This window comes from Mus musculus, chromosome 3, assembly GCF_000001635.26.
Source record: "Mus musculus strain C57BL/6J chromosome 3, GRCm38.p6 C57BL/6J".
NCBI classification, from domain to species: domain Eukaryota; kingdom Metazoa; phylum Chordata; class Mammalia; order Rodentia; family Muridae; genus Mus; species Mus musculus.
In genome coordinates, this window is record NC_000069.6 from 64,373,868 (window position 1) to 64,518,046 (window position 144,179).

The following is a 144,179-nucleotide window of genomic DNA, read 5'->3' on the forward strand; positions in this document are numbered from 1 at the left end:
AGACATATAAAGTTTGCAAGACCAGTGGGCGTCTTTTCCAATGATGGCCAACTAGGCCATCTTCTGCTACATATGCAGCTAGAGGCACGAGCTCTGGGGAGTACTGGTTAGTTCATGTTATTGTTCCACCTATACGGTTGCAGACCCCTTTAAGTCCTAAGCTGGAAAGAACCCAGATGTCCCTCAACAGAGGAATGGATACAGAAAATGTGGTACATTTACATAATGGAATACTACTCAGCTATTAAAAAGAATGAATTTATGAAATTCCTAGGCAAGTGGATGGACCTGGAGGGCATCATCCTGAGTGAGGTAACCCAATCACAAAAGAATTCAGATGATATGTACTCACTATATATTAGCCCAGAAACTTAGAATACCAAAGATACAAAATATAATTTGCAAAACACATGAAACTCAAGAAGAACAAAGAACAAAGGGTGGACACTTTGCCCCTTCTTAGAATTGGGAGCAAAACACCCATGGAAGGAGTTACAGAGACAAAGTTTGGAGCTGAGAGGAAAGGATGGACCATCTAGAGACTGCCATACCTGGGGATCCATCTCATAATCAGCTCCCAAATGCTGACACCATTGCATACACTAGCAAGATTTTGCTGAAAGGACCCAGATATAGCTGTCTCTTGTGAGGCTATATCGGGGCCTACTAAACACAGAAGTGGATGCTCACAGTCAGCTATTGGATGGATCCCAGGGCCCCCAATGGAGGAGCTATTGAAAGTGCCCAAGGAGTAATCCTTTCTTATGAACATAGCAATGGATTGGTGTTTCTGAGTATTTTGACATCCGGTCAAATACATTCAGAATGCCTATCAGAAATGTTAATAGTCAAAATGTGGCAAATATCAGAATCACCAGGCAATTCCCTTAAACAGAATACTGGACTCCATCTCTAGTATTTCAGAATCAGTAGCTCTAAGTAGAGGCCTGTTACTTTGCCATTCTCACAGATTCTAGAATGATAGAAAGTTACAGCCTCAGGGTCATGTTTTTAGGACCATTAATGAACAACTTTCATTACTTTGGCTCTGAGGTGAGGTCTTGTGGTCCTAAGAACACAAAACAGAGTTTGGGGAGGAAGTCCTGCATGTTTCTGCATTTGAATAATTTCTGTGATCATGGCAGCACATTGAGAAATGAAAACTGGGTTATAATCTGACTTTAGACATAGCAGTTCAAAATGAAGGACAATGTATTCTCTAAGGACTATTCAAGAGTTTTGATTTTTAAAAGAACTAAATGCATTGGATTCACTTGCATAGTGGTATGTGAATGAACTGTATTGTATGATCTTCTTAGGCTATACTCTACTGTGTTGGACTGGCTATAAAAAGAAAGTGGTTTGAAGGGTCCTTTAGGATTGCTCTGACAACAGGTTGGAAGAGCTTTACAAATAGAGCATAAGAACCTTTTTTGCCAGGATAAAAAATCTCAACTAATATTTGAATGTCCTTGGACTTTTAAGTATGGCAAACTCTTCCATTGGGAGGATTCTGGGAGTAACAGGCCACTTGGTGAGCTGTGTAACCATCCCTCTGTTGTGCTGTGAATTCCTGGATTAAAGTCTATTAAGTCCACTGAGGGATGGTAGTGACAATTTTGTAGGGTTGGAATTTGAAGTAAGGCAGACTGAAGTAGAAGCTAAGCATATTGTTTTACCTGTTAATTAGTTTTGTTTTTACTCAGAGAAATTCTCCAGTGGTCTTTTTGGTGGTTCTTGAAGTGTGTACTGGCTACTGAGCCTGACAAAACCAATTCCAGATACATGGGGTCAAAACAAGTTCTACAAGCTGGAACTTTGAGTTGAGAAATTTGGGCACTTGAAGGAGAAATTTTATATCCATGTGCCACTAACTTTGAAGAATTAGAATAGTATTCTGATATGGAGTACATTTGTCTGGGCCACAGAAAGATTAATAAATCATCTACACTCAAGTGGCCTACTCCTTTTGGGGAGTTTAAGAGAGGGTAGGTTTTTGGGTAGGACTTGGCCAAAGAGGTATTGTATCTCAAGTTCCTTAAAGTAACTTAGTAAGCTGTTGAATAACTGTTGTGTAGAGATCTATGATTGGTGATAACCATTCTGACTGCAGTGAAATAGACTCTCATTTCTTGTAACTCCTGTATTTGCCTTATGACTAAGGATTTTGTTTTGTTGTTGTTGTTGTTTTGTTTTGTTTTTTAATGTTATTTTTTAATTAGGTATTTTCTTCATTTACATATCAAATGCTATCCCCTTTCTTAGTTTCCTCTCCCACAGTCCCTTATACCCTCTCCCTGCCCTGTTCTCCAACCAACCCACTCCTGCTTCCTGGGCCTGGCATTCCCCTGTACTGGAGCATATAGTCTTCAGAAGACCAAAGGCCTCTCTTCCCATTGATGGCTGACTAGGCCATCCCCTGATATATATGTAATTAGAGACACAAGCTCTGAGGGATACTGGTTAGTTCCTATTGCTGTTCCTCCTATAGGGTTGCAGACCCCTTTAGGTCCTTGGGTATTCTCTCTAGCTCCTTCATTGGAGGTCCTGTGTTCCATCCAATAGATGACTCTGAGCATCCACTTCTGTATTTGCCAGGCACTGAAATAGCATCACAAGAGATAGCTAAAATGCTGTATGTTCTGGACATTAACTTTTCTTCTTTTAAATGAATTTAAAATTATTCTTTTATTACTTTTTGTGCGTGAGTGTATGCATCCTCTTGTGTGTAAGTGCCCACATTAGCATGCATGCTATGGTGTACATGTGAAGATAGGAGGGCACTCTGTGGAATCAGTTCTCTTCTCCTTGAGTGGGTTCTGAGGGTTGAACTCAGGTTGCAAGGTTTGAGTGATTATTACCTTTGTCACCAAGCTGTCTTTCTGCACTACTGTGGTTTCCATTATTCATATTCAGTTCATTGTCCTCTTTAAGGATAGATGCTTTCATGATGGACAATTTTCTATACAGATACCAGGTATCAAAGATAAGTCAGGATCAGACTAACCCTCTAAATAATCCCATATCTCCTAAAGAAATAGAAAGAGTCATTAGTAGTCTCCCAATCAAAAAAAAAAAATCCTAGAACCAGATGGGTTTAGTGCAGAGCTCTATCAGACCTTCAAAGAAGACCTATCAGCAATACTCCTCAAATTATTCCACAAAATAAAAACAGAAGGTACTCTAACCAGTTCATTCAATGAAGCCACAATTACTCTCATACCTAATCCACACAAAGACCCAACAAAGGAAGAGAACTTCAGACCAAATTCCCTTATGAATATCGATGCAAAAATACTCAATAAAATTCTTGCTAACTGAATTCAAGAACACATCAAAATAATCATCCATCCTAACCAAGTAGGTTTCATTCCAGGGATGCAGAGTTGGTTTAATATATGGAAATCCATCAATGTAATCCACTATATAAACAAACTCAAAGACAAAAACCACATGATCATCTCATTAGATGCTGAGAAAGCATTTGACAAAATCCAACACCCAGTCATGATAAAAGACTTGGAAAGATCAGGAATTCAAGGCCCATACCTAAACATGATAAAAGCAATCTACAGCAAACCAGTAGCCAACATCAAAGTAAATGCTGAGAAGCTGGAAGCAATACCACTAAAATTAGGACTAGACAAGGCTGCCTACTCTCTCCCTATCTATTCAATATAGTACTTGAAATCATACCCAGAGCAATTAGAAAACAAAAGGAGATAAAAGGGGATACAAATTGGAAAGGAAGAAGTCAAAATATCACTGTTTGCAGATGATATGATAGTATACATGAATTACCCCAAAAATTCCACCAGAGACCTTCTAAACTTGATAAACAACTTCAGTGAAGTAGCTAGATATAAAATTACCTCAAACAAATCATTGGTCTTTGTCTACACAAAGGATAAACAGGATGAGAAAGAAATTACGAAAGCAACACCCATTACAATAGACACAAATAATATAAAATACCTTGGTATGACTATATCCAAGCACATGAAAGATCTGTATGACAAGAACTTCAAGTCTCTGAAGAAAAAAAATTGAAGAAACTCTCATAAAATGGAAAGATTTCCTATGTGCATAGGTTGGCAGGACTAATATAGTAAAAATGGCTAACTTGCCAAAAGCAATCTCCAGATTCAATGCAATCCCCACAAAATTCCAACTCGATTCTTCACAGAGTTAGAAAGGAAAATTTACAAATTCATCTGGAAAAAAAAAACTAGGATAGCAAAAACTGTTCTCAACAATAAAAGAATCTCTGGTGGGATCACCATCTCTGACCTCAAGTTGTACTTCAGAGCAATTGTGAAAAAAAAACTAAAACAAAAAAACAAAAAACAAAAACTGCATGGTACTGTTACAGCAACATACAGGTAGATCAACGGAATAGAATTGAAGACCCAGAAATGAACCCATACACCTATGGTCACTTGATCTTTGACAAAGGAGCTAACACCATCCAGTGGGAAAAAAGTCAGCATTTTCAACAAATGGTTTTGGATCAACTGGCTGTTAATATGTGGAAAAATTAGAATTGATCCCTTCTTACCTCCTATGCAAAGCTCAAGTCTAAGTGGATCTAGGAACTCCACATAAAACCAGGGACACTGAAACTTATATAGGAGAAAGTGGGGAAGAGTCTCGAATATATGGGCACAGGGGAAGAATTCCTGAACAGAACATCAATGGCTTGTACTCTAAGATCAAGAATTAACAAATGGGAGGTAATAAAATTACAAAGCTTCTGTAAGGCAAAGGACACTGTCAATAAGACAAAAAGTCAAACAACAGAAGCAAAAGTTCTTTATCAATCCTAAATCCCATAAAGGACTTATACCCAATATATAAAAAAACTCAAGTAGTTAGACTCCAGAAAGCCAAATAACCCTATTAAAAATGGGATACAGAGCTAAACAGAGAATTCTCAACTTAGGAATACCAAATGGCTGAGAAGCACCTAAAGACATATTCAACTTCCTTAGTCATCAGGGAAGGCAATTCAAAACAACGTTGATATTCCACCTTACACCAGTCAGAATGGCTAAGATAAGTTATCAACAGATGCTGGCTAGGATGTGTAGAAAGGGAAACACTCCATTGCTGGTGGGATTGTAAGGTGTTAAAGCCAATCTGGAAATCAGTTCCTCAGAAAATTGGACATGGTACTACAGGAGGTCCCAACAATACCACTCCTGGTCATATACCCAGAAAATGCTCCAACATGTAATAAGAACACATGCTCTACTATGTTCATAGCAGCCTTATTTATAATACCCAGAAGCTGGAAAGAACCCAGATGTCCCTCAACAGAGAGGTGGATACAGAAAAGGTGGTACATTTACACAATGGAGTACTATGCAGCTATTAAAATCAATGAATTTATGAAATTCTTAGACAATAGTTGGATCTGGGGGATATCATCCTGATTGAAATACCCTAATCATGAAAAGAACACAGACAGGATATGTACTCATTAATAAGTGGATATTAGTCCAGAAGCTCAGAATACCCAATATACAATTCACAAAATATATGAAACTCAAGAAGAAGGAAGATCCAAGTGTGGATCCTTTTTCCTTCTTCAAATGAGCAACAAAATACACTTGGAAGGAGTTACAGAGACAAATTGTGAAGCAGACACTGAACGAATGACCATCCAGAGACTGCCCTACCTGGAGATCCATCCCATAATCAACCACCAAAACTAGACACTATTGTGGATGCCAATATGAGCTTGTTGACAGGAGCCCTATATAGCTGTCCTGAGGGGCTCTGCCATTGCCTGACAAATACAGAAGTGGATGCTTACAGCCATCCATTGGACATAGCAGAGAGTCCCCAATAAATGAGCTAATGAAAGTTCCCAAGGAGCTGAAGGGGTCTGCAGCCCCATAGGAAGAACACCAATATGATCTAACCAGTACCCCCAGAGCTCCCTGGGACTAAACCACCAACCAAAGCAAACACATTGTGGGACTCATGGCTCTAGCTGCATATGTAGTAGAGGATGGCCTAGTCTGTCATCAATGGAAAGAGATGCCCTTTTTCCTGTGGTGAGCTAATACCTAGTTATTGTCATATATGTTTAATAATAATAGGAAATATATATTAATAGCAAGAATCTTTTTCTAAAATGATTTATTCCTAGGCCTTGCCTGTTGGAGCTTTGTTGGAGATATTACCTAAAGTGATGTTATTTCAGGAAGATCACCTGCTAGTTATTAGCTTGTAGTATGATGGCTCCTAACACATTAAATTGTGTAAGTACACAAACAATTGTGTCCAATTTTTGTATTTTTGCAATGCTCTCCATTTGTTGAGGGTAACACTTACCTGTGAGCATAAAGATAGGATCAAGGATTTGGAAAGGTTTTATGCAGGTCTAGCAAAGAGGCAATAGTATATTATTTCCTAGGTCCATGATCTCACTACCCCTGAAAAGTTGGCTAGATTTCTAGTGCCAGCTATCCCTTCATCCCATTTAGTGAGACTTAAGTCCAAATAGATAGCTCTTAATTACCACCAACATGTGACTGACACTATTGTACCATTAGGTATATATGGATGCGTAGTTTCTAAGTCTTTTTGTTTTGTTTTATTTGTTTGTTTGTTTGTTGTTTTGATTTGTATAGAAGGCTTCTGACAGCATATATACAATGCTATATTTTTTTCATGGTATTTCTTTAATGTGAAGATGAAGGGGAGGGTGTAGGCTTGTACATGAGTATTCCTGATGGCTTGATGTGGTTTTTTTTTCTGCTAGACACTTAAATGTTTTTATAGATATTTTTCTCCCTCCTTCATAAACAGAAATAATTTAAAATCTGCTGGAGTTGTACTTCATCTTCTTTTTTATATTTTTATTAGAAAAGTGTCTAGTGTATTAATCTGCAGAAATCAAATAGAAACACTGATTCCCCAGAGTTACATATTTAAAATATGATACAGATGATCTACAGTATTTCACAGCAAGAAAATTAACTGGAAATAACAAATCACCCTAGTGCTGGGCAGCTATGTCTAAACCCAAGATATTAGTGAAGCTCAAAATCGTGTGCAGCCTTATTTTTATTATTATTTTATTATTAGTTACTTTATATATTTATGTTTCCAATGTTATCCCCCTTCCTAGTTTCCCCCTCTTCAACTCCTCTATCCCATCTCCTCTCGCCCAGCTTCTTTAAGGTTGTACCCCAATCACACAACCACTCCTGGTTCACTGCCCTAGCATTCCCCTACACTGGTGCAATGAGTCTCCACATACCAAGGGCCTCCCCTCCCATTGATGCCAGATAAGGCAATGCTCTGCTATATATGCAGTTGGAGCCATGTGTCCCTCCATGTGTACTATTTGAACCTGGGAGGGATAGCAGAGGGGGAAGAAAAAGGGGGCAGAATCAAGTGTGGGAGGAGACAGGGGAGAAGTATAGAGAGTTAGGAAAAAGAACAGAGGTGTGTAGCAGTGAGAGATGGGAAACTGGGGTAACTAGCAGAAAGTCCCAGATCCCAGGAAAGCAAGAGAATACCAGGATTTAACAGGGATGAGTTTAGCTGAAATTCACAACAAAGTGGAGAGAGAGCCTGTAGAGACCATATCTGGAGCTTTGGCACAGCCCCTTGATGAGGGATGGGGCCACCTGCCCATCTCAAAAATATTAATCCAGAATTGCTCCTGACTAAAGAAAATGCATATATATATATATATATATAAATAAAGAAATAGGGCATGAATTTGAAACAAGGACACAGTGCAGCGGTATATGAGATATTTTTGATTGATAAAAGTGAATGTTAGAATATATTATATTCTCAACAAGTATTAAAACACTATCTTCAGGATTCTGGCACTGAGTGGTATTTTTGGGGTATTTGCTTGGTAGTTACATAAAAACAGGGTCCAATGCATTAGCATTGAGGAACCAGCAATGTATGTGGAAGGCAGACAGTAAAATCAGAATCTATAAGGTGATGTTTTGTGTTTTTTTTTCCCATAAATGTACTTACTCTTCCCATTACATACAGCTGAGATCCCCAGCAGGGAATTCTACCTTCCATGGTGGACAGAACTTCCTATCTCAGTTAATGCAGAGAGAACAATCTCTCTCTCTTTTTAAAAGTTTATTTATTTATTTATTTATTTATTTATTTATTTATTTATTTTAAACTCCAGATTTTCTTCCCCTCTTGATCCACCCTCTGAGTGTTCCATATCCCATACCTCCTTCCTAGCCTTCTATCTCCATGTTGATGTCCCCACGAACATACCCCCCCCCCACCTCCTACTCCAACAGACCTCTAAACTCCCTAAGGCTTTAGGGTTAGGTGCATCTTTTCTGATGACACCCAGATCTGGCATTCGTTTGCTTAAGCTGAGGGCCTCATATCAGCTTGTGTATGCCACCTGGTTGGTATTCCAGTATCTGATTTATTTTTTCTTTTCTTTTATTGGATATATATATAAAAGATTGATAAATTTTCAATGTTAATTACAAAGCTTTGGTTCACAAATTAACAAATAATATGTAAATAAACATTGTGTAGTCATCTCTTAAAGGTATGCTCAGAGTTTGTTCCAGATTCTGTCAAGTTGAGAACATAAACCATCATTGTGGGGGGCCAGCCCCCAGCATGGGTTTCTTTTTTCTTTTTGGTTCTTCTTATTGAGGCAACGGAGGGGAAAGAGTGTCAGCAGAGGGTAAGACTTTGTCTTATGAAATATTTATGGTTGCTGTATAATAAAAAGTTTACTTATCTAAGTCTAAGTTACTATGCTTATGTAGGTGACCTGCCTTCTCTGTTCTTCTGAGTCCAGAGACTGCAGTCTCAGGCACTTAGCACCTCATCCTAAAAGAGCAGCAGATTAAGTAAAGGATTAATTCTTAGAGCTTTTCCCTTTTGTTCAGATGTCTCTTGCTTGTTGGGCTAGGGGAGAGTTTGGAGCAGTAAACGTTTATTGAACCAGGAGAAGAGAATAACATTGACGGACAAAACACTTTTACATAAGCAAACATGCATGATCTCACATAAAATCATATAACGACTCATGCATGCTCATTTCCATTTAAACCAGTTAGACCCAGATTGCCTGCATTCTCACAATTACATACTTACACATACATGTGCATGCATGCTCACAAATACATACTTACACACACATTCATACTTACATATGCACCTGAAGCAAAAGACCAAGCACTGGTGCAGAAAGAATTCACTCATTCTAGATGAAAAATGAGTTCCAATCTTTATTGCATAGAGAAATAAAAAAGCTTCTACCCTTTTAATACTAAATGAATTAAACCCATGTTTGTAAGAAAAACATAGTTTTGTTCCATTTAATAAGACTAAGCCTACTGTGTTATTTAAAAAGGACCTGTTCTGTCCCATGGTCAGAAGTCTGCCTGCTCCTTCTGCTCTCTGTAGCTGCTTCTTTTTTCCACTCTTCTTCTATATTCTCCACATTTTTCTGTTAGCTTTTTATGTTAACTATAGTTTTTAAGTTATTCCATTCTACATTTCCCTTCTAATCTTTTTCTCTCCCCCTGCTCTGAAGTCATGACAATGTTCTTACTCTCAATGCCTTTTCTCCGAAAGCTAAACTTATACTTCTAAGTTCCTGAGTTCAGTTCTGTCTAAAAAGTGTTCTGTCTAAAAATTTATCCTCATCTCAGTTCCCTTCCACAGCTCAGTCCTTTTCACCTTAGTCCCTCTCTCTTCTCTTTGTCCTCAGTACTTAAACATCTTTCAGAATATGTGATCAATGTTACAAAGCTCATCACAAGTTTACAAAAAAGTCAAGTCATAAATTAAAACAGAAATTTACAACAGAGAATGTTTACATGCATAACCATTAGGAGTTAACATCCATTACCTGTCTCCACTCCACAGGTTCACTGATTATTTAAAACCATAACTAAGTTATTAGTGAAATTTTGTATAGATAAATCCGGACAATATATATATATATATATATATATATATATATGGTTTTTTGTTGTTGTTTTTTTTTTGTTGTTTTTTTTGTTGTTGTTTTCTTTTTTTTTTTTTTTTTTTTTTTTGATTTTTCGAGACAGGGTTTCTCTGTATAGTCCTGGCTGTCCTGGAACTCACTCTGTAGACTAGGCTGGCCTCAGACTCAGAAATCTGCCGGCCTCTACCTCCCAAGTGCTGGGATTTAAGGTGTGTGCCACCACCATCCAGCTGTAATAAGCCTGCATATGTGTTTAATCAACAAAGATTAGATTGACTGTTTTAGATAAAAATTTTACTCTAAGACTCTAAAGTTACACATGAAAACAGTACTATTACTTATGCGATATAATAGACAAACAGATTATCAAACACATTATCAATGTTTGTCAGTATTTACAGAAATTGTATTTTAACCACTTCTTTCTATCATCTATTAGTCCATCTACCTATCTACCTATCTATCTATCATTTATAAAGTATCTATATCTATATGCCATTTATCTAGAAGAATAGGACACTGAATACATTTTATAACATTGCACAGTGCAATTAAATTCTACTTTACTCTACAAAATTTCATGTCAAATATTCCTGATTTTTTTCCTCCAAACTAGCATCTTTTTTTTTTTTTTTTTGGAAGAGACTAGATTTATTTGTCATTTTCAAAGTTTAGGAATATCCAATAACAAAGATTGAAATTAATTTCCTGTCATAATTTATATGAGAATTGAGCAAATGTGACCAATTAAATACTTCTAGAGATTTACAATTAATCATACAGCCTTCTCAGATGATTTGGCAAGCTCCTAATGACATGTGGCTCTCAGAGTCAATAGTCTTTCGAACATTCTAGGAGGTAAGCATCTCACATCCCTCCTCTATATCCTTCTCCTACCTGTCTTCCTGTCCCTGTACCCCTAAATTATCTATTCTTCCATTCTGTTTGTGCAAAGTCTACAAATAGTAGGTTTAATTATGACATTTCCATGTATACAAATAACGAATTTATTTACCGTTTCTTTTTACATTTTTTAAATTAATTAATTAATTAATTAATTTATTATTTTTTATTAGGTATTTTCTTCGTTTACATTTCCCATGCTATCCCAAAAGTTCCTCATACCCTCCCCCCCACTCCCCTTCCCACCAACTCCCACTTCTTGGCCCTGGTGTTCCCCTGTACTGAGGCATATAAAGTTTGCAAGACCAATGGTCCTGTCTTTCCACTGATGGCTGACTAGGCCATCTTCTGCTACATATGCAGCTAGAGACACGAGCTCCGGAAGGTACTGGTTAGTTCATATATTTGTTCCACCTATAGGGTTGAAGATCCCTTTAGCTCCTTGGGTACTTTCTCTAGCTCCTCCATTGGGGGCCCTGTGATCCATCCAATAGGTGACTGTGAGCATCCACTTATGTTTGCTAGGCCCCGGCATAGCCTCACAAGAGACAGTTTAAACAGTGTCCTTTCAGCAAAATCTTGGTAGTGTATGCAATGGTGTCAGCATTTGGAGGCTGGTTATGGGATGGATCCCTGGGTATGGCAGTCTCTAGATAGTTCATCCTTTTGTTTCAGCTCCAAACTTTGTCTCTGTAACTCCTTCTATGGGTGTTTTGTTCCCAATTCTAAGAAGGGGCAAAGTGTCCACACGTTGGTCTTTGTTCTTCTCGAGTTTCATGTGTTTTGCAAATTTTATCTTATATCTTGTGTATTCTAAGTTTCTGGGCCTAATATCCACTTATCAGTGAGTACATATCATGTGAGGTCTTTTGTGATTGAATTACCTCACTCAGGATGATGCCCTCCAGGTCCAAATCCATCCTTTTGTCTCTTGTAGTTCTCCTTTCCTGACATTAACCCTGGCCAAATATCACACTCATTAAACTAACATCTCCTTACTTGTTCTGGGAAAATAACTGTAAGCTTTCTTTGAAATAAAGACCTTTTCTATAAAAGAAACTACTGCTTTGTTGTAATCTTATTTCCCATCCTTTTTCTTTCTTACAAGAATGTTTTCAAACTGACACTTTCTAACATGGAAAAAATGGAAAACACAGGATTCCCGATAAAATTCCAGATCAGGGAGCATCCCTTTGAGAAATTTTCTATCCAGTTACATGTTAAAAAAGGAAATATGTGTGTAAAATATCTTCCCGGGGTCCCATTTATCAATTCTTGATCTTAGAGTATGCACCATTGGCTTCTTTAAGGAAAAAGACATAGTAAATAAGACAGATCAGCAAACTATAGGTGGGAAATAAACTTCACTGACCCCACATTTAATAGAGAACTAATATCCAAAATATATAAAGAACTAACCACCAAAAAACCCAAACAACCCAATCAAAGAATGAGGTATAGAAATAAACTGAGAAGTCACAACAGAGGAATCTTGAATGGCTGAGAAACACCTAAAGAAATGTTCAAAGTCCTTTGTAATCAGAGAAATGCAAATCAAAACAATCTTGAGACTCCCCCTTACACCAATCTGAACAACAAAGAAGCAAGGATGTGTGGAAAGAGAAACTCTAAGCAGTTGCTGGTGGGATGGTAAACTGGTACAATTACTCTGGAAATCAATCTGGAGTTTGTTCAGAAAATTGGAAATAGAACTACCTGAAGACCAGGTGTTGCAGTAAATCTCTTGATCCCAAGTTTGCCCCAGCAATGAAAACAGGACTCAGTTAATATGATTACATGCTGGGCACCTAGATTGAGCAAATCTACTTCTAAACTAGTATCTTCCACATCTATGAGACCCCTTAGAACTGCAGTTTCTCTAGGCCATGTGCTTCTGCTCTGCTTTTCTTCTTCTTCCTCCTCTTCCTCTGTGTCTCCTCCCTCGTCCATTTTCTCCTTCTTCCCTCTCCACACTTTCTACTTCACCTTCCTTTTTATCTGCCCAATCATCAGCTTTCCTTTATTTTAGAAATTAAGGTAGGAAGCAGGTTTACAGGAAGTCACCTGAGTGATGACTCATTCCTTGTTCAAAGCCTCTCACAGGAGAACAGAATTAACATCAAATATAATTAGCCCCAGGGCTATCCCAACACCCGCAATACCACTCTTGGGAATATACCCCCCCCCCCAAAAAATGCCTCACCATGCCACAGGGGCACATGTTCCACTATGTTCATAGCAGTCTTGTTTGAGATAGCCAGGAACTGGAAATAGCCCAGATGCCCCACTACAGAAAAATGGATACAGAAAATCTGGTTCATTTACACACTGGAATACTACTCAGCTATTAAGAATGATGGCATCCTGAGTTTTGAAGGCAAATGGATGGAACTAGAAAATATCATCCTGAGTGAGGGTAACTCAGACCCAAAAGGAAAGTCATGGAATGTACTCACTAGTAAGTCAATATACCCCCCCCAAAAGTACAAAATAACCAAGATACAGTCCACAGAATTCTATAAGTTCAACGACCTGAAATGTCCAAGTGAGAACACCTCAGTTCCACTTGGGAGGGAGAAGAAATCAACCAAGAGGGAGAGTGAGAAGGAGGGAGGGACCTCAGAGACAAAGGGGATAGAGGGGAGAGGGAAGCATGATCTGGTATTTGTTGGGGAAAAAGGACTGAAACCCTGAGGGCCAGCAGAAAGAATGGAAACAGGCAATCTTAGCAGGTGGGAGGTTGGGGGACTCTCTATAATGTACCAGAGACCTGGGAGGTGAGAGACTCTCAGGACCCAAAGGGAGGGAGCTAGATAAAATGCCTAACAGTAGGCAGAGGGAACTTATAGATGCCCACCTCCAACAGGAAGACAGGGCATCAAAAGAGGGAGGGGGTTACCATCCCTGAGTCACAAATGACTCATAATTGTTCCTGTCTTAAAGAACTTCAGGGATGGAAATAGAGAGGAGACTGAGGAAAAGAAGGTTCAGCAACATGCCCAAAGTGGGATCCAGCTCAAGGGGAGGCCCCAAGACCTGACACTATTACTGAGGCTATGGAGCACTCACAAAAAGAGACTTAGCATGGCTGCACTCTGAAAGACCCAACATGCAGCTGAAAAGTCTGATGCAGATATTTGCACCCAACCAATGGACAAAGGTTGCTGACCCCGTGTTTGAATTAGGGGAAAGTTGGAAGGAGCTGAGGAGGAGAGAAACCCTGTAGGAAGATCAGCAGTCTCAATTAACCTGGACCCCAGGCCTATAAGACCACCAACAGGGCAGCATATATCAACTGATATGAAGTTCCCAACACATATACAGTAGGATTTCCAGGTCTGGATTTAGTCAGAGAAAATGTACCTAACCCTCAAGAGACAGAAAGCCCTAGGTAGTTTAGAGGTCTGGTGGGGTAGGGGATGGAAGGCCGTGACACCCTCGTGGAGATAGTGGTACAGGGAGGAGGTATGGGATATGAAGTAGGAGGAACATGGACAGGGAAGGGAATAAAATCAGGAGTTTAAAACAAACACACAAACAAACCAAGTTGTTTTTTTTTTAAACTAAAATAAATATCTTCCTGAATTTTATTTCTCATTTCAAGTAAGTAATATCTGTCATGTACTCTACAATAAACTCATCATAAAATATTCTAACGAAATGGTTTCCAATTTCATTGATGTTAAATTATAATCCATGTCAAATGGAATTTAACAGAATAAGATTTTATTTACTATGCTAAGATTATATTATAAAAGTCCAAAACCCCAATATTACCCATGAGCATCAGCAGCTGCTTGAAAAACAATGTTCAGAGGAAGATTGAGCTATGCCATTATCCAGCTTTGCATGTCACATGGATCTCACTGCTCTACTCATCCAGGACAGTGGACACCGTGGTGCTGTTAAGCTCACTGCTCACAGAAGCTGAGGTCAGCTGGATGCTCCTGTCAACAGTGGGGACTCTTCCACCAACAGTTTCATCAGTGTTCCTCTTTGGCCTCAGCAAGATAATGAAGCACTTGGGAAGAAATAGACAGCCTAACAAGCCATAGCTAGATGCCAAAATGGCAAATATTTCCACAGCCACATTGAATTTGCCTTTGGTGCTCAAGTAAGCAGGGACAAAAGAGATCCAGACAATGAAAAAGACCAGCATCCCAAAAGTGATACATTTCCCTTCATAATAGTTATCTGGCAGCTGGCGAGCCACAAAGGTGGTAGCAAAACACAGCAGAGCCAGAAGAACATCAAACCCAAAAATGGAGCACAGAAACTCTATAGAACCTTCATTGCATTCAAAGATGATCTTTACATTTTGAGGTTCAATGTTCTTGAACAGGCTTGGAGGCTCCAAAACTAAGTAAGCTGTGCATACACCAATCTCCCCTACAACACAGATCAACACAATGAGTTTACGAAAAATGGGGTGCATGGATATTAGCCGGGTTTTAGATATGGAAATCCTGTAGGCAAAAAAGAGTGAAACAGTCTTTCCAAGAATGGAAGACAAACAAAGGCAAAAGCCCAGTGCCAGAGTGACCTGACGGGTCTTGCAGGACCAGTTGCATGGCTTGCCTATGAACAACATGGATGATAGCACTGTGATTCCCAGAGACATCTGAATGAGGAAGCTCAGCTCCCGGTCATTGGCTTTCACCAATGGAGTGTGCCTGTGGATCACATACACAACAGTAACTGCCAAGACCACAAGAGCTCCAAAGATGGAAATGATGACAAGGGTGAACCCCAGGGCCTCCTCATAAGCAAGGAATTCTACATGCTTTGGCACACACTTGTTCTTCTCTGCATTGGACCAGTCATTTTCACCACATGGATCACATAGCCTTTGACCTATTGTGAAAAAATAAAACCGGTATAATTGACTATTAACTTCAAAAAATTTGTCACATTTAACTATGAACAGTCTGGTTCAGTTAAAGATCTCAACAGGATTTACTGGAAATCTATTATAACATCTATATAATATCTTAAAATTACAATTATAAAAGGGGCCTTGGTGCAGATGATGTGACAGATTCAGTTGTTTTAAATATCAGAAAATGATCATATCTCAACTTGAGCTGTTCTTGAATATTTTTTTTTCTATTGATGATGTCCTTTCTTTCTCCTCTATATGTGGAATAGTGGACTGTGTCTTTATCAAATCGAAATCAGCCCAGGAATGAGAAAATCATAGCTTTTGATATGAAGCAATCAAAAGGACTGGCACACATCAGGTTAATACCCTAGCATTTTCATTCTCTCAGGTAATATCCCCTCATAGAGGAGACTCATGAATTTGCCTACTCAAATGGGCCCAACTCTAGATGTTCATTCATTGAGATGAGGATGATGATAGGAAGGAAAACAACATCAATTCTGGTCCCTGAGTGAAGAAAGCTACATCTGGAGGGAGGCTCTAAAAGTAAGCATTGGTGAAGAAGGAAAAGCTAGTTGAGGTGAGGTTATGGCAGATGATGGAATAGTTTGACTCAGTGTTAATTAAAGATTCAGATCAAACCACATTTACTTTCAACTCCTCTGTCTCCTGGTCTGGACTGTTCTGGATGGAATTCTTTGTAGAGACTGTGGGACCTTTAGCAAGGGAGTTGTGTAGCTTACAGTGTGCTTCTTTCCATCCCAGACCATCTTATCATTTTACATGATTACTCTTGTGGGTTATGTGAAAAAGACAAGTGATTTATTAGTTTCTTCAACAAAACTGAATAGAAATGTAAATAAACCTACACTAACATATTTCTAGAAACCAAACCTGTCTATGTCACCTCTACTGAGCAAGCTGTCACAGCAGTCCAAGTCTCAGTCACTGTGCAATGCATGTGCCTTCAATTCTTGGAACCTTAAGACAATTTTAGGACTGTCTCCTAGTTAGTTTTCAGTAAAGTTCAAAAACATGTACTTAGAAGATTTTATGATTTTATTCATATTTCCCATTTCATGTGTTTTCATTGGTATTTCCTTATGCGCATTGTTGTAAGTCTTTTCCAACTGCAGTAGGAAAAACAGTATTATTCTTCATTCACACTGCAAAAAAACATTTAATAACTTGATAGATGTTAATTACTTTGCCATGCATTGCTTGTATCATTAATAACAAAGGATTCCAAGGTTGTCTTTGTCAGAAAATAAATAATCTAACTGAATGACTATTTATAGAAATTGACTGTCTCTACCTGGTTTCTCTGACACATATCCATCAGTACATGGGATGCAATCAAAGCAGCATATGGGCTGTCCCTGGAGAATTCCCTTCCGAGTCCCTGGAGGACACACTTTTGTGCAAACTGAATCTGGAAGCTAGAGAGGAAACAGAAGGTAGACATAACAAGGCCTTGAAACATTCCAGTTTTGAAATGGAGAAAGTTTTGATTTGTATATCCATGGAGACATATTTCCCATTACAAAGGATACTAAGTGCAGGATATAAGCAAAGATAGCAGACAAATCATGATAATATGGAGATCCTGGAAAGAACTTCATCTAAAGACAGTCTTGTGATTGACTCTGGAAATGCCAAACTATCTCTAATGAGAGTTGTTCATCACCTTGGTGATCAAGACCAAACTACTATCACATGAGATGCTTTAGATAGGACACTTTCATAAGACTGTTCCTGATTTGATGAGACCTATGACACTAATAAATGTCTTCAGTTCCTGAAGGATATTTTCTTCAGCAATTGCATCCCAAACTATTTTTCTTTGTAGTTAGACATCTATCCTCAGTAGCTGGCAAAAAAATGAAAAACATGATATACCTTTTCCGTATGAACTATTAATGAAGACAGAAAAGGTAAGGAAAGTTTAGCTTGGCATGTTTTGTTGCTCACTACATTTAGAAATTTCAGTAGCAAGTATAGGCATCTTTGTATTTTTATATTCTACATGGATGTGCACGTGAAATTCAGAATAAACCAGGAATTTACTTATCAATCTGGGGTGATAAATATTTACAAACATATAAAATATGTTTTGTGATACATGCTTAGTGACAGCTTGAACAACCTAGCAAGACCTCAGCTCAGAAAACAAAAGCAAAACCAAAGAAACAGGAACCAAAATCAAAATCAAAACCTAGAACAGTGAAGCCTACATCACTGTAAACCATTTAAGATATAACACACATTTTTGTGCTTTTTATGAATTTTAAACTTGTTTGAATTACATATAAATCAGCTTCATTATATGAATATAGTCTCAACTGAGTCCTCTCCTGAGCTCTATAGCCTGAAGACAATGGTAGAAAAAGACTCCTCCTCTAGAGAGGAAAGCTCATAGCACAAAATGCCTTGATGAAAGTAGAAAGATGCCATGCTAGTAAATTAACAGCATACATAAAAAATTCTAGCACAAAAAGAAGTAAATGCACCCAAGAGGATTAGAAGCCAGAAATAATCAATCTGAGGGCTAAAATTAATAAAACAGAAACAAAGAGATGAATACAATGAATCAACAAAATAAAGAGTTAGCTCTTTGAGAAAATACACAAGACAGACAAACCTTTATTCAAACTACCAGGCAGAGAGAAAAAAAATCTAAATAAACAAAATCAGAAATGAAAAGGGGAATATTATAACAGACACTGAGAAAATTCACTGATCCTTATATCATACTTTGAAAATCTGTATTCCATAGAATTGTAATATGCAAAAGAAATGCACAAATTTCTTGATAGATACCACTTATCAAAGTTAAATCAAGACCAGATAAACAATTCATATAGACCCATAGACCCTAAGGAAATAAACACACTCATTAATGTTTTCCATCTGGAGAAAAAAAGAAAGGAAAGAAGGAAGGAAGGAAGGAAGGAAGGAAGGAAGGAAGGAAGGAAGGGAGGGAGGGAGGGAGAGTGAGAGATAGAACGTGAGAGATAGAGAAGGAAAGAAAGAAAGAAAGAAAGAAAGAAAGAAAGAAAGAAAAAAGAAAGAAAGAAAGAGAGAGGGGGAGGGAGGGAGGAAGGGAGAGAGGGAGGGAGGAAGGAAGGAAGGAAGGAAGGAAGGAAGGAAGGAGGAAAATAAATAAATAAATAAATAAAGAAAGAAAGAAAGAAAGAGAGAGAGAGGGGGGAGGGAGGGAGGAAGGGAGAGAGGGAGGGAGGAAGGAAGGAAGGAAGGAAGGAAGGAAGGAAGGAAGGAAGGAAGAAAAAAAATAAAGAAAGATAGAAAGAAAGAAAGAAAGAACGAAAGAAAGAAAGAAAGAAAGAAAGGTTAGGTCCAAAAGAATTCAGCACAGAATCCTACAAAAGTTTCAAGGAAGAGCTAATGTTTACTCCTGAAATTATTCCACAAAATAGAAAATGGAAACCTTGATACCAAAAACAAAGAAAGACTCAACAAAGAAAGAAATACACACAAATATTCTTCATAAGCATATGCAAAAGTACATGTTAGATTATTTGAAAACCAAATTATTTGCAAGTCAAATACATCATTCACCATGAACAAGTAGACTTCATCCCAGGGATGAAGGAAGGTATGTTTTAACATGTGAAAATCTGTCAATATAATCTACCATGTAAATAAAGTGAAAGAAAAAAAAAACCAACATGTTCATCTAATTAGATGCTGAAATGGCCTTTGAAAGAGTCCAACACACCTTCATGATAAAAGTGTTGGAGATATTTGGGATACAGGGACATACCTAAACTACAAAAGTCAATATAGAGCCAACTAACACCTTGCATCAAATTAAATGGAGAGAAACTCAAAGCAATTCTTCTAAAATGAGAAGCAAGACAATGCTCTCTACTCTCCCCATATGTATTTAATATAGAACTTGAAGTTCTAACCAGAGCAATAATACAACTAAAAAAGATCAAGAGAATAAAAATTAGAAAGAAAAAAGTCAAAGTCTTGTTATTTGGAGATAATATGACAGTATATATAAGTGACCCCAAAAATTCTACCAGACAACTCCTACATCTGATAAACACCTTATGCAAAATGTCTGAATAGAAGGCACCTTAAAAATAAAATCAGGAGCTTTCCTATATAAAAAAGACAAATGGCTGAGGAAGAAATCAGGAAATAATACACCTTATAATAGCCACAAATAATATAAAATATTTTCAGGGAACTCTAACTTGCTTTCTCTCTCTCCCTCTGTCCATCCTTCCCTCCCTTTCTTCCTTTCTTTCTTTTTTCTACAGATTGAAAACATTAATGACTGTGTTTATTTCCTTACAGTTTATGGGTCTATTTAAATTGTTTATCTGGTCATGTTTTAACTTTGATAAGTGGTTTATATCAAGAAATTTATGCACTTCATATATATATATATATATATATATATATATATCAAGAATTTGTGCACTTTCCACCATAAAGCTATTGTCATTTTAAAAATATTGAAGTCTGTGTAAAAAGAAATACAAGAAGATATCGTAAGATGGAAATTACTGCAATGTTCATCAATCAGTAGGATCAATACAGGAAAAATGGCCTTTCAAAAGGCATTCTCCATAATACTAGTACATTGCTCATTTTTGTTCATAGTACCTTTATTTGAAACAGCCAGAAACTGAAAACAGCATAGATGTTCCTAAACCAAAAAAATGGATTACGAAAATGTATAAGTCTACACAATGTGATTATTGATGAACTATGGCACATTTGTAGAAGAGGACTGCCTTGTCTGGCTTGAATGAGAGAGGATACACTTAATCCTGTAGAAACTTTATGCCCCAGTAAAGAAGGATACTGGCATGTGTGGGGTGGGGGTGTCTGGTTGGATGGGGAGCTCTCTTTCAGAAGCAAAAGTTATGGGAGATTTGGTGAAGAACTCGGGGAGAAGAACCATGGAAAGGAGCAACATTTAGAATGTAAATATATAAAATAATTTAATAAAAAATACTATGACTATAAAATTTGCAAATTGATTGAACTTGAAAAATATCATCCTGAGTGTGGTAAATCTAGACAAAAAGGCCCTCATGATATATATTCCCTTATTAGTGAATACTAGCTGTAAAGTAAATGATGACCATGCTACGGTCCAAAGACACAGAGAGGCTACAGAAAAAGGAGAGCTCAAAGGAGTTCCTATGAATGTCCTTGGGAAGGAGAAATAGAGAAGATCCCTGATGTGTGGAGGAAGGTGGGGAATGGGAACAGGAGAGTTTATGTTCAGTGAGGATGGAAGGAGAAAATACAGGGACAGAAAAATGGAAATGTGGACCATTTGGGGAACAAGCTAGAAACCCAGTGCAATAGAAATTCCTAATAATCTAAGATAGTGATCCTAGCAGTTGGGATTATGAAGCCTTAACTGACAATATCCTTTAACCAGGAGAGACTTGTAGCGGAGGAATTAGGACACCTAACTAGATACATAAGCTTCAACCTACAATTTGGCCTACCTATAAGATGGTCTGGGTTAAAGGCTGCACAGTAATTTGTGGGAGTGACCAAACAATTCCTAGTCCTGATTGAAGCCCATGCCACAAGAGAAATCCCACACCTGATACTGCCTGAAATGCCAGGATCCAGAGGGTGGTGAGCTCAGAGACCTGGGATAAAACCAAACAAGATTGGCACCACTCCCCCTCTGAAAAAAAGTCTTCACATTTTCCTTTCCAAATTGTATCTCTTCGACTTCCGTTTGTTGTCTAATTATTCTGGCTAGAACTTCAAGTACTATATTGAATAGATAGGGAGACAGTAGGCAGCCTGGTGTGGTCATTGACTTTACTGAGATTGCTTCAATTTTCTCCGATTTAGTTAGATGTTGGCTTTTGGTTTGCTGTATATTGCTTTTATTAATTTTAGGTATGGGCCTTGTATTTCTGATCTTTCCAAGACTTTTAACATGAAAGGTTATTGTATTTTTTCAAATGCTTATACTACTTGAAGTTCTAGCCAGAGCAGTTAGACAACAAAGTGAGGTCAAAAGGATACAAATTGCAAAGGAAGAAGTCAAAATATCACTATTTGCAGATGAAATGATAGTATACTTACGTGAACCCAAAAATTCCACTGGAGAACTCATACATATGACAAACAACTTCAGCAAAGTGGCTGCATATAAAATTAACACAAAGAAATCAGTAGTCTTCCTCTATTCAAAGGATAAATACGCTGAGGAAAAAATTAAGGAAGTGATATGCTCCACACTAGTAACAAATAACATAAAATATCTTGGTGTTACTCTAACCAAGGAAGTGAAAGGTCTGTATGACAAGAACTTCAAGTTTCTGAAGAAGGGAATAGAAGACCTCAGAAGATGGAAAGAACTCCCATGCTCATGGACAGGCAGGATTAACATAATAAAAATGGCCATTTTACCAAAAACAATCTACAGGTTCAATGTAATCCCTATCAAAATTCCAAATCAATTCTTCACAGAGACTAAAAGAGCAATTCTCAAATTTATCTGAAATAAAAACAACAAAAACAACAACAACAACAAAAACCAACACCACTAGGGTAGCAAAAAATATCCTCAACAATAAGAGAACTAGGGGGAAATCACTGTCCCTGACCTCAAGCTATACTACAGAGCAATAGTGGTAAAAACTGCATGATATTGGTACAGAGACAGGCAGGTAGATCAAGGGAATAGATCTGAAGATCCAGAATTAAGCACACACACTTATGGTCACCAGATCTTTAACAAAGAAGCCAAAAGCATCTAGTGAAAAAAGACAACATATTGAACAAATAGTGCTGACTGAAGTGGAGGTTGGCATGTAGAAGAATGCAACTTGATCTATTCTTAATTCCTTGTACAAAGCTCAAGGCCAAGTGTATCAAGGACCTCCAGATAAAACCAGATACTCTTAATCTAATATGAGAGTGTGGGGAAGTACTTTCAGTATATAGGCACAGGGAAATTTTTCCTGAACAGAAGACCAATGTCTCAGGCTCTAGTATAGACAAATGGGATTTAATAAAATTGCAAAGCTTCAGTAAAGCAAAGGACACTGTGAATAGGAGAAAACATGAACCTACAGAGTAGGAAAGATCTTTACCAACCACACATCTGAGAGAGGGATAAATATCCAATATATACAAAGAACTCATTCCAGGGAACCAAACAACCCTGTTAAAATGTGGAGTATAGAGTTTAAAAGGGAATTCTCAACTGAGGAGATTGGAATGGCCGAGAATCACGTAAAGAAATGTTCAACATTATTAGTTATCAGGGAAAGGCAATTCAAAACAACTATGACAGTCCACCTCACACCAATCAGAATGGCTTAGATCAAAAACTCGGGTGACAGTAGATACTGGTGATGATGTAAAAAAAGAGGAACACTCTTCGGTTGCTTATGGTATTGAAAACTGGATTAACCATTCTGGAAATCAGTTTGGTGGTTTCTTAGAAAATTGGACATATAACTACCTGAGGTCCCAACTATACAACTCCTGGACATATACCCAAAGATGCTTCAAAATATAACAAGGACACATGCTCCAGTACGTTCATAGCAGTCTTATTTATAATAGCCAGAATCTGGAAACAACCCAGATGTCCCTCAACAGAGGAATAGATACAGAAAATGTGGTACATTTACACAATGGAGTACTACTCAGCTATTAAACAAAATGATTTCATGAAATTTGCAGGCAAATGGATTGAACTAGAAAATACCATAAATGAGGTAACAGTCACAAAAAGTACACACATAGTATGTACTCAGTTATAGTTGGATATTAGACAAAAAGCTTGGAATACCCATGATACAACTCACAGACCATATGAAGCTCAAGAAGAAGGCAAAAGTGTGGATGCTTCAGTCCTTCTTAGAAGGAGAAACAAAATAATCATGAGAGGTAGAATGAGGGATGGATCTGGGACAGAGAGAGGAGGAGGGAAGAGTGGTACATGATCAAGTGTGGGAGGAGACAGGGGAGAGAAGTACAGAGGGTTAGGAAATTGAAAGGTGTGTAGCAGTGAGAATGATGAACTGAGGTTATTCACTAGAAAGTCCCAGATGCCAGAAAAGCAAGAGGCTACAGGATGCAACAGGGATGACATTAGGTGAAATACCCACCAAAGAGGAGATAGAATCTGTGGAGACCTTATTCAGATGTAAGGCACAGCCCCTGATTACAGGATGTGGCCACCCACCCATCTCAAAAATATTAACCCAGAATTGCTCCTGTCTAGAGGAAATGCAGGGACAATTAGTGAAGTAGAGACTGAAGGAAAGGCCATCCAGATACTTCCTCTCCTAGGGATCCATCTCATCTGTGGACACCAAACCCAGACACTATTGCTGATGCCAAGAAGGACTTGCTTCTTCTTATTGATATATCATTAATCAATTGAAATATGAAAAGTAAAAATTAGGAAACACTATAACCATTTTTCATTTCAAAAGATAATAAAATTACTGTGTTCCAATAAAACCTTCTTAATATATCAAAATAGTTCTAAATTATATTAACATTTTCATGTATTTTAATAAAACATGGACTCTTTACATTCTAAATAAACAAAAAACAATACAAAAGACCATATGCTACATTAAGTAACGTGATTTGGAATATGATGAAAGCTTTATGTGTTTTGCATTTATTTAGTGCCTAAAAAAAATATTCTTTTCTCTCTGTATGTGTAAACAAAAGTATGTCAGGTCAACCAACCCTTGAAGATTCAGTGTTCCAAAATAATGTTGAGTTCTTTGGAAGAACAAATTCATATTTTGAACGTGTGAATTTGTATTCTCCAACTTTGACAAAGGTTATTTCTCCAGTATTATCCATGTGCCAATTGATGATATCATAAGATCCATTTAATACATCTCCATTACTACCAAGTTCTATTTTCCTTCCATCATGGGTAACGAATTTTATTTCTTTCATGTACGGCCATACCTAATAATGAGTAGTAAGAAAATAGTTAAAAAAGGGAAAAAAGTATTTGGTAAACATTTAAATACTTAGAAAATAAATATTTGTAAAGAAAGTAGATTTCATATGTAATTTATAGTATTCACTTTTTTTCTAATACCATTTTTGTTGCCAACTCTGATATCCTCTAGCCACAGGTGGTAGTTAAAACAGAAAGAATGTTTTGGTAAATTGAGATATGCTGTGCATGTAATATGCATACTGGGTTACAAAGTTTTAAAAAGAATGAAACCTATCTCATAAACAATTTAACATTATTATTTTATTACCATGACAGTATGTTAAATTGTTACAATATTATAAATAGTATTTTAGACATAATGGATTAAATAATTTGTGAAATTTAACTTTATCTTTTTCCCTTACTTTTAACCTTTGGACAATTTTAATATAACACTGACGTATACTACAGTTGTATGTATTTGCTAGTGTTAAATAAGCTTATACTATGGTTTAGCAGTATAATATCTCTGTATCAAGAGCCTGGAGAATGTTTAGAATAATTCCATTCCCCTTACTCCACATTCCCTATGTAAAGATACAAAAGTTCACAAGTCTTTCTTTCTTTTGAAAATCTCAGCCTAGTAGAGAGACTGGATGGTCAGGCTCTAAAAGTTAAAAGTTAAAAGTTTATGTTACGACCTTGGGCGCGGAGTAGGCAGACACCCCCAACCCCAGGTCCTTAGAGGACTCTCCACGCCGTCTTAAGACCACCTGTGAGTAGAACACAACTTCTGTTCCATTCCAATCGTGCGGGACCAGCATTAGGAAAGCAGAAAACCTGGCCTGACCAGGGTCACAAGTCCCTTCCTGTCTGCGCCAGCTCCAGGTCACCTGGGTGGGAGTCCCAAAGGTGTCTAGAGGACAGCTTCTGAGACAGACCCCATTTCGGGCTCTAGACATCTGGGCACCTTCCCTGACAAAGGACAGGTGTCCTCCCCACCCAGGAGGGCTTTGCTGGAGCAACTGGGGAAGCCATCTTGGTTCCTGGATAACTCTGAGACTAGTCTGGGTAGGTGAGAGTGTGGACTACAGAAGGTAACAGCTTCTGGGACAGTCCCTGTTTCAGTCCTTCATCTTCTGCCAGGAGGCAGGTCCGAATGGAAGATATCTGTGCACCTTCCCTGGAAGAGGAGAGCTTGCCTGCAGAGAGTACTCAGACCACTGGAACTCAGGATAGATATAGTCTCCAAGGTCTGCTGATAGAGGTTAACATAATCAAGAGAGGAACAAGCTCTAACCACAGACAACTATAACAACTTACTCCAGAGATTACCAGATGGTGAAAGGCAAACATAAGAATCTTACTAACAGAAACCAAGACCACTCACCATCATCAGAACGCAGCACTCCCACCTCAACCAGTCCGGGGCACACCAACACACCCAAAAACCTAGACCTGAATTTAAAAGCATATCTCATGACATCAAGAGGACATCAAGAAGGACTTTAATAACTTACTTAAAAAAATACAGGAGAACACTGCTAAAGAGTTACAAGTCCTTAAAGAAAAACAGGAAAACAACACCAAACAGGTAGAAGTCCTTAAAGAAAAACAGGAAAGCACATCCAAACAGGTGATGGAAATGAACAAAACCATACTGGACCTAAAAAGGGAAATAGACACAATAAAGAAAACACAAAGTGAGGCAATCCTGGAGATGGAAACCCTAGCAAAGAAATCTGAAACCACAGATGACAGCATTAGCAACAGAATACAAGAGAGAGAAGAGAGAATCTTAGGTGCAGAAGATTCCATAGAGAACATCTGTACAACAATCAAAGAAAATGCAAAATGCAAGAAGATTCTAACTCAAAACATCCAGGAAATCCAGGACACAATGAGAAGACCAAACACACTATAGGAGTAGATGAGAATGAAGATTTTCAACATAAAGGGCCAGCAAATATCTTCAACAAAATTATAGAAGAAAACTTCCCAAGCCTAAAGAAAGAGATGCCCATGAACATACAAGAAGCCCACGGAACTCCAAATATACTGGACCAGAAAAAAAATTCCTCCTGACACATAATAATCAGAACAACAAATGCACTAAATAAAGATAGAATATTAAAAGCAGTAAGGGAAAAAGATCAAGTAAAATATAAAGGCAAGCCTATTAGAATTACACCAGATTTTTCACCAGAGACTATGAAAAAGCCAGAAGAGCCTGGACAGATGTTATACAGACACTAAGAGAACACAAATTCCAGCCCAGGATACTATACCCATCCAAACTCTCAATTACCATAGATGGAGAAACCAAAGTATTCCATGACAAAACTAATTTCACACATTATCTTCCCAGAAATCTAGCCCTTCAAAGGATAATAAAAGAAAAAAAAATACAAGGATGGAATCCGCACCCTAGAAAAAACAAGAAAGTAATCCCTCAACAAACCTAAAAGAAGACAGCCACAAGAACAGAATGCCAACTCTAACAACAAAAATAATAAGAAGCAACAATTACTTTTTCTTAATTTCTCTTAATATCAATGGACTCAATTACCCAATATAAAGACATAGACTAACAGACTGGCTACACAAACGGGACCCAACATTTTGCTGCTTACAGGAAACCCATCTCAGAGAAAAAGACAGACACTACCTCACAATGAAGGGCTGGAAAACAATTTTACAAGCAAATAGTCTGAAAAAACAAGCTGGAGAAGCCATTGTCATATCTAATAAAATAAACTTCAAACACAAAGTTATCAAAAAAAGACAAGGAGGGACACTTCATACTCATCAAAGGTAAAATCCTCCAAGAGGAACTATCAATTCTGAATATCTATTCTCCAAATACAAGGGCAGCCACATTCATTAAAGAAACATTAGTAAAGCTCAAAGTACACATTGCACCTCAAACAATAATAGTGGGAGGCTACAACACACTACTTTTATCAATGGACAGATCATGGAAACAGAAAATAAACAGGGACACAGTGAAACTAACAGAAGTTATGAAACGAATGTATTTAACAGATATCTACAGAGCATTTTATCCTAAAGCAAAAGGATCTACCTTCTTCTCAGCACCTCATGGTACCTTCTCCAAAACTGACCATATAGTTGGTCACAAAACAGGCCTCAACAGATACAAAAATATTGAAATTGTCCCATGCATCCTATCAGATCCCCATGGACTAAGGCTGATCTTCAATAACAAAATAAATAATGGAAAGCCAACATTCACGTGGAAACTGAAGAACACTCTTCTCAATGATACCTTGGTCAAAAAAGGAATAAAGAAAGAAATTAAAGAATTTTTAAAGTTTAATGAAAATGAAGCCACAACATACCCAAACTTATGGGACACAATGAAAGCATTTCAAGGGGGAAAACTCATAGCTCTGAGTGCCTCCAAAAAGAAACTAGAGAGAGCACACACTAGCAGCTTGACAACACACCTAAAAGCTCTAGAACAAAAGGAAGCAAATTCACTCAAGAGATGTAGAAGGGAGGAAATAATCAAACTCAGGGGCGAAATCAACCAAGTGGAAACAAGAAGAACTATTCAAAGAATCAAACTAAGGTTGCTGGTTCTTTGAGAAAATCAACAAGATAGATAAACCCTAAGCCAGACTCACTATGGGGAACAGGGACAGCAACCTAATTAACAAAATCAGAAATGAAAAGGGAGACATAAGAACAGATCCTGAAGAAATCCAAAACACCATCAGATCCTTCTACAAAAGGCTATACTCAACAAAACTAGAAAACCTGGATGAAATGAACAAATTTCTAGACAGATACAAGGTAACAAAGTTAATCAGGATTAGGTTAATGATCTAAACAGTCCTACATCCCCTAAAGAAATAGAAGCAGTCATTAATAGTCTCCCAACCAAAAAAAGTCCAGGACCAGATGGGTGTAGTGCAGAGTTCTATCAGACCTTCAAAGATGATCTAATTCCAATTCTACACAATCTATTTCACAAAATAGAAGCAGAAGGTACTCTACCCAACGCATTCTATGAAGGCACAATTACTCTATTACCTCAACCACGGAAAGACCCAATAAAGATAGAGAACTTCAGACCAATTTCCCTTATGAATATTGATACAAAAATACTCAATAAAATTCTCGCTAACTGAATCCAAGAACACATCAAAACAATCATCTGTCCTGACCAAGTAAGTTTCATCCCAGGGATGCAGGGATGATTTAATATACAGAAATCCATCACTGTAATACACTATATAAATAAACTCAAAGACAAAATCCACATAAAGAATGAAGACCAGAGTGTGGACATTTTGCCCCTTCTTAGAATCGGAAACAAAGCACCCATGGAAGGCGTTACAGAGACAAAGTTTTGAGACAAAAGGGTGGACCATCTAGAGACTGCCATATCCAGGGATCCATCCCATAATCAGCCTCCAAATGCTGACAGCATTGCATACACTAGCAAGATTTTGCTGAAAGGACCCAGATATAGCTGTTTCTTGTTAGACTATGCTGGGGCCTAGCAAACATGGAAGTGGATGCTCACAGTCAGCTATTGGATGGATCACAGAGCCCCCAGTGGAGGATCTAGAGAAAGGAACTAAAGGGATCTGCCACCCTATAGATGGAACATCATTATGAACTAACCAGTGCCCCTGAACTCTTGACTCTAGCTGCATATGTATCAAAAGATGGCCTAGTCGGCCATCACTGAAAAGAGAGGCCCATTGGTCCTGCAAACTTTATATGCCTCAGTACATGTGAAAGCCAGGGCCAAGAAGTGTGAGTGGGAGGGTAGGAGAGTTGGGTGGGAGGGTATGGGGGACTTTTGGGACAGCGCTGGAGATGTAAATGAAGAAAATACCTAATTAAAAAAAATGGTTATGTTGCTATTGTGTCATGGTTTCTCTCCAAATTTAAAAAGTTCATCATTTCAGGAAAGCTCTTCAGGTAGTAAGGCAAATATCTCAAAACAGCTCTAGAAAGTCCATGAAACAGAGCAGATTCACTAGATAGCACCTTGACAGAGTAATCAAGGAAAGCTGAGAGTCCTTCATGGAGTGTGTTAAAATGCAAAGAAGAATCCAACAAGACAAGGTACAAAGAAGACTCTTGAGACAAGTTTATCTGCTGGAAAGAAACAAACCAGCTGACCTGCTTGGAAGTTATTTAGACCAACTACGGAAGGACACAACTTTGAGGTGCCTGAAAGCTCTTCTCAAGTTTCAAAGCTCTCACACATTTTGGGGTAAACATGAGTATTGCATTTGTCTTAGAGTCATTTCTGCTCCTCTACCTAACTCCTCACCCATATTCCTTTAAGTTACCACAATAAAATTCATTGATTCACTGAGTTGGTCTTTGGTGGTGTCTGAATGTGGTCTATTTAGGGCTCCCTATGTGGGAGAGTAGATGTGTGTGCTGCATATCCACAGAAAATAATTTTGTAGAATCACAGTTGCTATTGTAGAAATAATGTTGAAAGGGGCATGGAGAAGGTAATGGCTGACTGACTTAGGAAACTGGAAATTCTTCATTTCTCAGATAAAGTCCACTTTAGCTGGGATATAAAAGATTAGCAGGAAATCGTCTCGAGAGTATACTTCTGAATTATAAGCCATCTTTATGCAGAAATGGCCATGGCCTGTGGTACGATAGTTTATGTGACTCTATGTTAAATCTCTAGGATCAAAGAGACACTGACAATAATCCTTTCTTTTCAATGAGAAAACTACCTTTGTCTAACTCACACTTAACCCCACTAACATTAGGTAGGTAAGGAAATGCTTTCTTTAGCATAAAGGAAATCCATCACACAGGACATATCCTTGATCTTCATTTGCCCTACCTGCTGAAGTTGGATTTCTCAACCAAGCTCTCCACAGACCAGCAAGACTTGGATCTGGAGCCTTTTGGTTCTGTTAAATATTGTGACCACAAGCAAGTCATACATTTAACAAACATTATTTCATAGTCTTTATAATAGTGATTGAGGCTCTATACCTAAAAGAATTTACTGACTGGATATATTAAGAAAGTGTTTTAGTTACTATTTAATACTTTATGTTACCTGGTCTCTTGTTTTCTTCTGACTCTTTTCCAGTCTATTCTCAATTCCCATGAAATATTTGTCAAAAAATCATGAAAATTTAACACTTATGCTAAGTCCATTGAATGTTCTCCCTACTCCTTATCAACAGTCAAGCAAATAAATGGTCAAAGACTTCTACAGTTTGACCCTTCACTTGATCAGCCTTCCTACCGTTTGATTGAAAGTATTGGATGGTACTACACATTTTTCCAACATCATATAATTCTCAAGAATTTTTAAATGCCATGTGGGTATTGGGCATGTCCCTAATCTCATAGACTGATGTATGGTTTACAGTGTAGACTTGTCTCAGGAGGAGTATGATGACAAGAAGGAACAGGAAAAGTAAAATAAGGAGAAAAAAAAAGCAGTGTAATTTAGAAATGAGCAAGTAAATAACAGAATTTCAAAGCTTTTCTAGTCTTGTCTATTGGTATGATAATCTTGAAACATAAGTAAATATGGGGTATTGCTTTGGTTTCTTTAAAAAAATAATACTCTATATTGATACATTCAGTAGCTATTTAGAATCACAGAATGAAGAGTGTTACGTGGGGGACGAAGAACAGCCAAAGCTGAGTGCAATGTGGGCCTACCTGAAAATGAAAGTTAAATGGAAATGCAAGGTTCCCACCCAATGTGGTCTCTGGTAAATTGACAGGTTATATAAAAATAAAGAGATATTGATAAGGCAATGAAGAAGTAACAAATTAGTGATGTTATGTGGATCTCCTGTGGGTCTGACAAGACCAAGTATTGATGATCAAATTCCTTATCTTTTGTAAATTGGAAGGATGGACAAAAACAAGCAGAAATTGAACGGATGAGCATATATTTCAAGACTTCTCACCTTTTACCAACTTGAATCATTTGAAAGATGATGAAGGACAGACACAGTAGACATGACTGTCCTAGATACCAGCTATAATCTTTATTCCCTGACATCCATCCTTTTGTGTGGCTCTTGCTATATTATATGAAGACCTCATTTTCTATTCTTTCATTTAAATAGATAAGACAAAAGACATGGAGTGTAAGGAAAACTGTATATAATATTCAGGAATCATCATTACCTGAAGAGCCATAAATATCCTAGCCTAACATGAACCTGGTGTTTTGGAATCCAAGTAGTGATCTTAGATTTGGAGTTGTATATTGTATATGGGGAATAGACCAAAGAAGGAAACCAGAGGCAATACCTCATGTTTTACTCCTAGACACATTATATTTCACTGCTGTGAAGAATAACAGTATATTTTCTAAAGTGCATTAATAATTTTTATGGGAGACAGGTTTGTTATCACTGACAACAAACCTAGCAAGTTTTTAAGAAATGACGATTGAAAATGAACAATCAAGTCACCCAGACATGTTTTGATGACATACAATCACATGGAAGCAAATTAGCAGTTTCAGAGGTATGAACATGGGTGTAAACACTTGATTTTATATTACACTACATAATATGGTCAAATAACATACCTTTATATAATCAAGGATAGATTTACTTTCAAGTACTGACTTTTCCCTATATTCTTCTCTTATGTCATCTTGTCTCAAAATATCCATCGCATGAGCAAAAAGATACACAGCTTGTCTGACATTGTTTGTGATTCTTAGCTGAGATGTATCCAGATAGGTATTTTTCAGATCTTCCAGCTTCTCCTCTCCAGTGCAGAGCTGATCAGACATGTCATACAGTCTGTCTTCTTTACCAGTCATATTCACTCTGTGGTCCACATTGTAAGCCACACTGCTGTTGGGCCAGGTACAGTTAAAAGCAGTTTGCCAGAATTCAATGGTCAAGACATCATTTGGATCCTTGCTAGGGTGTACATCATAAAGGAATTCTTTTAGTCCTGGTATAACACTTCTCGGTATTGCAAATCCAATAGTTCCACCAAAATAGGGAAAGTACTCAGGCTTTGCAATGAGAGCTGAGGTAATCCAGGCTTCGGTGGCTATCCATGTCCTGTCAGTTATGTTATGATGAATCACTTCCAGCACAAAGGGGCTGAGGTCAATGTCAGTTGCATAAAGCACAATGACTTTGGCAGTGGAACTCTTTACTGCATCAACAGCTATTTTCATTTTCTCATTGGAGTAGACTTTTGGAATGGTTTCAGAGAAAGCCACACAAAGGTTGGCCCTCTCCATTTCTTCCCTAAAGAATTTTACTCCATATTTTCCATAATCATCATCAGATGCAATAGCACCTACCCAGACCCAACCAAAGTGTCTAATTAGATTTACGATGGCCTCAGACTGGAACTTGTCACTGGGTATTGTGCGAAGAATGTATGGAAATTGATAATCATTACTAAAAATTGAGGAGGAAGAAGCATATCCTACCTGGAATTGAAAATATTTATAGTTACTAGAAAGCAGTAGCCAAAATTTAAAATGAAAATGATGGCTTGTGAATATTTGAGAAGGAGGTGAACAGGGATCCCTTTGCCCTCACATCCTACTGTAGACAGTGACTTCCTGTTTAATCTTCTACTTACTGGGTGTATATGGGGACAATTTTGACAACTCTTTGGTTGCTCTATCACTAGTTTTATGGTTGGAACCACAGCAGTCTCAGGAATGTCCCTTGCACTTTCCTCCTACATCCTTGACATTTTTTGCTCCCCTGTGTCAGAATATCCAGTCTCTTCCTCAGGTGTAGCATCTGCTGTACGATCTGCAGATGTAGAAATTATTGCAAATATCTATGAGGTCCAGAGATGCTAAGCTACAGAGAAACAATAGAATGTGTTCCAGTTCTTAAAGTTACTCAGTTCAACCCAGCCCTGGCAATATGAATCGCTGCTTATTAAGAAGGCAATTGATATTGCTTAAACTGCTGGAGCATCATCTTTGCATTGACTAACATGGTCAATGGGCCCTGAGCATGAATTTATCTCCTGTGTGTTCTCTCTGTCTAACCTCTGATACCTTAATGGTGTTATGTTCTTGGTTCTCTCTTATCATTTCCGGCTGTCAGGAGTCCTGAGTATGTAGGTCCCAAATCTTTTCTTGAGCGACATGAAAGAATGGAGTCCTCTAATCAGAAGAGTAAACTCTCTTGTCCTACAAAGTTACCAGAAACTCTCTCTTTTTAAGGTACATGGTTATATAAATGAAAAGGATGCCTTCCTTACTTCATCAGTAGACCTAATTGCTCTTAGCATTTAGGGAGACCTAAGCATGAAGAGCAGGTGAGCACATATTCCTGACACCCCTTCATGTATCTTTGATGTAACATACCCTGTAAGTGCTAACATATACCCTAAATATTTTACCTTCTCTTCAATTCAGTCTCATGCCCTTAAGATATCACTTCCAGTATGATGTTCTATAACTCCCAAGATCCAATTGATTCCTTCATTTATTATTCCTGTCTTCTGTTTTTCCATGTCATTTTTATTCTCTTATTGCACCTTCTAATATTTATTTTCCTTTCTAAACAGCAGATTCACTGAAGCTATTTTGTTGGAATGAACCTCTTCAAGAAGGAGTGATATCAGATTTCTGAGGTCTAGTGATTTATTTATCATATAAAAATTTTGTTACTTGGACCTCCTCCATCTTTGATTCTTCCACAAGAAAATTAATATCATGATACATATACTTTTTAATTTCTAAATATCAATATGTTAAACTGAAATTTTAGTTTATTCTTTTTTCTAGAGTGACTAGAAGGCTTATGAAGAAGTATATCTGAAGGTTTCTAGTCTATTTTTGAGTTCATTAGAGTTTAGGAAAGACAGAGCTCATAGCATCTGCAATTTGGATAAGCCACATGAAGCCCACACCTAAGATATATGCCAAGTCACTCACCTTTCCTTTCATTCTTTTCCACATTACTTCCCTATTCCTCCAACTCACATTTTGAGCTCTCTAAATTAAATACTGTATTTGATTGGCATTGTGGGTAATTAATGCAGAATTTGTCTACCAAAAACCAGTACCTGGATTTTATCTGGAGTAGCAAAAAAGAAAAGGAAAGAAAGGAATGAAGGATGATAGGGAGGAAGGACTGGAAGGATGAGGAAACAAAGATAAAGAAGGGAAGAAAGAAAGAGAGAAAGAGAGAAAGAGAGAAAGAGAAAGAGAGAAAGAGAGAAAGAAAGAGAGAAAGAGAGAAAGAAAGAGAGAAAGAAAGAAAGAAAGAGAGAAAGAAAGAAAGAGAGAGGGAGGGAGGGAGGGAGGGAGGGAGGGAGGGAAGGAGGGAAAGAAAGAGAGAGAGAGAGAGAAAAAGAAAGACAAAAGAGGAAAAAAAGACAAGAGGAGGGAATATAGGATATAGGATGGACAGAGGAAAGGTGAATGAAAAACTGCCATTATTTCAGGATCACCAATAATCTTGCTCTCATTCACATCAATACATCATGACACTTTACTGACACAGGCTTTGAAATAATTCTAGAACTTTTTATTTTCCTAATAATTAATGATTTGCAATTACATATTCTTATATTTATATATGTCGATCTATCTGGCTTTAAAATAACTTATTAAGTTGGCTAATGGGAAGTCTCAATCTCATTTTAGCATGTCAGTATAATGATTTTGCTTGTGATTCTCAAGGATCAACAAGACTCAAAGGAAAACCTGTCCCTTATACCAGCCACAAATCAACTACCAAGTATTTATAGATAAACTCCATCCTGCCCCACACAGTGCTCGGGGCCCATTGACCATGTTAGTCAATGCAAAGATGATGCTCCAGCAGTTTGAGCAATATCAAGTGCCTTCTTAATAAGCAGTGATTCACTTTTCCAGGGCTGGGTTGAACTGAGTAACTTTAAGAACTGGAACCCATTCTATCGTCACTCTGTAGCTTAGTGCAGCATCTCTGGACCTCATAGATATTTGCAATAATTTTTACATGTTCCTCATATTTCTCTCTCTTTCATTTCTTTCTGGTCTTTTTGAGACAGAATTTTCTTTTGCAACAGCCCTGACTGTCTTGGCACTCACTTTGTTGAATAGGCTGTCTTTGAGTGCATAGAGATTCACCTGCCTATGCCTCCCAAGTTCTGGAATTAAAGGTGTGTGCTACCCATCCTGGCACAGTGTTTTTATTTCTTTCTTAGCACATAGTACACTTTTCCAAGATACCTGAGGTACACGATGAATCCCTACAATTCTTGAAACAGCAACTGACATAGTTGATCCTCCTGCTCCAATAATTCCAACTAGAAATTTTCCAGTGCTGTTTCTCCAGTTAGGTTTGTATTCCTCCTGCCCTGTTAGAAACACTGAAGATGACTCCATTGCTTTGGTGATGGAGAAACAGTTGTCAAAGATCTGGTAGCCCAGAGTGTGGTTGGGCAAAATATCCTTCCTCTCATTAATCTCCTTGATGGTGTGGATCATGGTTTTCATCCAGCGGAAACCCCGGAAATTAAACCTTGGTGGTTGAGAATAGAGGTATGAGCAAAGAAATTCCAAGACCATGTATCCTAGACTATAACAGCTACACAAATGCTTGAAGAATGATAGAGACCTGGGGAGAACACTGCAGACAGACAGGTAGTGTGGGAAGTTACTACAACTAGAGAAAGACACTAGAAGTAGAAAATCATTCAAGTATAGAAAAGATCGGTAATTTAAAGGAAGAGCCAGTGAGGAAACACAATTAAGGAAAAGCAGAAAACAGAAGAAATTACACCTGCACATTGCTTATCATCTTGTTAGTTAATTTCCAAGTTCATACTGATGACAATATACATCTTCTAAATAAATACTGCAGTATTTTTTAAAAGTAAGATAGGATGGCTTACTCCAGCTTGTTTCTTGTTCCTGATTACCTGTGAGACCTTTTTCAGCCCTTTATTCTGAGGTAATATCTATCTTTGTTGTTGAGGTGTGTAGAGATACTAATGACCAATGATGGGAAATTCCTGCTATTTTGATGTTGGTGTTGACATAGTCTCTCTCTCTCTCTCTCTCTCTCTCTCTCTCTCTCTCTCTCTCTCTCTCTCTCTCTCTCTCTGTGTGTGTGTGTGTGTGTTTCTTCTTTTGGTTTTACTGGTATGAAATTACTTCTTGGATGTACTTAGCCTCATTGGAGTGTGGTTTTATTTCTTGTGCTTATTAAGGGGTGAATTTGGGGGTAGATATTGTTTAAATTTGATTTTGTTATGGAATATATTGTTTTCTCCATCTCAGGTGATGTAAATATCTGCTGGGTATAGTAGTCTGTGCTGGCACCTGTGGTCTCTTACAGTGTAAAACATGTGATCAGACCCTTCTTCCTACTGGTCTCAGTGTGAGAGGATGTACATAGTCCTGCAATGAATTGAGGTTCCTGGTTTCATTTGGAAATTAAAACAATACCAGATGTTCCCTAAAGCTTTGCCTAATCAAAACAGATGTAGAATCCCACTGTCAACTTTAGTCTGAATACTTGAAAAAGAGTGCTGGGGGAATGATTGATGAACCTGGAAGGAAGTTTTGACTTCATGATCGTCCCCCAAGACCTGGACCAGGGGCTGACCCTGACTCTGTTGCCTGCCTGTGCCTCCAGTTTCCTTAACTGGGCTGCCTTGTTTGACCTCAAGGCAAGAGAATGTTTCTAGGTATGCAGTGACTTAATGTTCCAGGGAGGGTTATTATCTGGGATTGGGGAGCTCTACATTATCAGAGGTGAGAAGATAAGTGGTGGGGGAGAAGCCTTATGAGGGGAATTCTGGGAGAAGAGGATGCATAGTGATCAGCACGTAAAGTCCATAGACAGATAGATAGATAGATAGATTAGATAGATAGATAGATAGATAGATAGATAGATAGATAGATAGATAGGTAGGTAGGTAGGTAGGTAGATAGATAGATAGATAGATAGATAGACAGACAGATAGATAGATAGATAATGCACATAAAATATTAAGATAGATTTCTTTTCAAGATCTATAAAATATCCACATGCTTTGAGTCTATAGCTAATTTTTTAAATTAGTATTTAGAATACTTAAAAAGCTGGAATAATCTTCAATAGCCAGTGGTAGCTTCTAAGCTGTGTGGGAACATTTTCTATTTTCAAAAATCATTGAATAGAAAGGTCATATACTAGTGTGAATAGAACTGGCCTTAAAATGAACAGTGGGCCTCTTACAATGATTAAAACTGCATACAATGGATGGACCCCCCTCTAAAGACTAACAAAGAAAATATCTCAATGTAATTAGGTGAGGTTTGGGTAGAGTTTCCTTCATTCATTACTTTCTATTATGATCCCCACAGTACTATTACACACTGTATATCCTTTTTCCATTTAAAAAAATGTTATAAATTTAACTTGTGTGTGCCTTAAACAAAGCAAGATATAAAACACTCTCTTCTTTGTATTATTTCATTGTAATATTTTCAAAATAATCTAAATCTTCCTCGTTTATTTAGTTTAATCCATGGCCACCTGAAACTAGTTGCAAAAGTTGTTGATTTCCAAATGAAATTTCTCCAAACCCCATCTTGAATTCATGAAGCAGTTACTGTTTTAGTAAATGGTGACACAATGAAAGTAACATTAGATTAGATCCACTCTAGCTTCTGAATTCTATATAAAGTAGTCTTGTAAGGGGTTCTCAAACGAGGAGAATTTGCATTTCGTGAAGAAAATGTAAACTGCTTGGAGAACATTAGAACTGCGTGTGACTAAGGGGACTGTGGAATGTTAATGGTGAAAAGGAATTATATAGAACTAATTTTAAAGAAATATGTTAAAATATAAAACTAATATATATATTACTCACTTCTTATACCCTTCACTGTGAAAATGGAAACAATTTAGAGAAATGAGGAAAGTGTTAATTAGGGACTCATCATAAATCTCATTGGTCAGCAACCATACTGAAGGTTGCTCCTTCCAGTAATAACTTGGAGCATGTATAAAAAGAAAGGATTCGTGATTGATGTTGATATCATGTAAGAAACAACCAAATAGCTATAAAGACCAAACAGCATAATGGAAAAGTCTGATGTATTAGTTACTATGTCTAATACAATTAATACCTGTCCTACCCTCATATTATAACAATCTTAAGTTTATTTTCAAAACACTCAAAAATTGATATAAAAAAATAAAAATGCAGTTTTTATGGCTATGGAATTGGAGACTAATGTTTTGTTTTCTTTTCATTTCTGGCATTATTTTTTATGTCTAATCTCTGTGTGTTTGTACTTGTATAAGACACATATATTAAGAGACATTAGTCCTGTCCCAACTTTCATTTTCTGACAATAATTGTTATATTTGAGAATTGAGAATTCCGTTTTTGATACGATAACTTTCAGGAGTCAGCAGTAGCAATAGAAGTTTTCCTGAAAGTCAGAATCCTATCATGAACATTTCCTCAGACATAAGGCAGAGTTCCCAGAATGCACTTAATGAGCTTGTATCAGTTAACAGTGAAGCTGCAGCACATTGTGCAGCATTTGAGCTTCTCAAACCTCAGTGTTCACACACACCAACAGATGTCTTTTGAACATGTAGATTCTCTTCTGCAGGTGTGGTATGCAACCCCTGATTCTATATCCTTAACTAGCTTTTAGATACTGCTGCTTCTGTTCCAAGAGAATTGTCTGAGGAGTGCCTTTCTGAGAACCTTCTATAGAAAACTACTCCCGCTGTAAACAGAGATTGTCAGGGCCCAGCCTTGACACAGAATAGGAGTTCTCAACTGGAAGCAGGTATATATGGAAGGCACATAATAAATATATACAAACTACCTTTTGGGTACAAACTGATAGGGAATTTTTCAATCTCACTCTGCTCTCTTTCTCTTTCTTGTTCACTCACAGATTCAGGCTACACACTCTGCATTCTCCTGTGCTCTCTGCTTTTATCCTGTGTGAATTTCTTTTCTCAAACTCCCACACTCACACACACCTCTGTGCATTCTTCATTTGCTCTCACACACACATCTCATACACACACACACACACACACACACACACACACACACACACACACACACTTACACACACACACACACACACACACACCACATGCACTCTCCTTTCACTCACACACACATACTCCATACACACCTCACATTCTCTCCTGACTCACACTTCACATTCTTTCTTTACTCACTTTTCTCATGCTCTTCTCATGCTCTCTTGGTCTTTTTTTTTTTTTTTTTTTGCCCCAGTCTTTCATTGATACTCCAAAAGGGGGTAGAAAAAATATATTGTATAATCACTGCCAAATCAAATTCAAACCCCAAAGTTTTAAGCTTCCCTATTCTCAAGCCTTTAGCCAAAATAATAATTATGAACTTATCATTATTTAAACTTTAATTTTTAACTTGTTATACTTAGCTCAGAGCTCTGAGGCCAGCGACTTGAATTTTCTAATGCTACCTGAATCTCTAATGATAAGTGACATGGGCAAAGCTGCCAAGCAGTGGCCAGAAAGAATCAACTTAGCCATTAAGTCAGTAGTTCTGCTAGCTTTCTGCTTCTGCACATTGCACACACTGACTCTCCTTAGAGTCCCAGTGTTTTGACTTTGTTTTACTAATATATAATTTTATGTGTTCTATTCTTTATTACCCAAAAACCACTCTCAAATGTTGTACAAACTTCTCATAACTTCATTTCTTTTCCTTTCTTGGGATCCCTGTGTTCATTTTCTAATAATTTCTTCACACTTTCTTTGCAAGTCAAACATTAATCTGGAACTACCATTGTGCAGTTCCTACATTGTTTCCAAGATGAGAACACACAGCATGCACCTGGGCCATTAGGATTGTGCTGTGCTGTGCTGTGCTGTGCTGTGCTGTTCTGTGCTGTGCTGTGCTGTGCTGTGCTGTGCTGTGCTGTGCTGTGCCCCTATGCCTCAATTTTTAATTGTTGAAGAATCACTACATCAAGAAAAATCTAGTTTCACAGAATTCACCAGAGCAGATGGAGAAAGAACTAAGAAAGTCAGATAAAATAGAATAATTATGCACACCAAGGCCAACTGAAAAGCAGTCATGCACAAATGAATCTATATAGCCATTGTCCAGGCTAAGTTTAGGAGAAATTGAAACAACTGTTTTTTATAAAGATCTGCTGCAGGCTACTGAGATGTCTCCATCCTGGCTTACTGAGGGCAGTCCCTTATTTCAGATGGCAGACACACCCCTGGAGGGATGTGTCTCCTGCTTTTCAGGCTCCCAGATACCCCCATTCTTTTTCACAAGGAGCTGCGACAGGCTTCTGAGATGTCTCCATCCAGCATACTGCAGGCCGTCCCTGTCCTTGTATGCTGTCCCCATCATGAGATAAAGGCAGATAGTGCAAGAGTGAGAACTTCAATGGAAATCCAGTCTGCAAGCTACCCATTCTTTTCTAGCCACCCAAATTAATGTGAAAAAAAAGAACAAGATTTAACAATAACTTACCCCTCACACATGGGTGATTCTATTTCCTCATCAGAGTCACTTGTTGGCATGGTCCTATAATGAACAGGAAATAGTCCTCCAATAACAACAGAATGGTTTTCAGCTTCTACATATCCAGTCAAATTAAATTTGCGCAACAACCTGCATGTAACATTCTGATCAATATGAGGATATTGAGCGTATAATTCAACCCACAAAAACACAGTAAATCCCAGAATCAAGCACTTATTTCTGCTAGCCATTTTCATGTGGTGAGCTTGAGGGTGATGGAAGAATTGAAGTGACACAGCTTTTAAGCAAACACCTTGAAGGAATGTTGGAGTGTGTATATGCTTAACCGGCTTGCTGCTCTTGACTAAATAATTTCATGTTGTAGACACAGATGTCACAGTCACATGCAATTTATGGATATGGAATAGGAGCTGAGCAACACTTTTAGAGGAGGAACGTGGTTATCCTGTATACTTTGCAATGATAAATAATGACAGAATCATGGGATTAAGTTTGAAAGTTATTTTAGGTTGTAGAAACTCTTCCCTCTCGTTTGGCACTGGCAGCTTCATCAAACCACATGGCATCCAACTCCTTGGATTTTGTGCAAGTCAAGAAGGCACTCCACTGTGGAGCCACATCTGTAGCAATTTCTGCTCCCATGCTTGCTAGGCCTCACTCAGAGACAAATTTCTTGTTTCCAGGTGAACATATCATGATTCCAAGTCTCCGAGTCTTCCTGTCTACTCGTTTCCAAACATTCCTCTTAACACCCTTAGAATAAAGTTCAGAGAATATTGTCAGAATAAAATTCAGTACACATTTTGGATCATGGAAAACATGTGGACCATTTGATCACATGGTTTTTCTCCAAACAACATTTTAAGGAACCAGGAGAAACCAATAAATAAATAAATAAATAAATAAATAAATAAATAAATAAATAGACCTTGATCGATAAGTTTTACTTGTAGTGCTGAAATTTATAACAAACTAAAATCACTGTATCAGATGTAGCTCAGGGTGTCTTGTGGAATATTTGTGGGCAGTAGTGTGAGCTCCCAGAGACTAAATCACCAACCAAAGAGAGAGCATGGCCTGGACCTAGGTTGCCTCCTTAGCAGCAGTGCAGCTTGGTTTTCAAGTGGGTCTGCCAACATCTGAAGTGGGGGCTGACCCTGAATCTGTCACCAGCCTCTTCACCCTGTTTCCCTAACTGAGCAACCTTGTGTGGATTCAGTGGGAAAGGATATGCCTAATCCTGCTATGACTTGATGTGCAGTTGTGGAAATGGGGTAGGGCAAAGGGACTGGGAGGGACCTGATAAAAAGATGACTGCTGGCATTCTTCCCCTTCTCTAAGAAGGGAGCAGGGAATGGGGAGAAGATCAGTGTGAGAGGCACTGGGAGGAGAAGCTGAGCATGATGTTGGGATGTAAAGTGAAGGAATAAATGCATTTTAAAAATCCTTGCTATACAAGTTTTATTTATAATATTAAGATTAATAATAAACTAAACGTGCTACATAGTAAACTTAGAACCAGCTATAATATAGACACATGCTGGGCTACAAGGGTCTTGTAGATCATATTCCTGAATGCATTCAATGATCCTGGCAAAATCCAAAACATTGCAAGCAAAAAAAAAAAAGAAAGAAAGAAAAAGAAAGAAAACAGACATCAAAGCAACACTTAAAATTACATTCCCAATTTCTATAATTAACCTGTATTTTCTACTTCTTCACCTCTCTAGTATCTGTAATGGGCAAAAAAAAAAAAGTAGTTACTGGGAGAAAGAAGTCAAATGAGGTGAGCTGTCCTCTTTCTCATGGTTTTACAGCCAGCCAGCTTTGTGTTTCCATATTCATGTCCAATTAAAATCAATGCTTACATAAAACACTAAAGGGCTATATTTTGGGCAAGTTTTTAATTTTCATATTTGTCTACATTATCTCATTGAATATGAGAACATGGCTTCTATTTCTACAATGTATAAAAATATTGTCATTAAAGAAAGTCCTTCCCATTTTAAAAACAGTTCTTTCACAAGTACTCTTCTTACTATAACACTAACATGTGTTTGTTTTTCACATGACATTGTTAGAATCATAAGTCACTTTGGCTACACTGCACTATGAAGTACATTAACTATCTCCACCAGATCCTCATTGAAAGATGTCTTAGCTGTTGGTAAGCATAGTCTTTCTCCCATTGACTCCAGAGTTTCCCAAAGAAACTCTGTTTATTTCTAACTTACTGGAGAACTAGGAGTCTGCCCTCATTTCCCCATCACTGGCTCAACCTTCATAAGTCACCCTGCAGTGACACTCTTGCCTTGACCAAGTGCTATCAGTGTGCCATTTGTCTCCAGAGTCTTCAACTTCCAATGCTCTGGGTCTTTTATAATCTTCCTTATATTTTCAAGGTATTGCTGACCAGTCTTAGTGAATAGCCTGATTCTTGGGGGCTTTCTCCCAACATGCTTTTCAGAGTTTGGATTCATCTAATAAAATGTCTCATTGGTTAGGGACCACTTCTCAGTGCTAATAACATGAGAATCTCTACTGAGCTTCTGGGCTCAGTCCAGAAACTTTCCAGAATGCCTCAGAATGATGCCTGGCCTCCCTTTCTTCCCAGAGGGCAGCTGTTTTGAGATAATTACTATTTCGTTGCCAAGGTTACCTCTTGGCAAATTATATTTACCACCCACAGTGACTTGTCCTAATTCTCAAAGGACATTGTATTCTAGAGACAATACAATTACTAAGACATAATATTCTAAGTTATATTGTTATTTTAAAATGGGTACTTTATACTTTAAAATGGTATCCTCATGACTTAATCTTTCTTGCATCATGAATTAGATTCAGATTGAGAAGGCTTCTGATTTCTGTAGTAGCATTTGGTATCCAGTTTGGGACCCTTCATAAAAATGGTCTATTTCTATCAGCAGAACAGGGATTTCATTCTTTAAATGCCATAGAAGTCAACAAAGGTCAAGAAAAGGTGACAAAGGGCCTCCTCTATACTCTCACTGGGAGGGGGTCTTGTGAAATGCACAACTGTGGAAGCTCAATGCATCATTTGCAAGCACACCACCTCAGGTGACTGTTTTGTTTTACCTTTTATAAATTATCAGACATACACTCCCATGGCAAATGCAAGCTAAGATAGGGACACAAAAGCCCATATACTCCTTTAGTCCCATAAAAAGAAAGGACATGGGTGAAATCTGTGAGGTCAGAATCTAGGTCTAGTCACTTCACTAGTTGAATCTTTCTTCCTCTCTTATGATCCTGACACTCCTCCATTTTTTACTATGAGTGCTATAAATTCTCTGGCTGAGGTGTACATCTTCCAGAGTCAAACTAAATGCCATACTACCAAGAATGCTGCCAAGTTAGCAGTGAGAAACTTGTGTTGTGTTTTGTTTTGCCTACCAAGGTGAGATTGTTTCTTTCAAAGAATTTAGATCTTAGGTTTAAGAATCGCTGACTCAGGCAAATGATGCTGTTGGACCCCTGGGGCCCAGGTGTAGAGAACATGAACCCCAGAAACACAGCTTGACTATAGATCACTGTAATAACAAGAGGTTTTGATTCCAGTGCAAGTGGGGTTGCTCAGCCTTGCAGGGAGTCTACACCAATTGTCTAAAATACAACAAATTTATACTTTTTTGGAGGGGCTCACACATCTATTTTATTATTGGCTAATAAAGCAACAGTATAACTTTAATTTGGCAGAAAACTTTGTCAGCAATTAGCAAGGTCGAAGCAGTTTGTAGTTTTCCTCAGAATTTAGACTGAGAAGGGGTAGGAAAGTCTTCTCAAGGAAGGTCATTTCTGACAGCTGTGGTCTCTATCACCACTACTCTGTCCCTGCAGATAAGGAAGTGGCCAGGTGGTCTTGAATTTGTTTACACTGGCAGGGAAAGGGAAAATTCTTTAAGCAGCAGGAGACAGGAGGAGATAGGGGAAGCAAGCTCTGCAAATAACTTTGCTATACCTCAGTTAAGCTAAAAACTAAATTTTTTCAATGCCATATGGATGTTGATAGAAGTAACCATGGTGTTTAATTGCATGTGAACACTCCTAGGTCTGAAATGTGACTATATGCTCCTCCATTGTCCCTTGTTCTGTTTCATCCTTGCAAATATGTAAGAACACTGGCAATAATCAGTCTGTCCTCTAATAATAGGAAGATATTCTGTCCAGACTTGTCTTTGCCAGTAAGAAAGGAGACTTTCCTCAACACAGGCAAAGAGTATTTAAAGTTTGTATGAATTTACAAAAAAGCTCATGACCATAGTTTTGGACTTTTCATTGTGTCCTGGATTTCCTGGATGTTTTGAGTTATGATTTTTCAACAGAGGAATGGATACAGAAAATGTGGTACATTTACACAATGGAGTACTACTCAGCTATTAAAAAGAATGAATTTATGAAATTCCTAGGCAAATGAATGGACCTATAGGGCATCATCCTGAGTGAGGTAACCCAATCACAAAAGAACTCACATGATATGTACTCACTGATCAGTGGATATTAGCCCAGAAACTTAGAATACCCAAGATACAAGATTCAATTACCAAAACACATGAAACTCAAGAAGAATGAAGAGGAAAGTGTGGACACTTTGCTCCTTCTTAGAATTGGGAACAAAACACCCATGGAAGGATTTACAGAAACAAAGATTGGAGCTGAGACAAAAGGATGGACCATCTAGAGACTGCCTGCCATATCCGGGGATCTATCCCATAATCAGCCTCCAAACACTGACACCATTGCACACACTAGCAATACTTTGCTGAAAGGACCCTGATATAGCTGTCTCTTTCGAGGCTATGCCGGGGCCTAGCAAACACAGAAGTGGATGCTCACAGTCAGCTATTGGATGGATCACAGGGCCCCAATGGAGGAGCTAGAGAAAGTACCCAAGGAGCTAAAGGGGTCTGCAACCCTATAGATGGAACAACAATATGAACTAACCAGTACCCCCTGGAGCTCATGTCTCTAGCTGTGTATGTATCAGATGACCTAGTTGGCCATCAGTGGAAAGAGAGGCCCATTGTTCTTGCAAACTTTATATGCCTCAGTACAGGGGAACACCAGGGCCAAGAAGTGGGAGGGGGGATGGGAGGGGGAAAGGGTTTGGGGGACTTTTGGGATAGCATTGGAAATGTAAATGAAGAAAATACCTAATTAAAAATAATAATAATAAAAAAACCTATGACATGGAAGTCAGACAACAGGAAAAAAAAGGCTCATGACCCATGTATCCTGATGATGATTGATATTGGGAATTCTGAGAAGACAGAGCATCATATCTGCCATGGTGAACTCATACTGGACCACAGACTTTGGTCAGCCACAGCTTATCAGACATTCCATGCACATCACATTTCCCAGAATAGTTGTTCAGGTTTTTGACCAGTTTGAATCTCAGTTAATGATGCAACACCAGGTAATTCTTGTACCATGACAGTACACGCATGGACATAGTAATCATTACCTTGTTTCCTAAGGAGAACTCTCTGAATCAATAGGGAAATCAACAATACACTTAGTTTCACATTTCCTAGGTGTTCTTTTTATTAAGGAAGATGTTGAGGTCAGGTTATCTCATGGTCTATGTCATTCCATGTTGTGTACAACAATGTTCTTTCAGAGTTTTCGTTGCCCCATGATACTTCTTATTGGAAGCAGATTTTCATTTTATTTGGCAGTGGAAAATGACTACATGCCTGGGTTGACATTGCTAGAAAAAAGGGTATGCCATTGTTTTCTTTGGAAATATGGATAACCTGAATCTACCCTTTTGCAATGCACTTCCTTAGGACAGAGGATCTTGCATCCTTGGGAGCCAAATCACCCCTTGAGGGGAAAGAATAGTACATAGGGATAATATCATGCTTGTGCCATTATTATGTGGTTTTACAGGGAAAGAGACCTTTGCTTCCTTTTAAAAGCAAGGCAGGAGCTTCATTATGAGGAATACTTATATTAAAAGAATGATGGCCACCATAGACAGGGTGTATCCTGCATAATTTCTAAGAACTTGACACAAACTATTGGCAGCTGGGAGGAGGAAATAACAATCAAAGAATTGCCTTCATCAGATTGTATTTGGCCACATCTTGCTGGTTAATTGATATAGGAGAACTCACCCCACCATAGAAGATGCCATCCTTATGCAAGTGGGTATGAGATGGTTAACATAGGTAGCTGAGCAATTCAGTGAGAGCAAGCCAGTAAGGGGCATTCCTGCCTGGTCTGTGATTTATTCTGTATCTTCATATTGATACACTGGCTTATCTCAGTGACAACTTCTTTTTTTATTACATATTTTATTCATTTACATTTCAAATGGTATCCACATAGCTCCCTATACCCTCCCCCCACCCTGCTCCCCAACCCACCCACTCCCACTTCCTGGCCCTGGCATTCTCCTGTGCTGGGGCACATGATCTTCTCAATACCAAGGGCCTCTCCTCCCATTGATGGTGACTAGGCCATCCTCTGGTACATATGCAACTAGAGACACAGCTCTGAGGGATACTGGTTAGTTCATATCGTTGTTCCTCCTATAGGGTTGTCAGTGACAACTTTTAACATGTAAGACAAACCCTTTTCTTTCATTTGCCCTTTGTCATTGTGTTTACTACTGCAGTAAAAAAACAAACTAGAACAGTACAACAGTATATTATGGACTAAATGAATCCTTTAATCTTACAGTGGCTCCATCTTTCCTCCTTCCTGCAGACACCCTTACCTCCTCTTATAGCCCAGTACTGTTTCTGTGTTTCAAATGCCAATACCAAAGTCATTCTTTGCCGGAAAATTCAGTACCCACTCCAAAGCTGAAAGTCCAGTAGGTCATACATATAGCATTGAGTATTAAATATCAAGATGGTGCCTAACTGGAAACTTTACTCTTACTGGTACTAGAAGGTACTCTGCACACCAAGCAGGGGAAAGGTATAGACAGCAATCCAGTTACAAACACTTCTATCTACAATGGTGACCTGCCTGCATGATATTGTAGTATAACAGTGGCACAAACATTTTGAGAGTAAGCAAGTACTCTATAGTGATATTTAGGGTCAATTCTATGAGGGGAAAATCAATCCTGACACTGCTTGGGTAGTCAAGAACCTGAGAGTAGATAAGGGAAGATCAACCATTCTGCTAAAGGAAAGTAGGTGTAAAATGATTTCTAATGAGACTCTGCTCTACCCATAGATCAATGTCTGACTCAGAAGATTCCCCCTGAAAGCTCATGGAAAGTCAGATAGTGACTCACAACTTGAAAATGTGCAGAGAGTGAGAGACTTTGGAACACACAGACCTACGTGAAAGGTTTTCATGAAATTCCTCCCCTTAGTGATATGGAAAGTATGTGGAAAATGAGGCCCCCAATTTGTAAGAGTCAGTGGGGATGGAAGATACCAGAGAAACAATGTGTTGATCATTTTTGAGTGCACATTGATAACTTCACAGGTGTCTTTACAGAGAGTAACAGCGAGGGCTGCTTCACAGGATATAACCAAAATGAGCAGGACTGTGTTGGGGTGGTCTCTCCAGCCACTAAGTTAAACCAAAGAAGTGACTCCTCAAGCTTCTAGTAAGCAGCTCAGCTAGCCCTCTGGCTGTAATTCTGTGGAGCCAAGTTACACTTATGGTTTTCAGACCAATAACAGAATAAGTAGATAGAAAGTAAATAGAAAGGTTTTCATAGTGGTAAACAGTGATGAATGGCAAATAAAATAAAATGTGTGTATAGGTCTGAAATAACCTGGAAATTCTAAAGTAGGGATAATTATAAATGTCTCCAAGAAATCATTTCTGATCAAACTCTTTTCTTACTGTTTCTTTGGTTTGTTTTGGTTTGTTTTGGTTTGTTTTGGTTTGGTTTGGTTTGGTTTGGTTTGGTTTGGTTTAGTCTTTTGACACAGGGTTTCTCTGTGTAGCCATGACCGTCCTGAAACTCATTCTGCAGCTCAGACTGGACTTAAAAACACTGCCTCTTCATAGCCTTACAGGAGACAGCTATATCAGGGTCCTTTCAGCAAAATCTTGCTAGTGTATGTGAGGCTATGCCCGGGCCTAGCAAACACAGAAGTGGATGCTCACAGTCAGCTATTGGATGGATCACAGGGCCCCCAATGGATGAGCTAGAGAAAGTACCCAAGGAGCTAAAGGGGTCTGCAACCCTACAGGTGGAACAACTTTATGAACTAACCAGTATCCCCCAGAGATTGTGTCTCTAGCTACATATGTATCAGAAGATGCCCTAGTTGGCCATCACTGGAAAGAGAGGCCCATTGTTCTTGCAATCTTTATATGCCTCAGAACAGAGGAATGCCAGGGCCAAGAAGTGGGAATGGGTGGGTAGGGGATTGGGGGAGGGAGGGTATGGGAACTTTTGGGATAGCAAATGAAGCCAGGAAGGGGATAAAAGTGAAAGTACAGAACTACCTTTTCTCAATAATCAGCTGAATATAAGTGTTTGTCCCTTCTAGCAATATACTTATGTTTCAGTTTTCATAGCTCTCTCCCCTGTCCCTCTCTCTCTCTCCCTCCCTCTCTCTTTCTCTGTCTCCCCCCTCTCCCTCTCCTTCTCCCTCTCCCTTCTCTTTCTGTGTGTGTGTATGTGTGTGTGTATGTATGTGTGTGTGTGTGTGTGTGTGTGTGTGTGTTTATGCACATATGTCTCTGTGTGCAATAGCTGAGTATTCACTTATTCCAAGACATTTCCCTGAGTGTATGGATACAAACCTTATAATCTTGCTTGGTGGAGCCTGAATTGGACCCTTTTTTGGGGGGAGCCTAGTGGGTTATTTATTGCTCTTCTTTTCATGTCCCACAATTTTGAATAGCTTTAACTTTAATTTTTAAAAAATAAATTTTAATGTGTTTTAAAGATACTTATTGAGGGTTTTCTTGTAGACAGTATCACTTGATGCAAAATACAGTCAATATCTCATTTCAGCTGTGGCAAGAGCTAGAAAATATTACTATTGCTATGTCAGAAAGGAGGCTACTTAAGCATGGAAGGATGAGCAGCTTGCCAAAAAACAAAGAGAGTCAGGAGCTGGCTCCCTTTAGGGGGCTGCGCTCCTCACCAGCTTGCCAAGTTGCTCCACTTAATCTTTCATTTGCTGGAGTGACATCACTTCTTCCTCTTCTTTGTCTTTGATGCTAAACTTCCACTTTTCCCTGAGAGCCAAGACTAAAAGACAATCTATTAACCATTCTTCTAGATAGGATTAATGCTGTCTGTCAATTTCTGTATTTATAATCTAGCTTCACCTCTCATGGGACCTGTTTTGTTTTGTAGATTTTCTGCCTAGATTTTTCTCAGAAGTAGTTTGTGAATAACTCTGTGATCCTTCTTGATACTATGTGTAGAGATTTGGGCACTAGAGACTTAAGAGTATTCTTTGACTTTATTTGAATAAGAGGTCCAAGTTGCTCCTGGTCCAAAGTTAGTGCCAATCAGAAGTGAGAAAGTTTTCAGCACAAGTAGTATTGTCTAAGGGATAATATGGACCAATCAAATGTATCTTTTGAAAGGTTATACCTGGGTTTAGGGACTCGTTTTCATTTTTTTTTTAATTTGAAAAGCAGACAAATTAATAATGAAATCACTGTTCCATAATACTGATTTATGTTCAAACAGGTGTCCCAACAGTGTAGAAACTGGGGAAGATTAATGTGAGGATGCTTGAAGACCTCAGAAGTGTTAATTATGTTTAGAATAATTGAACCAAATTCTGAAAGAACCTGTAACCCAGAGTAACTGATTTTGGGCTTAAGGTTTACTTTGTTGAATACTGTGGAAGAGCCTGGTTCCGTAACAAATACAGAGGTGGAGGCTTATAGTCAACCATTGGACTGAGACATGGTCCCCAATGGAGGACTTAAGGACTGAAGGAGCTGAAGGGGTTTGCAACCCATAGGAAGAAAATCAATATAACCAACCAGACCTCCCAGTGCTCCCAGCGGGAGAGGGAACACCAACCAAAGAGTACACATGGAGGATCCATGGCTCCAGCAGCATATGTAGCAGAGAATGGTCTTTTCAAACATCAGTAAGGAAAGAGACCCTTGGTCCTAGGAATGCTTGATGCCCCAGTGGAGGGGAATGACAGGTGCAGGTGTGTGGATGGGAGAGCACCCTCATAGAAGCAGGAAGAGGGGGAATGGGATAGGAGTTTTCCAGTGGAGAAACTTGGAAAGGAAATTACATGTGAAATATAAATGAATAAAATATCCCATAAAAAGATTAATATTTTCATTGCACATTTGACATGCCTCCTACATTAATGGCATAAAATATGATAACCAAATCCAAGTGTGTGTATCTCTGTGTGTGTGTGTTTATGTGTGTCTCTGTTTGTATTTGTATATGGGTTTGTGTGTGTGTGGTCTCTATAAATAAGTATCTATTCAGTTGTAATCTGAATAGCTAAATTACAGAAGCAAGGACATATTGGATATATGTTGTACCTTGAAAAAGCTTCTGGAATTGTTCAAACAGATTAAATAAGATCTGATGATTTCCTCACCACAGGCAGAAGGATAGGAAATCTCCAGGATTAAGAAGTTCAGCAGGGAATTCTACCAAGTACAGCAGGTACTGCTGACACCAGAAAATAGAGAACATTCATATCTCTTTTTTTAAACAAATTTTTATTAGATATTTTCTTCATTTACAATTCAGATGCTATCTCAAAAGTCCCTTATACCCTCTGCCCGCCCTGCTCTCCAGCCCACCTACTCCAGCTTCCTGGCCCTTGCATTTCCTTGTATTGAAGCATATAATATTTGGAAGACCAAGGGCCTCTCCTACCAATGATGGCCAGTTTGGCCATCTTCTGCTACATATGCAGCTAGAGAAATGAGCTCAGGGGGTACTGGTTAGTTCATACTGATGTTCCTCTATAGGGAAACAAACCCCTCCACCTCCTTGGGTACTTTCTCTAGCTCCTCCATTGGGGGCCCTGTATTCCATCCAATAGATGACTGTGAGCATCCACTTCTGTATCTGCCAGGCACTGGCATAGCCTCACAAGAGACAGCTATATCAGGGTCCCTTCAGCAAAATCTCGTTGACATATGCAACAGTGTCTGCATATGGTGGTTGATTAAGGTATGGATCCCCAGGTGGGGCAGTCTCTGCATGATCCTTCCTTCCATCTCAGCTCTGAACTTTGTCTCTATAACTCCTTCCATGGGTATTTTGTTCCCCATTCTAAGAAGGAATGAAGAAGTAAGGAAGATACTCTGGTCTTCCTTCTTCTTGAGTTTCAAGGCATCTCCTGTGGGGGCATGCTTGGTGATTACATATGTACGGACTGAAAGGCATTAGCAATGAGGAGCCAGAAATGCACTTGAAATCAGATTGTAATGTAGGAGTCTATAAAGTGATGCTGGTTTTTATCATACTTGTCCCATTTCATACAGTCTGAGATTCCCCATCAGAAAATGCTACCATCTCTGGTGGATAAAACTTCTTATCTCAATAAAAGCAGTAAAAAATATCTCTTACAGGTATGTCCAGAGTTGATTTTAGATTCTGTCAAGGTGAGAACATTAACCATGATAAAGCCTCTGAGGTCATAAGGCAGATTGAGGAAACAGAATAGGCAGATAGAAAACAGCTTCATCCTCAGTAGCTGCCTGGAAGGACCCATCCAGTAAAGGACCTTGGCCAGGGGCATACACAGAGGGTTAGCATGAGATGCTCTTCTGTGATGACCTAAGACCTACAGCATATTTGTTCCAGCAGTTACTCTATGGAAACATATGTGGCTTATACCAACTTTTATATTGTGACTTTTGTATCTGAATTTGTTTTCCAAAAGTGTCAGAGGATAATAACAATCTTCTGAAAATATTCAAAGCTGTATCTCACAAAGACTTTTACAGACATGGCTAGTGATTTTATCTTAATGGTAATGTACTCTGCTTTTGGATACTCCAAACACATTTTGTTCTCAATGGTTGTCAATGTGGAGGAGAATGAAAGTTGAGAAGGGAGCAGAAATTATTCCCACTTCTTCAAAAAAAAAAAAAAAAACCCCAATGGGAAAAATACTTGAATGATATGAAAAACCTTTTCAAAATTCCCTCCATTTTGACTTAACCTCTGATTTTTTTCCAGTTTCTGTCTCTATCTACCTTCCCTATCTGATGTATATACTGTGCTTGCTGACCCCACTCTCTTGGAAAGGCAGTGTTTCCCCCCAAAGACTCCTCCCACCCTCATCCACCCTAGCTGCTCTGTCAATACCAAAACTTTCATCCACATTTTCCTTAGAAATATTGCATCAGTGCCTTGCAAAGAGAGTGGTTGGCCCTATTGTAACTTTTCTCAATCTTTTAAAATACGGAGCACCAATACCTTTTGTGCAAGGTATATTTTAAGTGATAAGGTCATAAAGATAGACTGATAGATGAATAGATAAAGTTAAGTGAGTTTCACAAAATATTTCCAAATTACAGTGATAGTATCAGCAAATGAGAGAAGACTGCTACAGTATAATGCAGAAAATGTCCAGACATATATAAAAAGGCAGAATCCTATAAGAGCATTAAAAAATAATAACAAAAGGTTGCCACTGCTGTCATTTATGATTCTAGAAGCTCTAAGAAAGTAGAACACTGTATCATCTCTGCCTTCTCTCATGTTTCTAATCCTTCCTGTCCCTTAGGAATATGTTCATCATATGACCCGCAAAGCCTTCTTTGGCACTGGATCATTTTGTCTCTTGTATACATTAATATTTTCATAGCCATATCACACCTAGAGGAATTTTCAGTTTATTGTTTATTACGCTAAAATATTATAAGAGACAGGAGGTGGAAGGACAGTGCCTTTTCTTTGAACATTTCCTGTGCATGATACCAAATCTGGTACACACTAAGCTTTCAAGGATTCATATGTGCATGGTTGCATATTACTAGACTATTAAAGTGTGAGCAATGTAGAACTGAGTTTAATGGTTACTTTTTACCAAATGTGACAAAAAATAAAGTCACTTAACAGAAAATAAAATCACTTGTAAGAGAGAACTTTGAAGAATTGCTTTAAGCAAATTGGCATGTGAGCATAGCTATGGGGCATTTTCTTGATTAATGTAAGATGGTCAAGCCTACTATGGGTGGTGGCATGCTGGGCATCTGGTCCTGGGTTGTATAAGAAAGCAAGCTGAGAAAGGTATTGGAAGCAAGCCAGTAAGCAGAGTTCCTTTGTAGCCACTATAACACTTCCTTCTGTGAGTTCCTGCCATGATTTTCCTCAATGATGGAGTGTGACCAGTGAACTGTCAGGTGAAATAAATCCTGTCAAGCCAAAGATGCCTTTGGTCACTGTTTTCTAACAATAGAGAAGCAAACTAGGAAATAAGTAAATGACAGGCGTGTAGAAGTGCAGCTGGGTTGTGTGAAATGGTTTTTGTCCAGCGCTATCATCTTGCCAGCGAAAATGCACACAGAACACCAGGATCCTTCTGCAGCAAAGCTTCATTGCATCTTGATGAGGAAGACTCAGAGCCCCAAGAAGGCCCTGCTTAAATACACCTTTGTGTAGCGTGTCCACACCCGATTGACTGCTTGCTCATTACCTCATGCTTATGCCCCAGGAGGGGTGGTGACTTGGTGCGAACATACTCTTGCACATGTGCACACAGCTTGTTAACTAGAAAGAGGTCAGGCTGGCACAGTGGAAGCTGGTGCCACCTTGTAATGTTGAATGCTATTGCTGCTCTCCACATCTCCCCCTTTTAGTTTTATTAGAGCTCAAGTCCCTCTTTAATGGATGAAGATAGAGGTCGAATCCCTAGTAAGACAAAAATAGAGCGCCATGTACAGAACAAGGTCCTTAGGCTTTTTTTCCCAGGGTCGTTCTGACCTACACTCATGCCGTTTTCCTAGGGGAGGGACACTTGGACACTCAACCCTCATGCAATTCGACACTTCTTCTAAGAGTACTCGAATCTCTGAGCAACTCCTATGCGGTGCTTAGCCCAACAATCGATAAGAGTCAAAGACCTACTCACTCGTCCCTGTGCAATGAGTCTAGCCTCTAGGGGTGCAAGAGCTGAGTAGTCTAGTACTTGCGAGGTCACTTTAGCATGGATAACCAGATTTCAGGGGAGGTGCCTTGCTCTATAGCAGCAAGTGCTTGAGCAATCACTACCTTGTCACATCTCTGTTGAGCTCTGAGTTTGCAGACCAACCAAAGCATGAACACTAAGCCACAACATAAGGCTGCGCCAAACAAAACTACTCCTACCTATTCTTTAAAATAAGAAAAATGCAGAGGTAAGCCAAGAGGTGAAGTCCACTCTGGTTCCATTAAGGTTCAGGATCTGTATCTGCAGCTTCGTCTGCAACCTTTTCAGCTCCTGCAACCAGTTCCCCTTCAGATAATTCGATAAATATGTACTTTTAATAAAAGAATTATTAATATACCTAACAGGAGTAATGCACATATGCAGAGTTGATGCCACACAACTCATTTGTGTGACATCCATCATCTGTTCCATGTTATGTTGTAAAATATCTACTCTTTGATTCACTAACATTAATCCTGAGGCAACATGAGAATCTGCCCTTTGCAGGATAAGTAATGCCTCAGACGTTTTTTCTGCTATCTGATTTATGGTGTCAGCAGTATTAACTTGATTGGCCATAGCAATTCCTGCGGTAACCGCTGACGTGGTGGACACTGCAATAGCAGTAACAATGGCAGGTGTGATTCTAAAATCTCTCTTCTGCCGAACAAGACTCATGATTGGGAAGTTCTCTAGATCTGCCTCAACAGGCACAGGGACAAATGTTGGTAAATGTACACTAAGGCTAAGAAATTAGTTCTATTCTAGCATTGCGTCAAAGAACAAGTGACATTTGTACAATCTAACCATTCTGTATTATTTTGAAATTCAGCCAATATAAAGAAAAATGGAGGATTGACACAGACTTCTACTGGAGATGTAGTCATATTTCTGATAACTCTATTAGATGTCACATTATCCAAATGAGTAGAGATATTGGAAAGTGTGGCAGAAACATTCAATACCTCATGAAAGGTTTCAGTCAGCAATTCAAAGGCTGACAAACTGGTACTAGCACCTGCCTCATTACTTGAAATCCATTGATAATATGGCCAAATATTTTCTTTCCCTGTAGCATCTCCTTTATCAGTCATTACAGCAAAATCTAATGGAGGTGACAAAACAAAACCCTTTGCTATTTCTTTCCAAGGAAAAATTTTTTGATTGACAAGGATGACACTAAGGCATGCTGCATATAGCAGTAGCATTGCCAACATGCTATCGTGATAATAGTCACATTTCCCTTTATCATAATAGTGGTGATGTTTATAGGTGAAGTTACATTATTTCCAACATCACCTGATCCTGATTGTGCTCCTTGAACAACTTACGTTAAAGCATTAAATAACACTCCAGAGCTCACTTTATTTTGGTAAATGGAATCTGCCCAATTAGAGATAATCTTTTTCTTTAAAAATATACAGGGTGTAAAAGGTTTATCCACATTATGCACAAAGCATAGTGTATAATTTAAATGAAAACTTGTACTATTATACACTCGTGGCTCTTGAGGAGTTTGTCCTGCACAAGGTGCATCCAAAAACATTGAGTTGCAAAAAAAACAAAAGCATGGTAGAAGAATTGGAATGTACCGGTAAAGGTACTGGCCATGATCTTACTATGGCCCACAAAGGCATACTTATCCCGGTCTCAATCATCAGGAGTAAGAATAACAGGATCATCTTGCTCTTTCACGGTCCTTGTCAGTTGCGTCGGAACCCAAAGTGGATTATCTTCACCCTGCAGAAAAACACAAATAGCTCCCCGGGATCTGATTAATATGGGATCCGGGTCATACCATTTATTACCAAGGACATTTTTCCACTTGACCATTTCATTGGGCCTATCAGGTTCAGAATGATGTTGATCAGCTGCAGAGTGACCCTACTCATCAAGATTTAGGAAATTAAGGGTAAAGAGTGCCATGGAAACAGCTACTCTTGGTACTGGGGGTGGCACATCATCAATTCCCCTTTTTTGTTTTATTAAATAGGATTTGATGGTGTGATGGGCACGTTCCACAATGCCTTGGCCTTGTGGATTATAGGGCAATCCAGTAATATGTTTCAGTTGCATTTGTTTGCAAAATTGACTAAATTTAGAAGTATATGCAGGACCATTGTCTGTCTTCAGCACTAGGGGCTTGCCCCATGCAACCCAAGCCTCTAAGCAGTGAGGTATGACATGAACTGCTTTTTCCCCTGTCAAGGGAGAGGCATATAAGACACCAAAGCTGGTATTGATGGACACATGTACATACTGTAATTTACCAATAGCTGGGATATGCATCACATCCATCTGCCAAACATCTAGGGGTCGCAATCCATGAGGATTAATGCCCACAGAAGGTGCATTAATAAATTCTACACATTTACCACACTGTAGGACAATATCTCGAGCTTCTGTTCGTGTGAGCTTAAACTTCTGTCGCAGTGTAGAAGCATGGACATGATAAAGTTGATGAAAATTCTTAGCACCTTCTATAGAACTTTGTGATAGGAAAACCATATCTCTGGTGGCTGAATCAGCAATTGCATTTCCCTTAACCATAGGTTCAGGTAAAGATGTATGTGCTCTAATACGTTGAAAATAGAAGGGATGCTCACACATCAAAATACAATCTTGTATTTTCATCAAAATTTCAGATACTGAACTAGACTTCTTAAAATTTCCGGCAGTCTCGAATGCTAATACAGCATTAACTACATAAACAGAATCAGTGATAATATTTATGGGTATAAGGAACCTTTTAAAAACTTCTAAAACCACCAAACATTCCACCAATTGAGGGGCTCCTGGTGTAAATTGCAACCTTACAGCTTTTTTCATTAATCACATAACTTCCAATTCCTGTTTTGGATCCATCTGTATAAATATCAATAGCTCCCTTTATAGGGGTATTAGCCATCACCTTTGGAAAAATCACTGGATGCAATAGCATAAAATGTAATAAAGGATGTTTAGGATAATGATTATTTGTTAAACCAGAATAAGCACATCTAAGAATGGCCCATTCATCTATAGTAGCACACAATATTTGTATTTGTGCAGCAGTATATGGGCTCATTTATACAATTCAACTGTGCCTTTTGGATAGCTGTTTCTACCTTCCTAAGAGTTTCAGAAGCCTCAGGTATTAGTTGTCTCAATGAGGTAATATGCGATTCTCCTTCTAAAATTTGAAATAAAGGTTTTAATTCTGAAGTAGGGATCCTTAAATAAGGTCTAATCCAATTTATATCTCCTAATAATTTTTTGAAAATCATTCAATGTCTTTAAATGATCTTTTCTTATACTAATCTTTTGTAGGGAAACACATCGTGAAGTAATAGTGGCTCCTAAAAAATGACTAACATTAGAGTGCCGTACCTTTTCTGGTGCAATAATAAAGCCATTATTTTTTAAAGTTTCATTAAGCAAGCCATAAGCTGCTTTTAACTTCTCAGAGGGTAAAGGTCACTGAGGCACGGCACGGAATGGGCAAAGGCTCCTCAGTGGCCCCTAGAAAAAACCCAGCCCCTTCCTATCTGCTTTTTCTGTGGCTTTAACTGGAGAAACTCTACCTTGTAAATTGTTTCCAAGACCTAGTCCAGGTATATATCCCATTCTTTTTATCATTTCCTTGCTTTTCTGAGAGTAATCATCAGTCAGTATAAAGTTGAAAAAGCCCTGTCCTTCCTTCTTATGCAAACTAGGAAGAACCAACAATTGAGCAATGCAATCTCCAAGAGAAATGGCCATAATACCTCAGGGTGCAGAACACATAATCTTAACTTGTCCCTCATAATCTGAGTCTATACCTCCGGGATGTATTACCAATCCTTTCAAAGCAGAAGAGGACCTACCCAACTACTAGTAGGCCTACTCTATCCTTTGGTAAGGGACCTCTAAAATCTGAGGGAATAGGTTGCCACCCCATTTGTGGTGTAAGAATTACTCTGGAGTTGGCACAGATGTCCAATCCTGCTGAACCCGGAGTGGCTCTCCTTGGTCTTTGGGTTGCCTCATGGACACTGTGGTCTGAAGTGCCCCACACATTTGGGGGTTCTGGGGACGGGGGCCCCTCACTCCGTTTTTTGGCTGTTGCACTTTAAACTGAGGTATTGGCCTTCCTTTTACAACTCTGGTTGATCTGCATTCATTTACCCAATGTCTTCCTTTCCCACATTTTGAGCAAATTCCTGGTAATTTCTTTTTAAACCTATTCTTTCCATCCTTTGTACACTGCTTTTGCACATGACCTGTTTTCTTGTGTTTGTTCATGTTATTTAGAATGACTCCAACCCGAGTTCCTAATTTTAAGCTAACTTTCTGTTACAAGCAAAAGGCTGCCTGCCCCTTTAAGAGCTCCATTTGCAATTGGCCCTCAGCAGGGCTTTTTCAGCTGTACCTGACTCCCAGCCACAGTGCTTATATCACTTTCTGCTGTGCAAATTGAGACTGCTTTTTAAATAAGTTAAAGGATGGACAGCCAGCAGATAAAGTTTTAACCAATTATATTTTTCAACATGAAACACAGAACAACAATCATTCAAACAACAAAACAAAAACAAACGTGAATTGACAGACATATGGACAATTTGGTGCACCAAAAACAGATAATAGACAGGGAACAGAATTTGGTGTCTCAAAGGGACCCAGATATCTTACCAGAGCTAAGAATATCTCCATAGGAGACAGAGAGGAAGCAGGACGTCTCCCATTTTCCTTCTGTCCCTAGGAGAGCTCTGAAATAGCTTATTTTCATTCTTTTTTTTTCCCATTCTGACTCCTCTCTCACTATCTCTCTCCTTAACTTTTCCCAACTAGGTAGCGTCAGCGACCCAGTGGGGGAAAACCAAGGAGTGAGTCTATTTAAGAACCCTCTCAGTGTACTTTCATCTGGATGGTACCTCTCCTTCTCATAGTGAGCTGCCTCATCCTCTAAATCTTCCCTTTCTGAGGGACTGAGCCCAGTATTTGAATCTGAGTTATTGAGTCCCAGAGCCTCAAGTTCTTTTACTGGATAAAGGCAGTAAGTCCTCTAGGGGGACTCCTTCCCCTTCTCTTTTCTCTTCTCCCCCTTATCTTTCCTTCCTTTTCTCTCTCCCTTCTCCTTTTTCTCTCCCAGGGCGTCCTTTCCCTTTTCTCTCTCTTCCTCGGATCCAGAATCCTTGGAAGGGCCTTGTTTCTTAGGTATACCTTTTTTTCTTTGAGCTCCCAATCTTTTACCCCACTCTGTTTCTGACATGCTGTCTTGAACCTCCTCCAGCACTCCCTGTCCTGCCTTTACCGCCAGGCGGCATTTCTCATCTTCCAAGCATGATTTAATAAGTTTCCAAAGTGGCACAGTCCCAGCCTTCAGCTTCCCATTCTGCCTTTCCCTAGCCAAATCTCCCCTCAACTTGTCCCATGAAGCGAGGGTTAATGATCCGGAGCATGCATACCAAGGCGTTATAGGATCTATCTCCTTAACAAAGCACTCCAAGGTTTTTGTAGAAACTTTTAGCTCACACTGCTTTAAGAAACATGGCAGCGCTGTGATCACTGAATGAGAAGTTACCATACTGCTCCTTTATTTACAGGAGAGGCTTAAATATAGGAGAGGCACCGCGGATGAAACCAGAAGAAAAAGAATGAGCACTAATCTTCTCTCCAATGCCCAGTGCAATGGCCAAGCAAGTTCTTTCCTAGAGCAAGAAATTTCACACACAACCCCTCCAATTCTGTGGTTCTTTTATAAGAAAACATGTTTACATAGTATGTTTGGCCAAAGAGAAAATACCTTTTAATGCTGCAAGACATATTTTAGTATTTGATAAATCATTAATTACACATAATAAAATAACACTATGGATTAGGCTTTCATTATTACAAGAATATATATTCAAGTATAATTAGCCTCTTTTATGACAATATACATGTACTTAATCGTCAAGTGGTAACTTGACTCAATTTTAGATAAAAATCACACTCTAAGACTATAAAGTTGCACAAGAAAACAATTTCATTCATACAGGAGTATAACTGACATTTTGTTGTAGAGCCCATTGTTAGAGGTAGAAGTGAGAAAGACATGTATCAGATGAGACAGTTTTACTGCATTGTTCTGTGAGGAGTCTTTGATATTAAACAGAAAGATTTCTGGAATACTCTATTTATGGACTATAAGTTCAATTATTAATCACTCAGAAAAGAAATGATTATTGAGATATTCTGAGTTTATAACCAAATGAATTTCTTAGACCTAAGCCAGCTCCTGCCTTATTTTTAACCTCAAGACAGACAACTGAGGATGCTACAGCTGTATGCCTGACTAAAACATAAAGGCTCCCAGATTTTCACTTATTTGTTATTCTATACTTAAAATTTTATCCTCTTTCCCAAAGTATATCTATGTGAATGAAGCATCAAATAAAAAATGAAATTAAGAAACATCCAAAGAAATCAATTTCCCTGTTCTTCAAACTATTGAACAGATTCTCATCTACTGATTATAAGTGCTGTGATGCAGAGGACTGGGGCAGTACTGGGAAACAGGGAAGTGAACAGATGTTTGTCCAGAAAACACTAGAGTACATTTTGACTCCAACAAATATGAGACTTTTTACTTTTGTACTTTTGAGACTTGATGTCCTTTGATATAAACTCATTTAAATTGTAGGAAGCTCATTCTTTTTACCTGTTTTGAACTGATCATTCTGTAAAAATCAGTAAATAAGTTCCCAAGTTACTCTGCTAAGTTATGCAAACTTATTTCATGTTTTGCTCTGACATTCCTGGATAAATATGTCCAATTTGGTTAACTGAGATTGACAAACATTATTGAAGTCTCTCAAAGTCAGGGGACTCTCTGTTCCTCTTGGCATTCTCAACTAAGATACTCACTTGTAGTTTTGATTGATCAGTTTTTCCACAAATTGTATTTTTTACCAGATTTATCTAGCTAGCTAGCTGGCTATCTATCTATCTATCTATCTATCTATCTATCTATCTATCTATCTACTTACCTACTCGGTGTGTAATCTATAAATCAGGTATAAACTATCTATCTACAAACTATCTACATTTATATGCCATTTATCTAGAAGAATATGAAAGTGAAAATATTTTATAACATTTCAACAGTGGAAATTAAATTCTACTTAATTAACTCTGCATAATGACAGGACACAATCGCTGATTTCCCCCCAAAATATAATATCATATTACCTGTTCTCTTAAAAATATTAACTTTCTTTGAATTGAAGGTTTTTACTACAGAATATACTTAACTGCTATGCTGTCATCTCAAATACTCATGTTTTTGTTTTTTCAGAGGAATGTTTTCAAAAAGACACTTTCCAACTTATTCTTCTCTAGGAATTATCACGGCAAACAACATGCCTTGGGAAAAAATTCCTTTTGCTGCTATGAGTTAAAGAAGAAATTAATTTTTAGAATTATGTTCCTGAGCATTTTCTTACTATTTCAGATAAGTTGTATCTGCCATATTCTAGACTCCAGTACCCAATGAAAAGTTTCCAGTATTAATTTTAACATAATGATGTCATATTATATCCTTGCCAAGTAAGTATTTAGTAGACTAAGATTTTATTCACTGTGGTAAGACTACATTATGGAAGTCCAAATCCCCAATTATTCCAGAGCATCAGCAGCAACTTCAGAATCAGGTGAAAAGGAAGGTTGAGCCAGATGATCATTGGCATTTGCATGTTTTATGGAGCTCAGAGCTCTGCTCATCCAGAAGAATGGACACCGTGTTGTTGTTAAGCTCACTGCTCACAGAAGCTGAGCTCAGCTGGAAGCTCCTGTCAGCAGGGGGACTCTTCTACGAAGTTTCTTCACTGTACATATGTGTCCTCAGCAAAATAATGAAGCACTTGGGAAGAAATAGACAGTCTAACAATCCATAGTTAGATGCCAAAATGGCAAATATTTCCACAGCCACTTTGAATTTGCCATTGGTGCTCAAGTAAGCAGGGACAAAAAAAGATCCAGACATTTGAAAAAGACCAGCATCCCCAAAGTGAAAAATTTCCCTTCATAATAGTTTTCTGGCACCTGGTGAGCCACAAAAGTTGTAAGGAAACAGCAGAGCCAGAAGGTCTTCAAACCCAAATATGTAACACAGAAATTCTATAGACCCTTCATTGCATTCAAAGATGATCTTTACATTTTGAGGTTCAATGTTCTTGAAGATCCTCAGAAGCTCCAACGCCAAGTAAGCTGTGCATACATCAATCTCCTCTACAACACAGATCAACACAATGAGTTTTCAAAAAATGGTATGCGTAGATATAAGACAGGTTTTGGATATGGAAATTCTGTAGGCAAAGTAGAGTGAAATAATCTTTCTAAGAATGGAAGACAGACAAAGACAAAAGTCCAGTACCAGAGTGATCTGGAGGACCATGCAGGACCAGTTGCATGGCTTGCTTATGAACAGCATAGTTGACAGCACTGTGATAACCAGAGATATCTGAATGAGGAAGTTCAGTTCCCGATCACTGGCTTTCACCAATGGAATGTGCCTATTTATTACATATACAATAGTTACTGCCAAAACCGCAAGCACCCAAAAGATGGACAGGATAACAAGGTAGAACCCCAGGGCCTTCTCATAAGCAAGGACTTCCACAAGCTTTGTCACACACTTGTTCTTCTCTTCATTGGACGAGTCATCTTTATTGCATTGACCACAGTCCCTTTAGCCTATTGAAAACACACACACACACACACACACACACACACACACACACACACACAGAATTCACTTCAAAGGAAGCAGTTGTCACTTTCTACTATGAGAAATCTGAGGGCAGTTAAAGACATGAACAATGTTTAGTGGAATCTGCTATTAAATAGATATAATGTCTTATATTTAATAGTGAACATGGCTTTGATGCCTACAGATGTTCTTATAGATTGAGAGTTGTTTTTAGTTTGAGAGTTATTTTTTGTTTCACAGTAAATGTTTAATCTATTTGAATTACTAATAATGAAAAGGTGACCATCTCTGGTTTCCCTGACACATACCCATCAGCACATAGGATGCAATCAAAGCAGCATCTGGGCTTTCCTGAGCGAATCCCCTTCAGGGTCCCTGGAGGACATACTTTGGTACAGAATGAATCTGGAAGGTAGGAAAGACAAAGACATTGCAAATAACAAATCCTTGAGACTTTGCCACTTGTGAAATGGAGAAAGTTCTAGTTTGTATTTGCATGGAGATGTATATTATATTTATAAAAGCAATGATCCCAGGACACTAAGCAAAGAAAGCAAACAAGGTATGGTAATATAGAGGATGAAGAAAGAACTTCTGCCAAAGAACAGTCTTGTGATTGACTCTAGAAATGCTGAACTAACTCTAATGACAATTCTTTGTCATCTTAGTGATCAAGATCTAACTAATACGACATGAGATGCTATGGATGAGATAGTTTTGCTCAATCTGTTTCTGGTTTGATGAGACCTATGACCACAATAATCATCTTCAGCTCCTGAAAGATATTTCTTTCATCAAAGACATCTGAAAGTATTTTTATTATACTTAGACATCAATCTAAAATGGCTGGCAGAGAGGAAGAAAAATAAATAATATGTTATATAAAAAGTATGAAGGTAAAATATAATATAGAGAAGGCATAACTTGGAATGTTTTCTTGCTAACCACATTTAGAATTTCAATAGTAACCACAGGCCTTTTTGTATTTTTCACTCTACATGTATGTGTACCTTGAACTCCAGAATAAACTAGTCATGTAAATATTAACCTGGAGAGATAATTATTTATAAGACCTTCAAAACTATGTTTTGTGAGCCAGGCATAGTGAAAACTTGAGCTCCATAGTGAGACCTCATCTCAAAAAACAACAAAAACAATTTTTTTTTGTAGAAAAACATTTTTATTTATTTTATTTTTTTATATATTTTTTATTATGTATTTTCCTCAATTACATTTCCAATGCTATCCCCAAAAGTCCCCCATCCCTTCCTCCCCCCCCCCCACTTCCCTACCCACCCATTCCCATTTTTTGTCCCTGGCTATCCCCTGTACTGGGGCATATAATGTTTGCCTGACCAATGGGCCTCTCTTTCCATTGATGGCCAACTAGGCCATCTTTTGATACATATGCAGCTAGAGTCAAGAGCTCTGGGGTACTGGTTAGTTCATAATGTTGTTCCACCTATAGGGTTGCAGATCTCTTTAGCTCCTTGGATACTTTCTCTAGCTCCTCCATTGGGGGCCCTGTGATCCATTCAATAGTTGACTGTGAGCATCCATTTCTGTGTTTGCTAGGCCCCAGCCTAGTCTCAAAAGAGACAGCTATATCACAGTCCTTGCAACAAAGGCTTGCTAGTGTATGCCATGGTGTCATCGTTTGGAGGCTAATTATGGGATGGATTCCAGGATATGGCAGTCTCTAGATGGTCCATCCTTTTGTCTCAGCTCCAAACTTTGTCTCTGTAACTCCTTCCATGGGTGATTGTTTCCAATTCTAAGAAGGAGCAAAGTGTCCACACTTTGGTCTTAGTTCTTCTTCAGTTTCATGTGTTTTGCATCTTGTACCTTATATCTCGCTATACTAAGTTTCTGGGCTAATATCCACTTATCAGTGAGTACATTTCATTTGAGTTCTTTTGTGCTTGGGTTCTTTATTGCATCTTGATGAGGAAGACTCAGAGCCCCAAGAAGGCGCTGCTTAAATACACCTTTGTGTAGCATGTTCGCACCCGATTGACTGCTTGCTCATTACCTCATGCTTAAGCCCCAGGATGGGAGGTGACTTGGTGCGAACATACTCTTGCACATGCGCACACAGCTTGTTAACTAGAAAGAGGTCGGGCTGGCACAGCGGAAGCCATCGCCACCTTGTAATGGCGAATGCTATTGCGGCTCTCCACAGTTTTGGTATAAAGAGGGAAGCTGATGAAAACAGGAAGCAGTTTGGAGAGTCTTTAATGTCTGGCTATGTCAACTCATGTTTCCATTGATGATAGAGAGCCATCTGGAGGTGAGAAGCAGAGAAGAAATGAAACTAGAGCTGTTTCAAGCAGTGTCATCTGAGATGTACACCTTCTGTTAGGCAATTTGATTTTTATTGGCAACTTTCTTTCAAGAAATAACTACCATAGAATTAGACAAAAAGATTAAGTAACGCAAATTTAGTCTTCTTAAGTATTTAATTAACTCAAACAAAACAAAGCAACATAAAACAAAAAGTCTATCCTGCTTATATTTGGTCAGCCCTACGAAAGATGTTTTGTAATTTTGTTTGTCATGTGACTAATCTTCACACTACTTTTCAAAACAACAACCACATAATTTTGATGCAATGCACTGAAATTAATTCTAATCTTCTCTCCAATGCCCAGTGCAATGTCCAAGCAAGTTCTTTCTTAGAGCAAGAAATTTCACACACAACCCCTACAATTCTGTGGTTCTTTTATAAGAAAACATGTTTACATAGTATGTTTTGCCAAAGAGAAAATATCTTTTAATGCTGCAAGACATATTTTAGTATTTGATAAATCATTAGTTACACATAATAAAATAACACTATGGATTAGGCTTTCATTTTTACAAGAATATATATTCAAGTATAATTAGCCTCTTTTATGGCAATATACATGTACTTAATCATCAAGTGGTAACTTGACTCAATTATAGAGAAAAATCACACTCTAAGACTATAAAGTTGCACAAGAAGTCAATTTCGTTCATATAGAAGTATAACTGACATTTTGTCGTAGAGCCCATTGTTAGTTAGAGGTAGAAGTGAGAAAAACATTTATCAGATGAGACAGTTTTACTGCATTGTTCTGTGAGGAGTCTTTGATATTAAACAGAAAGATTTCTGGAATACTCTATTTATAGACTATAAGTTCAATTATTAATCACTCAGAAAAGAAATGATTATTGAGATATTCTGAGTTTATAACCAAATGAATTTCTTAGACCTAAGCCAGCTCCTGCCTTATTTTTAACCTCAAGACAGACAACTGAGGATGCTACAGCTGTATGCCTGACTAAAACATAAAGGCTCCCAGATTTTCACTTATTTGTTATTCTATACTTAAAATTTTATCCTCTTTCCCAAAGTATATCTATGTGAATGAAGCATCAAATAAAAAATGAAATTAAGAAACATCCAAAGAAATCAATTTCCTTGTTCTTCAAACTATTGAACAGATTCTCATCTACTGATTATAAGTGCTGTGATGCAGAGGACTGGGGCAGTACTGGGGGACAGGGAAGTGAACAGATGTTTGTCCAGAAAACACTAGAGTACATTTTGAGTCCAAAAAATATGGGACTTTTTACTTTTGTACTTTTGAGACTTGATGTCCTTTGATATAAACTCATTTAAATTGTAGGAAGCTCATTCTTTTTACCTGTTTTGAACTGATCATTCTGTAAAAATCAGTAAATAAGTTCCCAAGTTACTCTGCTAAGTTATGCAAACTTATTTCATGTTTTGCTCTGACATTCCTGGATAAATATGTCCAATTTGGTTAACTGAGATTGACAAACATTATTGAAGTCTCTCAAAGTCAGGGGACTCTCTGTTCCTCTTGGCATTCTCAACTAAGATACTCACTTGTAGTTTTGATTGATCAGTTTTTCCACAAATTGTATTTTTTACCAGATTTATCTAGCTAGCTAGCTGGCTATCTATCTATCTATCTATCTATCTATCTATCTATCTATCTACTTACCTACTCGGTGTGTAATCTATAAATCAGGTATAAACTATCTATCTACAAACTATCTACATTTATATGCCATTTATCTAGAAGAATATGAAAGTGAAAATATTTTATAACATTTCAACAGTGGAAATTAAATTCTACTTAATTAACTCTGCATAATGACAGGACACATATCGCTGATTTCCCCCCAAAATATAATATCATATTACCTGTTCTCTTAAAAATGTTAACTTTCTTTGAATTGAAGGTTTTTACTACAGAATATACTTAACTGCTATGCTGTCATCTCAAATACTCATGTTTTTGTTTTTTCAGAGGAATGTTTTCAAAAAGACACTTTCCAACTTATTCTTCTCTAGGAATTATCATGGCAAACAACATGCCTTGGGAAAAAATTCCTTTTGCTGCTATGAGTTAAAGAAGAAATTAATTTTTAGAATTATGTTCCTGAGCATTTTCTTATTATTTCAGATAAGTTGTATCTGCCATATTCTAGACTCCAGTACCCAATGAAAAGTTTCCAGTATTAATTTTAACATAATGATGTCATATTATATCCTTGCCAAGTAAGTATTTAGTAGACTAAGATTTTATTCACTGTGGTAAGACTACATTATGGAAGTCCAAATCCCCAATTGTTCCAGAGCATCAGCAGCAACTTCAGAATCAGGTGAAAAGGACGGTTGAGCCAGATGATCATTGGCATTTGCATGTTTTATGGAGCTCAGAGCTCTGCTCATCCAGAAGAGTGGACACCGTGGTGTTGTTAAGCTCACTGCTCACAGAAGCTGAGCTCAGCTGGAAGCTCCTGTCAGCAGGGGGACTCTTCTACCAAGTTTCTTCACTGTACATATGTGTCCTCAGCAAGATAATGAAGCACTTGGGAAGAAATAGACAGTCTAACAATCCATAGCTAGATGCCAAAATGGCAAATATTTCCACAGCCACTTTGAATTTGCCATTGGTGCTCAAGTAAGCAGGGACAAAAAAAGATCCAGACATTTGAAAAAGACCAGCATCCCAAGTGAAAAATTTCCCTTCATAATAGTTTTCTGGCACCTGGTGAGCCACAAAAGTTGTAAGGAAACAGCAGAGCCAGAAGGTCTTCAAACCCAAATATGTAACACAGAAACTCTATAGACCCTTCATTGCATTCAAAGATGATCTTTACATTTTGAGGTTCAATGTTCTTGAAGATCCTCAGAAGCTCCAACGCCAAGTAAGCTGTGCATACATCAATCTCCTCTACAACACAGATCAACACAATGAGTTTTCAAAAAATGGTATGCGTAGATATAAGACAGGTTTTGGATATGGAAATTCTGTAGGCAAAGTAGAGTGAAATAATCTTTCTAAGAATGGAAGACAGACAAAGACAAAAGTCCAGTACCAGAGTGATCTGGAGGGCCATGCAGGACCAGTTGCATGGCTTGCTTATGAACAGCATAGTTGACAGCACTGTGATAACCAGAGATATCTGAATGAGGAAGTTCAGTTCCCGATCACTGGCTTTCACCAATGGAATGTGCCTATTTATTACATATACAATAGTTACTGCCAAAACCGCAAGCACCCAAAAGATGGACAGGATAACAAGGTAGAACCCCAGGCCTTCTCATAAGCAAGGACTTCCACAAGCTTTGTCACACACTTGTTCTTCTCTTCATTGGACCAGTCATCTTTATTGCATTGACCACAGTCCCTTTGGCCTACTGAAAAAAAAAAAACCCGCAAAATTCACTTCAAAGGAAACAGTTGTCACTTTCTACTATGAGCAATCTGAGGGCAGTTAACGACCTGAACAATGTTTCGTGGAAACTGCTATTAAATAGATATAATGTCTTATATTTAATAGTGAAAATGGCTTTGATGCCTACAGATGCTCTTATAGATTGAGAGTTGCTTTTAGTTTGAGAGTTGTTTTTTGTTTCACAGTAAATGTTTAATCTAATTGAATTACTACTAATAAAAAAGTGACCACCTCTACCTGGTTTCCCTGACACATACCCATCAGCACATGGGATGCAATCAAAGCAGCATCTGGGCTTTCCTGAGCGAATCCCCTTTGGGGTCCCTGGAGGACATACTTTGGTACAGAATGAATCTGGAAGGTAGGAAAGACAAAGACATTGCAAATAACAAATCCTTGAGACTTTGCCACTTGTGAAATGGAGAAAGTTCTAGTTTGTATTTGCATGGAGATGTATATTATATTTATAAAGGCAATGATCCCAAGACACTAAGTAAAGAAAGAAAGCCAGGTATGGCAATATAGAGGATGAAGAAAGAACTTCTGCCAAAGAACAGTCTTGTGATTGACTCTAGAAATGCTGAACTAACTCTAATGACAATTCTTTTGTCATCTTAGTGATCAAGATATAACTAATATGACATGAGATACTATGGATGAGATAGTGTTGCTCAGTCTGTTTCTGGTTTGATGAGACCTATGACCACAATAATCATCTTCAGCTCCTGAAAGATATTTCTTTTCATCAAAGACATCTGAAAGTATTTTTATTATACTTAGACATCAATCTAAAATGGCTGGCAGAGAGGAAGAAAAATAAATAATCTGTTATATAAAAAAGTATGAAGGTAAAATATAATATAGAGAAGGCATAACTTGGAATGTTTTCTTGCTAACCACATTTAGAATTTCAATAGTAACCACAGGCCTTTTTGTATTTTTCACTCTACATGTATGTGTACCTTGAACTCCAGAATAAACTAGTCATGTAAATATTAACCTGGAGAGATAATTATTTATGAGACAGTCAAAACTATGTTTTGTGAGCCAGGCATAGTGAAAACTTGAGCTCCATAGTGAGACCTCATCTCAAAAAACAACAAAAACAAATTTTTTTTGGTAGAAAAACATTTTTTATTTATTTTATTTTTTATATATATTTTTATTATGTATTTTTCTCAATTACATTTCCAATGCTATCCCAAAAGTCCCCCACCCCCACCCCCACTCTCCTACCCACCCATTCCCATTTTTTGCCCTGGCATTCCCCTATACTGGGGCATATAAAGTTTGCCTGTCCAATGGGTCTCTCTTTCCAGTGATGGCCGACTAGGCCATCTTTTGATACATATGCAGCTAGAGTCAAGAGCTCTGAGGTACTGGTTAGTTCATTATGTTGCACCTACAGGGCTGCAGATCTCTTTAGCTCCTTGGATACTTTCTCTAGCTCCTGCATTGGGGGCTCTGTGATCCATCCAATAGTTGACTATGTGCATCCACTTCTGTGTTTGCATTTTTAAAAAGCGAAAGCAAAGAAATAATAAACCAAATGAAACAAAAACATAGAAAAGTTAAGCCTACGAAACCATAAATCACTAAAGACATAAAACATGTCTTTTTGCTATTGGTAAACTTTAAGTTTGTTTGAATTAAATATAAAATAACATCATTATATACATATAATCCCAATTGTGCCTGCCCCCAAACTACATATACTGACCATAAATCCTAGTAGAAAATTCTTACTCTACCAGAGTCATGGTAGTATTGGGAACCTCAGAAACCAAGGTACCTAGAACCCCAGAGGCCACATCAGTATCCAGAATCCCAGAGGTCATTCCAGTTACCCAAACTCCAGAAGCAACAGGAATCCAAAACACAAAACCCCAGAGGTCACATGGGCCAACAAAATCTTGGTGGAGACAAACTCATTATTGTATATAGACTCTCTGCCCACCAGATCCACAGGCCATTCAAGCCAAATGGTCAAAAAAGAAACACAATGTAAAGGAAAAAGCATCCATTCAACACAGATCAGAAATTCGCACCTAAACTCTTTCTATCCCAAAACACAAATGACTGGAGGCCAATATTAGAAAACAATCAAAAACTCCCAGGACAATATGATACCACCACATCTCACCTACTCTATTACCCCAAACCCTGGAAACTGCAACACAGTTGAAGCACAAAAAATACATTGAGTGAAATCTTATGTTCCATACAGATACTTAAGGAGAAAATGAACACATCTCTTAAAGAAATTCAGAAAAATACAAACAATATGGTGAAGGAAATGAAAAAAAATCTGTTTAAGACCTGAAAATGGAAATAGAAGCAATAAGATGGGTAATCTAATTAACTAAATAGAAACTATAGACACAAGCATATCAAACAGAATAAAAGAGAGGAAAAAGAGAATTAGGGAAGAGAAGATACAATAGAAGAAATTGATATAGCAGTTAAAGGAAATGTTAAATTTAAAATGTTCTTGACAGAAAACATCCAGGAAATCTGGGACACTATATAACCACCAAATCTAAGAATAATAGTACTAGAAGAAGATTCCCAATTCCAAGCCCAGAAAAAATGTTTCAACAATATCATAGAAGAAAAATTTCTTCCTGCCTTCATCAGAACTTCAAATCTTAAACCACACAGAAAAGCTTCTCTTCCTACACCCATTTTCCTGTTCCCTGAGTCCTCAGACCAAGGCAAGCTGCCATGAGAACCCTGCTATCAGCCTTATTTACAATAGCCAGAAGCTGGAAAGAAACCAGATGTCCCTCAATAGAGCAATGGATACAGAAAATGTTGTACATTTATACAATGGAGTACTACTCAGCTATTAAAAAGAATGAATTTATGAAATTCCTAAGCAAATGGATGGACCTGGAGGGCATCATCCTGAGTGAGGTAACCCAATCACAAAAGAACTCACATGATATGTACTCACCGATAAGTTGGTATTAGCCCAGAAACTTAGAATACCCAAGATACAAGATACAATCTGCAAAACACATGAAACTCAAGAAGAACAAAGACCAAAATGTGAACACTTTGCCCCTTCTTAGAATTGGGAACAAAACACCCATGGAAGGAGTTACAGAGACAAAGTTTGGAGCTGAGACGAAAGGATGGACCATCCAGAGTCTGCCGTACCTGGGGAATTAATCCTATAATCAGCCTCCAAAGGCTGACACCATTGCATACACTAGCAAGATTTTGCTGAAAGGACCCAGATATAGGTGTGTCTTGTGAGGCTATGCCGGGGCCTAGCAAACACAGAAGTGGATGCTCACAGTCAGCTACTGGATGGATCACAGGGCCCCCAATGGAGGAGGTAGAGAAAGTACCCAAGGAGCTAAAGGGGTCTGCAACCCTATAGGTGGAACGACAATATGAACTAATCAGTACCTCCCACAGCTCGTGTCACTTGCTGCATATGTAGCAGATGATGGCCTAGTTGGCCATCATTGGAAAGAGAGGCCCATTGTTCTTGCAAACTTTATATGTCTCAGTACAGGGGAATGCCAGGGCCAAGAAGTGGGAGTGGGTGGGTAGGGGAGTGGAGGGAGGGTATGGGGGACTTTTGGGATAGCATTGGAAATGTAAATGAACAAAATACCTAATTAAAAAAAAAGCCTGCTATCTCAAGAGGAATACAATTCTTCCCACCACACACACACACACACACACACACACACACACACACAGAGACATACACACACACACACACCTCTGCCCACCTTCCATCAGAATCAGACATGTGGATCTCGAACCATATATGTAGCTATCTTCCCTGCTCACTGAGTCCTATGGGGAGCCCTAAGCTTTTCTGAGCAGACTGCTATCACAAGTAGACCTCCATTCTTCCACCATCTTCTTGCCCACCATCATCACACATGTGACTCCAGAATCATAAAGACCTGTCGATATGGAAATATAGAGCCCAAGGATACACATCAGAGGTAAGCCACACCAGGATAATCAAGGTTAAATACCCTCTTCATATCGTCTACAACAGGAACATATAAAAACCAAAGCAATCCAGAAGGGTAAAGGACCTGGAAAGAACTCAATCTGCAAGAGCCAGGGCAATACAATACCTTCAGAGCACAGCTACCCTACTACATGTTCTGGATATTCTAGTGCTACCAAGCACAATAAAATGTCCTTAAATCCAATCTTATAAAGATGATAGAAGCTTTTAAAGATGAAATGAATGAATTCCTTAATGAAGTATAGGAAAACACAATCAAACAGGTAGAGGTCTTTAAAGAGGAAACAAATAAATCCCATAAGATTGTGATATTTTACAACATGAACCAAAATTTCTGTCTGGTTTTCTCAGCCTATACACTGTTACAAAGAGTCAAAGCCTGCCCAACAGAAGAGGACCAGGAGAAGCTCATGCAAATTACAAGTCTACTTTTACTCAATGCTTTCTTGCTGCCAATTAAGACTGTAGGTGTACAGGTGAGTTATGTGAGTTCACTTACTGGGATAGAACTTTCAGTTTGTTGGTTTGTTTGTTTGTTTAAAAAGTTTGAATTTGAAATTACATTGGAAAATTAAATGTGAAATTATTATCTAAGTTTAGAAAGGTAAAGTAATTTTATAAATGGTTATGGAGTGAATGAACTTATAAGAACCGAACCCTTAGGCAAAGGTTTTATAGTTTTTTTTTTGTTTTGTTTTGTTTTGTTTGTTGTATCTCTAGTCACAGGAAAACTTTCAGAGAACCGTTTACTTCACAGTTTGCTGATAAAAGGTCAGGTCCTTATTTGTTTGTACACTTAGAATATATACTGTGACTTGAGAGGCCTTTCTTTAGCTGCAAGAAGGCGTCAGATGAGTCTGTACACATTTAGCTTCTGGCCTGCAAGCATATGTGACTAAGGATTGAATATCACTTAACACAAAATCATAAGCTTATTAAAACATTGAAATTTTAGTATGGTTTGTAAAAATTATTTTTCTAGATTTTTCAAATTAACTATTTATTTATTTATTTATTTATTTATTTATTTATTTATTTATTTATTTATTTATTGTGTATGATTGCACTGTAGCTGTCTTCAGACACACCAGAAGAGGGCATCAGATCACATTGTAGATGGCTGTGAGCCACCATGTGATTGCTGGGAATTGTACTCGGGACCTCTGGAAGAGCAGTCAGTGCTCTTAACCACTGGGCCATCTCTCCAGCTCTATTTTTCTAGTTTTGTGTGTGTGCATACATACTCATATACCACAGCATGTATACACTCATATACAAAAATGTGTGTATATAATAAACTTGGTTATTGTAAAAAACACAGAGAAGGATACCAGGACTGACAGATACTACTGTGCCTAATTAGTTGGGACCTAAAACAACTAGCAGAATCAGAAAGCTTTCAGTCTTTCTAAACAATGATGTCTGCCAATATATTTTTAGGAAGCTCTCAAACCAAGGAGGTCAGCCCATGACTAAAGCACCCAAGATCCAGCATCTCATTACTCCACAAGTCCTGTAACACAAATGGTGACTTATTACTCTGAAGAAGCAAGGATGACGCTGCACGGTATGGTATACTTTTAGCCAAGAGAATGAAGGAAGCCAAAGTAAAACATCAGAACTAATTGTAAGAGACATAGGCTGTTGTCACTGAGAGCACCTGCTACTAAGTCTTAGTCCAGTCAGAAACAAATCTTTAAGAAGAATAAAATACAAAATCATACCTTGAGACATACCCCGCCCCCAACCCCAGTCTACTGAAATGTTGTTAAAGGAAAAAGGAAAAGAAAACTATTAGGGTTTGGGAGTATAGCTCAGTGACTAAGAGCATTTGCTGTTCTTCCAGAGGACCTGAGCAGATCCTCAGTCAGGCTGTTCAAATCTCCCCATAACTCTAGTTCCAGGGCATCTGGTGGGTTCTGGATACCACCACTACCTCACCCTTCCCCACCAATGTGAATGATTTTAGAAAGATGACGTATTGGACCTGTCCTTTTTTCTGAGTCCTGTAGCTTGGAGAAGGGGAGTTGCACATGGCAGGTGGAGCACTGGTAATGCATGTGTCCTATGTGTCTTGTTCTCCTGTAGGTGTGGTAGGTGAATGTGCAATGTCAGCTAGAGCTGCTAACCTTCAGGAGCTTCCTCCTGTAGTACCAGTTAGACCTTGGAGTCTGATCTTGGAGGGCCTCTCACCCCTCTTAGATGCCTGATTGTATGCCTTGGGGTGTTATTTGTCCTTTTTGGGGTTATCTCTTAAGTGCAGATTTGAGCTGTGGACGAGTACTGCCTTTCTGCTACCATTCCCAGCTAATAGGATGCTTTGATGCACATATGAATTGTATTATTCTCTTAATACAATTACTGCTCTTAAACATTTACTATTGCCATGTATTTAAATTGTTCAACTTTAACTTTGTAACTTTATATCTTTGATCAACCCTTCCTCATCCATCTTCGCATCCCTCAATCCTAACTTTCTCCTGACTCTGGTAACCACTATTGTACTCACAACTTAATGTACGATGAACTATTTAAGTTCTACCTATGAGTGTGATTGTGTGCTACTGTTCTTTTGATGCACATCTTACTTCATGTAAAGATCTCAAGTTCTACTCTTATTGTTACAAAGGACTTTATTTTTCACATGGCTGAATAGCATTTCATTATGTATATATAGTAATTTTGAGTTATATTGATGAAAATGTAAGTTGTTTCTATCCATTTATTTCTAAGCTAGTATTTTAAGTATATTTTTAAACAAAAGACTTGTTTACTCAATCGATAAATATGGGTGTTAGAGCTTTCCTGTCAAACTAAATACACTGGTTTGCCATAGTAGGGCAGCCATTTGGAATTAATGCCAAGTGGACTCCTGCATGTTTCATATAAATTGTTGAAAGGTCCATGATGGTTTCTTTATTCCTGAATTGATCCAGGTGTGATTTAATGAGCAGAATTTTAATTTAGGACCTAATTTGTATTACTAGATAAATATGTATAATATACTTTTCAGATATACTTTAAAAGGCAAAAAGCCAATTACTATTAATAATGTCACTTTAAAAAATATTTTCTAATGCATCTACCGACTTAACTGCTAAAAGTTGATTATATTTATTTTTATAGGGTGACTGTCGTTCTTACAGTTATGTGTGTGGAATCTCAAGTAAAGATGAACCTGACTGGGAATCTCTTATTTTCCTTGCCAGACTTATACCTCAAATGTGTCATAACATTAACAGGTATTCCACAGGTGGCAGAGGGGATGATGGTGTGAATGAAGTGTGGTGGGAAAATATGTCCTTTAAGGTCTTTTCTTAATGAAAGATTAGACGACTTAAATATACTTGTACTTAAGATAGGAGATGAGAGTGGTGTAGTCTCTACTCTTTATAATATGCTTTGATTAACTTGGCTTTTTTTATGTGCTTTGGCTACAGTTAGGGGAATTCTTAATATTATCCTATATTTTTATCTCTCATCACAGTATAATCATTTTGCTTATCTAAGAAAAATATTGAAAAAAAGAACAATTTAGGGGGCTAGGTAGATGGCTCAGCAGGAAAAAGTTCTTGCTACAAAGCCAGAAGACCTAAGTTACATCCCTGGGATCCTCATGGCAACAGGAGAGAAGGAATTTTGACAAGTTGTTTTCTTACCTCCACACATGTGATATGCCATATATGCATCCAAAAAAAACCAAAGACAGCTTTGCCGGCTACTTTTATATCAACTTGACATCAGCTAGAGTTATTTGGGAGGAGGGATTTTCAACTGAGAAGATGACGTCATAGGATTGGCCATAAGCAAACCTATAGTGCATTTTCTTATCAGTGGTTGATTTAGGAATGCCCAGCCAATTGAATGCAGTGCCACTCCTGGGCTGGAAATCCTGGTGCTAAAAGAAAGCAGACCGAGCAAGCCAGTACACTGCATTCCTTAATGGCCACTGTATCACTTACTGACTCCAAGTTTTGTCTCTGTTTGCATTCCTGCCTTGCCTTCCTTTGACGATGAACTGTTGCTTGGAAGTATAGGAAATAAATCCTCCCCTCCACTAGTTGCCATTAGCTCTGGTGTTTTATTACCCCAATCGAGGCCATAACTAAGAAAACAGTAAATTGGTATGTTTTTTGGCCTATAGAACTAGTGCACTGCTTTGGATCAGTAATGGTGGTGGTGGTGGTGGTGGTGGTGGTGGTGGTGGTTGTGGTGGTGGTGGTGGTGGTGATTGGAAAGCAAATTAAACTTGGGCAGTGTTGAAGAAGGAGGACTAGATTGAACCACCATAGTCTGTTCGCTTATGAAAGCATGTCAGGCCACTGGATTCTCTGACACAGATGCCAACAAGAACACAGGGTAGAGGAAGGAAACACTGGTAGAGAATTTTGAGAATCCCAGCAGTGGATCCTTGGACCAGGATTGGTCTCTGCTGGAATTGAGGGAGAAAATGCAGATTTAATAGCTTATCTTTAAAAAGGACACTAATGGGGCTAGAGAGATGTCTCAGAGGTTAAGAGTAGTGACTGCTCTTCCAGAGGTCTTTAATTCAATTCCCAGCAACCACATGGTGGCTCACAACTATCTGTAATGGCATCTGATGCCCTCTTCTGGTGTGTCTGAAGATAGTCACAGTGTACTCATATACAGTGACTTTCTTTTATGTTTCTCATTGCTGGAGCATTGCTGTGGACAAAACATTCTTTTGCTTATGTTTGTTTTCTTTTGTGATGGGCTCTCATTTTATAGTCTGGGTAGCTCTCACTTTTGAGACTTTCCTGTCAGCCTCTCACATGGTGAGAGTACAGATATGAGCAATCACATCTGCATATGATACTGCTGCATCCACTTTCAACACTGTAGAAGTATTTGAATTCAGTGTGTGACCAGTGTTTTATGTGTGCAAGGAAGGGGAAGAGGGAGAGCTAACTACTCTTCTTTGCTAGGATTTCCTTGAGGTATGTTAGTATTTCTCCATTGTGGGATGACACTAAACACTACATGGTTCTTTCTTTAGGGTTTGCTGGGAAAATCAGCCAGATGCCAGTGATTTTGACCCCTTTACATTTCGATAGAGATTCACTTCAGAAGCAGCCTTCATGCCAGAGATCTGTGGTTATTCGAACCTTTATTACTAGTGACTTCATGACTGGTGTACCTGCAACACCTGGCAATGAGATTCCTGTAGAGGTAATATATGTCACTTTTTCTAATACACATGTGTGTCATTCCCTTATATAATACCAGGTACAGTGATACATATACGTTGTGACAATTTATATTTCTAGGATTGGTTCTTTATAAGATAGGATTATTTTTCTTTGTTTTCACTTATTTAATACAGTGTAGCAGGAAGGGACTTTAAATATAATACAACTTTGAGATACCTGCTTATTCTTTTTTTTTCCATTTTTTATTAGCTATTTAGCTCATTTACATTTCCAATGCTATACCAAAAGTCCCCCATATCCACCCACCCCCACTCCCCTGCCCACCCACTCCCCCTTTTTGGCCCTGGTGTTCCCCTGTACTGGGGCATATAAAGTTTGCAAGTCCAATGGGCCTCTCTTTCCAGTGATGGCCGACTAGGCCATCTTTTGATATATATGCAGCTAGAGTCAAGAGCTCCAGGGTACTGGTTAGTTCATAATGTTGTTCCACCTATAGTGTTGCAGATCCCTTTACTTCCTTGGCTACTTTTTCTAGCTCCTCCATTGGGAGCCCTATGATCCATCCATTAGCTGACTGTGAGCATCCACTTCTGTGTTTGCTAGGCCCCGGCATAGTCTCACAAGAAACAGCTACATCTGGGTCCTTTCAATAAAATCTTGCTAGTGCATGCAATGGTGTCAGCGTTTGGATGCTGATTATGGGGTGGATCCCTGGATATGGCAGTCTCTACATGGTCCATCCTTTCATCTCAGCTCCAAACTTTGTCTCTGTAACTCCTTCCATGAGTGTTTTGTTCCCAAATCTAAGGAGGGGCATAGTGTCCACACTTCAGTCTTCATTCTTCTTGAGTTTCATGTGTTTAGCAAATTGTATCTTATATCTTGGGTATCCTAGGTTTGGGGCTAATATCCACTTATCAGTGAGTACATGTTGTATGAGTTCCTTTGTGATTGGGTTACCTCACTCAGGATGATGCCCTCCAGGTCCACCCATTTGGCTAGGAATTTCATAAATTCATTCTTTTTAAGAGCTGAGTAGTACTCCATTGTGTAAATATACCACATTTTCTGTATCCATTCCTCTGTTGAGGGGCATCTGGGTTCTTTCCAGATTCTGACTATTATAAATAAGGCTGCTATGAACATAGTGGAGCATGTGTCCTTCTTACCAGTTGGGGCATCTTCTGGATATATGCCCAGGAGAGGTATTGCTGGATCCTCCGGTAGTACTATGTCCAATTTTCTGAGGAACTGCCAGACTGATTTCCAGAGTGGTTGTACAAGCCTGCAATCCCACCAACAATGGAGGAGTGTTCCTCTTTCTCCACATCCACGCCAGCATCTGCTGTCACCTGAATTTTTGATCTTAGCCATTCTGCCTGGTGTGAGGTGGAATCTCAGGGTTGTTTTGATTTGCATTTCCCTGATGATTAAGGATGTTGAACATTTTTTCAGGTGCTTCTCTGCCATTTGGTATTCCTCAGGTGAGAATTCTTTGTTCAGTTCTGAGCCCCATTTTTAATGGTGTTATTTGATTTTCTGAAGTCCACCTTCTTGAGTTCTTTATATATGTTGGATATTAGTCCCCTATCTGATTTAGGATAGGTAAAGATCCTTTCCCAATCTGTTGGTGGTCTTTTTGTCTTATTGACGGTGTCTTTTGCCTTGCAGAAACTTTGGAGTTTCATTAGGTCCCATTTGTCAATTCTCGATCTTACAGCACAAGCCATTGCTGTTCTGTTCAGGAAATTTTCCCCTGTGCCCATATCTTCAAGGCTTTTCCCCACTTTCTCCTCTATAAGTTTCATTGTCTCTGGTTTTATGTGAAGTTCCTTGATCCACTTAGATTTGACCTTAGTACAAGGAGATAAGTATGGATCGATTCGCATTCTTCTACATGATAACAACCAGTTGTGCCAGCACCAATTGTTGAAAATGCTGTCTTTCTTCCACTGGATGGTTTTAGCTCCCTTGTCGAAGATCAAGTGACCATAGGTATGTGGGTTCATTTCTGGGTCTTCAATTCTATTCCATTGGTCTACTTGTCTGTCTCTATACCAGTACCATGCAGTTTTTATCACAATTGCTCTGTAGTAAAGCTTTAGGTCTGGCATGGTGATTCCGCCAGAGGTTCTTTTATCCTTGAGAAGACATTTTGCTATCCTAGGTTTTTTGTTATTCCAGACGAATTTCCAAATTGCTCCTTCCAATTCGTTGAAGAATTGAGTTGGAATTTTGATGGGGATTGCATTGAATCTGTAGATTGCTTTTGGCAAGATAGCCATTTTTACAATGTTGATCATGCCAATCCATGAGCATGGGAGATCTTTCCATCTTCTGAGAACTTCTTTCATTTCTTTCTTCAGAGATTTGAAGTTTTTATCATACAGATCTTTCACTTCCTTAGTTAAAGTCACGCCGAGATATTTTATATTATTTGTGACTATTGAGAAGGGTGTTGTTTCCCTAATTTCTTTCTCAGCCTGTTTATTCTTTGTATAGAGAAAGGCCATTGACTTGTTTGAGTTAATTTTATATCCAGCTACTTCACCAAAGCTGTTTATCAGGTTTAGGAGTTCTCTGGTAGAATTTTTAGGGTCACTTATATATACTATCATATCATCTGCAAACAGTGATATTTTGACTTCCTCTTTTCCAATTTGTATCCCCTTGATCTCCTTTTGTTGTCGAATTGCTCTGGCTAATACTTCAAGTACTATGTTGAAAAGGTAGGGAGAAAGTGGGCAGCCTTGTCTAGTCCCTGATTTTAGTGGGATTGCTTCCAGCTTCTCTCCATTTACTTTGATGTTGGCTACTGGTTTGCTGTAGATTGCTTTTATCATGTTTAGGTATGGGCCTTGAATTCCTGATCTTTCCAAAACTTTTATCATGAATGGGTGTTGGATCTTGTCAAATGCTTTTTCTGCATCTAACGAGATGATCATGTGGTTTTTGTCTTTGAGTTTGTTTATATAATGGATTACATTGATGGATTTTCGTATATTAAACCATCCCTGCATCCCTGGAATAAAACCTACTTGGTCAGGATGGATGATTGCTTTAATGTGTTCTTGCATTCGGTTAGCGAGAATTTTATTGAGGATTTTTGCATTGATATTCATAAGAGAAATTGGTCTGAAGTTCTCTATCTTTGTTGGGTCTTTCTGTGGTTTAGGTATCAGAGTAATAGTGGCTTCATAAAATGAGTTGGGTAGAGTACCTTCTACTTCTATTTTGTGAAATAGTTTGTGCAGAACTAGAATTAGATCTTCTTTGAAGGTCTGATAGAACTCTGCACTAAACCCGTCTAGTCCTGGGCTTTTTTTGGCTGGGAGACTATTAATAACTGCTTCTATTTCTTTAGGGGATATGGGACTGTTTAGATGGTCAACTTGATCCTGATTCAACTTTGGTACCTGGTATCTGTCCAGAAATTTCTCCATTTTGTCCAGGTTTTCCAGTTTTGTTGAGTATAGCCTTTTGTAGAAGGATCTGATGGTGTTTTGGATTTCTTCAGGATCTGTTGTTATGTCTCCCTTTTCATTTCTGATTTTGTTAATTAGGATTTTGTCCCTGTGCCCTTTAGTGAGTCTAGCTAAGGGTTTATCTATCTTGTTGATTTTCTCAAAGAACCAACTCCTCGTTTGGTTAATTCTTTGAATAGTTCTTGTTTCCACTTGGTTGATTTAACCCCTGAGTTTGATTATTTCCTGCCGTCTACTCCTCTTGGGTGAATTTGCTTCCTTTTTTTCTAGGGCTTTTAGATGTGTTGTCAAGCTGCTAGTATGTGCTTTCTCCCGTTTCTTCTTGGAGGCACTCAGAGCTATGAGTTTCCCTCTTAGAAATGCTTTCATTGTGTCCCATAGGTTTGGGTACGTTGTGGCTTCATTTTCATTAAACTATAAAAAGTCTTTAATTTCTTTCTTTATTCCTTCCTTGACCAAGGTATCATTGAGAAGAGTGTTATTCAGTTTCCACGTGAATGTTGGCTTTCCATTATTTATGTTGTTATTGAAGATCAGTCTTAGGCCATGGTGGTCTGATAGGATACATGGGACAATTTCAATATTTTTGTATCTAATGAGGCCTGTTTTGTGACCAATTATATGGTCAATTTTGGAGAAGGTCCCGTGAGGTGCTGAGAAGAAGGTATATCCTTTTGTTTTAGGATAAAATGTTCTGTAGATATCTGTCAGGTCCATTTGTTTCATAACTTCTGTTAGTTTCACTGTGTCCCTGTTTAGTTTCTGTTTCCACGATCTGTCCATTGAAGAAAGTGGTGTGTTGAAGTCTCCCACTATTATTGTGTGAGGTGCAATGTATGCTTTGAGCTTTACTAAAGTGTCTCTAATGAATGTGGCTGCCCTTGCATTTGGTGCGTAGATATTCAGAATTGAGAGTTCCTCTTGGAGGATTTTACCTTTGATGACTATGAAGTGTCCCTCCTTGTCTTTTTTGATAACTTTGGGTTGGAAGTCGATTTTATCTGATATTAAAATGGCTACTCCAGCTTGTTTCTTCAGTCCATTTGCTTGGAAAATTGTTTTCCAGCCTTTCACTCTGAGGTAGTGTCTGTCTTTTTCCCTGAGATCGGTTTCCTGTAAGCAGCAGAATGTTGGTTCCTGTTTGTGTATCCAGTCTGTTAGTCTATGTCTTTTTATTGGGGAATTGAGTCCATTGATATTAAGAGATATTAAGGAAAAGTAATTGTTGCTTCCTTTTATTTTTGTTGTTAGAGTTGGCATTCTGTTCTTGTGGCTGTCTTCTTTTTGGTTTGTTGAATGATTACTTTCTTGGTTGTTCTAGGGCGTGATTTCCGTCCTTGTATTGCTTCTTTTCTGTTATTATCCTTTGAAGGGCTGGATTCGTGGAAAGATATTGTGTGAATTTGTTTTTGTCGTGGAATACTTTGGTTTCTCCATCTATGGTAATTGAGAGTTTGGCCGGGTATAGTAGCCTGGGCTGGCATTTGTGTTCTCTTAGTGTCTGTATAACATCTGTCCAGGCTCTTCTGGCTTTCATAGTCTCTGGTGAAAAGTCTGGTGTAATTCTGATAGGCCTTCCTTTATATGTTACTTGACCTTTCTCCCTTACTGCTTTTAATATTCTATCTTTATTTAGTGCATTTGTTGTTCTGATTATTATGTGTCGGGAGGAATTTCTTTTCTGGTCCAGTCTATTTGGAGTTCTGTAGGCTTCTTGTATGATCATGGGCATCTCTTTTTTTATGTTTGGGAAGTTTTCTTCTATTATTTTGTTGAAGATATTAGCTGGCCCTTTAAGTTGAAAATCTTCATTCTTATCAATTCCTATTATCCGTAGGTTTGGTCTTCTCATTGTGTCCTGGATTACCTGGATGTTTTGAGTTAGGATCCTTTTGCATTTTGTATTTTCTTTGACTGTTGTGTCGATCTTCTGCACCTGAGATTCTCTCTTCCATTTCTTGTATTCTGTTGCTGATGCTCGCATCTATGGTTCCAGATCTCTTTCCTAGGGTTTCTATCTCCAGCGTTGCCTCGCTTTGGGTTTTCTTTATTGTGTCTACTTCCCCTTTTAGTTCTAGTATGGTTTTGTTCATTTCCATCACCTGTTTGGATGTGTTTTCCTGTTTTTCTTTAATGATTTCTACCTGTTTGGCTGTGTTTTCCTGCTTTTCTTTAAGGGCCTGTAACTCTTTAGCAGTGCTCTCCTGTAATTCTTTAAGTGACTTATGAAAGTCCTTCTTGATGTCCTCTATCATCATCATGAGAAATGTTTTTAAATCTGGGTCTAGATTTTCGGTTGTGTTGGGGTGCCCAGGACTAGGTGGGGTGGGAGTGCTGCGTTCTGATGATGGTGAGTGGTCTTGATTTCTGTTAGTAGGATTCTTACATTTGCCTTTCGCCATCTGGTAATCTCTGAAGCTAGCTGTTTTAGTTGTCACTGTTAAGAGCTTGTTCTTCAGGTGACTCTGTTAGCCTCTATAAGCAGACCTGGAGGGTAGCACTCTCCTTAGTTTCAGTGGGCAGAGTATTCTCTGCAGGCAAGCTCTCTTCTTGCAGGGCAGGTACCCAGATATCTGGTGTTCAAACCAGACTCCTGGCAGAAGTTGTGTTCCACTCACTAGAGGTCTTAGGATCCCGTGTGGAATCCTGTGTGGGCCCTTGCGGGTGTCAGGCGACTCCGCTGGCAAGGTAGCCGGGGGCTCGTGTGGAGCGGAAGGGACTTGTGCCCCAGATCAGGCCCGGGTAGCCTGCTTCCCTATGTACCGCAGTCTCAGGTTCCGCGCGATTGGATTGGGGCAGGCGCTGTGTTCCACTCACCAGAGGTCTTAGGATCCCGTGGGGAGTCCTGTGTGGGCCCTTGCGGGTGTTGGGCAAGACTCTGCTGGCATGGTAGCCCGGGGCTCGAGTCGATACCTGCTTATTCTGATTTTACATAGAGCATAACCTAACTGCTGATTTTTACTTACTTTAAATAGTTTTTTCATATAAAGGACACAATCCTAGGAGTGGAGGAGAGTTGGGATTTTTAAGAATAAGGATGAGATTTGATGGTATTTACAATTACAATTATTTTTTAAGATGAAGTCTTGAATCTTACACTCTCTGTGAACCATCATCCTGCTTCTCCTAAGTCCTAGGATCCTAGGCATGTGCTACCCTGGTGGGGTTGGAGCCCTATGGTTCCATTGTCTTTTCTTCACCACTCTCCTTGTCTTTCACAAAGTGAAGTTCCAGAGGAGTTATTTATACAGAAGCCAGTGAAACGTGGAACTGAGAATTTGATTAGTGGAGCTCTTCTTTACAGCACTATTTGAGGCTCTGTCACGGACTGCTGGATGGCTTGGTGGGGTGTGTTTAACATCTGTTTCTTATGACAAACCTTCTCAGATCTTTAAGACAATCAGGTGCTCAAACTGTTTTTGACAAACATTATTATTGAGAGTGCTTACTGTGATATTTTGGTAGTGTTGGAGTTCTATGTTAAAGCTATAGACAATTTACAAAATGTTTATTAACACATAAAGTGATATACTTGGATGCTTATAGCACTGTCAAACACTTTGAGGAGTATTGGTTCTGAGTCAGTATATCTGTAGAGCAAATAATCAGAACCATCTTTCATGTGTGAAGTGTAATAGCCAAAAAAGATCATGTTTTAGTTTGAAGATCCAAGCATGTATTCTCATTTTTTTTTCTTGTAATCTTTGTTTTGGTAAACAGGTGGTGCTAAAGATGGTCACTGAGATAAAGAAGATTCCTGGAATTTCTAGAATTATGTATGACCTAACTTCAAAGCCCCCGGAAACCACTGAGTGGGAGTAATAAATGCTTTGTTGAGGAACTGTGTGTAATTGAGGCTTCTTAGAAACCACTTGTTAATGGTATGCAGTACTGTGAAAAAAGTTCGTGAAACAGCTACTTCATATCCAAGCTCTCATAGCAGTGATCCATGGCTTAGTGTGGAGCTGAGGATGATTAAAATGGAAGGAAGCGTTAGTGTGTCTGGGTAAATAATCATGGCACCATTGCCCAAGTGCAGACAGATTGTTCTTACTTTTGCCTCAGTTATGTATAGACCATTGATATCTGTATATAATGATGGATTGCCAGCTTCTGTCTGCTTCATAGGAACTATTAGAAACAAAACACCCTTTAATTACCAGTGTGACTTTCTGTGTGTGCCTTTTGGAGAATCCGATTTTTTTTTCTCTTCAGCAGGCGAGGAGACCCTATTAATGCCATAGAAAGGTATAATAAAGGTATTTTGACTTTTTTTTTGTCATGACACAAGGAAAGTAAAATGTAAGATGCTTCAAAGATGTAGCATATCAGGGATTTTTTATGGAAGGCGTTTAATGATATCCCAGCCCTGGGTAAAAAGGAACTGACGACGTTTCCTATAGATGCCATGCTTTTCACTGTCATCTTGTTAATATAAGCAAGAGCTTTATCCTTCTGGCCCTGTGTCACTAGTTCCTACATCTGTGTACAAAGAGTATTTAATCTCTCCTCAAGGCTGTCTGAGAACTTGTTCTTTTTCTTTGGGAGAGGGAATGTTTCTATTACTTAGGAAAGAGCTGTGTAAAAGGACACCCAAGGTCTGGTCTATAGACAGGTTTGTTATTCCTTGCTAAGAAGTCTTGACTGATGCAGGGTATTTGCCAGCATCTTTTCTACTAACTTCTGGAGAAGGTTCAAGACCAGGGCAGGACTTGATTCCATTGCCAATAGTTCTCACAGGTTCTTTATGACAGTCATACAAGCCTGAGAAAGTAGGCAGTACAAAGCTAAGTTCTAAAAAATAGTACCACATTTTTCTCACTTGCTTTTACCCTAGGTTGCAGTCTGTTGTCTGGTTTAGAAGATCTTTTCTATTACTTCAGTACCAGTTTCTACTTAGGATTCAGTGTTAAATGAAAACAAAAGTGGAAGTCATCTTTTTTGACTAGTCTATAGATAGCCAGAAACTGCTGCTGAACAAAGAGGAAAAGATCTCTAACAGCAGACATCCACACTGGAAACACTATTTGTCTTCTACAAAAGCTGAAGTGTTCATTCTCCCAGCGAGAAAGTTCTGATGGCTTTCTAAAAGGAAGATGTGGTTGATAGATTTAGGCAGATTGAGGGTTCTGTTATTTCTGAGTGGGAACTGCCAAGTACAGAATGTTTACCAAAGTATCAGTGCATGTTTGATTACATAGGAAACCTTGTTCTAGCAAAAGTATCTGCTGTACACAGCAAGAATCAGGAAGAATATAGGATGTTCTAACCCTGAAGTTTTTTGTGGCATACTGATCACTGCTAGTCAGGTGATCATATATTCTGGGAAGTGCTGCATATTTGTGACTTTAGCATTCTGGACATTGGCGGTATATAGAATACACAGAAAGATTGGAGTTAAAATGTACGTAGTGTTTTTCTCATATGTTCTCTTAGATGCCTTTATGTAATCCTTAATGCTGAAAAGAAATTCTCCCAAACATATCTGCACATCATATAGAAACTTTGTGAGACTAAGAGCTAATTTTCATGTTTACTATCTATTTTTCTATGTGGTTATTTTGCCAGTCACAATAGTTCATGTGGGCCATTGAAAACAGTTACAGTCAAGAAGACAATGAGCTTAACTTGGAAATTGTTACCAGTGACTTTAAGAACCAACTGGGAAGGGAGGGAGCTATTCTTCTGTTAAGTGTATTCCAGTCCTAAAAGCTCATATGGCCTTACAGGCTATTTACTTTTTGCTTGGATAGTAACATTTATCACTAGATATCCTGGGAAGTTTTGGCTTATACTATTAGTTATTTGGGATACTTACATAATTGTGTTTTATTTCTTTGTAACTATTAGAGTAAACGAGATCTGTGAAAATGTGATTTATTCCAAAATTGGCAGACCAGAAAACATTTAAAAGCCAAATAAATAAATTCTAGACCTATCTTAGGGAACCTATCAGTGATGGTCTGTCTATGGGATATAACAACCTCATATTTATTTATTTTATTTTATTTTATTTTAGTTTGTAGTTTTAACACACACACAAATGCGCGCGCGTGCACGTGCGCGCGCGCACACACACACACACACACACACACACACACACACACACACACACATATATATATGAATGAGTACACTGTAGCTGTCTTCAGACACACAGAAGAGGACATCAAATCCCATTACTGATGGTTGTGAGCCACCATGTGGTTGCTGGGAATTGAACTCAGGACTTCTGGAAGAGCAGTCAGTGCTCTTAACCTCTGAGTCATCTATCCAGTTTGTTTTGAGGACAAGTTTTTAGATGTATCTCAGAGATGGGATTATACCACCCCCACCCCCCACCCCCATTTTGTAGTAGCTGCATGCAACCATAAATCATAAAATTGTTTTCCTTGCTGTGTTGGAACTTAGCTTCTCATGGCCAGTTTTTGAGAATAACTGAATTCTATTCTGTATAGAGACTGAAGGTATTTGGGTAAAATAGACAACACTGCCCATCTTCCTGGTTTTCCTTGCTATTAAGGATGTGTTGTCCTGGAAAGATGTTTAATCTCATTGCCTCGTCTTATGAAGTCCCAACATCAACCAAACTCTGAATAGGTCCTCTGTCTCACAGGATTTATGTGGCTCATCCTCAAGTTCATCATGTATTTGAGGATGACCTTAAATCTTCTACACCACCTCAGTACTGTCTTCAGTGTTAGGCTACTGGTAATTGAACCCAGAACCACATGTGTATGCCTGGCAAACATTACCAATTGAGCCTCATGCCTAGTTGCATTCCTGGTAATAAGCAAGAAAAGGCATGGCAAGAGACACTGGAAAAGCTGAATATACTTTAAAAAACGAACAAACAACCCCCCCCAAAGAAAAACAATAAACACAAACATTCATCTGTGGCCACCAGCTGAAGAACATACCATCAAGATTTGGTCATCTCAGATTTTTTTTTTAATCTGAGCATTTTTTAAAATATTTTTTATTACGTATTTTCCTCAATTACATTTCCAATGCTATCCCAAAATTCCCCCTTAGCCTCCCCCCACCACTTCCCTACCCACCCATTCCCATTTTTTTTTTTTTTTTTTTTTTTTTTTGGTCCTGGCGTTCCCCTGTACTGGGGCATATAAAGTTTGTGTGTCCAATGGGCCTCTCTTTCCAGTGATGGCCGATTAAGCCATCTTTTGATATATATGCAGCTAGAGTCAAGAGCTCCGGGGTACTGGTTATTTCATAATGTTGTTCCACCTATAGGGTTGCAGATCCTTTTAACTCCTTGGGTACTTTCTCTAGCTCCTCCATTGGGAGCCCTGTGATCCATCCAATAGCTGACTGTGAACAGCTTTTGGAAGCTGATTATGGGGTGGATCCCTGGATATGGCAGTCTCTAGATGGTCCATCCTTTCGTCACAGCTCCAAACTTTGTCTCTTCAATTCCTTCCATGGGTGTTTTGTTCCCAATTCTAAGAAAGGGCACATTGTCCACACATTGGTCTTCATTCTTCTTCAGTTTCATGCATTTAGAAAATTGTATCTTATATCTTGGGTATCCTAAGTTTTGGGCTAATATCCACTTATCAGTGAGTACATATTATGTGAGTTCCTTTGTGATTGGGTTACCTCACTCAGGATGATGCCCTCCAGGTCCATCCATTTGGCTAGGAATTTCATAAATTCATTCTTTTTAAGAGCTGAGTTGTACTCCATTGTATAAATGTACCACATTTTCTGTATCCATTCCTCTGTTGAGGGGCATCTGGGTTCTTTCCAGCTTCTGGCTATTATAAATAAGGCTGCTATGAACATAGTGGAGCATGTGTCCTTCTTACCGGTTGGGACATCTTCTGGATATATGCCCAGGAGAGGTATTGCTGGATCCTCCGGTAGTACTATGTCCAATTTTCTGAGGAACTGCCAGACTGATTTCCAGAGTGGTTGTACAAGCTTGCAATCCCACCAACAATGGAGAAGTGTTCCTCTTTCTCCACATCCTCGCCAACATCTGCTGTCACCTGAATTTTTGATCTTAGCCATTCTGACTGGTGTGAGGTGGAATCTCAGGGTTGTTTTGAGTTGCATTTCCCTGATGATTAAGGATGTTGGACATTTTTTCAGGTGCTTCTCTGCCATTCGGTATTCCTCAGGTGAGAATTCTTTGTTCAGTTCTGAGCCCCATTTTTAATGGGGTTATTTGATTTTCTGGAGTCTACCTTCTTGACTTCTTTATATATATTGGATATTAGTCCCCTATCTGATTTAGGATAGGTAAAGACCATTTCCCAATCTGTTGGTGGTCTTTTTGTCTTATTGACGGTGTCTTTTGCCTTGCAGAAGCTTTGCAGTTTCATGAGGTCCGATCTGTCAATTCTTGATCTTACAGTGCAAGTCATTGCTGTTCTATTCAGGAATTTGTCCCCTGTGCCCATATCTTCAGGGCTTTTCCCCACTTTCTCCTCTATAAGTTACAGTGTCTCTGGTTTTATGTGAAGTTCCTTGATCCACTTAGATTTGACCTTAGTACAAGGAGATAGGAATGGATCAATTCCCATTCTTCCACATGATAACAACCAGTTGTGCCAGCACCATTTGTTGAAAATGCTGTCTTTCTTCCACTTGATTGTTTTAGTTCCCTTGTCGAAGATCAAGTGAACATAGGTGTGTGGGTTCATTTCTGGGTCTTTAATTCTATTCCATTGGTCTACTTGTCTGTCACTATACCAGTACCGTGCAGTTTTTATCACAATTGCTCTGTAGTAAATCTTTAGGCCAGGCATGGTGATACCACCAGAAGTTCTTTTATCCTTGAGAAGAGTTTTTGCTATCCTAGGTTTTTTTGTTATTCCAGATGAATCTGCCAATTGCCCATTCTAATTCCTTGAAGAATTGAGTTGGAATTTTGATGGGGATTGCATTGAATCTGTAGATTGCTTTTGGCAAGATAGCCATTTTATTCTATCAATCCTGCCAATCCATGAGCATGGGAGATCTTTCCATCTTCTGAGATCTTCTTTAATTTCTTTCTTCAGAGACATGAAGTTCTTATCATACAGATCTTTCACTTCTTTAGTTAGAGTCAAACCAAGGTATTGTATATTATTTGTGACTATTGAGAAGGGTTTTGTTTCCCTAATTTCTTTCTCAGCCTGTTTATCTTTTGTGCACAGAAAGGCCATTGACTTGTTTGAGTTAATTTTATATCCAGCTACTCCATTGAAGCTGTTATCAGGCTTAGGAATTCTCTGGTGGAATTTTAAGGGTCACTTATATATACTATCATATCATCTGCAAAAAGTGATATTTTGACTTCTTACTTTCCAATTTGTATCCCCTTAATCTCCTTTTGTTGTTGAATTGCTCTGGCTAGGACTTCAAGAACAATGCTGAATAGGTAGGGAGAGAGTGGACATACTTGTCTAGTCCCTGATTTTAGTAGGATTGCTTCCAGCTTCTCACCATTTACTTTGATGTTGGCTACTGGTTTGCTGTAGATTGCTTTTATCATGTCTAGGTATGGTCCTTGAATTCCTGATCTTTCCAAGACTTTTATCATGAATTGGTGTTGGATCTTGTCGAATGCTTTTTCCGCTTCTAATGAGATGATTATGTCGTTTTTGTCTTTGATTTTGTTTACATACTGGATTACGTTGATGGATTTCTTTATATTGAACCATCCCAGCATCACTGGGGTGAAACATACTTGGTCAGGATGGATGATTGTTTTGATGTGTTCTTGAATTTGGTTAGCAAGAAGTTTATTGAGTATTTTTGCATCTATATTCATAAGGGAAATTGGTCTGAAGTCCTCTATCTTTGTTGGGTCTTTTTGTGGTTTAGGCATTCGAGTAATTGTGGCTTCATAAAATTAGTTGGGTAGAGTAACTTCTGTTTCTATTTTGTGGAATAGTTTTTGAAGTACTGGAATTAGGTCTTCTTTGTAGGTCTGATAGAACTCTGCAGTAAACCCATCTGGTCCTGGGCATTTTTTGGCTGGGAGACTATTAATGACTGCTTCTATTTCTTTAGGGGATATAGGACTGTTTAGATCATTAACCTGATCTTGATTTAACTTTGGTACCTAGTATCTGTCTAGAAACATGTCCATTTCATCCAGGTTTTCCAGTTTTGTTGACTATAGCCTTTTGTAGAAGGATCTGATGGTCTTTTCTATTTCTTCAGGATCTGTTGTTATGTCTCCCTTTTCTGATTTTGTTAATTAGGATGCTTTCCCTGTGCCCTCTAGTGAGTCTGGCTAAGGGTTTATCTATCTTGTTGATTTTCTCTAAGAACCAGCTCCTCGATTGGTTGATTCTTTGAATAGTTCTTGTTTCCACTTGGTTGCTTTTGTCCCTGAGTTTGATTATTTCCTGCTGTCTACTCCTCTTTGGTAAATTTGCTTCCTTTTGTTCTAGAGCATTTAGGTGTATTGTCAAGCTGCTAATGTGTGCTCTCTCTAGTTTCTTTTTGGAGGCACTCAGAGCTATGAGTTTTCCTCTTAGAAATGCTTTCATTGTGTCCTGTAAGTTTGGGTATGTTGTGGCTTCATTTTCATTAAACTCCAAAAAGTCCTTAATTTCTTTCTTTATTCCTTCCTTGACCAAGGTATCAATGAGAAGGGTGTTGTACAGTTTCCACGTGAATGTTGGCTTTCTATTATTTATTTTGTTATTGAACAGAAAGATCCAACAAAGATAGAGAATTTCAGACCAATTTCCCTTATGAATATAGATGCAAAAATACTCAATAAAATTCTTGCTAACCGAATCCAAGAACACATTAAAGCAATCACCCATCCTGACCAAGTAGGTTTTATTCCAGGGATGCAGGGATGGTTTAATATATGGAAATCCGTCAACATAATCCATTATATAAACAAACTCAAAGAAAAAAACCACATGATCATCTCGTTAGATGCGGAAAAAATCATTCGAAAAGATCCAACACCCATTTATGATAAAAGTCTTGGAAAGATCAGGAATTCAAGACCCATTTCTAAACAGGAATAAAGCCATCTACAGAAAACCAGTCGCCAACATCAAAGTAAATGGTGAGAAGCTGGAAGCAATCCCACTAAAATCAGGGACTAGACAAGGCTGCCCACTTTCTCCCTACCTATTCAACATAGTACTTGAAGTCCTAGTCAGAGCAATTTGACAACAAAAGGAGATCAAGGGGATACAAATTGGAAAAGATGAAGTCAAAATATCATGTTTTGCAGATGATATGATTGTATATATAAGTGACCCTAAAAATTACACCAGAGAACTCCTAAACCTGATCAACAGCTTTGGAGAATTAGCTGGATATAAAATTAACTTAAACAAGTCAATGGCCTTTCTCTACACAAAGAATAAACAGGCTGAGAAAGAAATTAGGGAAAAAACACTCTTCTCAATAGTCACAATTAATATAAAATATCTTGGCGTGACTCTAAGAAAGTGAAAGGTCTGTATGATAAGAACTTCAAGTCTCTGAAGAAAGAAATTAAAGAAGAACTGAGAAAATGGAAAGATCTCTCATGCTCATAGATTGGCATGATCAACATTGTAAAAATGGCTAACTTGCCAAAAGCAATCTACAGATTCAATGCAATCCCCATCAAAATTCCAACTCAGTTCTTTAATTGAGGAAAATACATAATAAAAAAAATCCATGGAATGAGTTTCAAAGTCAAAGTTCGAAGCTGAGACGAATGGAAGGTCCATCCAGAGTCTGCCCACTTAGGGATCCATCCCATAAACAAACACCAAACTCAGTCACTATTGCATATGCCAGAAGGGTTTTGCTGACAGGACCCTGATATAGCTATCTCTTGCGTGGCTCTGCCAGTGCTTGACGAATACAAAAGTGGGTGCTCACAGTCATCTATTGGATGGAACACAGGGCCCCCAATGAAAGGGCCAGAGGACGTACCCAAGGAGCTAAAGGAGTCTGAAACCATATAAGAGGAACAACAATATGAACTAACCAGTACCCCCCAGAGCTTGTGTCTTTAGCTGCATATGTAGCAGAAGATGGCCTAGTCAGCCATCATTTGGGAGGAAAGACCCTTGGTCTTTTTGAAGATTATATGCCCCAGTACAAGGGAATGCCAGCATCAGGTAGCAGGTGTGGGTTGGTTGGGGTGCAGGGCTGGGGGAGGGTTTAGGGGACTTTCGGGATAGCATTTGAAATGTAAATGAAGAAAGTATTTAGTAAAATACACTTTTTAAAAAAACCAGTCAATTTTCTCATTACATTCATTATAGTAATTATAATTGGTCCTAAAACTCCACTTGTAAGGAACTATATAATTTCTCCCAAGTAGGTTATATTTATAAAGGGAAGATGATAGGGATCAATAATGTTCTTTGATATTTACTTTCAGCTCTCTAGGAAACGTGGTCTGTGTTAAACTTCTAATGCCACCATGTGGCAAGAAACTGCTATAGATGTGTAAATGACTGGGTATGGCCATTCTCCAGTGAGAATTCTTTGGATTATCAGTTGTGGTGAAGAATTATTCTTTGGAGTGAGAAAGAGTGATCATTTATTTTAAACCCAGCAGTGGATTGGTTCTTCTAAGCCTGTGGCCATCAGGCCAAATACATTCAAAATTCCTAGCAGAAATGTTAATAGTAAAGTGTGGCAAATATCATAATCACCAGGCTACACCCTTAAACAGAATACTGGACTCAATCTCTAGCATTGCAGAATCAGGAGGTGTAGGTAGAGGTCTGGATCTTTGCCTTTCTCACAGGTTCTAGGATGATAGAAAGCTACAACCTCAGGGCCACATTTTCAGGAACATTATTTTTCTGTACATTGGTTATGAGGAGGGGCCTTGTGGTCCTAAGATCACAAAGCAGAGTTTGGGGAGGTAGTCCTGCTTGTTTCTCCAGTTGAATTCTTTCTGTGGTCATGGCAGCACAGTTAGAATAGAAAATTTGTTCATTATCTGAAGTTGGGGACATAGCAGTGCAAAATGAAGGACAATATATTCTATAAGGATGATTCAAGTGTTTTGATTTTTCTGGGGAATTTATCCACATGTTGAAGTTGTTTAAGAGAACTAAAGGCATTTGTGTCATTTGCATGGCAGGATAAGAATGAATTGTATTGTCTAATCTTGTTCTGGCATACTCCACTATGTTGGACAGGCCGGAAAAGAAAATGGTCTGGAGGGTCCTTTAGGATTTCCCTGACAACAGTTTGGAAAAGCTTTGGAAATGGAGCATTAGAACCTCTTGTGTCAGGATAAAAATCTCAATATTTGAATATCCTTGGACTTGGAACTATGGCGAACTCTTGCATTGTGGGGATGCCAGGAGTAACAGGATGTTTCTGGGCTATGCAACCACCCCTCCATGGTTGTGTGAATTCCTCGTTTAAAGTCTATTAAGTCCACTGAGGTATGTAGTGAGGAACTGGTAGGGTGGGAATTTGAAGTAAGGCAGATTGAAGTAGAAGCTAAGCCTTTTGTTTTACCTGTTAATTAGTTTGGTTGTTACTCAGAGAAATGCTCCAGTGGTCTTTTTGGTGTTACTTGAAATGAATACTGGCCACCTGAGTTGGAAGCCTGACTAGCCTGGTTCCACAAACATAGGGTTAATATAAGTACTACAAGCTGGACCTTTGTGTTAAGAAATTTGGTCATTAGAAGGGGAAATTTTATATCCATGTGCCACTAGGTTTTGAAGAATTAGAATAATATTCTGAGATGGAGTACATTTGTCTGGGCCACAGAAAGATTAATAATGCATCAACACACTGAAGTGGCCTACTCCCTTTGGGGAGTTTAAGAGAGGGTAGGTTTTTGGGTAAGACTTACCTAAAGAGGTAGTGGATCTCAAGTTCCTTGAGGTAACTTAGCAAGCTGTTGGATAACTTCTGTGGAGAGATCTATCATTGATTGCAACCATTCTGACTGCAGTGAAACAGACTCTCATTCCTTGGAACTTTTATTTGGTGATGGCTAAGGATTTTGAACATTTGTAAAAATCAGTATGTACTAGATATTAATATATTTTCTTCTAAATGAATTTAAAATTATTCTTTTATTACTTTTCTGTGTATGAATGTATATCCACTTGTGTGCAAGTGCCCACATAGCTATGCATGTTATGGCGTATATATGGAGATAGGATGGACACTGTAGAATCAGTTTTCTTCTCCTTTGTGTGGGTTCTGAGGGTTGAACTCAGGTTGCACTGTTTGAGTGATTAGTACCTTTCTCACCCAGCTGTCTCTCTAATCTACTGTGCCTTCCATTGTGCATATTCAACTCATTGCCCTACTTAAGGATGGATGCTTGTGTAGTGTTTGTGTTTAATTGTGTGGCTCTTTGCACACAGTATACAATGAGATATTCCTCCCTCTCTCTTTCCTTTCTTTCTTTCTTTCTTTCTTTCTTTCTTTCTTTCTTTCTTTCTTTCTTTCTTTCTTTCTTTCTTTCTTTCTTTGTTTCCCTTCCTTCTTTCCTTCCTTCCCTCCCTCCCTCCCTCCCTCCCTTCCTTCCCTCCCTCCCTCCCTCCCTCTTTCCCTTCCTCCCTCCCTTCCTCCCTCCTTCCTTCCTTCTTTCCTTCCTTCCTTCCTTTCTTTTTCTCTGACTTTTTGTATCTCTTTCTTTCATTCTGTCTGACTTTCATTTTTTAATTTTTCATTTTTGACAATGTTTCTCTGTGTATCCCTCACATCTCTGACTAGTCTGGGCTTGGACTCAGAGATTCACTTGTCTTTGCCTTAGTGACTAGGATAAAGGGGTGATTTATCAATGCCCAGCAAACCCTATTTTATTTCTGTTAATTTAAATTACTGCATGACCATATTTTATTTCATTTAAGTTAAACAGATATATTTACTATTATAATATGTACATGTAATATGTTACATTTTGACATTTTTATGCATGTCCAATAATATTCACCTGGTTATCTTCTCTTGTCCCTCCTCCCTACTTTATATTTGATGTCTTTGCTGTGTGTTTGTGTGTGTGTGTTCGTGTGTAGGTGTAAGTGTCTGTTCCACTGATAGATTACTGAAGACTATGCCTCTTTTCCCTACTCCCCTACCAACCACCAACAGTATATACCTCTCTGGGAGGGACTGGGGTTTCATGATCCATGATCCTCTTTCCTTTTCATTATAGGGGGTGACAATTTTATTTATATATATATATATATATATATATATATATATATATATAGAGAGAGAGAGAGAGAGAGAGAGAGAGAGAGTGCAAATAATATGTGAATTAAAGGGTCTAATTAGCTACTTTGAGCCTGGAAATCAGCATTCCATACCACTCCCCAGAGAACCATCTCATAGGTTTTGTGTTGTGGTTTGAATATGTCTTCTGATTTTATTTCAGAAGCCTTTCATTGTCAGAGGTTTTGATGAAGCTTTGTCCTCAGTACCACTCAGTAAGGAGAATTCTTTCTGTTGTAACAACAATAAACTCATGAAAATTCTAGAAATAATGCATGACAGCGATTGCAACCGAGTTATCCATCATCGTTGGCCATTAAACTAAAAACAGAAAAGCTACTAAGAAGTATGCTATAAGTTAAAAACAATATTTAGCATAGGTGTAATAATTGTAAATGGATAGGGTATATGAATTTTGGCTGCTGGGAGGAGCCTCTCAGAAGACTGTTATGGTAGGCTCTGTCTGAAAGCATAACAGAGTATCATTAATAGGGTCAGGGATTTGTTCTTACCCATGGGATGAATCTCAATTTGGGGCAGTCATTGATTGCCCATTTCCACCAGCTCTGTTGCATCTTTGCCTTTGCATAACTTGTAGACAGGACACATTTTTAGTCGAAAGATTTGTGGGTGGGTTGCTGTCCTTATCCCTCCACTGGGAGTCCTGCCTGGTTAGAAAGTGGCCACTTCAGTATCCATAAGCCCCATTGCTAGGAGTCTCAGCTAGGGTCACACCCATAGACACCCTTGGCGTCCCCCATCTCATCCTGGGTTTCTGGCACATCCTAGAGATCCCCTTCTGTGAATTTCCATTCTCTTTCTCCTGCTCTCCCTACACCTGATTCCCCCACCTCGCTGCTCCCCTCCTTATCCCCTCTCCTACCCAGTTAGTTCCCTCTCTCTACTACCTCCAATAACTATTTTATTTTCTTTTTAAGAAAGGTTTCAACCATCCTTCCTTTGGCCCTCCTTGGTATTTGGCTTCTTTGGCTCTGAAGATTGTACCTTAGTTATCCTGTACTTTATGGCTAATATCCCCTTAGCCATATCAGTGAGTACATATCAGCATGGCCTTTTGGGTCTAGGTTTACTCACTCAGGATGATATTTTCTAGTTCTATCCACTTGCCTGCCAAGTTCATGATGTCCTTGTTTTAAAAAAATGACTAGTATTCCATTGTGTAAATGAACCACATTTCCTTTATCCATTCTTCTGTTAAGAAACATCTAGGTTGTTTCCAGTTTCTAGCTATTATGAATAAAGCTGCAATGAACATAGTTAAACAAGTGTCTTTGTGGGATGGTGAAGAATCTTTTGGATATAAGCCCAGGATGGTCTAGCTAGGTCTTGAGGTTCAGAACTATTCTCAATTTTCCAAGAAACCACTAAACTGATTTCCAGAATTCTTGTACAAGCTTGCACTCCTAGCTGCAATGTGGGAGTGTTTCCCTTGCTCTACATCCTTGACACCATGTGCTATCATTGAGTTTTTGTTCTTAGCCTTTCTGATTGGTGTAAGGTAGAATCTAAGAGTTGTTTTGATTTGTTTCTCCCTGATGACTAAGGACATTCAGCATTTCTTTAAGTGTTTCTCCTCCATTAGAGATTCCTCTATTGAGAATTCTCTGTTTTGCTCTGTACCCCATTTAAAAAAATTTATTAGATATTTTCTTTATTTACATTTTAAGTGTTCCCCTTTACTAGTTTCTCCTCCGAAAATCCTCTATCCCCTCCCCCCTCCCTCTGCTCCCCAACACACCCACTTCCATTCCTAGACCTGGCCTTCCCCAATACTGGGGCATAGACCCTTCACAGGACCTAGGGTCTCTCCTCCCATTAATGACCAACTAGGTCATCCTCAGCTACATATACAGCTGGGGCAACATATCCCACCATTTGTTTTCTTTGATTGGTGGTTTTGTTCCAAGGAGCTCTGTGGGTAATGGTTAGTTCATTTTGATGATCCTCCTATGGGATTTCAGACTCCTTCAGCTCCTTGGGTACTTTCTCTGTCTCCTTCATTGGGTATCTTGTGCTCCATCCAATGGATGATTGTGAGCATCCACTTCTGTTTTTTGCCAGGCACTGGCAAAGGCCCTCAGAAGACAGTTATATCAGGCTCCTGTCAGCAGGCTCTTGTTGGCATCTGCCATATGTCTGGGTTTGCTTATTGTTTATGGGATGGATCCCCAAGAGGGACAGTCTATGAATGGTCATTCCTTCAGTCTCTGCTCTGAACTTTGTCTCTGTCCTTCCATGGTTATTTTGTTCCCCCTTATAAGAAGGATTCTAAGCTTCTGGGATAATATTCACTTGTCAGTCAGTGCATATCATGTGTGTTCTTTTGTGATTGAGTTCCCCCACTCAAGATCATATCCTCCAGATCAATCCATTTGTCTAAGAACTTCATAAACTCATTGTTGTTAATAGCTGCATAGTACCCCATTGTGTAAATGTACCACATTTTCTGAATCCATTCTTCTGTTGAGGGACATCAGCGTTATTTCCAGCTTCTACCTATTATAAATAAGACTGCTATGAACATAGTGGAGCATGTGTCCTTATTACATGTTGAAGCATCTTGTGGGTATATGCCCAGGAGAGATATTGCTGATTCTTCTGGTAGAACTATGTCCAATTTTCTGAGGAACCACCAGACTGATTTACAGACTGATTTCCACCAGGTTGTACAAGCTTACAATCCCACCAACAATGGAGGAGTGTCCCTCTTTCTCATCCTTGCCAGCAGCAGCTGTCACCTGAATTTTTGATCTTAGATATTCTGACTGCTGTGAGGTGGAATCTCAGGGTTGGTTTGATTTGCACTTCCCTAATGATTAAGGATGTTGAACATTTTTTTAAGTGCTTCTCAGCCATTTGGTATTCTGCAGTGGAGAATTCTTTGTTTAGCTCTGTACCCCATTTTTAATAGGGTTATTTGGTTTTCTGGAGTACAACTTCTTGAGTTCTTTATATATATTGCATATTAGCCCGCTTTCAGATTTAGGATTGTTTAAGCTCTTTTCCCAATCTGTAGTTTACCTTTTGGTCTTATTGACAGTGTCCTTTGCCTTTCATAAGCTTTGCAATTTTATGAGGTCCCATTTGTCGATTCTTGATCTTACAGCACAAGCCATTAGTGTTCTGTTCAAGAATCTTTAGCCTGTGCCCATACCTTTCAGGCTTTTCCCCACGTTCTCCTCTATAAGTTTCAGTGTCTCTGGTTTTATGTGGAGTTCTTTGACCAATTAGATTTGAGCTTTGTACAAGGAGATAAGGATGGATCAATTCACATTCTTGTACATGAAAACTTCCAGTTGACCCAGCACCGGTTGTTGAAGATGCTGTCTTCTTTCCCCTGGATGGTTTTAACACCTTTGTCAAAAATCAAGTGACCATAGGTGTGTGTGTTCATTTCTGGGTCTTCAATTCTATTCTATTGATCTACCTGTCTGTCGTTGTAGTAAAAATAGTAAAAATGTCTATCTTCCCAAAAGCAATCTACAGATTCAATGCAATCGCCATCAAAATTCCAACTCAATTCTTCAACGATTTAGAAAGGGCAATTGGCAAATTCATCTGGAATAACAAAAAACCTAGGAGAGTAAAAACTCTTCTCAAGGATAAAAGAACCTCTGGTGGAATCACCATGCCTGACCTAAAGCTGTACTACAAAGCAATTGTGATAAAAACTGCATGGTACTGGTATAGCGACAGACAAGTTGACCAATGAAAAAGAATTGAAGACCCAGAGATGAACCCACACACCTATGGTCACTTAATCTTTGACAAGGGAGCTAAAACCATCCAGTGGAAAAAAGCCAGCATTTTCAACAAATGGTGCTGGCACAACTGTCCGTTATCATGTAAAAGAATGCAATTTGATCTATTCCTATCTCCTTGTACTGAGGTCAAATCTAAGTGGATTAAGGAATTCCACATAAAACCAGAGACACTGAAACTTATAGAGGAGAGTGTAGGAAAAAGCCTCAAAGATATGGGTACAGGGGAAACATTCCTGACTAGAACAGCAATGGCTTGTGCTGCAAGATCGAGAATCTGTAAATGGGACCTCATAAAGTTGCAAAGCTTCTGCAAGGAAAAAGACACCGTCAATAAGACAAAAAGACCACCAACAGATTGGGAAAGGATCTTTACCTATCCTAAATCATATAGGGGACTAATATCCAATACATATAAAGAACTCAAGAAGGTAGACTCCAAAAAATCAAAATACCCCATTAAAAAAAGGGGGCTCAGAGCTGAATAAAGAATTCTCACCTGAGGAATACCGAATGGCAGAGAAGCATCTCAAAAAATGTTCAACATCCTTAATCATCAGGGAAATGCAACTCAAAACAACCCTGAGATTCCACCTCACACCAGTCAGAATGGCTAAGATCAAAAATTAAGGAGACAGCAGATGCTGGCGAGGATGTGGAGAAAGAGGAACACTCCTTCGTTGTTGGTGAGATTGCAAGCTTGTACAACCACTCTGGAAATCAGTTTGGGGGTTCCTCAGAAAATTGGACATAATACTAACAGAGGATCCAGCAATACCTCTCCTGGGCATATATCCAGAAGATGTTCCAACCGGTAAGAAGGACACATGCTCCACTATGTTCATAGCAGCCTTATTTATAATAGCCAGAAGCTGGAAAGAACCCAGATGCCCCTCAACAGAGGAATGGATACAGAAAATGTGGTATATTTACACAATGGAGTACTACTCAGCTATTAAAAAGAATGAATTTAAAATTGCTAGGCAAATGGATCAACCTGCCTTGCATCATCCTGAGTGAGGTAACCCAATCACAAAGGAAATCACACAATATGTACTCACTGATAAGTGGATATTAGCCCAGAAACTTAGGATAGCTAAGATATAAGATACAATTTGCTAAATGCATGAAACTCAAGAAGAACGAAGACCAAAGTGTGGAAACTTTGCCCCTTCTTAGAATTGGGAACAAAACACCCATGGAAGGAGTGACAGAGGCAATGTTTGGAGCTGTGATGAAAGGATGGATGATCTAGAGACTGCCATATCCAGGGATTCATCCCATAATCAGCTTCCAAATGCTGACACCATTGCATACACTAACAAAATTTTGCTGAAAGGACCCAGATATGGCTGTCTCTTGTGAGACGATGCTGGGGCCTACCAAACACCGAAGTGGATGCTCACAGTCAGCTATTGGATGGATCACAGGGCCCCCAATGGAGGAGCTAGAGAAAGTACCCAAGGAGCTAAAGGGATCTGCAACCCTATAGGTGGAACAATATTATGAACAAACCAGTGACCTGGAGCTCTTGACTCTAGCTGCATATGTATCAAAATTGCCCTAGTAGGCCATCACTGGAAAGAGAGGCCCATTGTTCTTGCAAACTTTATATGCCTCAGTACAGGGGAACGTCAGGGCCAAAAATTGGGAATGGGTGTGTAGGGGAGAAGGGGGGGGGTAGGGTATGGGGGACTTTTGGGATAGCATTGGAAATGTAATTGAGGAAAATACCTAGTAAAATATCTTTAAAAAATCTACTACTTTTATATTTGCTAGCATCCTGATTAATGCTGAACACAGCTGTGTCCTCCAGGTACACAGAAAGGGGTTCACCAGGGACAATGAATATACTGCTTTGATTATATCCCATGTGTTGATGGATATATGTCAGAGAAACCAGGTAGAGATGGCCATTTTGCATTGGGAGTAATACAATTAAATTAAAATGGGTGTCAAGAGAATAACTTATGAATCTTTAGAAGCCAACTATAACAAAAATTCATGAAACTCATAAAATTTTCCTGAGTGCAGTATGACCAAAAGAAAATATGAGTTTTCACTTCTGATATAAGACAAGACCTACCACTATGAAGTTCATAAATAAACACCAAACAAAATAAATAAAATGTGAAATATAAATAAATTAATAAAATCTTCAAATTACTTGCTTTTTAATAGATTCAGCACTAGTTGGGAAAAGATCACCCAATTGTCTTAAGGTTCTAAGCACTAAAAGTTCAGCATTGCACAGTAGCTGTGGAATGAGCTGATATGATAACCTGTTCAGTTGCAAATCTCTGGAGGTGACTTAGGCAGCCTTGGTTTTGTGTAAGGTGTTGGATCAGCTTTATTTACATTTCTGTTTGATTTTTGGTTGAAGAACTGAAAATGTGCTTGTCCTTTGTTACATAGCCCCTCAAGAGTAATCATGTAAAAATGATAAAATGGTCTGTGATAGTATAAGCAGCCTGTAACCTGCACACCTCCCTGGCAACAGTTCCCCCAGGCCCCACACAGATATCTACTCAGAGGTGTTTAGACCACAGGTTAGAGTGGTTGAAAGCAAACACAACTATTGACCTTATTTTTAAAATTAACACTAAATGGAACCATTCCATCATCTACCATAACCTCAATTCAACTAGTTTTTCCTTATTCACCAATGCTTGCTTTTAGAGCCTTCCTCCAGTCTTAACCTTCTTAGTGCCAGGGACCATGACTGGTGGTTTTGTTTTCCTTCCCATCATCATCCTCATCACTCATTCAAATGGGCATTGAGAGGTGGGGCCATTTGGATGGGCATATGCTTTATTCTCCTCCATGAAGGGATATCTTATGAGAGACTGAATAAACAAAGAGTTTGCCCAGCTGTGTCCCAGTCATTTTGATTGTTTCATATCAGAAGCGGTGATTTTCTCATTCCTCTGCTGTGCTGGAGTTGATAAAGACACAGACATCTTTCTTCAATAAACAGTTGGAGGAGAATAATAGGAGCTTATCAATAGAAAAGACCAGTTCAAGGAACAGTGTGTTGAAAAGAAAATTTCAAGTCCTGAAGTTGAAAACAACCCTCAAACTCTCTCTACATATATAGACACCAAGAATATGTTCCCACTATTAAATATAAGGTATTATATCTATTGTATAACATATTTCCAGAAAATTTTGTTCACGTTTTTAAGTTCCCTAGACTGTAGACCGTTAAAGGTGATGACTCGGTACCCCGAAGTCAATTCTCTGTTTTGTTTTTTTTGTGTGTGTGTGGTTGTTGTTTTTTGTTTTTTGTTACTCTTTTCCTCAATAGGCCAAAGGGAATATGATACATGCAGTGAAGATATCACAGTACTGTCATCCATGCTGTTCATAGGCAAGCCATGCAACTGGTCCAGCATGGCCCTCTAGATCACTCTGGAACTGGGCTTTTGCTTTGTTTGTCTTCCATTCTTGGAAAGACTATTTTACTCATTTTGCCTATAGGATTTCTGTATCCAAAAACTGTCCTGTATCTATGCACCCCATTTTTCAAAAATTGATTGTACTGATCTGTGTTGTAGGGGAGATTTAATGTATGTGCAGTATACTTGGTGTTGGACTTTCCAAGGATGTTCGAGAACATTGAAATTCAAAATGCAAAGATCATCTTTGAATGCAGTGAAGGTTCTACACAGTTTCTGTGCTCCATATTTGGGTTTGATGTTCTCCTGGCTCTGCTGTGTTTTCTTACAACTTTTGTGGCTTGACAGCTGCCAGACCAGATAACTATTATGAAGGTAAATGTATCACTTTTGGAATGCTGGTCTTTTTCATTGTCTGGATCTCTTTTGTCCCTGCTTACTTGAGCACTAAAGGCAAATTCAAAGTGGCTGTGGAAATATTTGCCATTTTAGCATCCAGCTATGGCTTGTTAGGCTGTCTATTTCTTCCCAAGTGCTTAATTATCTTGCTGAGGCCAAAGAGGAACACTGATGAAAGAGTTGGTGAAAGAGTCCCCACTGTTGACAAGAACATCCAGCTGACTTCAGCTTCAGTGAACAGTGAGTGTGACAACATCAAAGAGTCCAATTTTCTGGATGAGTAGAGCTGTGAACTCCATGTGACAGGCAATGATGTCACCTTGGAGGACATTCAGGCTCAACCTTCCCTTTTATGTTTCATCTGAAGTAGCTGCTGATGTTGTAGGCTAATATTGGTTGTAAGTATGTTGATGTAACTTTAACCTGGTGAATGATACCTTGTTCTGTGTCATGCCATTCAGCATAGATTAGAATATCACTTTTTATTGAAATTGGACACCATTTTATTAGGATTTAAGACAGAGCATTTTTTAGGTGTGTCTCAGCCATTCAGTATTCATCAGTTGAGAATTATGTGTTTAGCTCTGTACCCCATTGTTTTGATAGGTATATTTGATTTTCTAGAGTCCATCTTCTTGAGTTCTTTATATATATTGGATATTAGTCCCCTAACTGATTTAGAATTGGTAAAAATCCTTTCCCAATCTGTTGGTGGCCTTTTTGTCTTATTGACACTGTTTTTTCCCTTACAGAAGCTTTGCAATTTTACAAGATCCCATTTGTTGATTCTCAATCTTACAGCACAAGCCATTGCTGTTCTGTTCAGAAATTTTTCCCCTGTGCCCATATCTTCGAGGCTTTTCCCCACTTTCTCCTCTGTAAGTTTCAGTGTCTCTGGCTTTATGTGGAGTTCCTTGATCCACTTGGACTTGAGCTTTGTACAAGGAAATAAGAACATATCAATTTGTGGGGTCCTTTCAGCCAACGCTTGCTAGTGTATGCAGTGGTGTCATCATTTGGAGGCTAATTATGGGATGTATCTCTGGATATGGCAGTCTCTAGATGGTAAATCCTTTTGTCTCACCTCCAAACTTTGTCTCTGTAACTCCTTGCATGGGTGATTGTTTCCAATTCTAAGAAGGGGCAAAGTGTCCACACTTTGGTCTTTGTTCTTCTTCAGTTTCATGTGTTTTGCAAATTGTATCTTATATCTCAGGTATACTAAGTTTCTGGGCTAATATCCACTTATAAGTGAGTACATATCATTTGCTTTATTTTGTGATTGTGTTACCTCACTCAGGCTTGTGAGACTAGGCCGGGGCCTAGCAAACACATAAGTAGATGCTCACTGTCAGCTATTGGATAGAGCACAGGGCCCACAATGGAAGAGCTAGAGAAAGTATCCAAGGAGCTAAAGAGATCTGCAACCCTGTAGGTAAAACAACATTATTAACTAACCAGTACCCTGGAGCTCTTGACTCTAGCTGCATATGTATCAAAAATGGCCTAGTCGGCCATCACTGGAAAGAGAGGCCTATTGGACACGCAAACTTTATATGCCCCAGTACAGGGGAATGCCAGGGCCAAAAAATGGGAATGGGTGGGTAGGGAATTGAGGGGAAGGGTATGGGGGACTTTTGGGATAGCATTCTAAATGTAATTGAGGAAAATACGTAATAATTTAAAAAATAATAAAATAATAAAATAGTAATATACACAAAAAAATTATTATTTTTAAATACAGTCTTTGAAATACTAAGGCCACAGAGACCCTAAAGAGTGAGGCATCATGGTACTGAAGCACTATGAGGGATGAATCAAGAGGATTGTGCATTCCTTGCCAAACTGGGCTGTATAGAAAGACTCTGTATTGAAAAAATGATGAGAATGATGAAGGGCCTAAGTGTCAAATGGGATTAGAATACTATCAACAACAAAAAAAAAGCTAACGGCTGAAAATCATTGAGATGGGAAGTGTTCAGGGTGAAAGTAGAAGGTATCACAGACAAAGAATATGGGCAAAAATGTACAAACTATAATAAGCTTAAAAGTCAGATACTAGAGGAGAAGAGAGGGAAAAGTTAAGAGGAGCTGCTCAGACATGGTATCAAGGCAATAAAAGAAGCTACTATTTTTTTAAAGATTCATTCTACTTTTGTCTATGTGAATGTGTCTCTGTGAGTACAATCAGATGCCCTCAGAGGCCAGAAAAAAAAAGAATATATCAATTTGTATTCTTCTACATGATAACTACCAGTTGTGCCTGCACCATTTGTTGAAAATGCTGTCTTTTTCCCACTGGATTGTTTTAGCTCCCTTGTCAAAGATCAAGTAAATATAGTTGTGTGGGTTCATTTCTGAGTCTTCAATGCTACTCCATGGATTTATCTGTCTATTGCTGTACAAGTACCATACAGTTTTTATCACAATTGCTCTGTAGTACAGCTTGAGGTCAAGCATGGTGATTCCACCATAGGTTCTTTCATTGTTGAGAATAGTTTTTTGTTGTTCCAGATGAATTTGCAAATTTCCCTTTCTAAGTCGGTGAAGAACTGAGATGAAATTTTGATGGGGATTGCATTGAATCTGTAGATTGCTTTCCACAAGATAGCAATTTTGACTATGTTAATCCTGCCAATCCATGAGCATGGGAGATCTTTCCAGCAACATCATTCCTTAATCATCAGGGAAATGCAAATCAAAACAACCCTGAGATTCAACTTCACACCAGTCAGAATGGCTAAGATAAAGAATTCAGGTTACAGCAGATGCTGGCAAGGATGTGGAGGAAGAGGAATACTCCTCCATTGTTGGTGGGATTGCAAACTGGTACAACCACCCTGGAAATCAGTCTGGAGGTTCTTCAGAAAATTGGACATATTTCTACAGGAAGATCCAGCAATACCTCTCCTGGGTTATACCCAGAAGATGTTCCAACTTGTAATAAGGATGCATGCTCTACTATGTTCATAGCAGCCTTATTCATAATAGCCAGAAGCTGGAAAGAACCCAGATGCCCCTCAACAGAGGAATGGATACAGAAAATGTGGTACATTTACACAATGGAGTACTACTCAGCTATTTAAAAGAATGAATTTATAAAATTCCTAGGCAAATTAATGGATATGGAGGATATCATCCTGAGAGAAGTAATTCAATTACAAAAGAACACATATGAAATGTACTCACCAATAAGTGGATATTAACCCAGAAACTTAGACTATCCAAGATACAACTTGTAAAACACATAAAAATCAAGAAGAAGAAAGACTAAAATGTGGATACTTTGTTCCTTGTTAAAATGGGGAACAAACTACCTATGGAAGGAGTTATAGAGACAAAGTTCAGAGCTGAGACAGAAGAAAGGACCATCCAGAGACTTCCCCATCCAGGGATCTATGCCATATACAACCACCAAACCCAGACACTATTGCATATGCTAGCATGATTTTTGCTAACAGGACCCTGATATAGCTATCTCTTATGAGGCTATGCCATTGCCTGGCAAATACAGAAATGAATGCTCACAGTCATCTATTGGATGGAACACAGGGCCCCCCAAAGAAGGAGCTAGAGAACGTACCCAAAGAGCTAAAGGGGTCATCAACCCTATAGGAGGATCAACAATATGAACTAACCATACCCCATAGAACTGTGTCTCTAGTTGCATATGTAGCAGAGGATGGTCTAGTCGGCCATCAGTGGGAGAAGAGGCCCTTGGTCTTGCAAAGATCAAATGCTCCAGTGCAGGGAAATGACAGGGCCACAAAGCAGGAGTGGGTTGTTTGGGGAGCAGGATGGAGGGAGGGTATAGGGGACTTTCGGGATAACATTTGAAATGTAAATGAAGAAAATTGCTAATAAAAAATGTAAGAAAGTATTTAAAACAAAGGCAATAAATAAACACAATTCATTAGATATTGTTTTCAAATGGATCATGAATTATTTTTTCTGAGTTTCTATTTTTTGGCATTTAAAGATGTTTTTATTAATTTTTTTCCATTTTTTTATTAGGTATTTAGCTCATTTACATTTCCAATGCTATACCAAAAGTCCCCCATACCCACCCACCCCCAATCCCCTACCCACCCACTCCCCCTTTTTGGCCCTGGCGTTCCCCTGTACTGGGGCATATAAAATTTGCGTATCCAATGGGCCTCTCTTTCCAGTGATGGCCGACTAGGCCATCTTTTGATACATATGTAGCTAGAGTCAAGAGCTCCGGGGTACTGGTTAGTTCATAATGTTGTTCCGCCTATAGGGTTGCAGATCCCTTTAGCTCTTTGGCTACTTTCTCTAGCTCCTCCATTGGGAGCCCTGTGATCCATCCATTAGCTGACTGTGAGCATCCACTTCTGTGTTTGCTAGGCCCCGGCATAGTCTCACAAGAGACAGCTACATCTGGGTCCTTTTGATAAAATCTTGCTAGTGTATGCAATGGTGTCAGCGTTTGGATGCTGATTATGGGGTAGATCCCTGGATATGGAAGTCTCTACATGGACCATCCTTTCATCTCAGCTCCAAACTTTGTCTCTGTAACTCCTTCCAAGGGTGTTTTGTTCCCACTTCTAAGGAGGGGCATAGTGTCCATACTTCAGTCTTCATTTTTCTTGAGTTTCATGTGTTTAGGAAATTGTATCTTATATCTTGGGTATCCTAGGTTTTGGGCTAATATCCACTTATCAGTGAGTACATATTGTGTGAGTTCCTTTGTGAATGTGTTACCTCACTCAGGATGACGCCCTCCAGGTCCATCCATTTGGCTAGGAATTTCATAAATTCATTCTTTTTCATAGCTGAGTAGTACTCCATTGTGTAGATGTACCACATTTTCTGTATCCATTCCTCTGTTGAGGGGCATCTGGGTTCTTTCCAGCTTCTGGCTATTATAAATAAGGCTGCTATGAACATAGTGCCTGACCTAAAGCTTTACTACAGAGTAATTGTGATAAAAACTGCATGGTACTGGTATAGAGACAGACCAGTAGACCAATGGAATAGAATTGAAGACCCAGAAATGAACCCACACACCTATGGTCACTTGATCTTCGACAAGGGAGCTAAAACCATCCAGTGGAAGAAAGACAGCATTTTCAACAATTGGTGCTGGCACAACTGGTTGTTATCATGTAGAAGAATGCAAATCGATCCATTCCTATCTCCTTGTACTAAGGTCAAATCTAAGTGGATCAAGGAACTTCACATAAAACCAGAGACACTGAAACTTATAGAGGAGAAAGTGGGGAAAAGCCTTGAAGATATGGGCACAGGGGAAAAATTCCTGAACAGAACAGCAATGGTTTGTGCTGTAAGATCGAGAATTGACAAATGGGACCTAATGAAACTCCAAAGTTTCTGCAAGGCAAAAGACACCGTCAATAAGACAAAAAGACCACCAACAGATTGGGAAAGGATCTTACCTATCCTAAATCAGATAGGGGACTAATATCCAACATATATAAAGAACTCAAGAAGGTGGACCTCAGAAAATCAAATAACCCCATTAAAAAATGGGGCTTAGAACTGAACAAAGAATTCTCACCTGAGGAATACCGAATGGCAGAGAAGCACCTCAAAAAATGTTCAACATCCTTAATCATCAGATCAAAACAACCCTGAGATTCCACCTCACACCAGTCAGAATGGCTAAGATCAAAAATTCAGGTGACAGCAGATGCTGGCGAGGATGTGGAGAAAGAGGAACACTCCTCCATTGTTGGTGGGATTGCAGGCTTGTACAACCACTCTGGAAATCAGTCTGGCGGTTCCTCAGGAAATTGGACATAGTACTACCGGAGGATCCAGCAATACCTCTCCTGGGCATATATCCAGAAGATGCCCCAACTGAGTTTCTTTTTTATAATTTTACATTAAATAGAAATATAGGCAGGTTTCATAGAGTCCTTTTCTTATGCTGTTGATAGCTCTCTGAAATAGTTCTATTTTTTTAATATTATGGCTCTGAAACCTGAGGAAATGGCTGAGTTCTTAAAGGCAGCTTTTCTAGCAGACACAGGTTAGTACTCTCTCTCCTACATGGTGCTTCACAGTTGTTTGCAAATCGTTCCAGGGGCACCAATTCTCTTTTCTGGGTGCCAGGCATGCACATGGTTCACAATAATGCTTTACAGGCAGAACACTAGTACATGTAACATAAATGAATAATTACTATTATGAAGCCTTCCCTTGCAACAGAAGCTTTAAGAGTTCTTGGAAGAAAATCTGTCCTTTCAAAGACATGACACTGAGGGGTTTGAAATACCTGTGGAATCGAATTTCCTCGAAAGCTATCAATGATGATAAATAAGCGTCTCTGAAGCAAGGTATGATCCTGCTCCAGGCTTTTCTGGGAGAGAATGTGTGCTAAAGTGTCTGAATTTCAAAAATTCCTCTGAAAATTAAGTGGAAAGGGAGCTGTGTTGCCAGCCCAGTCATAATTAGATTTTACGGTAAAGATCTATGGCAAACATTTACCTAGACCAAGGCTTAGAATGCAAGACGATTCTTCTTAAAGACATATATTTTATACACGTGAGTATACTGTCACTGTCTTCAGACACACCAGAAGAGGGCATGGCATCTCATTACAGATGATTGTGAGCTCCCATGTGGTTGCTGAGAATTGAACTCAGAATCACTGGAAGAGCGGGCAGTGCTCATAACCTCCGAGCCATCTTTCCCACCCCAGTATGCAAGACTTCTTAAAAATAGTTTTTAATGTCATACAATGAGAGATAACTGCCTCTGACCATACCATTACTGTAACTTTACTTCCCATAAGTAAATGTTATAGATATGTATTCAGTCTCCTTGACATGAAACATAAAAATGACCTATATATTTCTATAAGCATGTGAGTCAAATATGTGGCAAATAGAACTTATAGAACTGTGGACAGTATAAACTGAAAGTGTACATTTGGCTATAGAAGTATAAGAAGATCAGAATGTGATATGTTTTCAAAAGAGCTGAATATTTGGGATTTTCAGTTTTTTGTTCTTTGCAGAGATTCCTTCTGCAGGTGTGTCACAGCAGAAAGTGAAACCATGATGACTAGCTAAGCAGGGAAAGTCAGGAATTATTTACTGATTTAACAAGAAAGATTATTCTAGACCAGATATAGGTAATGACCTTCCCAAAATTTAAATGAGAAGTTTATATAAAGCCTTGGTAAAATTCAAAGTGATCACATTTTATCAGAAGATGGCCTAGTCAGCCAGGGCCAAGAAGTGGGAGTGGGTGGGTGGGGGAGTGGGTGGGGGAGGGTGGGGGAGTGGGTGGGGGAGACTTTTGGGATAGCATTGGAAATGTAAATTAAATAAATACCTAATTTAAAAAAAGAAATAAATAGGTCAAAACTCTCAAAAAAAAAAGTGATCACATTTGCTTGAGGGACGCTGCATACCACTATTTTCTATATGGGCATGTACTCAACGATTTATTGCACAATTCTTTCCTTGCTCATTAATATTGTTAATTAATGTGTGACTACTTAATTTGTGTTAATAATATCCTAATTATAAACCTTAATGTGATTTTTGCTTAAGTGGAAGGGTGTCCTAGAACTCAGAAGCTCATGCAACCTCTGAAGGAAAAGTGGAAGGGCATCCTGAGACACTGGTGCCTGGGAACCACACATGTCTGGGGTAGGACAGTGTCCCAGTGGAAGAGCATCATGAGAAGGAGCACAGGAATCACAATGCTGAGAGGAAAACTCCTCAGCAGAGGCATTGTAACTCCCAGGGTAGTATATCCCCAGCTGAGCTCAGGAGCTCAGGAGCCCCAGCCATGCTCCTGCTTTGCTCCTTGTCTTTATGACTTTTTTCTTCTTCAGATGAGAGAGTCACACCAGACAGAAAATCTCATCAAAGAGATTTATTGGAGGGGCCAGGGTTTGGAGATACACATCCAGGGATAGATGTCTTCTACTCTCTGGAGTTTATGGCAGGGAATTAGATAAAGGGCTGCATTTACATAACACTTCTTAGCAGGCAGTCCTTTTCAGGGTAGAGATTTCCAGAGTGCAGATGATTGTGATTTCATGTCCTGAGCTCCTTACCAACTTGATCACCAAATTGAGTCACTTGAAAGAGGGCACTTCGCCAAAGGAATTGCTTCAATCAAATTGGGCATATCTGTGGGGGCATTTTCTTGATTAATATGGGAGAGCCTAGCCTACTGTGGGTGGTGGTACCATGGACATGAGGTCTTGGGTTGTATATGATAGCAAGCTGAGCAAGATTTTGAAGGAAGCCAGTAAGCAGATTTTTTTTTTTTCATGGCATCTGTATCACTTCTTGACTCTAGATTACTGTTGTGAGTTCCTGTTCTGATTTTTTCCATGATGGACTGTGACTTGGGAGTTGTTAGATGAAAAACAAAACAACAACAACAACAACAACAACAACAACAACAACAACAAACCCAAAAAACCCACCCTGTCCACCCAAAGTTATTTTTTGCCACTGTTCTGTAACTGCAACAGAGAAGCAAACTAGGAAATAAGTAAATGTTAGGAGAGTCTGGAGTTGCAGAAGTGGGGCTGAGTTGTGCTACATGGTTGTGGGTTTGAAGGAGTTAACTGCTAAAACATGGAAGCAGTTTGGAGGGTGTTTAACTGTCCAGTTATGTTATCTGCATTCTGATATCTCTATTTATCTTGGAGACCCACTAGGAGGTGAGAAGCAGAGAAGAGATGAGACTAGGGAGGTTTCAAGGAGGTTCATCTGAGATGAATCACCCCATCTTAGTAAATTTGTTTCCTATTGGGAATTTTCATGCAAGAAATAACTACCAAAAATTAGCCTAGAAAATTATTCAACATGAAATTAGTCTTGTCTGTGTTTAAGTAGCTCAAACACACACACACAAAAACAAACAGTTAAACCCTATCCTGCATATATTTGGTCAGCTCTAATGAAGATGCTTTGTGCTTCATTTGTCATACAATTAATCTTCCTACTACTTCTCAGACAAGAACCACATAATTTTTATGCAACATGCTGAAATTAATACTAAAGTATTCCCCAATGCAATGACCAAGTGCTTACCCATAGCAAAAAAAAAAAAAAAAAAAAATTCATCCCCAATTTCTGAGATACTTTTATGAGAAAATATTTAGATAGAATGCTTTGCCAAAGAGAAAATTATCTTTCAATGATTCAAGACATATTTAATATTTGATAAACCATTGACTCTAAAGGATAAAATAATATTATAAATTAGGCTATCATTTTTACAAGAAGATATGTTTAGTTGTAATAAGCTTCTTTTATAAAAATGCATATGAGCTTAATCAACAAAGGGTAGCTAAAAATTTACATAAAATGGTATTTTAGAACTATAAAGTTGTGCTGGGTGTGGTGGTGCACACCTTTAATCCCAGCACTCGGGAGGCAGAGGCAGGCAGATTTCTGAATTCGAGGCCAGCCTGGTCTACAAAGTGAGTTCCAGGACAGCCAGAGCTATGCAGAGAAACCCTGTCTTGAAAAACCAAAACAACAACAACAACCTAAAAAAAAAAAAAAAAAAAAAAAAAAAAAAAAAAAAAAACAACAAAAAACAAAAAGAAAACAAAAACAAAAAAACACAAAAAACTATAATGTTGCACAAGAAAAAAATTCCATTATATGTTGGAGTATAATTGACATTTTGTTGTAGAGCCCATTGTTAATAAAAATAGAAGTGTGAAAAACTTGTGTCAGACAAGAGTGTTTTGCTGCATTGTGGTATGAAGTGGTAATGGAGTCTCTGATATAAAAATGATAGACTTATGAAATGCTTTGTTTATACATCATAAGTACAATTATCAACCTTTCAGAAAAGAAATGAACACTGAAACATTCTGATGACTCATGAGTATTTATACCCTCTACTTACTTACTTACTTTATTTATTTATTTATTTATTTATAATTTTTCATTTCAAATATTTTCTTTATTAACATTTCAAATGTTATCCCCTTTCCTGGTTTCCACTACAGAGATCTCCCTTGCTCTCCCCCCAACCTTTCCTCACCAGCAACCCCGCCCCCACTTCCTGGTCTTGGCATTCCTCTACCATGGGACATCAAGGCTTCACAGAACAAAGAGCCTCTCCTCCCATTGATGTCCAACTAGGCCACCCTCTGCTATATATGCAGCTGGAGCCATAGGTCCCTCCATGTGTAATCTTTGGTAGGTGGTTTAGTCCCTGGGAGCTTTGGGAATACTGGTTGATTCATATTGTTGTTCCCCCTATGGGGATGTTAACCCCTTCATCTCCTTGGGTACTTTCTCTAGCTCCTCTTTTGGGGACCCTGTGCTCAGTCTAATGGTTGACTGAGAGCATCTACCTCCATATTTTTCAGTCACTGGGAGAGCCTCTAAGGAGACAGGTATATCCGGCTCCTGTCAGCAAGCACTTGTTGGCATCCAAAATAGTGTCTGTGTTTGGTGACTTTATATGAGATTGATGCCCAAGTAAAACAGTTTCAGGATGGCATTTCCTTCATTCTCTGTTCCACACTTTGTCTCTTCATCTATTCCCATGGATATTTTTCCCTGTTCTAAGAAGGACAGAAGTTTCCACAATTTGGTCTTCCTTCTTCTTGAGCTTCATGTGGCCTGTGAATTGTATCATGGGTATTACAAAATTCTGGGCTAATATACACATATCAATGAGCACATACCACGGGTGTTCTTTCGTGATTGGGTAATCTCACTGAGAATAATATTTTCTTGTTCCATCCATTTGCCTCAGGATTTCATAAATTCATTGTTTTTAATAGCTGAGTAGTACTCCATAATGTAAATGCACAATTTCTGTATCCATTTTTCTGTTGATGGAATCTGGGTTTTTTACAAGCTTCTGGCTATTATATATAAGGCTGCTACTATCATAAAGGAGGATGTGTCCTTATTATATGTTGTATCATTTTCGGGATATATGCAGAGGAGTGGTATTGCTGGGTCCTCAGGTAGTATATGGCCAAATTTCTGAGGAACTGTTAAACTGATTTCCAGAATGGTTATACCAGCTTGCAATCTCACCAGCAATGGAGGAGTGTTACTCTTTCTCCACATCCTCACCAGCATCTGCTGTCACTTGAGTTTTTTATCTTAGCCATTCTGACTGGTATGACGTGGAATCTCAGAGTTATTTTGACTTGCATTTCTCTGATGACTAAGGATGTTGGACATTTCTTTAGGTGTGTCTCACCACTTGGTATTCCTCAGTTGAGAATTTTTTTTTTAGTTCTATAACCAATTTTAATAGGGTTATTTGGTTCTCCAGAGTCTAACTTGTTGAGTACTTTGTATGAATTGGATATTAGCCCTCTAACAGATGTGGAGTTGGTAAACATCTTTTCCCAATCTGTTGGTTGCAGTTTTGTCCTATTGACACTGTCCTTTGCCTTAAAATTGCTTTGCAATTTTACAAGGTCTCACTTGTCAATTCTTGATCTTAGAGCATAAGCTATTGGTGTTCTGTCAGGAAATTTCCCCCTGTGCCAATGTGCTTAAGTCTCTTCCCCACTTTCTTTTCTATTTTTTTAGTTATGCCCTCTACTTTAAAATCTCAATGATATGCTTTCTAATTTAAATCATAAGTGATACTCCATTCAATGCAGAGTGATATGTCACAGAACAAGATATCATTCACCATGTTAAACTTACATAAACACAACCACAACCAATATTACACTACAACAACAGAAGCTACTTCAGATTAAACATAAAAGGGAAGATTGAGCCAGGATATCATCTAAGGTGACATCCTTGCATGTCACATGGATCTTAAAGCTCTACTCATCCAGAACAGTGGACACTGTAGTGCTGTTAAGCTCACTGCTCACAGAAGCTGAGGTCAGCTGGATGCTCCTGTCAACAGTGGGGACTCTTCCACCAACAGTTTCATCAGTGTTCCTCTTTGGCCTCAGCAAGATAATGAAGCACTTGGGAAGAAATACACAGCCTAACAAGCCATAGCTGGATGCCAAAATGGCAAATATTTCCACAGCCACTTTGAATTTGCCTTTGGTGCTCAAGTAAGCAGGGACAAAAGAGATCCAGACAATGAAAAAAACCAGAATTCCAAAAGTGATACATTTCCCTTCATAATAGTTATCTGGCAGCTGGCGAGCCACAAAGGTTGTAAGAAAACACAGCAGAGCCAGGAGAACATCAAACCCAAATATGGAGCACAGAAACTCTATAGAACCTTCACTGCATTCAAAGATGATCTTTACATTTTGAATTTCAATGTTCTTGAACATCTTTGGAGGCTCCAACACCAAGTACACTGCACATACACAAATCTCCGCTAAAACACAGATCAGTACAATTAATTTTCGAAAAATGGGATGCATAGATATAAGGCGGGTTTTGGATATGGAAATTCTGTAGGCAAAAAAGAGTGAAATAGTTTTTCCAAGAATGGAAGACAGACAAAGGCAAAAGCCCAGTGCCAGCGTGATCTGGCGGGCCATGCAGGACCAGTTGCATGGCTTGCCTATGAACAGCATGGATGACAGCACTGTGATTCCCAGAGACATCTGAATGAGGAAGCTTAGCTCTCGGTCATTGGCTTTCACCAATGGAGTGTGTCTGTGGACTACGTACACAGCAGTGACTGCCAAGACCACAAGTGCCCCAAAGATGGACAGGATGACAAGAGTGAACCCCAGTGCCTCTTCGTAAGCGAGGAATTCCACAAGCTTTGGCACACACTTGCTCTTCTCTGCATTGGACCAGTCATCTTCACCGCATGGATCACATTCTCTTTGTCCTATTGACAAAAAACAGAGACTCACTCTGACTCCTGGTCTTGACATCTCTGTGTACAATTCTGTGTGGAGTCTTGGGGAGCTGGTCCAAGGGAGTTGTGTAGTTTACACTGTGCTTGTTTTCCATCCCAGACCATTTTCTTATATTTTACACAATTACTATCTGTCAAATGAAAAGCTAATCTTTGGTTCTTCAACCAAAAGTCAAATGGAAATATAAATAAACCTTGTCCAACACTGGACACAAAACCAAGCCTGCTTAAGTCACCTCCAGAGATGAGCAACTGAGCAGGCTCTCATAGGAGTTCTTTCTGCAGCAAGTGAGCAAAGCATGTGCTTTTAGTACTTAGAACCTTAAGACAATTGGTGACTTTTCTCCAACTTCAATAGGTGCTGAATATGACCAAAAAAGCAAGTAATTTGAAGATTTTATGAATGTATTTGTATTTCACATTTTATTTATTTTCTTTGGTGTTTCTTTACAAACTTTAAAGTGGTAGATCTTGTCTTGTATCAGAAGTGAAAACTAATATTTTCCTTTGGTCAAACTGCACTGTGTTAAATTGTATTGGTTTCTTGAGTTTTGTTATAGGCTGCTTATATCTTTTTATAAAGACTTATAAGAAGCTCCCTGACCCCCCTTGGTTAATTTAACCATATTACTACCAATGCAAAAGTCCCTATCATTACCTGGTTTCTCTGACACATATCCATCAGCACATGGAATACAAGCAAAGCAGCATAGGGGTTGTCCAGGTCGAATCCCCTTTCGGGTCCCTGGAGCACACAGTTTTGTGCAGACTGAATCTGGAAGCTAACAAAGACAATATTAGAATTATACACTCTGGGCAGTGGTGGCACACATCTTTAATCCCAGCACTTGGGAGTCAGAGGCAGGCAGATTTCTGAGTTCATGGCCAGCCTGTTTACAGAAAGAGTTTCAGGATAGGCAGGGCTACACAGAGAAACCCTATCTTGACCACCCCCCCCACTCCAAAAAAAGCAAAAAACAAGAAAATAATTAAACAAAGCAAAAAGGAATTACATCCAGCTTTTCAGTGGTGACTCTAAATGGCAAAGGTATCTGGATGTGTGTACTCAGCAAAACTTTCAATCACCATAAATATAGAAAACAAAATATTCCGTGACAAAGTAAATTGTATACAGGATATCTCTTTAAATTAAACCCTATAACAGGTACTAGGAGGAAATCTCCAACCTAAGGAGATTAAATATACCGATGAAAACACTGGAAATAAATACTATTGTATTGACAAAATCAAAATAAGGGAAACACACACACAAATACAAACACACGTACACTCATTTTCACACAACCACCACCACAATCAAAATAACAGGAATTAACAACAATTTGCCATTAATGTCTCTCAATATCAATGGACTCAATTTTCCAATAAAAAAGATACCGGTTAAGAGAATTGATGTTAAAACAGGATCCATTCTTCTACTGCATACAAGAAACATACCCCATCATCAACAATAGGCATTACTTCATAGTAAAGTGTTGGGAAAAGATTTTTCTACTCAAACGGATCCACAGAGAAATCTGATATAGTGATTCTAATAAAACCAGATACACTGACTGAATCTTATAGAAGAGAAAGTTGGGGAAAACCTTGAACACATGAGTACAGGGGAAATTTTCCTGAACAGAACATCAAAAGTTTATGCTATAAGATCAAGAATTGACAAATGGGACCTCATAAAATTGCAAAGTTTCTGTAAGACAAAGGACACTGTCAATAGGACAAAACTACAACCAAAGGACTGGAAAAAGATCTTTACCAATCCTGCATCTGGTAGAGGGCTAATATCCAATATATACAAAGAATTCAACAAGTTAGACTCCAGAGAACCACATAACCCTATTAAAATGGGGTAGAGAGCTAAAGAGAGCATTCTCAACTGAGCAAACTTGAATGGTCAAGAAGCACCTAAAGAAATATTCAACATCCTTAGTCATCAGGGAAATGCAAATCAAAATGACACTAGGATTCCACCTTATACCTGTCAGAATGGCTAAGATCAAAAACTCAGGTGGCAGCAGGTGCTGGGAGAATGTGAAAAAAGGGGAACTCTCCTCCATTGCAGGAGAGATTGCAAGCTGGTACAACCATTCTGGAAATCAGTTTGGTGGTTCCTCAGAAAATTGAGCATTGTACTACCTGAGGAACAAGGTATACAACTCCTCGGCATATACCCAGAAGATCCTCCAACATGTAGTCAGGACACATGCTCCACTATTTTTCTATCTTTTTTTTCATTATTTTTTTAAATTAGGTATTTTCTTCATTTACATTTCCAATGCTATCCCAAAAGTCCCCCAAGTCCCCCCCACTCCCCTCCCCCTTCTTGGCCCTGGCATTCCCCTGTACTGAGGCATATAAAGTTTGTAAGACCAATAGGCCTCTCTTTCCACTGATGGCTGACTAAGCCATCTTCTGATACATATGCAGCTAAAGACAGGAGCTCCGGGGTAATTGTTAGTTCATATTGTTGTTCCACCTATAGGGTTTCAGACCCCTTTAGCTCCTTGGGTACTTTCTCTAGCTCCTCTATTGGGAGCCCTGTGAACCATCCAATAGCTGACTGTGAGCATCCACTTCTGTGTCAATTAAAACTTGAGTAGAGATCTAAACAGAGAGTTCTCAAAAGAGGAATCTCAAATGTCAATAACCACTTAAATGTTTGACTTCTTTAGCCATCATGAACTGCAAATCAAAATGACTTTGAGATTTCATCTTACACTTTTATAATGGATAAGGTCACAACCACAAGTGACAGCTCATGTTGGCAATGATGTGGAGCAAAGGGAATGTTCCTCCATTGCTGGTAAGAGTGAAAATTTGAACAGCCACATTGAAAATCAATATGGCAGTTTCCAAGAAAGTTGGAAAACAACCTACCTGAAGAGTCAGCTGTAACACTCCTGAGCATGTACCTAAAGGACACTTCATTATACCACAAGGACACTTGCTCAATTATGTTCATAGTAGCGTAATCATAATAGCACGAAGCTACAAACAACCTACAAGTCCCTCTACTATAAAATGTATAAAAATGTGGCACATTTACATAATGTATTACTCGGCTGTTAAAAACAAGTATATTATGAAAATTAGAGGCAAATAGATAGAACTAGAAAAAAATCGAGTGTTGTAACCCTGACCCAGAAATCAAACATCACGTGTACTTATGAGGGGGCATTAGCTGTACAGTAAATGATAACCCTATTACTATCCACATACCCAGAGAGACTAAGTAACAAGGAGAGCACAAGGGAGGGAGGATGCATGGATCTCTCTGGGAAGGAGAAATAAAATAGACATCCTGGGTGCAGGATGGTGTGAAAAATAGGAACAGGAGGAAACAAATGGGGGAGGATGGAGAGAGAGAATTCTGAGACAGCTAACTGGAATTGGAAATCATCTAGGGGACAAGCTAGTAACCCAGTGTAATGGAAACTCCCAGGAATATAAGAGAATGATTCTAGCTAAGGCTCCTAGCAGTGGAGGATGTGAAGCCTTAAATGGCTATTTCCTTTAACCAAGCAATTGAAGGGATTAGGTACCAACACAGCCACATAATATTTCAACTACAAAATTTGTCCTGCCTTCAAGATGCACTGGGTTAAAAGTTACTCAGAAATTTTGGGAGTAGCCATATATATTAAAATTTTAGCAAAATATTTTAGTAAAGCATGGATTCTTTAAATTATAACTAGAACAAAGAACAACATGAAAAACATATGGTACACTAAGGAAATTCATTTGGAATATGAAAAAAATTTTAGTTTTGCATTTATTTAGTGCCCGAAAAAATAGAGTTTTCTGTCTACATATAAACAAAATATGTCAGACCAACTAACCCTTGAAGATTCAGTGTTCCAAAACAACGATGAGTTCTTTGGAAGAACAAGTTCATATTTTGTAGAATTAAATATGTATTCTCCAACCTTGACAAAGGTGATTTCTCCAGCATCACCCATGTGCCAATTGAGGATATCATAATACCCACTGTCTACATCTCCATTGCCATTAAGTTCTATTTCTGCTCCATCATGGGTAGTAATTTTCAGTTTCTTAAAGTAAGGCAATAGCTAATAAGGAAGAGGAAGAAAAAATTAAATGAAGATCTCATTAATAATATCACATTATTATTTTAATATCATGACAAAATACTAAATTATGGCAACATAATAAGTAGCATTATAGACATACTGGGTTAAATAATTTGTACAATCTAAGTTTACATATTTTCTGTAACTTTTGACAGTGGACAATCTCAATTTACATTTTCCCCTATTTATTTATTTATTTATTTATTTATTTATTTATTTATTCATTCATTCACTCATTCATTCATTCGTTCACTTATACCACAATGTCAGCCCCTGTCTATTTCCAGTTCCCTGTTAATGCTGCTCCACCCTGACTCACCCTCCCCTTTTTCTCTGAGAAGGGGGAGTCTCCAACTCCTTTGGAAATCATACCTGGTACATCAATTTACTGTGCAACCTCTCTCACTGAGGACAAACAAGGGAGCCCAGTTAAGGGAATGGGATACACAGGCAGGCAACAGATTCAGGGACAGCCCTTACTCAAGTTGTTGGGGTACCAGCATGAAGACTAGGCTGTACATCTGATAAATATGTGCAGGTATTGGGGCAGGCTAAATCCAGCCCATGCTTGCTCTTTGGTCGGTGGTTAAGTCCCTGGGAACATCCAAGGTTTTAGATTGGTTGACTCTTGGTCTTCCTGTGGAGACTCTATCTCTTTTCAGTCACTCAGTCTATCTTCCAACTTTTCTACAAGATTCTTGAACTCCATCTATTGTTTGTGTGTCTCTGGGTCTGTTTTTATTAGTTGTTGGGTGGAGTCTTTCTGAGGAAAGTTGACACAGTAACAGAGTATTAGTAGTGTCAGGTATTGGTTCTTGTGTGTTGGATGGGTTTCAATTTGAGCAAGGCATTGGTCGATTATTCCCTCAGTCTCTGCTCCATCTTTTTCCTGCACTTCTTGTAGGCAGTACACATTTTAGGTGAAAAGTTTTGTGGGTAGCTTGTTGTGCTTATCCCTGTACTGTGAGTCCTGTCTGACTATAGGTGGTAGCCACTTTGGGTTCTATATTTCCCACACTTCTAGGAGTCTAAAGTCAATTCCATGGACTTCTTGAGGCCTCCTTCTTTAAATATAAAAAATAGAGAGAATACAATCAAACAAGGGAAAGAAATGAATAAAACTGTTCAAGACCTGAAAGTAGAAACAGAAACAACTAAGAAAACAAAATCTGAAACAATTCTGGAGGTGGAAAACCTAGGAATGAAAACAGGAAGTAGACAGGAGCATTGCCAACAGAATACAGAGATGCAATGGAGAATCTCAGGTGTAGAAGATACCATAAAAGAAATTGATTCATTGGTCAAAGAAAATGCTAACACTAAACTGTTTTTAAAATAAAACATCCAGGAAATTTGGGACATTAATTTACTTTTGACATATACTCATATTGTATGTTTTTCTTAGCATAGTATAAGTTTATACTAAGGATTATCAGTAGAATAACTCCTTATCAAGAAACAGGAGATGTTTATATTTTCATTTGTCTCACCCACTTTCCCTGTGTAAGGATAGAGATGTTGACAACTATTTCCTTCTTTTGAAGACCTCAGTATAGTAGAAAGACTGGACAATCAAATGCTAAAACGTAAATTCAACAAGTTTATGTTGCTGCTCTGTCACAGTTTCCTCCCATATTCAAACAGTTCATCCTTTCTGGAAAGACCATCAAGTAGTAATGTAAGTATTTCAAGTTAGCTTTAGGAAGTCCCTGAAACTGAGCAGATTTACTAGATAATGCCCTGCCAGAGTAAGCAAGGAAAGTTGAGAGTGCTTCTCAGAATGTGTTAAAAGTGCAAAGAAGAATCAGACAAGACAAGGTGCAAAGAAGACTCTTGAGGCCAATCTGTCTGCTGGGGGGAAGGAGAAATCAGCTGAGTTTCCAGGAAGTTATTTACACCAACTTAGGAAGGATTCTCCTTAGAGCTACCTGAAGGTCATGTTCCCAGTTCCCAGTGTTTGGGAGATTTTACCCAGCTTAAGTGTACTTGGTGTTGCATCTCCTGCTGGTGTTTCTGCTTCTGTAACTAACCCTCACCAATATTCCTTTATGTAACCACTATACAATTATTGATTTACTGAGTTCATTTTTCATGCTGTTTGAATGTGGTATGTTTAGGGATCCCTATCTAGGGTGAAGGAGATGAGTCTGTTGCATCTACACAGGTAAATTTTTGTCACATCACAGTTGTTATTGTAGAAAGATGTTTAAAAAGGGCATAGTGGAGGCAATGGGTGACTTACTTAGGAAACTAGAAATTCTTCATTTCTCAGTATCTTATTTAGGATTTTACTGTGGTGAAGAGTCACCATTTTGAAGCAGCCTTATAAAGAACAATGTGTAGTTGGGGATGTTTACAGGTTTTGAAGTTTAGTCCATTAGAATCAAGGCAGGAAGCATGGCAGTGTCTGTGCAGGCATGGTTCTGGGTGAGCTGAGAGTTCTACGTATTCACCCAAAGGAAATCAGGAACAGGCCAGCTCCCACTTGGCTAGAAGGAGGTTCTCATATACCACCCCTACATTAAGACAATTTCTCCAACAATGTGACACCTGCTCCCAAAAGATCATACCACCTAATAATTCTACTTCATGGACCCAACCATAAACAACCCACCACACTCAGAGACAGTCCACTTTAGCTCAACTTTTAGCATTACCAGGAGATTTCCTTGAGAGTATGCCTCTGCATTCTAAGCTTCCACTGTGCAGAAATGGCCAAGCCCAGTGGTATAATTGTTCATGGAATTGACATTAAATTTCTAGGATCAGAGACATTGAGAAGAATCCTTTATTCTCAATGAGAAAACAAACTTTGTCTAACTCATTCCTCACCTAATTAACTTTAGATAGGTAAGAGGATGTTTTCTTTAGCATAAAGGAAATATATTACACAGGGCATATCCTTGATCTTCATCTGCACTACATGCTGCACTTGGATATCTCAACCAAAGGACCTAGTGTGGTCACAATCACTCCATAGATCAGCAAGACTGTATTGTTCTTCCTAATATTTGTCATAGGGATTAAGGCTATGCTGTAAAAGAATTTACTAAGTGAATATATTAAGATAGTATTTTAGTCACCATTTATCCCTGGGGTTACTTTGTGTAACCCGGCCTCTTGTTTTTCTTCTAACGATTTTCCTGTCTATTCTTCTCTATTATAATGAAATGTATGTCAGAAATCATGAAAACTTAAATTTTATGCTAAGTCCATGAAATGTTCTCCCCACTCCTTATTAAGAGTCAAGCAAATAAATGGTCAAAACTTCTACAGTTTGTCTGTTTCATAGATAGGCCTTCCTAAAGTTTCACTTGCTTGAAAGTTTTAGATGATAGGACACATTTTTCTAACATCTCAAGAATTTAGAAATGCCAGGTGAGTATTGGGCATGACCCTAATCCCATAGATTGATACAAGGTACACAGCATAAATTTGCCTCAGGAGGAGAAGAAGGGGAAGGAACAGGCAAAGTAATATAAAAAGAAGACAAAAAAGGAGGGTAATTTAGAAATGTTCAAGTAAGTAACAGAATTTGAAAAGATTTCTAGCCTATCGGTACGATAAGCTTGAAACATAAGTAAAGGCTGTGTATTTATTTTGAGTTCTGTTAAACAAATGCTTTACATTGATAAATTTACCAGGCTTATCTGTTTATATGTTATTCTTCAATGTAAGGAGTTAATTTTTTTATTGTGTTGACATAGGTGTTATATGAAGAACAACAACCATTGATGTGGACAGTGACTAACTTTAATCTTGATAATATGTAGTCCCTACCCCACCTTTGAAACCTTTACACCTGCAATAATTGCTTCTTTTTGAAAATTTAAATTTAACATTTTAGTGTTCATCTATAGGACCATTTTAGTGTTTAGCTATAGGATCATTGTTGAGTATTCAAAAGTGTTCTTTATCATGACAGAAACATTCAAAGGACTTCTAGGGAAAATTATATCTTTGACAACTAAACAGTGTTTAATTTATCATTTCTAGGCAATAATGAGTTTCCATATCAGTCCTGGGTATCAAGTGTTGTCATCTAAAATATCAAAAAAGTGCTATAAATATCTGAGAGATTTCTCCAACCTTAATTGTGTCCTTTTTAAATATTTCATATCAGGGTTCAAATGATATAATTACCTTTCAGGTGTAGGTATTAGAACTTTCTTAGTACCCGCGAACATATCTGTCCTAGTTCTGTCCTGTTTCTATGATAAATACCTTGACCAAAAGCAATCTGGGGGAAGAAAGAGTTGTTTGGTTTACACTTCAAGGTCATAGACCACCGTTGATGGAAATCAGGCTAAGAATCGATAGGTGTAACCACAGAGAATTTCTGCTTACTAATCTATCACAATAAATCTCTCAAAATAAATATGATGAGCTATCTTTCTTATAAAGTCAAGTCACATCTGCCTAGAGAAGGTGGTACATGAAGAAGATTAAGCCCTCTCACATCAATCATGATCAATGACAAGCTCTTACAGACATAAGGCAATGTGATCTAGGAAATGCTTCAATTGAGATTTCCTCTTTCCAGGTGATTCTAGGTTGGATAAAGTTGCTAATAAAACTCTAATTAGCATCCTTAGCATTCAGACCTTGCATCATTTCTAAGTTCCATGTTAGTGACTGGAAACAGCATATTTTACATAAATAGCTGACTTTAAATCTCGACCAGAGAAAGTACAGAATGAAGCTGCATTGTTGAGATGTTTCAAAATAGGTAGTCCTTAGAAACAACAGAGAGAAATTCCGTAAAAAGGACCTTGCCCCTACTCAAAATGCCTTATAATACTTAGGAAGTTTTGGGGAGGTAAATAAATAAATAAATAATGGATTAACACCCATAGAAGAAAAAAAAATGTTCCTGGATTCTATCTTGATAGCCAGAATTAGTAGAGGAAAAGTAGAAGTTCAGATAACATGTGACTGGAATGAGAAAATGGCAAAAGAATCATTTTTCAAAAAGCAAAGGTATCATATGTATTTAGCACAAGATTAATTTTCAATGGTCACAAAAATTGGAGGGGCAAAGGATAATGAAAGCAAGATAGTTTAACAGCTACACAATATTGTCTAGAAGGATAATTGCTGTTTACATTTTGATTTGAGTTTATAGAGAAGGCTTTACCCTGTATCTCTAGTGGGCCTGGAACTCACAATGTAGCTGAAGTTAGCTATGAATCCCTGGCAATAATGTCTCAGCTAGGAAGAAGTCATGAGTCACACGAGTGGTGGCAAAGAGTGGGTAGAGGCATGAGTGACTACCACAAGGTAATTATTAGTACTGTAGGGAAATATAATACTTTCTGATGACAAAAATGATGGCATTACTTAACAGTAATAATGAAAGGTAATTATATCATTTGACCCCTGATATGAAATATTTAAAAAGGACACAATTAAGGTTGGAGAAATTGCTCAGATATTTATAGCACTTTTTTTTTGTAGATGACAAGACTTGATACCCAGGACTGATACGGAAACTCATTATTGCCTAGAACTACAGTTTCAGAGGATTTAATGCCCTTTTCTGATCTCCATTGGCATCAGGCATGCATGTGGCCCAAGTAAGTAATTGTAGACAAAACATTTACATGCATAAAAGAAATTACATCTAGAAAGAGACACAACATCATCGCCAAATAATGTATATGCATAGTTTAGTCATAATAAATAATTAGATAAACCTAAATCAAAAATCAGTCTAAAAATACTGTAGGAAGAGACCATTGATTAGGAATATTTGCTGCTCTTGCAGAGAATTCAGGTTTGATTCCAAATGCCCAAGGTGGTGCTTCCCAACCATCTACAAGTATCATCCAGGGGATCTGAGCTCCCTCTTTAGATCACTGTTGGTATATTCATACTTACGGTGCACAAAAATGCACAAAAGGAATCACTAACGAATATTAAGTAAGATAAAATCAAAAGAAAATAAAACTTTAAAAGAAAGTATCAAGGATAAGAAGACACTAAAAAAAATAGTAAATAAAACATGTTGTCAGAATGTGTGGTAAGGTGGCAGGGTAACAGAATGAGGAATGTTACCTGCATTACTAAGAAGAGCCAGCACTGAGTGTTGTGTGGGTCAATACCTTGGTCTTGCAAACTTTATATGCCCCAATACAGGGGAACACCAGGGCCAAGAAGTGGGAGTGAGTGGGTAGGGGAGAAGGGCAGGGGTAGGGTATAGGGGACTTTTGGGATAGCATTTAAAATGTAAATGTAGAAAATAGCTAATTAATTTTTTTTAAAAGACAGAAAGAAAGAAAGAAAGAAAGAAAGAAAGAAAGAAAGAGAGAGAGGGGGGGACAGAGGAAGGAAGGAAGGAAGGAAGGAAGAAAGGAAGAGAGAGAGAGAGAGAGAGAGAGAGAGAGAGACAGAGAGACAGAGAGAGAAAGAGAGAGGGGGACAGAGGAAGGAAGGAAGGAAGGAAGGAAGGAAGGAAGGAAGGAAGGAAGAAAGGAAGGAAGGAAGAGAGAAAGAGAGAGAAAGAGAGAGGGGGATAGAGGAAGGAAGGAAGGAAGGAAGAGAGAGAGAGAGAAAGAGAGAGAGAGAGAGAGAGAGAAAGAGAGAGGGGGACAGAGGAAGGAAGGAAGGAAAGAAGAGAGAGAGAGAGAGAGAGAGAGAGAGAGAGAGAGAGAGAGAAAGGAAGGAAGGAAGGAAGGAAGGAAGGAAGGAAGAAAGAAAGAAAGAAAGAAAGAAAGAAAGAAAGAAAGAAAGAAAGAAAGAAAGAAAGGAAGGAAGGAAGGAAGGAAGAAAGAAAATTAAGTTGTAATGCAAGGTTCCCAGCCAATGTGGCCTCTGGTATGACAGGTTGTCATGTAAGTGTAAATAGATAATGATATACAGGGAAGAAGTGACACATTAGTGATGCTAAGTGAACAGGGCTGACAGGACCAAGGCAGGGATTCTTAAGTTTTATATTTCTTATAAGAGGGAGGTATGAACAGAAACAATCAGGAAATTGTGGATGAGAATATTCTTGGAAAGACCACTCAGGCTACAGAGCAACAACATGAATCCTTTGACTGCAGATCAACGACAGGCACAGTGGATGTGAATGTCCCAGAAAACCATTATAATCTTTACCCCCTGACATCCATACTTTTGTGTGACTCCTACTATATTGTATGAAGAAATCACCCTCTAGTCTTTCTTTCAAGATAAATATGAATAATTGTTAAGACAAAACTTAACTCTGATTTATGTTTGGATATTTATAATGCAATACAGTGCTTAAGTATAATTTCTAGTATGGGATATAAATGTGATAAATATGTAATATATGTAATATCAAATGAAATTTAATAAATTTAAAAATTAAAAAACTTCTGGAGTTTAAGGGAAATTATATATAATATCCAGGACTTATCCTAAGCTGGAGGGACTTACAAATCTTTTCCTAACATGAATATGATGTATATGAAACACAAATAGTTACTTAGATAACAAGTTGCATATTGGATATGGGAAACAGACCCCGGGAAGTAACTAGAGTCACTACTCATGATTAACTCTTAGATACTTTTAGGTTTCATATCTGTGAAGAAAAAAAAGCATATTTTGTAAAAGGCATTATTTTTTCTTTTGTGAGATTTCTTATTATTGACAACAAACCTAGTGATTTGGTAAAAAAAAAAAAATGGGAATGTAAAGTGAACAATCAAGTCATCCAGACAAATTTTGATGTTCTAAAATCATATGGAAGCAAATCAGCAATTTCAAAGGTATGTAAATGTCAGCAAACCTTGGTTTTACCCCATGCTCTATAATAGGGTCAAATAACGTACCTCTTTGGGCTCAAAGTCAGGTATATGTGAACATGCTGTATTATTCCTCTGTTCTTCCAATAAGTCACAATTGCTTAAATGATCCAGGGCATGAGCCATAAGATACACAGCTTGTCTGACATTGTTTGTGATTCTTAGCTGAGATGTATCCAGATAGGTGTTTTTCAGATCTTCCAGTTTCTCCTCTCCAGTGCAGAGCTGATCAGACATGTCATACAGTCTGTCTTCTTTACCAGTCATATTCACTCTGTGGTCCACATTGTAAGGCACACTGTTGTTGGGCCAGGTACAGTTAAAAGCAGTTTGCCAGAATTCAATGGTCAAGACATCATTTGGATCCTTGCTAGGGTGTACATCATAAAGGAATTCTTTTAGTCCTGGTATAACACTTCTCGGTATTGCAAATCCAATAGTTCCACCAAAATAGGGAAAGTACTCAGGCTTTGCAATGAGAGCTGAGGTAATCCAGGCTTCGCTGGCTATCCATGTCCTGTGAGTTATGTTATGATGAATCACTTCCAGCACAAATGGGCTGAGGTCAATGTCAGAAGTATATAGAACAATGACTTTGGCACTGGAACTCTTTATTGCCTTAACAGCTTTTTGCATTCTCTCATTGGAGTAGACTTTTGGAATGGTTTCAGAGAAAGCAACACAGAGGTTGGCAGTCTCCATTTTTTCCCTAAAGGATTTTACTCCATATTTTCCATAATCATCCTCAGATGCAATAGCACCTACCCAGACCCAACCAAAGTGTATGATGAGAGTCACCATGGCCTCAATCTGGATCTTATCACTGGGTATTGAGCGATAAAATGATGGAAACTGGAATTTGTCACTAAGAATTGCGCTGGATGAAGTATAGCCTACCTAAAATCAAAAAATATTTTTAGTTACTAGGAAACAGGAACCAACTTTTAAAATATATCTTCAGAATATTGAAAGGACCTGACCAGTCCTTTCTGTAGACAATGACTTTCTTTCTTTCTTTTTTTTTTAATATTTTTTATTAGGTATTTTCTTCAATTACATTTCCAATGCTATCCCAAAAGTCCCCCATACCCTCCCCCACACATCCCTACCCAACCACTTCCACTTCTTGGCCCTGGCGTTCCTCTGTACTGGGGCATATAAAGTTTGCATGTCCAATGGGCCTGTCTTTCCACTGATGGCTGACTAGGCCATCTTTTGATACATATGCAGCTAGAGTCAAGAGCTCCGGGGTACTGGTTAGTAAATAATGTTGTTGCACCTATAGGGTTGCAGAAACCTTTAGCTCCTTGGATACGTTCTCTATCTCCTCCATTGGGGGCCCTGTGATACATGCAATAGCTGACTGTGAGCATCCACTTCTGTGTTTGCTAGGTCCCAGTATAGTCTCACAAGAGACAGCTATATTCTACTGGTGTTTCGACTTGTTGGATCAGGGATGCCATCTGTTAAGATGACATTCAATAACACTAATTTTCATGGGTAAGGCCATAACAGTGTCTGGAAAGAAACTGATACTTTCCTTCACCATCCTGGACATTTTTGACTCCCCTGAGTCAGGATATCCAGTCTCTTCATCAGCTTTAGCATCTCATGTGCACAGATGATGGACTTAGTCCAAGTCTCAATCTCCTCAGTAGCATGAATTTGCCTCTTATGTGCTCTACTGGTCTCACCTCTACTCCCTTATTCCTACTCTGCTCTTTCTTCTCTTAGTTTCCTCCTGTCAGGACTCCTGAGTATGTATGTCCTAAAACTTGACTTGAGAGAGAAGATAGACTGGATTACTGCAACCAGAAGCCTAAACATTATTCTCCTACAAGGTTACCAGAAAAGTACTTAGGCAGATAAATGAGAAGCAAGACTTCCTCTCCTGCTCAGTAGACATGTTTTATACTTAGCATTTAGGGAGGCCTAGGCATGGAGATAAGGTGAGCATGTATTACTGACATTCTTTCTGTCTCTTTGCTGTAGTGTATCCTCTATTTACTAACTTGCCTCCCCATAAAACATGTTACTCTCTCTCCCATCCAATCTCATGTACTAAGACTTGACTTCCAGTGTCATGGTCCATAACTCTTTAGCTATTACCCATCTATGAATACTGCATTATTTCTGGGTTATATTTTCCTCTCTCCCCTTTCCTGTTCTTATTCCACTGGCTAATATTTATATTCTCCTTTCTGATCACACAAACAGCAGAATCATGGAAGGAATTCCTTTAATAAGAAATTATATCAGATTTCTGAGATTTGGCCAATTATTTGTCATATAAAATCTTGTTAATTTTACTTCTTGAGTCTTTCGTTACACCACAAGAAAATTAAAATAATGATGTTATATTTTTGGTTTTTAATATAAAGGCATTAAACAGAAGATTTAAGAAATTTTCCAAATTTACTAAAAACTATGGGAAAATGTATCTAGAAATTCTAGGCTGTGCTTCAGTTCATTAGAGTTTACTGGAAGACAGAGCTCATAGCAGGTATCATTTGGATGAGGCACATGAAACCCATCACTAACATTTATGCCAACTCACCTAACTTTAAGTTAAATACTGTGTTGGGCTGGGGCTATGGGTCATTAATGCAGCATTTGTCTACAAAAAAACAAGTTCTTGAATTTTATCTCATGTATCACAAGGGAAAAGGAAAGAAAGCGAGAGAGTGAAAGAATGAATGAAAGAGAAAAGAAGAAAGAGAAGTTGAGAAGAGAGAGTAGAGGATGGAGGAAGGAGAGGTGAGTGAAATACTGCCATTAAGTCAATATCACCAATAATCTTTTCATCATTCAAATCAATACATCCTGACCCTTTAATGACACTGCCTTTGAAGTAATTCTAGATTCCTTTATGTTCCTAATAATTCTTGCTTTGCAATTACTTTTTCTTGTATTGAAATATGCTACTCTCTTTAGGTTTAAAATAACCTATTAAGTTAGCTAATGTGAAATCCCAATCTCATTTAAGCATGTCAGTGTGATGATTTTGCTCATGACTCACAAGCATCAACAGAGACCCAGAGAAAAACCTGTGCTTTATTCCAGCCACCAGTCAACCACCAAGTATTTATGGATGACTTTACATTGTTCTACACAGTGCATGAAGCACAGTGACTACTGAGATGTTAATATCCTCATTACTACAGCACCAGTAATCAATACAAGCAGAATGCATGAATACTAGATCACAAGTCAGTGTAAATAGGCCATAGTGTGCACTGTTTGAGTTTGGTGGAGCAAAGTAACTGGGAGAACCTGGCCCTGTTTCATGTTATCTCTGTAGGTCAATTCATCCTCTCTGGACCACACTGCTATTTGCAATAATTTCTACATGCTGTTTGTATCTTCTCTCTACTTTTTTCTATTCCTTCTGTCCTTCCTTCCTTCCTTCCTTCCTTCCTTCCTTCCTTCCTTCCTTCCTTCCTTCCTCCCTCCCTCCCTCCCTTCCTTCCTTCCTTTTTATTTTCCTTTTTTTTCTGTTTGACACAGGATTTCTGTGTGTAATAGCTCTGACTGTCTTGGAACTAACATTGTATACCAGGCTTACCTAAAAAGCCACAGAGATTCACCTGCCTCTTCTTCCAAAGTTCTGTAACTAAAGGCCCGTGCCACCCCTCCTGGCACAGCATTTGTAAATTTTTCGAAATACATATCACAGTATTCCAAGTTACCTGAGGCATGTAATACAACCCGAAAATTCTTGCAGCAGTAACTGACAAGGATGAGCCTCCTGATCCAATGATTCCTACGAGATATTTTCCCGTGCTGTTTCTATAATTGGGTTTCTTTTCTTCCTGTCCTGTAAGAAGTGTCATAGCAGTCTCCATTGCTTTGGAGACAGAGAAACAGGTGTCGAAGATCTGGTAGCCCAGAGTGTGGTTGGGCAAAATGTCCTTCCTCTCATTAATCTCCTTGATGGTGTGGATCATGGTTTTCATCCAGCGGAAACCCCGGAAATTAAACCTGGAAAGGAAAAGCATCTGTGAGCCAGTGGCCACTAAGGGGGTTAGGAAAACTGGAAGCTTTTTAGGGAAGATGCTTCAGTTAAGGGAGTGATTAGAGCATTTGCTTAAGCAGCAGCCGGTACCTCAGTTTTCTGTATGTGTCAAATTTACAAATGACAGTACAAGATTCAAATAGTAGTCATATCCAGCCTTTATCTGTGTCTGGATTACATTTTCTTAACCTATATATCTCTTATATGCTACAATATTTTGAAATTTCTGGTTATTTCTTTTCAAAATTGATCTTCTAGTCATACTCCTCTTCACTAAATGCACCTGAGCATCCCTTAGAGCAGGCTTTCTCACTTAACTGTTTGTCCCTAGGGACATGATTGTTCTCTCATTCTTGGCTTATTTTCCACAGAATGTTTATTATGACAATAAAAGAACTTTAATATATTAAATACTTATGGCAGATGCCATTACAGTCAGCATGTAAATTTCTGTATCCTATGTTTCAACTACCCCAAGCATCTTACTTTTGAGAGAACTTTAACTGGTTTTCTTCTTGCTGTTCTCATGATAAAACATAAATATTAGCCTCTTATTTTTTCTGTATTCATTAAAAATGGGCATATTTCCTCTGTAGTCCATCACCATATTGTTTTCAAGACTTTCTAAAGAAACAACACCAAAACCTCTTCTTTGTGTCCTCTTTTCCTCCTGAATTCTAACCATACTTTAACAAAAATTGTGAAAAACAGTTTTTTAAATAACTGTTCTATTGATATCCTCTGTATCTAGCTATACTACTTAATTTTATACCATCAGTTTAACAAGTACTTTAAATTCTAGACCTAAATGTAACTATCTTCATTCACAGTTTGGAATTTCCCTTCTTGTCTGTGTGGGTGCACATTCTGTTATGTGTGGAGAAGAGATACTAATGACAAGTCCTCAGTCTCTCTCCACCTTATTGTCTGAGACAGGGTTCCTCATTGATCCTGGATCTTGACTTGGCTACTCCAGTCTGCCAGGAAGTCCTACTGGTCTTCCAGTCTCTGCTATTCTATACTATGTACACAGTCATAATTTTTTCCAAAATGACCCAAAATTGGATATAAAAAATAAAAATAAAATGCTTGATGATGGTAATGGAATTTGTGGGATATTGTTTTGTTTTCTTTTAATTTCTGGCATTCTATTCACATATAAACTCCCCACACTTTTTTCTCTGTATATATAAGATACATATATTAACAGACATCTATTCTATCCCAATTTTGTTTTTCTCACAAAAAACTGCTGAATGTGAGTATTAGGTATTCCATTTTTTTTCCGGTATGACATCTTGCAGGAAGCAGCAGTAGGGAAAGAAGTTTCCCTGCAGGTCAGAATCCTGTTGTGAAAATTTTCTCAGAAACAAAGCAGAGCTCCCAGACTGCACACTTGAACTTGAGCTTGTAACAATTAAGAGTGAAGCTGCAGCACCTGTGCTTCTCAAACCTCAGTGTTCACACACACCAACAGAGGTCTTCTGAACATGTAGATTCTCTTCTGCAGATGTGGTATGCAAGCCCAGGTTCTATATTTCTAACAAGCTTTTAGATTCTGCTGCTGGTGGTCAGCAGAGAACACTTTTAGGAGTAACTTTCTGAGAACCAATCACAGAAAACCTCTCCCTCTATAAACTTTGACAAAGTCAGATAAAGCCAGATTTGAAGAACTTAAACTGGAATACAGGTCCCATGATAACCAGTCCTTTCAGGCCACCCAGATTAATGTGAAGGAAGAAAAATGATTTCTCAATGACTTACCCTTCACACATGGCTGATTCGAATTCCAGTTCCGTGTCAGAGTTATTTATTGGGATGGTTCTAGTATGAATAGGAAATAGTCCTCCAATAATCATAGAATGGTTTTCTGCTTCTACATATCCAGTCAAATTAAACTTGCGCAGCAACCTGCATGTATCAATGTAACTTTGAGCATGTACTCCAACCCATAAAAATACAGTTAATCCCAGAATCAAGCACTTGTTTCTGCTAGTCATGCTTATGTGGTGAGCTTGAGGGTAATGGAAGTGTTGAAGTGACACAGGTTTGAAGGAAGCACCTTGATGGAGTGTAGAAGTGTGTATGAGTCTAACCCAGTGATCCGTTTGCTACTCCTGACTAAATAATTTCATGTTGTAGACACAGATATCACAATCAGTTGCAATTTATGGATCTGGAATAGGAGCTGAACAGTCATCTGAGTAGAGACACCTGGATATTCTGTATACTTTGCATTGATGAATAATGACAGAAGCATGGGGTTCAGTTTGAAAGTTATTTTAAGTTGTAGAAACTATCCTCTCTTGTTTGCCATTGTCAAGATTATCAAGTGTTACTTCAGCCAACTCTGCAGTCTTCTTTACTCCAGGAAGAGTAAAGGTATCACGGTTCTCCAAAATATCAAAAGAAGCAATGGCAGGCCAGGCTTTGTCTTCCAGGCACAGAAACTACTGAATGAGAAACTGTAAGAACTGGAACAGAAGACAACGCCTAAAATCCGTGTTCTGCCATTTTTAATAGAATATTGGTAAGATGGTCATACAGTATCTGTGCCACATTAACCTCTCAATGGCTAACTACCATAGAAAATTCTTGTATATTCCCAGGACTTTGTGCATGCCAGGCAGGCACTCCACTATGGAGCAATATCTCCAGCCATTTCTGCTCCCTTGCTTGCTAGGCCTCAGAGACAAATTTCTTGTTTCCAAATTAATTTATCATGATTCCAAGTCTCTCAGTCGTCCCCCATTGCTCATTCTCAAACATTGCCCTTCCCATCCTTAGAATAAAGTTCATAGAATGTAGTCAGAATAAAATTCAGCACAAGTTTCTGGATCATGGAAAATGTGTGCAGCAGTTGATAACATGGTTTTGCTTCCATGAACATTTTAAGGAACCAGTAGATATCTAAAACAACATTGCTGTATAAGTTTTACTTATTACATTAAAATTCATAACAAAGTAGAAACACTGTTAAGGGTATTTGGAATCAGCAATAATCTTGTCACCCGTGTTTCTGTATTCATTTCCAGTTACAATCAATGTTCCCACAACACACTAGAGTGCTCTCTCTTGTGTAAGTTTTAACTTTTTCATATTTCTCTATATTGTCTAATTGAACATGAGAACATGGTTTCTATTCTCTAACAAATAAATATATACTACTGAAAGAAATCCCCTCTCAATTAAAAAAATTCTTTCATGAGTACTCTTCTAACTTAACTCCCAATGTGCATATTTTTTTTACATGATATGGTTAGAATCACCAGTCACCCCAGCTATACCTCACTATGATGCACATTGACAAACTTTACCTCAACCTCATTGTAAGATTCCTAAGCTGTTGGTTAACCACTGTCCATCTCCCACTGACTCCAAAGAAAAGATTTATTTTCTAACTCACTAGTGAACTAGGAGTCCAAGCTCACTTCCCCACAACTGGCTCTACATTTCTAAGTCACCCTGCAGTGACACTCCTGCCTTGAACAAGTGCTATTGGTATACCATGTCTCTACAGAGTCTTCATTTTCCAAAGTGTGTGTGCCTTATATAATATCTGTTATATTTTCAAAGTGTTGCTGACCAGTCTCAATGAACAATCTAGTTCTCGGGGGCTCTCTCCCCACATGCACTTCAGAGATTAGCTTCATCTAATAAAATGTCTCCCTGGTTAGAGACCACTCCTCAGTGCTAATAATAGGAAAATCCCTACTGAGCTTCTGAGTTTAGTCCACAACTATCCAGAGTACCTTGTAATCATGTTTCACTCAAACTTGTCCTCCCTTTCTTCCCAGATGGCAGCTGTTTTAGGATAATTACTATTTGGTTGCCAAGGATACCTCTTGGCAAATGTTTATCACCCACAGTGATTTGTCCTAATCCTCACAGGAAATGGTATTGTAGAGAATATAAAAATTTTAAGACATATTAATTTAAGTTATATTGTTATTTTAAAATCAGTTAATTATACTTTAAAATGGTATCTTCATGACTTAATCTTTGTCACAACATAAGTTATACTAAGTTTGAGAAGGCTTGTGATTTGTGTAGCATCATTTGGTATCCAGTTTGGGACCCTTCAGAATACTGGGCTATTGTTATCAGGGGGAAAGTGATTTCATCTTCTAAATGCCATAGAGGTCAACAAAGATGAAGCAAAGGTGACAAAAGTCTTCCACTGTACTCTCACTGGGAGGGATCTTGTGAAATGCACATCTATGGGAGCTCAATGCCTTATTTCCAAGCACACCACCTCAGGCGACTGATTTGGTTATCTTTTCATAAATGAGTAGACATCTGTTCTCAGGGAGAATGCAAGTGAGAATCGGGACACAAAAGCCTGTGTTCTTTTTTAATCCCATATAAAGAAAGGATATGAATGAAATCTGGGAGCTTACATTCTAGCACTAGTCTCTTCACTAGTTGGATTTTTCTTCCTTTCTTTGGGGCCCTGCTCTCCCTTTTTTTACTCTGAGTGCCTTAAATTCTCTGGTTGTGGGTGCATATATTCCAGAGTCAACTAAATGCCATACCCACACGAATGCTGCCAGAGTTAGCAGAGGGAAACTTGTGTGATTGCCTATCAAGGTGAAATTGTTTCTCTCAAAGTATTTTGAACTTAGGTTTAAGAATCCCTGTCTCAGGGAAATGATGCCATATGGGTGTTGATACAAGTAACCACAGTGTTTAATTGTAGTGGACACAAACAGTCTCCTGGGTCTGAGATGTGACTGTAGGTTCCTCCATTGTCCCTTGCTGTGTTTCATCCTTGTAGATCTCTAAGGACCCTGGCAATAGTCAGGCTGTCCTCTAGGAATAGGGACAGATTCTGTCCAGACATGTATTTGCCTTTAAGCAAGGAGAACACCTGAGTTCACCATACTCTCCTTGTCCTAGTCAGGGTTTCTATTCCTGCACAAACATTATGACCAAGAAGCAAGTTGGGGAAGAAAGGGTTGATTCAGCTTACATTTCCACATTGCTGTTGATCACCAAAGGAAGTCAGGACTGGAACTCAAGCAGGTCAGGAAGCAGAAGCTGATGCAGAGGTCATGGAGGGATGTCACTTACTTGCTTCCTTCTCTTGGCTTGCTCAGCTTGATTTCATATAGAACCCAAGACTACCAGCCCAAGGATAGTACCACATACAATGAGCCCTCCAGTATTGATCACTAACTGAGAAAAAGCCTTACAGCTGGATCTCATAGAGGCATTTTCTCAAATGAAGCTCCTTTCTCTGTGATAACTCCAACCTGTGTCAAGTTCACACACAAAACCAGCCAGTACACTCCTCAACACAGATAAAGAATATTCCAAGGTTGTTTCATTTTAGGGAAACTGCATGACACACAGGCATACTGCTTATATTCTCTGTTGGGTATTCTGAGAAGACAGAGATTCATATCCACTATTGGGAACACACAGGGGATCACAGGCTTTGGGTAGACACAGCTTATCAGATGTTACAAACCTATTACATTTCCCAACATCTTTATTTAGGCTTTTGAACAGTTTGAATCCCAGTTACTGTTTGCCATGACAGTATATGCATGGACACAGTAATCATCATCTTTTTCTACGCAGAGCTCTCTGAACCAGTGGTAAATCAACACTGTAATTAGTTTCATGTTTCCCAGGTGCTCTTTTTATTTATAAAGACGTTGAGATCAGGTTTCCTTATGCTCTAAGTCACTCCATATTCTGGAAAACAATTTTTTTCAGACCTTGTTTTGCCTCATGGTACTTCCTTTTAGTGGAAGCCTTTACTTTTATTTTACAGTGGAACATGACTGTGTGCTTGGGTCAATGTTGCAAGAAAAGAGGTTATGCCATTGGTTTGTTTGGAAATATAGGTAACATGAATTTACTCTTTAGAAATTCACTTCCTTGGGACAGTGCGTCTTGCAACACTGGGAGGCAAAACAGGCCTTGGGGGGAAAATAACAGTACACAGGGTGAATGTCATACTTTAGACATCATGTTTAGGACTTAAAGTGAAAGAGACTCTTCCTTTTAAAGCAAGGGAGGAGCTTCATTACAGGAAATACTTTCAGTAAAAGAATGATGGCCATCATAGACAGGTGTATGCTGGGGAATTTTTGCCACCTTGACAAAAACTATTGACACCCGGGAGGGGGGAATAACAATCAAGAAATTGCCTCCATCAGATTGTCTTTGGCAATATCTTGATATTTATTTGATATAGGAGAACCCAGCCTACCATGAAAGAAGACAGTCATATACAAGTGGGTGTGGAACAATTGAATTGGTAGCTGAGTAATTCAGGGAGAACAAACCAGTAAGGGGCATTCCCCATGGTCTCTGATTTATTCTGTATCTTTTTTTTTAAATTACATATTTTCTTCAATTACATTTTCAATGCTATCCCCAAAGTCCCCCACCCTTTCCCCCCCCACCACTCCCCTACCCACCCATTCCCATTTTTTGGCCCTGGTGTTCCTCTGTACTGGGGCATATAACCTTTTCCTGACCAATGGGCCTCTCTTTCCAGTGATGGCTGACTAGGTCATCTTTTGATACATATGCAGCTAGAGTCAAGAGCTCTGGGGTACTGGTTAGTTCATAATGTTGTTCCGATAGGGTTGCAGATCTCTTTAGCTCCTTGGATACTTTCTCTAGCTCCTCCATTGGGGGCCCTGTGATCCATCCAATAGTTGACTGTGAGCATCCACTTCTGTGTTTGCTAGGCCCCGGCCTAGTCTCACAAGGGAGAGCTATATCACCGTCCTTGCAACAAAGGCTTGCTAGTGTATGCTATGGTGTCATCGCTTGGAGGCTAATTATGGGATGGATCTCTGGATATGGCAGTCTCTAGATGGACCATCCTTTTGTCTCAGCTCCAAACTTTGTCTCTGTAACTCCTTCCATGGGTGATTGTTTCCAATTCTAAGAATGAAATATTGCTACATAGGCTTATCTCAGTGAAAACCTGTAACATGTAAGCCAAATAAACCTTTTTTTTTTTTCATTTGCCCTTTGTCATAGTGTTTACTACTACAATAAAAAAAATAAACTACAACAGGACAACAAGGGTATGGTGGAATGAATGTAGTCTTTGGATAAGTTTCAAGTGAATCCATCTTTCTTCCTTTTCAGCAGACACCCTCAACCTCTTCTCATAGCCCATTTCTGTTTCTTTGTTTTAAATGCCAATACCTAAATCATTCTTTTCCTGGAAATTCAGTACCCACTCCAAGTCTGAAAGTCAGATAAGTCATACATATATCATTGAGTATGAAAAAGTCAAGCTGGTGCCTCTCTAGAGCCTTTACTCCTACTGGTATTATAATGTACACTGCGTACTAAACAGGGGAAAGGGGGAAACACCAATCCAGTTTCAAAAACTTCTTTCTACATTGGTTACCTGCCTGCATGATATTCCAGTGCAACAGTGTCCCAAACATTTGGGAGTAACCATGCACTCCATGGTTGTTAGGGTCTATTCCATGAGGTAGAACCAATGCAGACACTGCTTGTGTGGTCAAGAACCTGAGAGTAGATAGGGGAAGACAAACTATTCTGTTAAAGGAAAGTTTGTAAAATGGTTTCTAGTTAGACTCTACTGTACGCATAGGTCAGTATCTGACTAAGAGAACCTTCCTCCTGAAAGTTCAAGGGAAATCAGACAATGATCCACAACTGGAAAATGTCTGGAAAGTGAGAGACTTGGGAACACTCAGTCCTAAGTGGGATGTTTTCATAAAATCTCTCCCCTTTGTGATATGGGAAGTATGTGAACTATAAGTCCAGAAAATTGTAGGAGCCAGTGGGGATGGAAGACACCAGGAAAAGAGTGCCTTGATCATTTTGGAAGGCACAGTTGTAACTTCACAAGTGTCTGTATAGAGAGTCACAGAGAGGGCTACTTCACAGCAGATAACCTAATTAAACAGGACTGGTTTGTGGTGGCTGATGCAGCCACTAAGTTAAACCAACTAATTGACTGCTCAAGCCTCTAACAAACAACTTATCTAGCACTTTGGCCTTAACTCTGTGAAGCCATTACACTAATGCTTTTCAGACCCAATTCAGAGTAAGTTGAAAGAAAGTAAATAGAAGGGTTTTTATAGTGGCAAACAGTAAGACAGTGATGAATGGCATAAGAACTAAAATTCTAGTATAGACCTAAAACCCCCCCAGAAATTCTAAAGTAGGGAATAAGTATAAATGTCTGAAGGAATTAATTGCTGATCATACTCTCTTCTAACATTTTCTTTCCTTTTTGTTTCTTTTCCTTTGGTTTGGTTTGATCTTTTGAGACAGGTTTTCTCTGTGTAGCCCAGGCTATCCAGGAACTCATTCTGCGGCTCAGGCTGACATTGAAAACTCTTCTCTCTCTCCTCTCTCTCTCTTCTCTCTCTCTCTCTCTCTCTCTCTCTCTCTCTCTCTCTCTCCTCTCTCTCTCCTTCTCTCTCTCTTCTCCCCTCTCTCTCTCCTCCCCTCTCTCTTCTCTCTCTCTCTCTCCTCTCTCTCCTCTCTCTCTCCTTCTCTCTCTCTCTCTCTCTCATGTGTGTGTGTGCGTGTGTCTGTCTGTCTCACTCTGTCTCTCTCTCTCCCTCTTTGTAATTTCGGGTTACAGTATACAAACTCACCAATATCCTCCCACTTCTGCTTTCTGAGTGTTGGAAATAAAGGTGACTTACCTTTTCCTTAAAAGATATTATGAAAATAATATGTAGCTTATTGCCACAACAGTAAAGTATATGTGGAAATACTTTAAGACTATTTTTAATAGAATGTCTAGTGACCCTAAGGATATATGATTTTTATAGCAATAAGTTAGAAATGGCAACAAAAGAAGTTAAGTAATGAAACATCTGCACACAGAAAGGCTTGGGTATTGTAAGAATTCAAGAGGAATGACTTCTTTCTAAATTCTCTGAACATAGCCCAAGATGGATGGATCCTTCAACAGCTTTTCAATGACTTTCTTGTGTTTTTACATGCCTGAAGATTGTATATATTCATTCCTTGTTCAAACTTTTGCAGGGCTTGAGCTACTGCACATATCATAATAGAATCTCTCACACAGTAATAGATTTGTGTGTCCTTAGATGCATTTCAAATGAAAACATGACCAGAAATTGCTGGCTGATAAGAATCTAAGGCTCAGAGGGAATTTCTAATGTGAAGGTGGAGATAGTGGTCAATATTCCCCATCCAAATTGTCTTTAGGGTTATGGATATTTGCTGTTCAGAGCACAATGTAGGAGAAACCGGTGTCTAGTCTTTGTCCCAGATGTGACTTCTAACATGTGCATCATGCTCAGCCAAAAGGCATTAAAAAATATTCCAGATTCCAGAAAGCTCAAATATCCATTCCCACAGATTTGCCATTGCTTCAGTTTGGCCGGCTCGAGGACTGTGGCTGGCCGGTGTGTCAGCATTGAATTTATGTTGAAGAGCACAGCTTCATTTTCCTTAAGAAGGTATTCCTATACTTTGAAGTCTATCTCAAAGTCATGATTCAGCATACCTCAATGGGTGTATTGAATGAAACAATGTTATGGGATGACTGCCTACAAAGAAGTATCCTCTTTGGAAAGGAAGTTTTGACATAGGAATAAAGTTGAGAAAGGCATAGTAATTCAACCTGCACTCTGTAATTATTTTTTTCAACTCTTTATACTAATGTAAACTGTGTGAGAAAGATCATCATGAAAAGCCAGTTTGAAATGGTTATGCCCAACAGAAGCACAAATTCTTTATCCTTCAAGATGTTTTCAGTTTACACAATAAATGTTAAGAAGATTGGAATATGATGCTTTTATATACATAAAATTCTACTTCCCTAGAAGTTGATAAACTTCCTTCTAATATTAATTTTCAACGTCTATAGAGAGAATTTGAAATACAAAATCTGGGACTACTGTGTGTGAGAAGAATGTTATGACTTAATGAGACATGTTATTTGGTGCTGGAGACACAGCTGGCCTGTGAATATCCACTGTTTCTTGAGTTAACATTGCCTGGTACTTTGCTTTTTTCTGTCTACATGTGATCAATATAGAGAACATATCATCAAATAAAAAAAGCTCTCTGAAATTTTGGGAAAATAATTTTTAAAGAAAAGGATGAATTTTGAAAAAAAGATTCTCTCTATAAATATTTTAGCTATTTTAGGTAACTACTGGTACATAAATGGATGGACTTTGTCCCTGTACAGTTAAGTAACTGACTACTTTATACATGTCCTTTCTGTATCATGGTATATTTTCTACAGTATCTCTGAGAAATTTTGTGGTTCCCTCTTAATTGAATATTAGTAATACAGTTGTTCAGTTGGGT

General features: G+C 38.6%; 2 protein-coding genes and 3 pseudogenes across 4 annotated transcripts; 1 reads left to right on the forward strand and 4 right to left on the reverse strand.

Moving 5' to 3' along the window:
• Positions 1-14,693: 14,693 nt before the first annotated feature.
• On the reverse strand, positions 14,694-41,453 carry Vmn2r4 (vomeronasal 2, receptor 4). Of its 2 annotated transcripts, XM_006501855.1 has the most exons (6): positions 41,188-41,453; positions 35,915-36,206; positions 32,288-33,157; positions 24,498-24,728; positions 17,080-17,203; positions 14,694-15,736 (listed from the first exon to the last, which is right to left on the reverse strand). In XM_006501855.1, exons 1-6 carry the CDS (start codon positions 41,433-41,435, stop codon positions 14,754-14,756), a joined length of 2,748 nt encoding a protein of 915 aa, XP_006501918.1. In that variant the 5' UTR covers positions 41,436-41,453; the 3' UTR covers positions 14,694-14,753. The 2 variants fall into 2 exon arrangements, with proteins under 2 accessions (XP_006501918.1, NP_001098085.1); NM_001104615.1 differs by lacking the exon at positions 41,188-41,453 and having other exon boundaries at positions 14,754-15,736; positions 35,915-36,190.
• On the reverse strand, positions 63,109-64,417 carry Vmn2r-ps6 (vomeronasal 2, receptor, pseudogene 6; annotated as a pseudogene).
• Vmn2r-ps7 (vomeronasal 2, receptor, pseudogene 7) lies at positions 68,826-70,105 on the reverse strand (annotated as a pseudogene).
• On the forward strand, positions 104,711-105,449 carry Vmn2r-ps8 (vomeronasal 2, receptor, pseudogene 8; annotated as a pseudogene).
• Vmn2r5 (vomeronasal 2, receptor 5) lies at positions 116,916-135,742 on the reverse strand. Of its 2 annotated transcripts, XM_030252755.1 has the most exons (6): positions 135,633-135,742; positions 133,543-133,834; positions 129,881-130,750; positions 121,827-122,057; positions 118,625-118,748; positions 116,916-117,936 (listed from the first exon to the last, which is right to left on the reverse strand). In XM_030252755.1, exons 1-6 carry the CDS (start codon positions 135,725-135,727, stop codon positions 116,954-116,956), a joined length of 2,595 nt encoding a protein of 864 aa, XP_030108615.1. In that variant the 5' UTR covers positions 135,728-135,742; the 3' UTR covers positions 116,916-116,953. The 2 variants fall into 2 exon arrangements, with proteins under 2 accessions (XP_030108615.1, NP_001098088.1); NM_001104618.1 differs by lacking the exon at positions 135,633-135,742 and having other exon boundaries at positions 116,954-117,936; positions 133,543-133,818.
• Positions 135,743-144,179: the final 8,437 nt, after the last annotated feature.

Bases quoted from the DNA above. Each gene is read 5' to 3' on its own strand.
- Vmn2r5 (XM_030252755.1), bottom strand. From the start codon at position 135,727: ATGATTATTGGAGGACTATTTCCTATTCATACTAGAACCATCCCAATA. The intron at 130,751-133,542 runs GTAACTTGGAAT...TTTTGATTTTAG, and splicing joins GGTTGTATTACATGCCTCAG to GTAGGCTATACTTCATCCAG. The intron at 122,058-129,880 runs GTACGTTATTTG...CTTCCTTATTAG, and splicing joins CTGACTTTGAGCCCAAAGAG to CTATTGCCTTACTTTAAGAA.
- Vmn2r4 (XM_006501855.1), bottom strand. From the start codon at position 41,435: ATGAAAATGGCTAGCAGAAATAAGTGCTTGATTCTGGGATTTACTGTG. The intron at 36,207-41,187 runs GTAAGTTATTGT...TCAACCACCAAG, and splicing joins GAATCACCCATGTGTGAGGG to GTTTAATTTCCGGGGTTTCC. The intron at 17,204-24,497 runs GTTGGTTGACCT...TTTCCTCTCTAG, and splicing joins GGAACACTGAATCTTCAAGG to CTTCCAGATTCAGTTTGCAC.